The sequence below is a fragment of the Parasteatoda tepidariorum genome, chromosome 7 (assembly GCF_982258835.1).
Source record: "Parasteatoda tepidariorum strain Cologne lab strain chromosome 7, Ptep-v5.0, whole genome shotgun sequence".
Lineage (NCBI taxonomy): Eukaryota > Metazoa > Arthropoda > Arachnida > Araneae > Theridiidae > Parasteatoda > Parasteatoda tepidariorum.
In genome coordinates, this window is record NC_141761.1 from 14,159,911 (window position 1) to 14,304,089 (window position 144,179).

The following is a 144,179-nucleotide window of genomic DNA, read 5'->3' on the forward strand; positions in this document are numbered from 1 at the left end:
TTAATAGAAAATAAATTGAATAGAAAAGGGAAATTTAAGAAGCTTTAATGTCTTCCTATTTCAAAGATTATTTTGATATGTCCAAATTTTGTGTTTAATATTAAGTCGATCATCTTATAATTTGGTAAGATGGTTATGCTTTCTGAGGAAGTTACTAACGTCCTAAGCAACAAAAGCCCCAAGAACCAAGAAACCTACAATAAATATTATAAAATGGTGAGTAAATATCTCAGCCCACAAATAAAATGATAGTTTTCTATTCATTACTTAATTACAATTTTTTACATTCTCTTTATTATAAATCAGTATTCCTTGAAAAAAAACAAAGAATAAAAATTTATTCACAATGAAATTTGCAATATTTGGCTGACTGTTATGACAACCCTCTGCCTTAAGGATCATAAAAAAATGGAACTAGATATTTTAGAGTGAAAATGTTCGAAAAAAACAGATAAGACATAACATTATGCCTTAAGAAAAAATACAACAAGTCATGACAATAAAAAATAAGCAAAGCTTGTGCTTAGCTTATGAATAAATATTGCTTCAAATTTCAATTAACCTGCTAACTTCGACATTGAAAATACATTAAAAATACACTAAATAAACGCATTAGAAAAGCATTAAAATGCACTGAAACATGCAAATTAGATAAAACTATTAACATAATTTATATCCTAAATTATGAGAGGATTGTCATTGTCAGAAAAACATATTAGAATCGATTTAAATAGTCTAACATCAATTCCATTGGTTAATAAAACACAAAAATGTCTAACTTTCTTTCTTTAAACAAGTTTTGAGTCTTTTGAATAGATTTAAGTCAACAGTTCTCTACAAGCCTAATAGTGAGCTAAACGAAGCATCAGAAATTATTTGTAATTCAATCAAATGGTTAGCAGTTATGACACTATTTAATAGTTAACAATTATGGCAAAATTTAAAAATTAACAGTTAAGGAACAATTTAATGGTCAACCGACTTAATTTCATAATTAACTATGAATTTGACTCATAAGAGTTAACATTTATGCCTCAATTCAATAGTAAGCATTATGATTTAACCAATAGGAAGCTATTTATAACTGAATCTAATATGTTTTGTGTATATGTAGAAGTAGTAATATGTAGAAATAGCAATATGTAGAAGTGTATTTTGATTCCTTCCAATAAAATTAACAGCAACAACTTCATTAAAATGTCACTTCCAAATTTTTTAAATGAGTAAACTAAAAACACTAAAACTTTCCACTTCGGAAAAACCAATGTATTACTATGCAAATTTTGGCATTATTTTCCTTAATTTTTGTAAATTTCTACAATTTTTTGTAAAGTATAAAAAGATAATTAAAATCGTAAATACAAATATAACAATAGGAAAAACAAATTACTTTGATTCTAAACAGATTAGAAAGATGTATTTTTTAAACTAAAACAAAAAAACAGAGCTCAAACTGAATACTATGGTCATTACAATTAAAAACTCTTTATATTCATCAAAAGAATAATTTTACTATTAAAGAAACTCAATGTTAAATGTAAAAATAATGAATTACTAAACAAATTTTTGATTAAAGTTTTTCCGAACAGAGCATTTGTTTTTCCATACATTAATCATTTATATATAACAGTTATAAAATAGAAAGTTCCAGGATATAAAGCAACCAAAAGTGTGCTAAAATATTACACATACCTTTATTTTTATTATTTTAATATCTATTCGAAAAATGACAAAACAAAGTAATTGTTTTATTCTGTGTTAAAGTACCTAAAATTGGGTAATCGAAATATTCACCCTATCGGATATTCAGAATGCATATGTTTTTCTCGTACAGAAATCAAGATGCTTTTTTCTCATTTTTTTAATCCAATAACATTTACATTATAATACAATAATGAAGACATAGCGAACTCCGAGTAGATGTTAAAAAAAACTAAAATCAATTCTTAAATATCGCGTTAGGAAACGGCATACCGCCCATCTTGATTCTTGTGTTATTGCTCAGATTTACTGGAAAATGGAAATTTCAGGTAAGAATTTCTGAAAATTGAGAATATGTTTTATATTGGTTGAGTTTTTACACCACCCCGAAATATTGAAAAGTTTATTTAATCCTTTATAGCGCAATTTTTTTATAATAATATTATGTTAAAATATTTTTGGGATTAAGATTTATTTATGAAAAGAAATTCCTTTAGCTAAAATCAATCGGTTTTTAAGATCTTTTTTTTTTAAATTTTTTTTGGTGGATGGTACTGTACAGATTTGCCTATTAACTCGACTTTTGTGCTTATTAATAACCGAATTTATAAATTTTGCGCTTGTAACTAAATTAAATGAGAACCGATGAAATGAACGAGCGCATAACACACAAGAGAAAAAAGCTCTCCAGTGTTGGCCTCTCTTCTTGACCCTACGCAAACCTTTACTGTTAACCACAATTATGTGGTACAAAACTCTGTATTGGTATTCTTTTTATTTTTAAAGTTATCAGAAAAATGGCCAAATATGGAGAAATAGTTTCCTATAGATATTGAAAGAGCATTAAAGTAGGTGGGAAATATACTTCCCCCTAACGTATTAAAAAAAATAAGAAGTTTTAATAACAAAATTCTGCCAAATTTTATTCCACTGCAAAATTTTGTTCAGTTGTTACAAATTAAAAACTTGAAGATACGAGAAATTTAGTAAGTCGGAATTTTAAAATTACTAACGCTATTTACGAACACAATCCAAGATGGGCGTCACTGGGGCACCCGGGTGCGTGAGGCCCGTATTTGCTAAACTATACAATGCATATTTGGTGGACATTATCAGTTTTATTTTATGTAAAAAGCTTCTAAGAAATTGGTAATTTTTTTAAAGTTTAATTTTAGAAATTTTTTTTTAATTTTATTTAATCTTTTTCTAATCTCTAAAAATGCAGCCTCTAATTTGGTAGGAAATTCCAAAAAAAGTATTCCAAAAATAGATTTTAGTAGAAATTAACTGCATTGTAGAGCTATAGCAAACCCCCTGGGGGATAATAATATTTGATTAGACTGATTCTATTCAGTAGCTATTACGGAGGCGAAATGGCGAAGTACTTTTGATTTGGACTAAAACAACTCGGGTTCATTTTATGACTTAAGTTTGGCTTAAAATAGTAACAGAAATAATAGAAACTCAATGAGCATGGATTTTATCACAAGCTCACATTTCGTTAATAATAAAAAATCGTGATATTACTTAAAAATATTCGAATTTTCGAATTCATGCTCAAAATATCAAAAATTCATTAAAATTAACAAACATTTACAATCAACATATTCAACAAAATGAGTTTTTAAATCAAATTTTAAGAAAAGGCACCACACTAATTATACATTCTCATGAAAGTTCAAGCATAGTAAAAAACAAAGTTAGTATACAATAACAAAAACAAAAATTGAAAGAAAAAAAACATACCAAGGAAGGAAGAAAAAAAACCAGGCAGTGGTAATAAAGGTAAAGAAAAAAACACATACAAGAGGAAGTAATTACTTTAATATCAGAAATATAAACATTAAAAAATTAACCTACCCAATAAAAAAAATCATATTAATACGATTGCTAATCAAGAAGTATAACAATTTAATGTTTTCGCCAGTAAAAACAAAGACTGGGTGTGTGTTTCCTATGTATTGATTGGAGTGGCAATAAAATGGGGTTATATATCAAACCCCATTCAATAAAGTGACGAAAATCATACGCATGAATGCTACTTCAAAGATCCCATCAAGGAGATGTATTGTTGTCGAAGGGTGGGTAGGTAGGTACTTTATTTACGTCTCACCAACCTGGGAACGGTGTGGGGAAACATTCCCACATCCGAAGACATTTCATCGCACCTTTGATCCTCTGCAGAGGGAATAAGTCCTCTGCCTTGGTAGCTCGACGACCCGTGAGCGAAGTCGAGCACTTTACGATAGAACAGTTTAACCCTCGGTCCCTATACGTAGGCTGATCAAAGCGGTCACCCACCCGTTTACTGACCGCAGTCACTGATACTTGACTTGGTGTTCTACTGGGAACCGTGTCTTTACGATCAGTCCACTGCGGGATTGTTGTCAAAGGGATTCGCACTGATCCCACCACTCCATCAGTCTATGGTGTACGATTCCTTTGACAGCAAAAATTGCACTGTTCCTTAATGATGTCCTCTTAAAATAGTATGTTTGGACGGATTTTTTTTTCTTTTGACAATCTAGTTAATGAGGCAATAGTGGATATATCAACTTTCAAGTTACTTCAAACATACACCTGGTAGCTGATACACTCAATCTTCGTTTTTTATTTCTGCGAAAACATGAAATTGTCATTACTTCTTGATTTAATTTTATTTATTCCTTTTGCAAACGAAAAACATGAATTTTAAAAGCTAAATTGCCCGGAAAGGAAGAAAAAAGTCCATGTGTACTTTGAATTCAAATTATATTCTACCTTAGATAATTAGAAAGCATCGAGGTACTATACAACGTCATTCATTGTAGAAAAAGCGGGGTTTTTTCCCCCAAGGGCACTCTTTCACATCATGTTCGAAATCTTGAGTAAAATTTTCTCATTTTTTGCGTGGACATTCGAAATAAGCTAAAATTCTACATGAGACGTTCTGATTCTAACGCTTGGCAACAATACGAATTTCAAAATATTTCTTGCATCGCCGCAACTCAGTGGTCGGAACTAACGCACAACAGATGCCGAAAATATAGTTTAACTATGTAAAGAACTCCCCTAGCCTTCGTATGGAGTAGTGGCGGTGATTATTGTTACAAGCTTTAACTATTTCAAGTTAGGTCATAATATAAGACAGGTTTTGGCTCAGGTCGGCGAGAAGGGGTATCAAGGGGGGAAAGAAGCCCCCCTAATTGAAATGCGTTATTTCTTGTTTCCATAGCAGAAGACGGCTTTAGACTTCGTGGCGAAGGGAGTTCTTTATATGGACAAATTATACTGTAGTCACTACTTGTTTTCGTAGTTTGTAGTGTACTGTGAAACTTTTTGAAAAAAAAAGTAGCGGCTAAATACAAAAAAAATACTTGTTTGTAATGATTTGTCCAAACTACTTTCAGTGTTTGTTTGGTAAAGAAAACAAGGTTTAAAAGCAATTATTTTTTTTTTTTCAAATCAATTTTGAACACAAGTGTAAATAGAATAACTCCATCAAAATTCATCTCCTAAAAGTAGAAAAGGAGTGAATACATTTCGAAAGTAGTTAGGTATCACATTTTAACAATTACAGTTTAAGTTAACATTTCTAATAAATTAGTTGCAGTTAACTAAAATAAAGTAGTTCCGACCACTGACGAAACTTCTGTTAAATCTTGCTTTTCGCTTTTTAAGATTTTAATCTTATTCTTAAGAAAATCGCTGCTGAAGGTCAACTTCATCATTTCTTATGTGTACTTTGATATGTTAATGGTCTTCTGGGTACTCCAATCCACGGAAAAATATTGAAAAAATGTCGATATTTTACAAAATATTCTATTCATATCTTTAAAAACTTCAGAATTGAAAATGGTAGTTTCGATATCAATGACGAGCACGCCTAATAAGTCAAACTACAATAAATTAAAATAATTATAGCATAAACAATTTACTTTAGTTGTTTAGAAGAAATAGGCCAAATATTTTTAAAAATACAAATATTTAAATTAAAATCTAAACCAGGAATATAATTAGTTTTTTCATATATAGAGAGGAAAAAATATTTTTATATACTATCAGTTATTTTCGCATACATTTTCCATATTAGTTTTCGCAAATGAGTTATCTGGCACTTTTCAGTTAATTACAATTAAAAAAAGTAAAAAGTTCTAAACATTTTGAATTGAGGTAGTTTAAAATCTAACAGCTCGTTTAATTTCAAATAGACAAGTGAATCCCAGTTAGCAGATCGAATTAAGAACTGACGATTAGTTGTTAATGGTTCCCCATAAAAATAAATTTTTTTAAAAAATTCATATGGGATAGTAATTATAGTAAATGCAGAATTTATATGGAATGATAATTATAAAACATGTAAATGATAAATGAGAAAATGTTATTAAATAGAAATTTTTTGAAGAAAAATTTAATTCGTTTTTTAACAGTTCGTTGAAAAAAATGCATGAATTTTCTTTTCAATTATGTTTTAAACGACTTGCTTCATCCAATTCTTTAATTAATTTTTTTTTTTTTTTTAGTTTTTAGGCACGAAACTATTACAAAGCTAATAGCTAATGACTTACAACTATTTTATTATAAGATAGCTTCATTGTGTATGTTGAAATGATATCTCAATGTAATTTAAATTCTGAGCCAAGTACGTTTGCTCTTTGATTAATCATCAATGATTAATTTAAACAGAAAAAAAGTTAGACATGCCTGATATTTAATAATCCCAGCAACTTCAAGATATATATTTCATTCATTTTTATAATATGTTTTCAAATTATCCAAGATATTTTCAATATCACAGGCTGAGTATTTAGTATATAATAACTAACTAAAATATATCAGAAAATATAATAATTTAAGCAGTAAACAGCAATTAGAGATAAAACTAAGATTTTTTAACTTATCTGATAAAATGCGTGTCTTTCAGGATTTAGATCTAAAAAACTGCATATGATTTTAAATGATAAAACTAATTTTAAAATTAGTAATACGGCTTTATAACAATTCAAATGAGTTATTCCAAACACTTTTTGAAAGCAAGCAAATTTAATTTTGCTTTGTAACAACAATTTAAATTACCCAAAAATGTACACGCTGCATTCGTGCTTGACCCAATAGTATACGCTTCTGGAACCGTTACAATCGAATCCTAAAAATATTGTTATTATTAATAAAGAAAAAAAAATTAAAAAAAGCGAACACTTTTAAAAAGAGGTCATATCAAAGCATGTTACTTGCATTTAAGTTCCATTTCTTATTTTATAAATCAGTCCAATTTTTATAATTTCACTAAAATACTGAAGATTTTTCTTTATACGGTTTACTCTCGAATGATATCTCAAAATCCTTGTTATGTCAACTAGAAAATTGTTTTCCTTAGCCAATCAATTCAATCAATTTCAATTCCTATGTCGAAGAGTTTCTTATCAAAATCTTGTTATGTCGAATATTTTTCGAAGTAAAAAATGAATTTTTTCGAACAACTCACAGCGTCCCAAGAAAAAATACTCAAATACTTCAATACATTAAAACGTTTCATGAAATTCTCCGAGAACATGAAAAGCGATGACTAGCAGCTATTTTTCGAAGAAAAAAATTGATGAACAATTTCGAAAACGATGTCGACAAGCCACGATGACAGAGTTCTTTTTAATAAATTCCATTAATGTAAGTTCATTATAAACGAATTCTTTCATATTTAATGCATAATTATTTTTGTATTGCTTTTAAAAATAAAGTTATCATTGCTGCATCTAGACTTATTGTCAACTATTATACAATTATCTTTATTAGTACTTATTCTGATATACCGTAACACTTTGTTTTATAATGCTATTTAAGAATATTTTTTTTTTACTTTTTAGAACAAATTTGGCCCTCAACTTTGTCATTTCGAAAACTCGAAATTTCGAAATTTTTTAGCATGCCTTCAACTTTGATATATCGAGAGTATAGTGTACAATTAAATGAGTTTAGTTTGATAAAATCAGCGTCGCTAAAATGTCGATTACATGCTAATATAGGCTCGCGGGATTATTTTGTATAGATCGCGTTAACACTCCGGTTGGCTAACCTTTATTCCTTTACCTAGCTGCCGAATACAAATGTAAGATTAAAAAAAAAATAGTGTGTAGTTATCTTGTTTAATAGTTCATAGTATGGACAGTAAGCTCAGAAACTTCTGTTTGGCCACCACTGGATTAAACAAAGATCAGTGGGAAAGCCAAGTTTAATTTTTCTTGTTTGTTCACCGATTTGTCAAAAGTATTGAGGGATCTGATTTGATTGGATTGAATGTGAAGCATATGGTAATCAAAAACCAGAATATTCTATTCTAACTCCAAATAGAAACTAGCTTACCTACGCAAACATACGATATCTAGTGCCATAAACGTCTAGGTGTTACATTTCTAGGTGCTACTTTTAAATATTTCAATTTTTTTCTCTACTCAATTTTACATGAAAATGCGCTTATTCCATTAAAAGCCTTTAACTCACATAATTTTAAACATTAAACTTTTCTTAAACAATAAGAGTTATCAATAAAATGAACTCTTATAAAAAAGGAAAATAAATAATCATTGACACTAACATTAGACATAAATTTTATTCTTAAATTATGGGCACCACCATCTATCTCCAATAGACAGAAAAATATTGGCAATTGTCACGAATGAATTGGTCAAAGTTGAAAATCAAAATGCTTTCCACTTTGCTCGAAAACCTTTTATTATTTTAAATAATGAGCAACCCTTAATAATCTTTACAAAACATTTTTGACCGAGTGATATTGTTTGAATATTTCATTTAAAAACATTACTTTTCAAACAATTTTTTAAAAAAAAATTTCACCATCTCTAAAGCCAGATAAAATAGGCAAGTGTCAGGAATGAATTGGTCTATGTTGAAAAATGTTTTCTGCGCGAAAACCTTTCATTATTTTATACAATGAGCAACCCTTAATAATCTTTACAAAAATTGTTTGACCGAGTGATATTGTTTGAATATTTCATTTAAAAACATTACTTTTCAAACAATTTTTTTAAAAAAAATTTCACCATCTCTAAAGCCAGATAAAATAGGCAAGTGTCAGGAATGAATTGGTCTATGTTGAAAAATGTTTTCTGCGCGAAAACCTTTCATTATTTTATACAATGAGCAACCCTTAATAATCTTTACAAAAATTGTTTGACCGAGTTATATTGTTTGAATATTTAATTTAAAAACATTACTTTTCAAACAATTTTTTAAAAAAATACCACCATCTCCAAAGCCAGATAAAATAGGCAAGTGTCAGGAATGAATTGGTCTATGTTGAAAAATGTTTTCTGCGCGAAAACCTTTCATTATTTTATACAATGAGCAACCCTTAATAATCTTTACAAAAATTGTTTGACCGAGTTATATTGTTTGAATATTTAATTTAAAAACATTACTTTTCAAACAATTTTTAAAAAAAAAATACCACCATCTCCAAAGCCAGATAAAATAGGCAAGTGTCGGGAATGAATTGGTCTATGTTGAAAAATGTTTTCTGCGCGAAAACCTTTCATTATTTTATACAATGAGCAACCCTTAATAATCTTTACAAAAATTGTTTGACCGAGTTATATTGTTTGAATATTTAATTTAAAAACATTACTTTTCAAACAATTTTTAAAAAAAAATATCACCATCTCCAAAGCCAGATAAAATAGGCAAGTGTCGGGAATGAATTGGTCTATGTTGAAAAATGTTTTCTGCGCGAAAACCTTTCATTATTTTATACAATGAGCAACCCTTAATAACCTTTACAAAAAGTGTTTGACCGAGTTATATTGTTTGAATATTTAATTTAAAAACATTACTTTTCAAACAATTTTTTAAAAAAAATACCACCATCTCCAAAGCCAGATAAAATTGTCAAGTGTCAGGAATGAATTAGTCTATATGGAAAAAAAATTTCCACTTAGCGCGAAAACGTTTCATTATTTTATACAATGAGCAACCCTTAACGACCTTTAAAAAACTTTTTGACCGAGTGATACTGTTTGAATATTTTATTTAAAAAAATTACTTAAGGAATTTTTAAAAAAAATTACGAAAAGTACAAAAGTTGCAATCTTTTAAAAGAAACTGAGGTCAGTAGTTAGCAAAAATATTCTGAAAATGTCAAGACGTCTGCAAACTATTCTTTAAAAATAAATATAAAAATAAAAACAAATTAAATGTGGATTACTCTAGCATTTTTCTTAAATCAAGAAAACGTATGCTTATTTCTCTCTCAATGCATTTCATAATTAATAATCTCGATGCATTTCATAAATAATAATTATTTTCAAATCTCGTTTTAATGATGTTATATTTCATTGTACAGAAAAAGCGTCTCTTTAAGCTAGAGTTGATTTTTATTTAAAATATCTTTTAGCGAATTAAGAAAAGCAGATATTTAAATTTATTCAAGCAAAGCTTGAATTAAATGTAAAATAAGATGATTTTCTGTTGTTGATAATCTAAAGATTTCGAAAATTTCATGAGAATAAACAACTACCACAATAAGCTCAAATTAGTGTAAAAAAATGAACAAAACATGAATTTTAAACAAAAACTTTTATAAAATTCTGTTAAAGCAAGAATGCTTACAGCTTCGATTCCTGCTCCAAGGTTTCCACTATATGTCAAACAAACACTCATTTCTGATTACTTTCAGAGACGCTGTTTTCTGTTTTTTCTCCCTTGCACAATTTAAATTAAATTTATTTATTAATTAATTTAAACATAGATTAATTTAAATATAGATTAATCAGTATTATTAATACTCTTTTAAATATATAGTTATTTAAAGAATAAAATATCGAAATTATTATTACTCTTTTAAATAGATTTAAATTTCTCTGTAGCATTTAAAAAAAAAGTAAAAGTTTTAAATCTTATTTATGAGATTTTTTCAAAAATAAATAAAATAAAACAAAATCTTAAAAAATTGGTGTTTGCAACCTACACGATCGCTGTCAGCCGAGTGCAGGTGGTTATACTATATCACTATATCATTGAAGAGTTTTAAAATATAGGAGATAAAATCAGATATATTTCCCAATTTCAGCAACAATTTTATCTATTAAATTTTATAATAAATTTATTTTCATAAACAATACGTTATTGTTCTGAGAAAAAATTTTCTGCAACAATTGTTGGATGATTATACCTTGAACTGATTCATTGACAAAAAACATGGGGAGGGGGGAGAATTTATCGTTTGGTCGACGATAGCATTGAAAAAGTATTCTTTAAAACAAATACATTTTAATTGGAATACGATTGTGCATACCTTCTTATTTGTGATTACTTTTTAAAACAATTCTTAATTTAAAACTGCATATTTTTTCCTTATATTAACTTTTTAAGTACTTTCTCAAAATGAAAAAATGTATTTATTAATTTACAATTTAATTAATAACATATACATTATAACTATTTTAAAAACAATAAATCCATGAAAAAAAGACAGTTAACATGTTTCTTTATAATTTGAAAGATTGTTAGATATTTTAAGAGCAGAAATACCTGAAAATTAAACTATCCTGTAGCTGTAGCGAAAAGATTCAAAATAAACGGGGGGACGCTATGATTAGAAATAAGATATTTTTGCAATGCATTCTGGGGAAAAACAATTTAAAACTCATTGGCTATTTAATGAATTTTGTATTTATTTTATTACAAAAGTTTATACCGTGGGTATTATTTTAAAATTCTTGCATTTACAAGTTGCCATCAAATTTTAATTATAAATTACACTAAAAAAACTTTTAAAATTCACGAAAACACAATTCACGAATTCAAAAAAAAGGAATTTTTTTTAAAACCGCAAATAAAATTACAATATTAGTTAGCTTGGTATATTCCGCCGACTTAATCACATTAAACTTATCAAATAATAATATTAATAAAATGTAAACGTAAAAATATGTAATAAAAAGAATAAAATCAAAGTAAAAACTTTTTTTCTTTTAATTATTACACATCGAATTATTCTTGAATTTAACCATATGATAAAATTTGCAGGTTTTTGGCGCAAAAGATACCTTTGGCGATAACATCGGGGGTTGGCGAAAATGGTCGACGGTGACGGGATAATCTCAAACAACCGTTAGTTTTAACGATTTTAAAAGTATTAAAAACAATACTGGCAACATACAAGACACTCAATTCAATATCTATTTGGAGGCTGGGATAGTCAGGTTGGTAGGGCACTAGGCCCATGTCCGAGAGTTCGTGGATTCGATCCCCGCCGGGCGAAAAACCCCCGTGTAGTAAAGGGTGACTGATGCACGTCAAATCAGTCGAGTCGCAAAGTCCTCCATGTTCCCATAACAAATCAATACCTCTAGGGGTACTGATCCAGGAGTTTCCTTGTCTTCTGGATTGGTTCAAAATTACAAGGCTACTGAGTTAGTAGTCGTAACCCAAAAATGGGTCGGCTGTTCAACGACGGTTATAAAATAAAATATCTATTAGGGACTAACCTTTTTTAATGAAAATGTAAACGAATATTTGACTTCAGTTGGGAAATATTTACATAAAAATTTTGTATAAAAATTAAAACTTCTAAGAAAAAAATTGAATCAAAAGATGTAATCTGCAGCTAAATGAATTTAATATAGACAGTTCATTAATTTCTCATTCACAACAAACAATTATATACCATTCCTTCATACACTTAGTTTTTGAAATTAAATTTACGGAAGCGGAAATACATACTAAAATGAAGGTTCTTATTTGAAGTCTAATTTCAATTTCAACAATTTATATCATGTAAACACATGAATTGAATAAACATTTATATTCACTGTATTGGTTTCCTTTTGCAGTAAGAAAAGTCTTTTTATTTTCAAAAAGAAAAAACAAGAAAAAGGCTGCAAAATATTATTTTGAAATGTCAGTTCAAAAGTTTTGAATTTTACCATTTTCATAATTGAGCAAACTGAGTGCTTGTTAAAGAATGGGCTACAGAGAATTAAAAATTACATATTAGCATTTTCTTGAGAATAAGTGACTTAAAATAGAACTTAATAGTTTTAATTAATATTTCAGTTTTTATTGATTTAAATATCAAAATTCACTTATTTAACTTAAGTAAACTTGTATTGGTAAAGGTAGTTAGGATTGGTTAAGTAAAATTGATATTGGCTTCCCTTTTGGCGATGTGATTAGTTTATAAATGGCTTAAAATGCTGAAAAGTTAATTGAAATACCGCAGACCATAGCTAGGGTTCTTAAATATTTCTTAATTATAAACCCAAATAAACTCAGCTAATTTATTTTTTTAAAAAAGCATCATCATAATAATTATTTCTTTTTTTTAGAAAAGTTATTTAAGAAATAAATACATAACATTGATAGTACCTTAAGTTAAAATTAGATTGATAGATAATACAGTTACAAAAGCGAATGACGTTTAAGTTCTCAATTTAAGGAAATCAATTTGTGTAAATAAATCAAATTACAATAAACATTAGCTGTATTTGGAATAATAGTTTCCAATAACTTAAATGAAACATAAGTTTTTTAATACAAAAAATTTTTTATTTTAGTTCAGTTTAAAAGGCCCTACAATATTGAACTATATAATAAAATGGCATCACATTTAATTGAAAATATATTTAGAATAATAGTCCATGTAATCTGACCAATATAAAAAATAATTAATATATTTTATTTAAAATTTCAAAACAAAACTTATAAAACAAAATTGCCAATTTAAGCTAACAGTAAACATTTTTATTTAAAAACCATTATAAAAAGACGAACATAATTCTTTTATTTGTTGATTTTTAATATATTTCAAGGAAAATTGCTCAGAAATGTTTTAAAAATACATTGAAAAATTGACCTAAATATTAAATTATAACTTTTATTACATGTTCCATCTAACAGTAGCGGGCCGGGCAGTCTTTCAAATATAAAAATTATTAAAAAGCGTTTGTATGTTGAAAAGTGTATTAAAAGTTAATGTTTCAGTTTGCAAAAGTGCTAAAAATATAGTATTGTGAAGTAGCTTTAACAAGGACAATTTATAACAATTGTTTTTTAATAGCGATTAATATTTAAAAAAAATTATAATTTGTTATAAAACTTAAGGTTTTCGTAAATTTGAATTAAACTAATTTATGTATTAAAAGTTGGTACAGAGATATTAAACAAAGCAAAAAGTGTGGAGAAAGAATTTTTAAAGTATTTATTTTAAAAAAATAATGCGGTAATAAATGGTGCAATGGATGAAAGAGCTTTACAATATTTTAAAAAAACACTAGTATGATTTTTGCGTAAGTTTTTCAGAAGAATTTTACTTTTAAGCATTGTTAAATGTTAATAGTATTTTTATTAAATCCATTTTCCGCTTCTAAGTTTCAAGGAGTCATGCCTCGACACCACCAGCGAAAATATTTAAATTAACAATGAGAAAACTAATTTTTTATTAACAATAAACTTTTTTTTCTTAATTTTTGTAAAATTTTTCGCGACTATACATTTAACTAAACTAAAACAATATGAACGCTCTTTAGAATTAAAATAAAATAAGTGGTAATAAGTAACGTTTTAAAATTTATATTTAATCAAGATATTCCTGTTCATCGTAATTTTATGGAGTTATTATTATCAAACAGTTCTAAAATGCATATTTACATACTAATTACAACTTTTAAAATGCTTGAAGTTTAGCAAGAATCCTTATAAATTTAAGTAAATAGTTAATTTGTAATTAAAAATAAATATTCAAAAAGTAATCTTATTCGTTGGCACCACTTCTGTAATCTTATTTAGACAGCTAAGAGTCCTGATTAGACATTGAACATAAATTTGTGTCTAGTTATAAATTAATCATTGCTTAAAACTCTGTTAAAATCATTCTTTTTTGAAATTTCTCGTCTTGCAATGCTAAATGTAATGGATGATAATGGTTGGATTAATAAATATAACCATTTGTACCAAAACTTCTTAGTTGGTTCTATATAAAATGTCAAGCAATAGAACCTGTAAGTTCTAGGTCAATATCTATATTAACTGTTCTATGAAAAAACTGCGAAAAGTCTTCTCATTATAAAAATGTTAGAACGAAATATTTAATAAATTTAAAACTTCGTATGGTAACTACTGAGAATTATATTTTTGCTTTTAGATTTTACGAATGTATTTAATTAAAATTTTAAGTTTTTAGTTACGACTGTGATCCTCATAATAATAAGAAACATAATAATTACTAATGAATATTTCTTTACCTTTTAAACTGGGATAGTCTTTACTTTAGAGATTTTGAGCTTCCTTGTAACATTTAGCAAGATCACAGACGTAGGTTCTGCGCATGCTCTGTAGAGAACCGACATTATTATGTGTTAACAGCGCTGTCCGGAGAACATGTGTGAAAGTGCGGGATACTATATAAAAATGTTAAATCTCCATTTTAATGCTTAAAATCTAAAAAACATTTTCTGCCACAAAGCCCTATTTCTCGCAAAGAACATTGCAAAATCGGGAAGTAATTTCAGCGCGAGGTTAAACATTTTGGAAATTAAATGTCTAATACTAACAATTAACTCTTCTATAAATGATTAACAAATTTTTACAATATTTTTTTTCGAGATTTCAAACTGCTACGAAACAAAGAGTTACAACTATATCAAAAGTAATGCTATTTCAAAACTAACAATTATTTAGAAATATTAACTTTACAATCTATTATTAAAAAATCCCCTTATTATTACTTTTAATGAAATAAAATATTAATAATTATTGATCACCACCACCTGATTAGGCTACTTACTTCAACCTTTTGTTCCACAAATAGAGGATAAACATTAAAAAAGCGAAAATTATTATATTTTAAATAGAGCAATCTCTGAAAGAGATTAAAATAAACTGACTTATAGCGCTTAAAAATCAACTTCTAACATTTTCAGGAAATTTTTTTTAAGTTTTAACTCCTTATTGATTGTTTTACTTCTATCCACCTAGTAAAAATGAGTCTATAAATCTGATAAAAAAATATTAAAAAAATTAATAAATATTTTTTTAATATAAAACAAAATAAAATTTGAATTAAATTTAAAAATAAAAATTAAAAGTCACTTATAGTTATGTAAATTGAAACAGAAGTTAATTAAAGTTAAGTAAAATGAACCCAGGTGTTTCGATAGTACAACTCGTTTCCACGTTATTCGTAACTGTAAAGTAATCAATAAATTGGTCTCCCGATACCTACCCTAAGGGTTTCTAGCAGACCGAAGGATCAATAAATTGGCCCCTGTTACCTAACCTAAGGGTTTCTCGCATACCGAAGGATCAATGACTTGGTCCCCCCATACCTAACCTAAGAGTTTCTCGCATACAGAAAGATCATTGAATTGTGAAATCTGTGACTGTACAATATAAATGAAATAAAAATTGGTTATAAGGCAGGCTCGCCGATAGAAAATGAGCGGTAGGAGGACTAAATTAGTTATAAAATATATATCACGTCAAGTAAGTGGCTAAAATTGCTGGTTGTACAGCCTTATCATAAAATTTTTCGCAATGTTTGTAGATAAAGATGTTTACATTTTCGATGTGCAGAAATTGTGAATGCTGATTTATTTGAATGCGCAAGTATTATGCCTTCATGCGAAAAATGTAGTTTAAGATCTATAGTATTCACCATTAGCAGCTTTGCTGGTGACGTTAGAAATATCCTTATTACAAAGGAGATAAGAGGTAATAATAATTCCAAGATGTTTCGCATTTTTAGAGGGTTTAATAATCTGATTGCAAAGATTGTATGTTGGATATATGACGTCATTATTTCACTATTGAAAATTGCTTTCATTTGGATAAAATTTCTTTTTCCAATTTCATTTCGTGCTTCAGTGGTACAAATTTTAATAAGCAATTAGTTTAGTGAATAAAACATAATATTAAAATTTTCTTATTTATTTATTTTCCTTTTTTTTGTGTGTGCAATTATATTTACATCAAGTCATTAGTAAAAAAAATATATTTTTAGCAGTATTTAGCTTAGTGAATAAACCATAACGTTACATTTTTCTTATCTATTGATTTATTTTATTTATTGTTTTTTTTTCGTGTTATTATTTTTACATCAAGTAATTTGCAGAAAAAAAAATTTAAAAAAATTTACGGCATTTTTTAGCATTGGTGACTGTACACACATGATAAATATATATTAGCCATGCAGACACTGATACATTTTAGATATTTCGAATTTTTATTTATTAAAATTTCGAACCTATAACAATCACAAATTACAGTAGCGTGAGGAACATCAGTTTTCATGCTTTATCTTTAGATATATCTTTTAGTAGTGCAATTTAAATTCAACTGAATTATCCAATTAATATCATCTGTTGCTTTAGACAAATGTAGGAAACTGTTGCTTTAAGTTATAGAATGTAATCTATTGTATTGTACAGATTTGTAGTGCGTTTGAAATAGCTTATTATAAACTAGATTTTTGAACTTATTTCAAAAAATTTACCCGAAAGTCTTCATATGATTTTCTTGAATACAAAATAGTCACTTATGACCTTTTTCAAAATTATGCGATATTAAGGGGTTAACAGTTTTTTTTATTGAATTATTTTTTTTTAGAGAGAGAGAATGTACGCTTTTTGACTCCCTTGTTCACTAAATTAGTTATTAACGTTACATTCCGTCAAAACATTTTGCAAAATTCTTAAGCAATAAATTCTATTAAATCACCCAAATTTTTAATATAAAACAAAAAAATTTACTCTTAGAAGGTATTTTTAAAATATTTTTAGTGGACAAAACATGCTTTCAAACTACTTTTTTCACCAAAATATGATTCTAATTAACTTTTCCTTATTTATTTATTTTTTCGATGAAACCAAACAATTAGTTGTCAAATTTTAAAATATTTTTTCCAATTAAAACAACGGTGCTAAAAATTTCAACTGTTTTTATCACGCATACAATAATGAATCGTGCATATTTTTGAGTTAGAAAAAGGATTCGAAATAATTTCAAACTATAAAAAGTTCTAAATAATGGTGCTAATTAAACTTTTTAATGTTAGATTACGGAAAATACTTTTAACTTAAAATAAAATTTTAAATATCGTTTTGTTAACGTACTGAAATTGAACAGAAATGCATTATCTACAAAATATCCACTACTCATGATCAATTTTAACATTCATCACTACTCGCAATTTATTTGGTCTTGAGTTAAAAATTAGGTAAAATGAGCCTTTATAAGAAATTTCAAATCAGATAAATACGCTTATTAAGTGAATTTAAATCAAGAACTGAATCAGGTTATTATTTTTGAATAAAATGATTCAAATCTACTCTTTAAACTGAACAGTTTAAGAATTACGGATAGAATGAAGTACTAAAAATTGATAAAAAGATTATTATACAATCAATCGATTCGTATCCCAAAATTCAATAAACAAACTAGAATAAACAAATTAGAATAATCGAATAGAATAGAATGAAAAGCTAAAGAGACATATTAGAATTAGTGATGCTATAACTGACTTTTCAGCAGATTCAAATTAAATTCAAGAAAAAAAATTCACAAAAAAAGTAGCTCTCACAAGATTATGAATTTTAATCAACGATAGTCAAATGAATCTTAATGCGTATATATTCGAAAAACAAATCAATAAGAAGTCTGAATTGGTGCTGACTTTGAAAGCCACGAATGCCTGCAAAAAATACTAACTAAAAATAATTAAAATACTAATATTTATGAAATTTAGTTAAATGAGTATGCATTATTATTTTTTTAAATGATTGGGTAGTGCAAATGACACATTTTAAATTAACTTTTTTTAAAAGTATCCTCTTAATATCTTGAAAAGTAGTTTAGATACTTTTTTTATTTAAAAGTTAAGAATTTTACTTTCATTTCTAAGAGATCTATCTATTTATCAAAGTTGAAAAATTTTATGCACAAACCTAATGCAAGAGCATAACTATGTTTTAAGCTACATAGTTTGATATCTTGAAAAATATGTTCGTTTTTTCCTATGCGAAATATATTTCAGTACAAAAAGTGATATTATTAAAAATAAAAAAATTTATATGCTAGCTCAATTAAAAGAAATTTAATAAGATTAACATACATTAATTTTATGAATATATAAGTGATTGAAAATGAAATTCTATTCTCTACGCGTTTTAACTTAATACAGTACCTTCAAAATGAAATCAAGCACCAAGTTATTTTGCAACATTTTTAAATATAAAATACAAGCAAAAGATATGTAGCAATAAAAACACTGACCAAACAGTTTGCTTTAACTTTTTCTTTAAATCTTTTTTTTTTCAATATTTTTCTATTTTTTTTCTCTATTTTTTTTCAAATATTTTCCGTTTTATTTTGTTTCATGTTTTTTTTTATTTTTTTTTTTATTATTTTTTATTTCTTATACTGTTTTTTTTTTCTTCAATATTTTTTTCTTTTCTTTTTATTATTATATATTTTTTTTTTTTTTTTTTTTTTTTTTTTTGCAAACTGCAGGTTTAAAACATGAGATAATTTTACACAAATACACAATCAATTATCATATCAAAGACAATACCAGAGTTACAACAAGAACGAATTATTAATAACTAAAAAAAAAATTTTAGCACTTAAAATTTAAAGCTCTTAAAATATTCTTTAGACACCCCTTTGTGAATCAGGAAAATCATTGAGATTAAGGCCCCACAACATCGTGACCAATGACACGATTGTGGTTAAGTGGTCAGCATTGCGTCCAAATGAAATCTTATGAAAAGTGCACAAAAATAACATTATAAAAAATATAATTAGTTTTTAGCACATTTAAATTAACTCAGAAAATTTACGTCAAAATGACAATTTCGAAAGAGCTATTCGTTATAACATACAGTTATTATTATCTAATAATAAAACTACTCGAGAAATTAAAAAAGTGCATAAACTAACATAATTTTTATGATTAAAAAGTAAATTAAGTAAAATGTAATAAGTATTTAAATGTAACTAGTATTTTCTGAACAGCTAATTTAAAACAATTAAAATATAATATAAAAAGAAATTTTTTCTTAAATATACATAAATTTTCGAAACTTTGCAATTTTAAATCTTTATTGCATGCATACAGTTGTAACATTTAAACCTTAGAACCAAAAAACTAACGTAAGAACTTTGAGAAAAAGAAATTAATAAAGATACATTTTTTTAATTCAATATTTGCGTAATTAGTGAAACAACGCAAGAACAAAGGAAGCAATAGGATTTCTTTTCATCTGTATATGCCTTTGTAAATATAGAGCCCCCACAAAACTTGTTTCCTTTTATATTTATCAGAAGTTATTATGACTTCTCAGTCAGAAGTTATTATGTTACTCAGAAATTATTATGATTTCCAGGCAATAGCATGGGCTCATGCTATTTTATTAATTTAGTGATTTTGACAATCCTAAATTTCTAGTTAGGTATGTCCTCAGTCAGTTTCACTACAAAATTTTCTTTAAGATACATTTTTATCAATGTCTCCACAACATCAGGTGGTGACCACTTTTCTTTATTCGCCAAATTGATTCGCCAAATTGACGTGTTTCCATAAAATTTTCTTGAACAGCAGCTTCCTTTATTACTGCCCAAAAGTCAACAAAGGGTAGCATTTTTTTTTTCATTCACCATGTTCAAGATTAAGTAACATTCGCAGTCAGTTCCATAGGAAATGTTGCGGGTAATACCTCCTTCATCAATGCCTCCAAAATCAAGTTTGTGAGTTGTTGATTTTTTTTTTCATTTAACATGCAATTTATCAATGTCTCGACAAATTAATTAAGAGTGCTTTAATTTTATTCTATTTTTCCTAATTCGCCACATTTCGGAAGATGTTAAATTCACACTCAGACTTGTAGAATGTAATGCTCGCGCTAACTCTTATATTCATAGCTCGAAAATCTAACTTGGGTACTGATTCTTTCTTTTTATTATTTATTATTTTCTTTTATTCACCATATTCCGAGCGACGCTTCATCTACAAGCAGTCTTATAGGAAGTGTTGCGTGCACTAATTCATATCAATAGCTCAAAAATCCAGTTTGGGTTCTGATTTTTTTTTATTCACCAGATTTAGAGCGATTCTTATTCCACAGTCAGCCTTTTTTTTTTCCATTCACCACATTCAGGAGGATGCTTCATCCAAGTCTCGTAGGAAGTTTTGCTTGCACTTATTAACATCAATAGCTCAAAAATCTAGTTTGGATCCTGTTTTTGTTTTTTAATGAACCAGATTTAGAGCAATTCTTCTTCCACAGTCAGTTTTTTTTTTTCATTCACCACATTCAGGAGGATGCTTCATCCAGGTCTCGTAGGAAGGCGTGCACTTATTAACATCAATAGCTCAAAAATCTAGTTTGGGTCCTGTTTTTTTTTTTAATTAACCAGATTTAGAGCAATTCTTCTTCTACAGTCAGTTTTTTTTTTCATTCACCACATTCAGGAGGATGCTTCATCCAGGTCTCGTAGGAAGGCAAGCACTTATTAACATCAATAGCTCAAAAATCTAGTTTGGGTCCTGTTTTTTTTTTTTTAATTAACCAGATTTAGAGCAATTCTTCTTTCACAGTCAGCCTTTTTTTTTTCATTCACCACATTCAGGAGGATGCTTCATCCAAGTCTCGTAGGAAGTTTTGCGTGCACTTATTAACATCAATAGCTCAAAAATCTAGTTTGGGTCCTGTTTTTTTTTTTTAATTAACCAGATTTAGAGCGATTCTTCTTCCACAGTCAGTTTTTTTTTTCATTCACCACATTCAGGAGGATGCATCATCCAAGTCTCGTAGGAAGTTTTGCTTGCACTTATTAACATCAATAGCTCAAAAATCTAGTTTGCGGCCTGTTTTTTTTTTTTTTTTTAATTAACCAGATTTAGAGCGATTCTTCTTTCACAGTCAGCCTTTTTTTTTTTCATTCACCACATTCAGGAGGATGCTTCATCCAAGTCTCGTAGGAAGCTTTGCGTGCACTTATTAACATCAATAGTTTAAAAATCTAGTTTGGGTCCTGCTTTTTTTCTTAGTTAACCAGATTTAGAGCGATTATTCTTCCACAGTCAGCCCTTTTTTTTTCATTCACCACATTCAGGAGGATGCTTCATCCAGGTCTCGTAGGAAGGCGTGCACTTATTAACATCAATAGCTCAAAAATCTAGTTTGGGTCCTGTTTTTTTTTTTAATTCACCAGATTTAGAGCGATTCTTCTTCCACAGTCAGTTTTTTTTTTTTTTTTTTTTTCATTCACCACATTCAGGAGGATGCTTCATCCAGGTCTCGTAGGAAGGCGTGCACTTATTAACATTAATAGCTCAAAAATCTAGTTTGGGTCCTGTTTTTTTTTTTTTTAATTAACCAGATTTAGAGCAATTCTTCTTCCACAGTCAGTTTTTTTTTTCATTCACCACATTCAGGAGGATGCTTCATCCAGGTCTCGCAGGAAGGCGTGCACTTATTAACATCAATAGCTCAAAAATCTAGTTTATGTCCTGTTTTTTTTTTTTTTTTTTAATTAACCAGATTTAGAGCGATTCTTCTTCCACAGTCAGTTTTCTTTTTTTTTTTCATTCACCACATTCAGGAGGATGCTTCATCCAGGTCTCGTAGGAAGGCGTGCACTTATTAACATCAATAGCTCAAAAATCTAGTTTGGGTCCTGTTTTTTTTTTTTTTTTAATTAACCAGATTTAGAGCAATTCGTCTTCCTCAGTCAGTTTTTTTTTTTCATTCACCACATTCAGGAGGATGCTTCATCCAGGTCTCGTAGGAAGGCGTGCACTTATTAACATTAATAGCTCAAAAATCTAGTTTGGGTCCTGTTTTTTTTTTTTTTAATTAACCAGATTTAGAGCAATTCTTCTTCCACAGTCAGTTTTTTTTTTCATTCACCACATTCAGGAGGATGCTTCATCCAGGTCTCGTAGGAAGGCGTGCACTTATTAACATCAATAGCTCAAAAATCTAGCTTATGTCCTGTTTTTTTTTTTTTTTTTTAATTAACCAGATTTAGAGCGATTCTTCTTCCACAGTCAGTTTTTTTTTTTTTTCATTCACCACATTCAGGAGGATGCTTCATCCAGGTCTCGTAGGAAGGCGTGCACTTATTAACATCAATAGCTCAAAAATCTAGTTTGGGTCCTGTTTTTTTTTTTTTTTTTAATTAACCAGATTTAGAGCAATTCGTCTTCCTCAGTCAGTTTTTTTTTTTTCATTCACCACATTCAGGAGGATGCTTCATCCAGGTCTCGTAGGAAGGCGTGCACTTATTAACATTAATAGCTCAAAAATCTAGTTTAGGTCCTGTTTTTTTTTTTTTTAATTAACCAGATTTAGAGCAATTCTTCTTCCACAGTCAGTTTTTTTTTTTCATTCACCACATTCAGGAGGATGCTTCATCCAGGTCTCGTAGGAAGGCGTGCACTTATTAACATCAATAGCTCAAAAATCTAGTTTGGGTCCTGTTTTTTTTTTTTTTTTTAATTAACCAGATTTAGAGCAATTCGTCTTCCACAGTCAGTTTTTTTTTTTCATTCACCACATTCAGGAGGATGCTTCATCCAGGTCTCGTAGGAAGGCCTGCACTTATTAACATCAATAGCTCAAAAATCTAGTTTTTGTCCTGTTTTTTTTTTTTTTTTTTTAATTAACCAGATTTAGAGCAATTCTTCTTCCACAGTCAGTTTTTTTATTCATTCACCACATTCAGGAGGATGCTTCATCCAGGTCTCGTAGGAAGGCGTGCACTGATTAACATCAATAGCTCAAAAATCTAGTTTGGGTCCGGTGTTTTTTTTTTTTTAATTAACCAGATTTAGAGCAATTCTTCCACAGTCAGTTTTTTTTTCATTCACCACATTCAGGAGGATGCTTCATCCAGGTCTCGTAGGAAGGCGTGCACTTATTAACATCAATAGCTCAAAAATCTAGTTTGGGTCCTGCTTTTTTTTTGTTTTTTTTTAATTAACCAGATTTAGAGCAATTCTTCTTCCACAGTCAGTTTTTTTTTTCATTCACCACATTCAGGAGGATGCTTCATCCAGGTCTCGTAGGAAGGCGTGCACTTATTAACATCAATAGCTCAAAAATCTAGTTTGGGTCCTGTTTTGTTTTTTTTAATTAACCAGATTTAGAGCGATTCTTCTTCCACAGTCAGTTTTTTTTTTTCATTCACCACATTCAGGAGGATGCTTCATCCAGGTCTCGTAGGAAGGCGTGCACTTATTAACGTCAATAGCTCAAAAATCTAGTTTGGGTCCGGTTTTTTTTTTTTTTAATTAACCAGATTTAGAGCAATTCCTCTTCCACAGTCAGTTTTTTTTTTTCATTCACCACATTCAGGAGGATGCTTCATCCAGGTCTCGTAGGAAGGCTTGCACTTATTAACATCAATAGCTCAAAAATCTAGTTTGGGTCCTGTTTTTTTTTTTTTTAATTAACCAGATTTAGAGCAATTCTTCTTCCACAGTCAGTTTTTTTTTTTTTCATTCACCACATTCAGGAGGATGCTTCATCCAGGTCTCGTAGGAAGGCGTGCACATATTAACATCAATAGCTCAAAAATCTAGTTTGGGTCCTGTTTTTTTTTTTTTTTTTTTTTTTTTAATTAACCAGATTTAGAGCAATTCTTCCACAGTCAGTTTTTTTTTTTTTTTTTCATTCACCACATTCAGGAGGATGCTTCATCAAGGTCTCGTAGGAAGGCGTGCACTTATTAACATCAATAGCTCAAAAATCTAGTTTGGGTCCTGTTTTTTTTTTTAATTAACCAGATTTAGAGCGATTCTTCTTCCACAGTCAGTTTTTTTTTTTCATTCACCACATTCAGGAGGATGCTTCATCCAAGTCTCGGAGGAAGTTTTGCTTGCACTTATTAACATCAATAGCTCAAAAATCTAGTTTGGGTCCTGTTTTTTTTTTTTTTTTTAATGAACCAGATTTAGAGCAATTCTTCCACAGTCAGTTTTTTTTTTCATTCACCACATTCAGGAGGATGTTTCATCCAGGTCTCGTAGGAAGGCGTGCACTTATTAACATCAATAGCTCAAAAATCTAGTTTGGGTCCTGTTTTTTTTTTTTTAATTAACCAGATTTAGAGCGATTCTTCTTCCACAGTCAGTTTTTTTTTTTTCATTCACCACATTCAGGAGGATGCTTCATCCAAGTCTCGTAGGAAGTTTTGCTTGCACTTATTAACATCAATAGCTCAAGAATCTAGTTTGGGTCCTGTTTTTTTTTTTTTTTTTAATGAACCAGATTTAGAGCAATTCTTCCACAGTCAGTTTTTTTTTTCATTCACCACATTCAGGATGATGCTTCATCCAGGTCTCGTAGGAAGGCGTGCACTTATTAACATCAATAGCTCAAAAATCTAGTTTGGGTCCTGTTTTTTTTTTTTTTAATTAACCAGATTTAGAGCAATTCTTCTTCCACAGTCAGTTTTTTTTTTCATTCACAACATTCAGGAGGATGCTTCATCCAGGTCTCGTAGGAAGGCGTGCACTTATTAACATCAATAGCTCAAAAATCTAGTTTGGGTTCTGCTTTTTTTTTTTTAATTAACCAGATTTAGAGCAATTCTTCTTCCACAGTCAGTTTTTTTTTTTTCATTCACCACATTCAGGAGGATGCTTCATCCAGGTCTCGTAGGAAGGCGTGCACTTATTAACATCAATAGCTCAAAAATCTAGTTTGGGTCCTGTTTTTTTTTTTTTTTAATTAACCAGATTTAGAGCGATTCTTCTTCCACAGTCAGTTTTTTTTTTCATTCACCACATTCAGGAGGATGCTTCATCCAAGTCTCGGAGGAAGTTTTGCTTGCACTTATTAACATCAATAGCCCAAAAATCTAGTTTGGGTCCTGTTTTTTTTTTTTTTTTTTTTAATGAACCAGATTTAGAGCAATTCTTCCACAGTCAGTTTTTTTTTTCATTCACCACATTCAGGAGGATGTTTCATCCAGGTCTCGTAGGAAGGCGTGCACTTATTAACATCAATAGCTCAAAAATCTAGTTTGGGTCCTAATTTTTTTTTTTTTTAATTAACCAGATTTAGAGCAATTCTTCTTCCACAGTCAGTTTTTTTTTCATTCACCACATTCAGGAGGTAGCTTCATCCAGGTCTCGTAGGAAGGCGTGCACTTATTAACATCAATAGCTCAAAAATCTAGTTTGGGTCCTGTTTTTTTTTTTTTTTAATTAACCAGATTTAGGGCGATTCTTCTTCCACAGTCAGTTTTTTTTTTCATTCACCACATTCAGGAGGATGCTTCATCCAAGTCTCGTAGGAAGTTTTGCTTGCACTTATTAACATCAATAGCTCAAAAATCTAGTTTGGGTCCTGTTTTTTTTTTTTTTTTTTTTTTAATGAACCAGATTTAGAGCAATTCTTCCACAGTCAGTTTTTTTTTTCATTCACCACATTCAGGAGGATGCTTCATCCAGGTCTCGTAGGAAGGCGTGCACTTATTAACATCAATAGCTCAAAAATCTAGTTTGGGTCCTGTTTTTTTTTTTTTTTAATTAACCAGATTTAGAGCAATTCTTCTTCCACAGTCAGTTTTTTTTTTCATTCACCACATTCAGGAGGATGCTTCATCCAGGTCTCGTAGGAAGGCGTGCACATATTAACATCAATAGCTCAAAAATCTAGTTTGGGTCCTGCTTTTTTTTTTTTTTAATTAACCAGATTTAGAGCAATTCTTCTTCCACAGTCAGTTTTTTTTTTCATTCACCACATTCAGGAGGATGCTTCATCCAGGTCTCGTAGGAAGGCGTGCACTTATTAACATCAATAGCTCAAAAATCTAGTTTGGGTCCTGTTTTTTTTTTTTTTTAATTAACCAGATTTAGAGCAATTCTTCTTCCACAGTCAGTTTTTTTTTTCATTCACCACATTCAGGAGGTAGCTTCATCCAGGTCTCGTAGGAAGGCGTGCACTTATTAACATCAATAGCTCAAAAATCTAGTTTGGGTCGAGTTTTTTTTTTTTTTTTTTAATTAACCAGATTTAGAGCAATTCTTCTTCCAGAGTCAGTTTTTTTTTTTTTCATTCACCACATTCAGGAGGATGCTTCATCCAGGTCTCGTAGGAAGGCGTGCACTTATTAACATCAATAGCTCAAAAATCTAGTTTGGGTCCTGTTTTTTCTTTTTCTTTTTTTTTTTTTTTTAATTAACCAGATTTAGAGCAATTCTTCTTCCACAGTCAGTTTTTTTTTCATTCACCACATTCAGGAGGATGCTTCATCCAGGTCTCGTAGGAAGGCGTGCACTTATTAACATTAATAGCTCAAAAATCTAGTTTGGGTCCTGTTTTTTTTTTTTTTTTTTTTTAATTAACCAGATTTAGAGCAATTCTTCCACAGTCAGTTTTTTTTTTCCATTCACCACATTCAGGAGGATGCTTCATCCAGGTCTCGTAGGAAGGCGTGCACTTATTAACATCAATAGCTCAAAAATCTAGTTTGGGTCCTGTTTTTTTTTTTTTTTTTAATTAACCAGATTTAGAGCAATTCTTCTTCCACAGTCAGTTTTTTTTTTTTTTTTCATTCACCACATTCAGGAGGATGCTTCATCCAGGTCTCGTAGGAAGGCGTGCACTTATTAACATCAATAGCTCAAAAATCTAGTTTGGGTCCTGTTTTTTTTTTTAATTAACCAGATTTAGAATAATTTTTCTTCCACAGTCAGCCTTAGAAGAAGTGTTGTGTGCACTAACTCCTATATCAATATCCAGATTCAGTTACAGTTTTTGTGCATTTTTTTTTATTCACTAATTCGAGACAATGCTACATCCACAGTCAGTCTTGTAACAAGTGTCGCGTGCACTATCTCTTATATCTCGCACTAACTTGTCATCAAATTATAAACTATTGGGGGTTTTTTTCATTTCAACACATTTATACTTCTTTTTCTTTCTTTTATTAACGGCGAAGATTTTCTTTTGCCACGAAAACTTATAGTACTACTTTGAAGTCTTTGACGTTATGTTCATAAAAGGATGGGGGCTCTCAATCTTGCAAAGAAAATCACAAGTGTATTCCAATCATAATATGAGAGAACAGGATCAATATTTTTAATGATTTAAACCATAAAAACTCAAATATATATTTCAGACAAACTGCATTAGTACACAGTAATACATCAGATATTTGTGCTCAAGAATCTAAGTAAAATGCAAGTTCAATAATTTTTTGATAGAATTGATAGTTTAATGAGATAAAAAGTAAAATAATCTAATTAACTTTTTAAAAAAATTTCAAATGAAATATGAGAAAGCATAATCTAATTAAAATATATATATATACTTGAAGATGAATATAAAGTATAGGAAGATAAACTAATGTCCTTCACTAGTTCCAGATATTAAAATTATTGTTTTCATTTATTTATTCATTTGTTTAATCTTCCTTCATTTTTTTTCTTTTTATATCTTTATTTTTTATTTACTTGTTTTAAAATAATTTCTTTTTAGTATTTATACATTTTACGACTAGATAGAAGACAAAGACTTAATTTAGAATAATTGATTTAATTCACATAAAAAATTTTAATCTTTCATACCTTAGTATTTCATTACCTTTAAAATTTTGGAACTCTCAGCATTCTTCGTCAGCTTGGGTATTATAATTTAAGAAACTTCTTCGTATTTATTAACATTTTCGAAACAGTTTACTTTTAGAGAATATCCAAGCTCCAATAAGCTGTCGATTTTTGAGCACAAGAATACACATTCTTTATTTTAGTAATTCACCAAAATAAGTTTACATTAATTGATAAAGATGAATTATTTGAAAATTTATTCACCCATAAAGAGAGTTCATAAAAAATGTAGACAAATATTAAGCATCAAATGAAGGTACTGTATATACATCTATCGCATTTAAAAATTTCAATCTTTATATTATGAGTAAAGTTTTGCTACATCTACAAATCAGACATTTAAGTTTTTTTCTATGCAAATAAAAGTTCGATTCTTTTTTAACACGCTAAGCGCCACAGGTATATTTAAGGGAATCTCCGTCAGACCGCGCGCGCTTATTTACAAGTGCACTACTAACAGAATGAAATGAATAAAAAATTGACTTGTAATACATAAAAATTAAGTAAATTTGAAATAAATTTTTAATAATCGGTTAAAAGAATGCGAATTTTTTTGTTGTCTATTACATTTTACAACGCCAGTCTACGGTGACGTGACTAGAAAAAAAAAAGTTCAGTTGTAAGTCACCTTAGAAAGGCGTGGCGCTTAAGGCATTAAAACAAGATTAAAAAAAATATTATCTAGGAAAAAATTACATAAAGGAAACTAAAAAAATTTTTGAAATTAACGCATTCATCGCTAAGAACGATATATATCGTCTCCCAGAAATGTTCATAATTAGATTAATAAGAGAGATCTCATTTACAATGTGATTGCAAACAAGATTTATTTTAGAAAACACATACTATGATGTGAATTGTTTATAAAATCAGTAAGTTTTATGCGTGAATTAAAGTATTTTAATTTGTTTGATTGTTTTTTAAGTACTATTTGATGGGTTGTTTTTAAGCTCTCATTTAAACACACGCGATAAATACGGTAATTTTTTTAACTTTTAGTGAAAAAAAAAACATTTTTAAACATTTGTACTGAAATATGAATTTTGTAAAACATTTTTACACACATACCTAATACAGGCATGTGTAATATTACATTATAAATGATATTTAATTTAAACTTATTTGCTTTTGCATTAGTTTCGATAAAAAATTTTAAACATTTGTTTATAGATAAAAGTTTTTTAATGGAATAGGAAAAGAAATGCCGACTTATTTTGTAAAACAAAGTTAATGATTTCACAAGCAAAAAAAATTTCAATTTCTCGGAAATTCATTAAATGTCTAAAATACAATTAAAGAATTTAAGAGGATTCCTAAAAAACTATTTAAAACTTAATGTTTTAATTCAAGAGGGGGACAATTCTTGTAATCAAGAGCCTGGATTTGAAATCTGCACGACTTTAATAAAAAAAATTTCTGAAGTTTACAAATTCTTAAGAATATATTTACAAAATTGTCTATTTTAATATTGACTGCAACATTTGTTTGATGTCGTAAGATTTATAATATAAAAATAATAATTACCGTTTGCTTTTGGCTGAATTGTTTCAAATTAAGTAAATTGCAATTTTCGACGTCAATATCTAGTAATTTACAGATATAATTTCGGAATGTGCAACGCAAAGCAATAACAGTAATTTACATAATTTAAATTTAAGGGCCTATCTAATTCGTATACACGGATATGTATTAAATATCGCATAATATATTCGAATGTTATAGTAAACATACTTTTACACATTGAAATTGTTACAGTAAAAAAATAATAATTGAGTTGCAACAGCCCAAATAAGCCAGATAATAAGAATGTCACCTTTGATCACGAGTAGTAGTTGCTTGCATTATATGAACTAAATAATATGCATAATATGAACAATGCAATATGGATTATGTTAATGATAAAAGTATTCAATTTAACGAGTTTTTAAAATTTATAATATAGAATATATAAAGCATATACTAGTGCTATCGGAAATTGTACTTGGTAATCTTCCTACTAACGATTAGTTCCAAACTCATTCACACTAAAAAAAAAGTCGAGTTTTGTAATTAATTTAAAAATGTGAATGCAGTAGAGGTATTAACTAAATCGCGGCTAAGGACGAGATTCGTCTTATTGTAAAATCAATGCGTATAAAGTAAATTTACCTTTGTTTTACCAAACATGAATCGCAAAAGTACACATTACGGCCAACAAGTAGATTCTCAATATTGTAAAACTAATGAGTATAAAGAGTAAATTCCTTTGTTTTATTAAATCAAATGTCAGAAATACACATTACGATCAGTTTAAATATGGAAGACATTGCAGTATACGATTTCTTTTTCATATTCTTGTTTTAAACTCATGGCTGCTAATTCATAGTCTTGAAAAATATTGAATAAGAAAATCGATTAAAGATAAAATCTTCTTAAAATAATACTGTATTTTGATTCTTTTGCATTATAACAATTTGTCAAGTCAATTAACAAAAGCAACTCAACCACTTAAAAAGTGTATTAACGACATTCGAAACCCGCTTTAAACAAGTGCAATTCAATTTGTTAAAATGTTTTTTTTTTTTTTTTGCGTTTCTTAACAATTAGAATATTGTTACACAAAAGGTCACGTGTTAAGCCGAAACAATTTGAACACACTCAAGTCACCAACACTAAAAAAATTTCTTAATTATTTGTAAAACTGTTACATTTTTTATCACTTGTCTACAAGAGTGAATAATTGAGGAAGAACTACATTTTAATTTAATTATAATTGTTTAATTTTTTTGTTGTACGTTGTTATTTTGAAATAATAAATAAAAGAATGTTATTATGTTATTATTACTATATTATTATGTTATTACTATATTATTGTATTTTTTGTAAAAAATCTTTCGAATTTTTTTTATTCAAAACTATTTGTTATATCAAAAGAAAACGATAATATTTGCATACTAAAAAATTGATAATTTATTTCGAATGCCTCTTTAAAATGCTATATCCCCGAAAGAAAGTTTTAAAAGCAATTTGAAGGGAGATAATAATTTTGAATTAATTAAAAATTTTGAAAATTTCTCAATATTATTTCAACATTGATTATAAGTATTTTAATTTAAAACAAATTACTAACCAAAATAAACAATTATTGTATTAAGATTGGTGAAATTAAGTCAATAACAATTAAGATTAATTAATAATAAAAGTACACATTTTCCCTTAGGTGTTTGCTCATGGAAACCCAATGACAAAATTATAGAAACAAAATGATATAGAACCTCTAAAATATAAAGTTTTCTAATTAAACAGCTTAAGAAAACTTTTCTGGCTGTTCAACTACATGATAACATTTGATAACTAAGTTTTTAGCTACTATAAAAAAATAATGCCAAATAAATTTTTCCAAACTTATAATTTACAATGAGAAGGAAAGAATTTCGGTCATTCATCACATTTATTCATTACTTTTAAAATAAAAGACAGCATGATTCAAAACATCAATGGGTTCTATCAGTTCTTTTTAATCATTCAACCTGGAATGAAATCCTATAATTTCAATCATAATAAAATCAATTAAATTGGTATTTTAAAATTTTTTACAACCTGGAACATATCATTCACGCTTTAATTTTCTAAAAGGAACTTTTGTACATTTTATCACATTCATCTATTATTTTTAAAATAAAAGAGTGTATTGTTCGAAACACCAATGGGTTCTGTAAATTATCAGTTTTTTTAATAATTCTAACAGTAATCAAACCCTATAATTTAAATCTAAATAAAAGCAAATAAATTAGTGTTTAAAAAACTTTTTACAGCCTGTAACATATAATTTACACTTTTATTATCTAAAGAATTTTTGTACATTTTATCACATTCACCTATTATTTTCAAAATAAAAGCTTGCAAGATTCGAAACACCAATGCGTTCTATAAATTATCAGTTCTATTCAATCATTCTACCTAGAATTAAACCCTATAATTTAAATCTAAATAAAACCAAATAATTTGGTATTTAAAACCTTCTAACAGCCTGGAACATATAATTTAAACTTTTATTATCTAAGAGGAATTTTTGTACATTTTCTGAGTGATCCAAAAAAAAACATTTCTTCACGTTTATATTTTGGTATTTTTCTTACTAAATAATACCCCAATAAAAACCGCGCTACCTTATCTCCACCCATGAACAAATAACACTGTGGCAGAAAATGATTTTTGAGAAAATCTTACTAAAATATTCTTGCACTCTTGAGAACTAATATAGTTTTTTTTCTTTGTTTCAACCACTATAGAAAATTTGCTTTCTAGAAACATTTGCGTTTTCTGTTATTCAACTCACAAGGAAAAGCTCCCAAGCTAAAATCTTAGAATTTTGCAGGTATTCTGATAAAAAACCCTAGCCTGAAAATTGGCTGTGAAATTACAACAGTAAAGATAAAAAAAATTGACATTTTTATCGCCAAATGTAATCTTGCGTGGCGAGAATCCAAAGCAAAATGCCAATTTCCGAAATCTTGTAAATTTAAGTGTTCATTTTGTGATTTTAAAATTGTATGAGAGTGATTTTGCATTCGAAACTATTTGAATTATTACATTTTGCGTTTTATAGTGTATTTTCTCCTATTCTTTACAAGAATTTAAACAAATTTGCTAAACGCTGAATTTTTTGTTTTCTTTCATACTGAAAAGTAGTTTTGTTTTAATTTTCAAATTTAATAGTGCATTCTTTCCATTTTTTTCTTCATAAGTAAAAGAAATTATCAAGGCGATATCCTTTTCTATATGTATACGTTATGGTGAAAAGTCTTGTTGACAGAATTTTTTACTTTTTAAAACTAGATTTTTTTTTAAAAAAAATTTATTAGTGACTTAATCTTATTAATTATTATCTCATACCGAAAATATATTTTCAACATGCTATGTATGTTGTACAGCGAGATTTCTTATTGAGCCTTTTTGGTTTTTAAAATTAAAATATCACCCAAATTTTGGTGATAAAAAAAATATCACTAAACAAGAAATAATTACTAATATTAAAATTTATAATTCCTTATTAAAAATATTTCAGAAAAGTAGTTGTTGTCGATAAGTTTCCAAAATAAATTGTTAGCTTCTTCCCATAATTTTTAATACAATTTTATTTTTTGTACCCAAAAGTTAAAAAAAAAATCGGTGTGAGTAAAAATTTTTAAACAAATTGATGTGTTCTAAAGCATTTAATAAATAAGTAATAATTTTATAATAGTATATATAGTTCTTAAATGGAATAAACCAACGTTTTACATGGCACAAGCAAATTAACTCTCGAACTGCGCATTTATAAAGGAAAATTGCATACGTTTTTATAATTATTATTATTTTTTAAAAATTTTAATATTTATATTGTTTTATTCTGTTTAATAAATTCCACGTGAACTAATGAGCATATTTATAATTCAATTCTAACGCCTAATATTTTTGGTCATAACTTTGCTTTGAAATTAATAATTTTTAAATATAGAATCAAAAAAGAATTTTTTTAACCCTTTATTCTTTCACGACTTATCGAAATTAATTTCAATTCAGAAATTTCATGCGATTTATTGTTTTTGAGCAAGTGTGAAGCAACGTATTATTTGCAGCGTTTTATTGGATAATTCATTCATTTTAATAGTTTTAATCACGTATTCTTAAACAAGTTGAAAAATTTTTATACTACATTTTTATGCCTTTTTGAGCAATATACCCTAAATCATCAACAATAAAAAAACTAAATGTAAAATTTAACGGCTCTTAAGAGTGGAAAATATATAAACAAGAAACTAAATTTTAATCACATGCAATGATTTCCCGACAGTTTATTTTTACTTACGAATTTAGAGTATGGGACACTTAGTAAAAACAAATAGGGAATAAAAGAGTTTTCTATAATTTAAGTAAATTAATTACACTTAAGGCTTAATCCTAGTAAAATTTGCATGGTAGATTTGGCGACATTAGAGATGTTAAAGTTCGCAATTTTATTATATGGTGATTGGTGAGTTTTTATAGGCCACTGCTTTTTTTTTTCGTTGTAAGTTTATGTATTATCTACGCCAATTTCTGACTTCATTGTAAATTAAGTCATTTCGGCGTTGGCAACAGTTTGGCGACAAGCATAAAGCGATGATGGATTTTACAGCACTTTAAAATAGCAACAAAAAAAAATCCTTAAAGAAAATTAAGTAAAATTCCGAAATTTTACAATTGATATTAATTTTAAGCATATACAAATATTTAAAATCAGTTTTATGCAAACATTGAAATTTTAATAGAGTAGGATGAACAGGAATAGCTTAAGAAAATTAATTGAAATACATTAATTTTTCCTTTAATAATTAATATAACAATTCAAATTTATGCACAAGATAAGAAAACCTTTATTACTGGATTCTATTTTAAACTTAACTCAAAACAAATTGTCGTGTAATTAATTTTAAAAAAAAGCAACAGTATGCTTTTATAATCGCATGGCTGAGTTACTACTCCAAATAGAATCAAATAATGAAAATCTGTTATCGGAATAAACAAGATCTGATATTTATGTTCTGCGCTATAAAAACACTTCTGGTTTTAAATTTTTTTCATTAATTCACGAAGTTTAATTTCATTAATTCCTGCTTAGTAAGAATTTTTTTTTATTAGATTTTATTTCATCTAAAGAAATTATTATACACTAAACGGCCCTGGTGTTTAGCATGCACCTTCGAAAGATCGTTTTTGTTTTTAGCAAAGTTTCAATTTTCTTCTCTAAATATGTTTTTTCAAAGGAATATCTGAGACAAATCGTGTACTAATTCATTGTACAACTTACTGTATAATTCATCACGAGAGCCGAAAGTGGCCGTACAACGCCAAATTAAACGGTATTTAAACAACGTATTGAAGTTAGGGAAGTCAAATGGTAGATAACAAATGAGAGTTTCACTCAAAAATAGGGGAAATCCATCAAAAAAAATAGGGGAAATATCTCCAGATTACTTTGGTGTCGTAATGACACATAAACATAAAAGAAAAGAAAAATTTCAAATGGGATTGTTCATCAGGGATTTTTCAGACTTTTTGAAAAGTCTTGTTTCTGTGAGAGAAAAAAATAAAAACCATGAATTTTAAGATTTAGTTTTAAAATTATGAGTTGAAGACATTAGTTCTGCTTTTTTAAAAAATAAATTTTGCGAAGAGTTTATTTTCGCAAAAAATTACTTTGTGAACAATTTTTAAGAATTTTGTGACGATTTAACGAACCTTAACTGCTCCTAAAATAACCCCTGTTTCTATTCAGAATTTTCAAATATAAGCTAGAAAGCTATTGTTGTATTGATTTGAAGAAAAAAAATCAGTGTTATGTGGGAAGGATGATTTTTTTGTTTTTTGTCATGAATCATTAATGATTTCAAATAATAAATGGACTATATTAACTCTTAAAAAAATGTTATATTCCAATTTTCATCTCTCACACATCTTTAAAATCACTCATTTAAAAATATTAAAACTTCGATATCTTTTAGATATGTTAGCCATTTTATGGAACAGTGTATCTAGATTTTCTATTATTTGGTAATCTTGAAATTTGTTTGGTCGATTTTAAAAGGAAATATTTAAGTATTCATTCATTGGACTATCGGAAGTTTTGCAAAGTCGAGATGTTAATGTTAAATGTTTTTCTTGCTTTCAAAATTTCGAAAAATTTTATTGTTTCAATCATATTTTAAGATTTACGAGTTTTAAAATAACAATTGTTTTCAAAACACACAATTCAAACTAGGCAACATTACTTATTTCAAATTAATTTTAAACAATTGATGACTTTTAAAAAAATCATTCAATATTGTACAATAAAAAATAAAATCGTTTCTAGAAAAATTTATTTAATAAGAAAAATTTTCCAGACTTAAACATGAATGAGGAAAATCCATAAGGAGAACAATGATATGATTTACTTAAATTCGTTAAACATTGAAAAACGACTGCAAAGTTGAGAAAATATATTTTTATATTTTGTGATCTGTAGCACAGATCACAAAAAAAATTTAAGTAATAAAAAATCTTGTTTATATAATTAATTATTTCATCAATAGCCTTTATGGAAAAATTATGTTAAACAAAACCTTATTACTTTTTTATAATCTTACTTGTACTCCAAAAGGAAACCAATAACAAGAGTTAATAATTCTTTGAACAATGGAAAAACAAGAGACAATTTTTTCTCTCTTTAATTTTTTAAGTTTTTCTTAAAATTAATATATCTTGATAGAATGATTTTTGAAATCTAGGGTGCGTAACCAAGTTTTTCAACAAAAAATAAGAACTTTTTAAGCACTCAAAAATTTTTATCACTTCCTTTATAAAAAAAATTTAAAAAAAAACAACAAAAAAAAAAACTCAGAATTAGGATAAGCATACTCGTAATAGGGATTTTTCTTTCTATTGCATACTCTTTATGCATATTCTTTATTCGTAAGCATAAAATAAACAAAATGCAAAAGGGAAAATTGCGAAAATCATGTTTTGTTAATGACAACAAAGAAAAATCTCAAGAAAATTAAGCATTTTTTACAATTCCCCAATGAAAAAAAGAACCTTTAAACACTTTTCAAATATTTCAGGATTTGATTCACTAGGATAAAAGAACGATTAAGTTAATCACAATCTATACTCTTTCCTGCAAGAGTATTGTTGCCATAATATTGCATTTAACAAACAAAAAAAAATCCGATTTTAAAAACGACGTATATTATGATGACATTAATTTACTACAATTTTAATTATAATTAGCTTATTTTATTACTATACAATTAGCAAGCACTGCATAAAGTTAATGCATTTTTTAGGAAAACACTTAAGGTGGTTATGCTAAGAACAAACGTAAACTGTCGTAAATAGCCAATGAGTCATGGAAATAAAAGCTATGGTTAAAAACTTTACCGAACTAGATCACTAAAACAATATAATTTTCTACAATAAAACTAATTTTCTATTGATTCTCTCGGGAGAAATGAACCTTTTAAATTTTTTGTTCTCTTAAGTAAACTTATTACTGTAATTCAAGAAATATTAAATAACTTAAAAATACAATAAATGAAATAAAGTTATTATAAGTACTACAAACAAGCAAAAACTTTATTAAGGAAATAGAGAGTTAATTTTAACCAAGGACGATCCATTAGCCAATAGTTTTGGATTGCTGTCGGCCTTTGCTAAGCCTAACATGTCGGTGAAAAACGACCCAGATAGCAAAATAATGGCACACCCATTTAGCGGATGTTTCTGAACCAGATTAACAAGTAAATCGCCTCTCTTAATAATCAAATTATGAAATGATGGAAATAATTTCAAATAATTTGAAAATAGGGACATGTATGTAAGTTTAAATCAACAAAAGATTTTAAGTTAAGTCATTCTGAATCACACTTTCTAATACGCTTCTGAATTCACAGTCCAGTTGGAGGATCAAAATTTTTTAAGTTAAACGGATTTTAACTAAACTGACCATTTCGTTTTCGGAAATTTTAATATTTTTTAATACCTTTGTGTTTTAATTCTAGACACATTTTTCTTTCGTTTAAAGATATTGTCGATATTTTCCTGTGGTAAATTTCGACTTTAACATGGGAAGTCAGTGTTGCCAGATTAGGGGTTTCCCCCCTAAATTTAGGGGTTTTTTTTTTTTTTATCTTCAGTGGGTACTTTAGGGGAATATGTTTTTAGGGGTTTGTTTTAGGGTTATTTGCGAATTTTACTAGTTTCATTTTGGTTACGTTCTAATATCAAATTTTATAACTGAATGTGTGAGATGGTAATTTGAAAATCAATATGTTAAACCAAAACAAAAAGATTAAGATTTAATTTTAGAACTTAACTCCTTTGTTGAATGTAGTAAGTTATTACTTTGCTCGAGCAATCTGTACGTTTGGTGAATTTGAATTCAAATTATTTAAAATATTTTAATGCGCATGGTTTAAAAATAATGCAAAAGGATAAAGAAAAAAAGAAGTACGCACAAAAGTACAAGAAAGATTGGGAACACGAAAAGCAGTTTAAAAGTAAATTAATAGTACAATTGTTCATCCTTTTTTTTAATTAGCAGCACATTATTAATTTGTTGATAATAAAATATTAAAAAGTATTAAAGCAACGTTTTCTGTACATTATTTAACTTTTGTACTATTTTTTAATACTTATACATTAAGTTAAAAATTTTGGGGTTTTCTTTAAATTTTTAGGGGATTTTACAACGCTATCTGTAGGTAAACGGTTATCGGCACCTGGTAACACTGTGGGAAGTTGTGCTGAGTTGTCCAGCTGTTTCTGATTTTTGAGGTTGGCGGGGAAACTATAGTCGCGTCTAATTCATGGAATTATCAAATGTCTTTGTCAGGACTTTTAAGAATGAGGTTTGGACTTTTAAGAATAAAATTTCGCGAGTCCGGCCAAAGCAATGAAGTAAACAATATAGCACGTATCTCTCATATCAAAAAACACCGCGTGTGAATTTCATTTTATTTTAATATTATTTTAGAACAGAACGAGACTGCCTTTTAGTAGCTCTAAAAATACATTCAAAATAGACTCTCATTCAAAATTACATCCATGATAAAAAAAAAAATTGCACCTTTATGAACTCGCCAGGGCAAAACGGAATATCTTTACATGGTTTCGTTTTTGATATTGATTATAGTTTATTTTATTATCTTATTTTGCAATGCGATTTTTTTACAAACCCGAGGAACTTTGATAGGGCTTCATTGTTTGACAAGATAGATGGAAAAAGAGCCTACTTCATATTCTTAAGGGAGCAAAATTTGCTCAAGCAAATTCTCCTCTCGGAGACGGCATGTCAGGAATTTTAAAAATATTTAGTGAGTCTGCCCAAAGCTAAATAATGAAAACATTATATTATTATCAAACAACACGCGTGAATTTTATCGTTTTATAATATTAAAACAGAAGGATTTTGATTTCAGGAAGATTAAATTTGTTTTGAAAAATTTGTTAAAAATAATTTGTTAAATTTGTTAAAAAATGTAGTCTTATAATTGAAATTTTTTTAAATTATTTTATCTGTTTTCAAATTGCAATAAATTGCATTTTTAATTAGATTCTTAACTATTCTGTCAGTTTGGACGCAGACCTCAGGGCTGTTTTCACTGACCTCGCTAGCTAGTGCGCTTTATTATCTCAAGGGGTGAGCACAACCACGGTCGCTTCATCCCAAAGGGATTTTTTTTTTCAAGTCATGCCCCTCCCTAATAAACCAAGAAAGATATTCTGATCCTATTTTAAGCATCTTTTCCTAGTAAAAATAAAACCAAACAAACAGGTTTATGTTTTGAAGAAGTTTTACAAAATTGGCTAATTGAGAATTCAAACCATTGTGTAAAATTAAAAATAATATGAATTAAATAAAAATGCACAACTAATTGCCATAAAGGAATTGAACTTATCGTCACTTTTACAGAATTAGTTGACGAGTCGAAGAAAAATTTAACTTTTACGCAAAAAAAAAAAAAGTTGCGTTGGAAAATATGTTTTGACGAAACGGCTTTCTTTTTAAATAAAAAATAATGTTAGTAACGTTAAAAGGGTTGCTCATCGTTTTATATCCATTTAACATCTTCATAAAATGCATTTTAGATAGGAAAATATATATACATAATTTTCCTGCGTCAAAATGGTATGTGCTACAGAATTATTAGTCTCCATTGATAGAAACAATGATACGATGATCCAGTGATATTTTAAAAATCCTTGAGTATTCCATGAACAAATTATTTCGGCACTTCAAATTTAACATTTATCCAGTAAACAGGATACAATCTATTCCTGTATATACAAATCAGAGTTGGGTGTTAAACTTCAAACACAAGTGTTTGACAAGATGCGTCAAAAACTGACGAAATCCGTCAAAAACCTAAGTAAAGTCTCTTTTTAGGAATTTTAGACAATTTGTTAGATATCAAATCATGCACAATACTTGCATTATATACAACAATAATTATGATTTATAGTATATATATCTCATGCAAAACATTTAGCCAAAATTATTATAAGTATTAGTTGGTGCTTCTAAATGTACTCTTAATACTTTAAGACCCATATTATAACTATTCAGTTTATATTACTGGTAATAGATATGAGTTTTTATTTATCATTAATCTTGATAGGTGATTTAAATTTTTTTATGTTACAATTTAAGCATATTTTTTAGAATAACAAATTAAAGTTTTCGCCAATTATCTGATACTATCTATTATTAAAATTTTTTATTGATTCTCAATATTTATTATTAATTATATTTGGGGGAGCAGAATTTGGCTGATCGATTAATGAGATTTTGGAGAAAAATTAGGCAGCCAGGAAGAAATTTTTGGTCTCAAAAATTCTTACTTAGATTTTAGTTTAAAAAATGCGTGGCTCCGCAATACTTTTTCTTGTTAAAAAAAAAGAAACGTATATTAATTTGTGTATTTATTAGTTTGAATTCATTAAGTTAATAAAAGTGGAACTTTTTTTAATTTGATAAATTACTACTATTTCAACATGCTTTAATTTCTATAATTTTATAATACATATCCTCGTTTATTCAAAAATTGTATAAAATCAAACTTTTTCTACATAAACTTTCTATACAAAACAACTATTTTGATATAGAAACTTTATTTTCTAAAACCATTTTGAAAAAGTTATTGTGCAAAAGAAAAGCTAAAATTTTTGGAGAAGTTTTTATCCAAAAAGGAATTTAGCTCACAAGGAATATTAGACTGAGTATTTTCTCCAAGAATTTTCAGAACCAAATTGAATTTTCTCCGATCACTTAATTATAATTAACAAAAATGTTTGTTTATGTTATGTTAATGTTTGTTTAAATGAGTTAATAATTTTTCCAATTAAACAACTCAAGGATTAAATAAAATTACTACTAATATTTAGTACAGTTATTAGAATAAATTTCCTAGTCACATGCTGTTTTATTTTGTTATAATAGTTCTATATATTGCAGTCTAGGCAGCCAAAAAATTGTTTCGAATTTCGGTCTTATTCATACAAAACTGAAAAATGAACTTAGAATACAGAGGGCTTAAAAACTCCTTTTTTGTAATCGTATGCTTCAGGAAAAGGATTTAAAATGGTAGTAAATGAAAATTGATAATACATATAATGAATAAAATGATTGTTGAGTTTTTTTTTTTATAAGACTATTGTTTTTGTATTTATATTTTCAATGATTAAACAAATTAACAGATTAGATAAATTGTAATTTTAGATATTTTATTTAACTTTCTGACTGCAAATTGTCAAAACAAAGAGTTTAATGACAAAATAATTCAATAGCATAATTGATTGAACACTTGTAATTTTATATGTATGTCTATTTATAAATACTTCCTATAATTAGGTTTACACCAAAATTTCGGGGCTTTGACACTTGTCGAAAACTGAAGCAATAATTGATTTTGACATGACGGATGAAACCGCGATTAAAACTTACCAACCCTGATATAAATATTTACTAAATTTCTTTTCAAAAATGAGAACGCTTGTCTAAAATAAATATAAAAATAAATTTGTTAACTGGCACACTTGGAATATATAATAAATTAAAATATTAAAGTTTTGGTACTCTCACTGTATGTTGTGTATACTCATTTATCATAGCAAACTTAACAGCTATTATGCTTTTAATTACAAACATTATAGCAAGTAGGAAACTAAGATATGACCTCCGATTTAAGAAAGAAAAATATTTGTTGATAAATAGCATTCAGAATTATTTCTTCAAAAACAACTGATCGTTGCAGTTTGCCGAAGATGATTTTAGAATTTTACAACGAAATAAATAGCTCCATTTTATGTTGCATGTGTATGAGAGAACTTCATTTGTTCTAATACCGAAATACAAAAGCACAGATGGTTGCGCCATTCCCCAGTCTCACAGTTTTAATATTTTGTGCAAATGTTAAAACTAACAGAACTACAAAACGAACATCTTTATATTAAGTCTATTTCTTTTCTCTTGGAACCTTTTACATCACTCATCTAGTTAAGTTTAATTTGATTACTATAGATAAGGCATGTCTAACACACAGAACAAATTCAACTAATTTACAAAACTAACATCTTTATATTAAGTCTTTTTTTTTCTCTTGGAACCTTTTACATCACTCATCTAGTTAAATTTAATTTGATTACTATAGATAAAGCATGTCTAACACACAGAACAAATTCAACTAATTTACAAGGATTCACTTGAATTCTGATAAAAAGTTTTTTTTTTTTTTTTTGCTAATTAGCTAGCGAAGAAACTCAGTTAAAGAACATTACTTAGGATATTGCACTGTTTTCAGAGATTTTATTTAAAGACTCCTCCGTAACTACCACTTTCATTCTTACCTTAACCCCGTCCTTCTCGCTCCCGTGAAAATGACGGGGTGAGGTTTCGCCCTCTATTTCTCGCTCCCGTGATATTTCCGGGCTGGAGTGTTCAGTAGCAACGTGCCAATGAGAATAAAACTAATTCATTTCTTTTGCCCGGAAAACATTTTATTTCTCATTTTACACACCAGATGGCAGTACCAGGATATTTTTAAGGTAATTGTAGATAGTTTATTTTAAACTAGATGTCAGCCCTAATCAAATAGCACTAATAAAAAATGGCACTTTTATGACCGTTTTCTTGAAAATTAACCGATTGTTAAGGGGTTAAACAACATTACTTAGGATATTGCACCGTTTTCATAAATTGGATTTAAAGACTCGTCCGTAACTACCACTTTTATTCTTACCTCAAAATTGCCATTGAAAAAAAGATTAAGTTTTGAATTAAGCTTACAGAATTATGCACAATAATGGTGCCAAGAAGCATGCCAAGCAGAGAATGCGACTAGAGGAAATGGGAAGACGACAATAATTTCAGTTTGAAAATTGTAAGTATTATGATTGTTCGACACTGTTTCGCCAAGAAAACAAAGAGCCATAGTTTGTATGCTTTAAGTTTGACACAAAGCTATAATTTTAAACTATCCATGCTCAATAACCGTAAAAAAATTATCTGTACTTTAAAAAGAACAAAAACTTAGTCTTTATGTAGAAAGTTATTATTTAAAAAAAAATTGGCGAGACTTTTTCTCTTAATGCTGAATAGTTTCCAAATTCAGCATAGGTTTAAGAGTTCAAACAACACAGAATTTGTGTAACTTTTTAAATAGGAAAAAATTAAAACCAAAAAAGCTATTCATGTAGGCAAAATATGTTTTTAATACCGTCACATCACGTCTTTTTCATAATTAGCATAAATGACACTGGCTGAATTGCAAAATTTAATCTAACAATCATGAATGACTGTCACGACAGTTATAAAAACAGTATATTATTTGCTGAAAGGAGTAATTGCCCACTACAACAAGGACATCGAGAAAACAATCTTGAATATCTGAATAACAATAATAAAATGATTGCATTTCTTGGAATACATTTAAATTTAATTCCAAAGCCATAAGAATTACTTAAATGGCCTCAACCATTCAGCTTTAGTACAGATTCTCTGCAGCCTCACTTCAGTTACCCTATGCCCTTCCAACTAAAGCTCTAGAATTGTTGCGAACACAATTTGTTGATAATAAACTTGAGCCATCTGCCGTTTTAGAACACTTAATTAGTGATAATACACTTAAAGACCTGGTAGCAGAAATTGCGAAGCCAATCTGCATCACTATCTTTATAAATTCAAATTTCTGTTATCCTACAAGAGTTAGACGGAGACTAATATCGGAAAAACTATGCTTAGTCTGACAAGTGTATGGCAGCAAAATTTGCATCTGTGTATAACGAAGATACAAATTTTATGTTAAAAATTAATTGTACATGGTCGGTAACCAAAAAAAGTTTTGAGAAATGGATTATTTTTTTAAATTATTCTTTCCATTTAAATAATCATTGTTTTCCAAAATTTTAAAGAAAATTTTTTAGGAATTTTAGAAAATCATTAAATTTCTTTAGTTTATATAAATCTAGATTATCAAAAAAAATAAGTAATTGAATAAGTTCTGGAATAGAAAATAATTTTTTTCTCCATCTCCTCTCAACAATTTTTTATGCTATCTAGCCTTTTAAAAAATCTTGAGGAAGAAAAAATTATCTGCAGTGATGCAAAGTTTCTGCAACCAGACTCAAGGGATACAAAGGATAAGTTACGTTATTTAATTCGTATTATATTTAACAGAAGTCAAAAGAAAACTTTAGCTTATTTCGGAAAAAAAAAGAAACAGGAAGTAGCACTCTCAGAAGGCAAACTTCAAACAACGTTATCCACTACATGGTAAAATTATGCCATGTCCTGTATTTGCAACGAAACTTATAAGGTTAAGTCTTTTAGAAAATTAACTTATGAGTTGCGTCAGCGTGATAGATAATATTTGTAGAGCTTATTTCGAAATTTTATTACAAGCCACAAATGTTTGCTCTTCAATTTTTAAACTTGCACAATCAATACAAAAAACATTTTTAAAAGGCAAAGCAATTTCATTGAATTTTTTTAAACTTATTTTTACTGAGTATAGTTATAAATACGAAAATATTAATTTAAAAATCTAGATGTAGAGGGGTCTTACGGATAACTTTTTTTAAATATTTTTGAAACTTGATTTCTATTTTTTTTCATGGCTTGCCATTGTTTCATAGTAAACCCTTCCATTTTACTCAAAACTTCAAACACTTCATTGATTCTTAACCCCTTCTTACTTCTCAACTTTTTACTGACACTGGACAACAGTAAAATTTCTAAAAATATTGAGTATAAAAACTCAAACATTAATAAATTTAAAATTTTTTATTAGTTAAAGTGAACTTATTTTTTTCCAAACACACACAAAAACGCCTAACAAATTAACTTAAAATGCTGAACAATTAAAAAACAATGATTGATGCAGATATATTAACGTTTTTCGTGTTAGAAATGTGCATATCCTAATTATGTAATAATGCATAAATAATATTATGTATGTATTAGTATATAAAATACAAAAAGTAGCCAATATGGCTCATTTATATTAGTAATTTACTCTATTTCACTTGGAAGCGAAAATTTTTATTAAGTTAGATGCCCAGTGAATTTGAACAAATCTTATCTTTTCTCTATTATTACCATTTCATCATCATCAACCAGTTAAAATATTTAACGCTATCAAATTATGTAATGATTGGAAAAAAACTAGATAATGTTAATATGAAAGCTTATTTAAATATTAAGACATCTCCAATTACTGCTGATAATAATTATCAATTTCTTTCCCTTATTTGCGTAATATAATAAGTATATTAGAATCGGTGCGTATCAAAGAGTATTATGCTTTGATAAAATGTTTTAAAAATTGTGGTAAATTAGTTTTGAGGTTATTTTAAAAACGTTTCTTTAAAAAAAAAATTGATTAAAACCTTTAAAAAGGTTTAAGAACACTAATAAAATTTTAAATAAAAACCAATGACGGGGCGCAATTTTTTATATATATTCTACGTGTATATCAAATTATTATTTTTTCTTTTTTGGACTTGAGAGTTTAATACGCACCGCAAAAGGGATTAAGAACCTTAGTTAAACCGTGTTACAACCATAAAAAAACGCTCTTCCCCTTACATGACGATGTATAGTTATTTGATAGGAACAATATTTCTAAGAATATACTTTGAATACTAAGGTACACATGAACATTCCCGCGTGCTTTGAAATAGGCAATCTTTTAAATTTCATGATTTCAAACACTAAAAAACATAACAAGAATGTGAAAGGAGGAAAATTAAAAAAAACCACTTGAACTTGAAATGTATAAACACATACAAATTTCAATCATTTTCTTCAATATTCATTTATACAATTTAAAAATAATTTTAATCAAAATTATATAAAATATATTAGTCTACTTAAACATTTTAAAAGTTTTGCAATAAATATAAGAATACAAAGATATTGGGTTGTCTTTAAAATATTGAGCCCTTGAAAGTTATGTAAGAAAAAAACTTTAAAAGCAACAGTCAAGGTTATGTGACTTCACCATCCACCGCACTTTGTTACTTTCCGTTCCCATGGTATAGGCAAATCTTGCTTTGTCCCACTTGTTACTGAAATCATAGGGAGAATACAAAATTTTCCGTTATCCTGGTACCAGAAGGTGGAAAGGTATGGAGAGTGGAAAAATCACGTAACCTAGAGACGCTTATTATATTAAAAAGAATATAAAAGTTTTAAACACTTGTTTCTCAACTAGACTTAAAAAAGTTTATTTTTGACACACCTATAAAAGCAAAATGTAGGTTGCAACAGTCTTGTCAGGCATGAAGTTTTAATGGTGATAGAAGTGATACTCTCTACATTTTTAATTGCAGGTGGAACAAAAATAACACTCTCTTCTACCTTTAAATTCACTTGAGAAACATGATTGTTATTTTTTTATTTAAGTAGCGAGCTTACGAATTGAATCAAACACATTTTGAAAAATAGCAATTTATTGGAAATATAAATACATTTTGTTCTTAGTAGTTAATGTCTTCCCTTAGACTACAGAACCAAATTTTCACGCTTTGTCCTAGATTCTAGGGGACTTATACAGTTTACGAAACTCAAATATTATACTTGAATCGAAGAATGTTATTTTTTGTTCTGCAACCAGTCTTTTCGAGTGTTTCCTCATGGGATAGCCCTAGATTTTCCATCTATTAAGATCCGAGGAGGTTTAAGGTCGTTCTTAGTCAACCACATTTTTGACAAAGCATTTCATTTTTTGAAATTATGGTGAAATTATTCTTTTTTAAAAATTACATCTTTGAATGGAAAACTTTTTAACTCTGGCTTTCATGCTTTTTGTCATTACTTCCTTGTAATGGTCGTTATTAATCATTCTTTCATGGCGGAATAGCCTGGTTAGTAGGACGTCGGACACGTGTACACGATAATAAGAGTTCAAATCCGACCGACCAAAAAATCCCCGTGTATTAAGTAGTGACTGGTGCAGGCTAAATCTGTCGGGGTCACAATGTCCCCCAAGTGCTCATAACAAATCAATACCTCTGGGGGAATTAGAGATTGATCGTTTACTGGTTCTGGTCAAAATTACGCTGTGTGGATGAATGAATGGAGTATGATTGGGTTCTACCTGTAAGACAGGCTGTGACGAGTGGGTGGCTAAAGTAATATTCTTGGCCATAGATGGCGCCACTGAAAAAAAAACAAGAAACGCACCCTTTGTCTTGAAAAAATCACTATTTCAAACAGGCTTGCTAACTGGCAAGTGGCATAAGTAACAACAACATTTCTTCAACGGTAACGAGAGGTTCTGTATGAAAAATTCTTAAATCTTCTCTCCTAAAGTTGGAAAATCCAGATATTTATCCTTGATTTAATTACTAAGCTCGCTAGTGTAAATAATTTTTTAGATGTGTCTGTCAGTTTATGTTTAAAAAAATGGTCAATATGTTAAATAGCAATTGATTTGACAAGCGATGAATCTTTTTTGTAGCCATCAGGAAAACTATGGACACTTGCCATACTATACAGCAGAGTTTCGGCTGAAAATTTCCGTCCTCTAGCTTGTCGGAAAGTTGTTGAAACTGCGAAAGATGAATTACCATTAGCAATTACAGTTCTGCTATTGTAGCCAAGCAATTGAAACTCCTATTGTTGTTAGACACATAGCTCATGAAGAATTTAAGCTCTCGAGATCGGCGAGCTGTCGAATCTCGAGTGACGCTACACTCCTTTTGGCCATTTCGTGAAAATGAATAACACTTGCAATAAAATGAAACAATTGCGTTTTTTTGTCCTTCAAAATCTCAAATTAAGATACATCAAATTAACAATTGTCAAACTTCTCCAGATTCTGAGTCTACGTTCGTGAAGTGAACTAGGATTCTACCCACTCTGACAGCACAATCTTCACTCAATCATAAAAGATATTTGGATTCAATTTCCACAGCTTCATGATTTCCATCCCAAATTCAAGAATTCTTTTTCTTTGTGAGGAAAACCCAAGATGCTAAAAACATGTTCATCACATCTAATAACATAGATTTCAGTCTTTTTGAGATGTACATCCTTTGCGCATGTTTTAATAATCTTTTTTAAAACTCTTGCTCACCATATTTGTCAACAGCAAACTCAGGGGAAACCATGGCAGTTTGAAAGACAAAACTTACTCTCTTAAAATTATCATGAATTTCGAGCTGTAAAAACTTCGCCCCCTAGGCTAGATGATCAGTAAAAGTGAATAGTCAAAACATATGATTGAAGACGAAGCCTTAGGAAGCTCAAAGTTTACCAGTTCAATCTCTATACAGAAAATTATTAATTACAATCACTCTTTAACACAGTAACGTGTAACAACTTCAATGTTTCTACTAAATTCTAATGGATACACAACATAGCAAAAACAGTCAAAAAATATTCTTTCACAGGAAATGACTTCCTAACTCATTCTGAAAAATAGAAACCTTTTCTTGATCTAACAATACCGAATTATATAAGTTGACAGATGTTCGGACCACTTTGGAGTGGCTGAAGAATCTTCTTTAGTCCGAAGTTTTGATTTGCCAACGCTCCTTCAATTCCAGTTTTTACATAACCTCGATTTTAAATATATCAGGATCGTGGTGGAGCTGGAGATAGAGCGCTTTCCTTCCTATGAGGTGACCCGGGTTTGAATCCCAGCAATGACTGTTCGATTTGAATTTCGCACCCAGCTGTGGTAGATGGATCACGGTTTAGAGTGTTCTAGCCATCCCAGCCATGGCAACGCTAATGAGGGTTAGTTTCATCAAATATTCCTCCACGAAAGTAAATTTCTCCCAATACTTGATCCAGGACTTCTTTTGTGTTCTGGGTTGGGTTCAAAATTAAAAGGCAACAGAATTGAACAGTGGTAGTCTTACAACCCAAAATTGGGTCGGCTGTTCAACGACGGTTATAAAATAAAATTGATTCATGCCATTCTATGACCCAAAATTGCTTTTTTAAGATGGTAGACTGACAGTAATACACCACTCCAAATAGTGCCGCAGCATTAGCAGCCATTTTAAGAATAAAATTGTAAAATTTGGCGTAATTATGAGTAATATTTTCTCCATGCTTGCGTCTGGTGATAAAAATATGAATATTTCGGACGCATTTATCAGACGCAACAGTCGGTTATTAATTACTGTTAAACATGTCTAGTCGCAGTCTGAGATTTGCGAAATTAAAACTGTGTTCGGAAAAGGCTCAATACTTTAAAAACAACCTTATAAAAACATGAACACCATTGTGCAATGTTTACAAATAACCGACTTTACATATTTCCCTAGTATGCACCTGCAAAAGCATTTTTTTTTTCTTTTTAAATATAAACTGAAGCTCACGGGAGGAAGATACGACAGTCTAAAGAGTAAACAACCTCAACTAACCTTTTTTCTGCATTTTCTTACGCTTGTCATGAAACGAATAACAGAAAACCTTTTATTAATAATACAAAAAGATTATATCACCATTTTGCTTTAAGAGGGAAACTATATAACAAATGACCTCGTTGCAGAGTCGGATTATACCTTTCGTAGGCCCTAGGAATAACCGTTTTTGGGCCCTCCCCTCCTTCCCCCACTCCTCCCCTCTTTTCAAAATATATGCTAAAATTTTCTTGCATATTTTCTTTTTTACATTTTTATTAATATGGATATTAATTTACGAATTTGTTTATTGAACTTTATCTGCAATACCGACATACTGCCGATATTGCAGTTGATATCGATAATACCATTATGATTAGTTCGATCGATAACTATGTAAACACTTCACGTCAACAATACAACAACAAACCAGCAAAGAAAACAGTGAAATTGATAGTGAGATTAATTACAAGAAATATTTATACAGTAGAGAACCAATTATCTGGGATGCTCGGGACCATCGCTATCCCAGATGTCTGAATTTCCCAGTTTTCTGGATCGATCAAAAAGTGTCATTAATCGATGTTTTATCGAACCCGAATTACAAGGAAATTACACAAAAATTTGTCAGAATCTGAGATTAAACTAAAAGCGCAAAATTTGGTGAAAATTTACTCATCCGATTTAGAGAAAAACTTCGTAGATGAATTTTTACTATTTTCAAATTTATATGAACATAAATCTGCACAAGAAATGTTGAAGGCTCAAATTAAAGATAAACTTGTTTCCTAACGTTCACATTGCATTAAGAATATATTTGTCGATTCTTGGATCAAATGCAGAAGGAGAAAGATCTTTCTCCAGATTAAAATTGATAAAAAATTATTTGCGTTCAACAATGAATCAAGATCGTTTGGCATCGCTCGCACTTATGTCTATTGAATACGACATTTTGCGTAGTTTGGAATTCGACAGCATAATACAAGATTTCGTTGAATCCAAAAATCACAAAAAAGTAATATATTAGATCATAAGATTCTGCAAAATAATTTATTACCGAAAAATATTATACTTACATTTGTATCTTCATAATTTTGTGCAAAATACACTTGTTTTTAAAGCTAAATTATTTTTGTCAACAAACTTTTTTCTCCCTAGTTTTTCGTAGGCCCCTGAATTTCGTAGGCCCTAGGCACGTGCCTAGTGTGCCTATGGGTTAATCCGGCCCTGCCTCGTTGTCCAAGTTAACAGTGAGCATGTTTCTTTTTAAATCATTCATGTCTACACAGTAGAGAGAATTTGATGCCCAAATTGGCATCAAAAAAGTGTTCCAAAATGTTAAACAAATTGATTAAAAATTTCGCAACTAAATTTCATTATACTGGCAACTAGGAAAATTTCTGGTCGATACAATTAAGCGGTAACTGGAATAAGTGAAGATTATTTAGATTATTGGTAAAAGCACAAATGCTGACAAAAATTTCTCATTGGGAATCAGTTGAAGAATTAAATTACTTTGGTGTTTGGCACACTGGAGAAGTAATAAGCCCTACATTTCCATCTAAGCAATTCAAATGCTCGTTAGTTTCACCAAATACTTCCTCAAAGAGGAGTTAGTCTCAGTACTTGGGTCTTTTGAGTTGGACGTTGGACTAGAGATTCAACATAGAGATAAACGTCATTATTTTCGAGAAATGTATAATTTAATACTTTGTTATTTGAAGGTAATTTGTAAGAAAGGTTGGTTTTTTGACATGACATAATTTAATACTTTGTTATTTGAAGGTAATTTCTAATTGTCAGGATGTCGTAAACCGATTGCAAAGCGTGACCGCGTGTAATTTTATATGTACTTTTATAATCACTTCATATTTATTATAGCTGATAATTTTTTTTCTATACCGCAAGTTTGGTTTTTTGTCAAAAACTGTATTTTTCATATTTCTGCTGCATCTTTCATTTCTATAAAACTCAGTTAATACATTTGGATCTTTTTTTTTCTTACAGCATACTATCTCAAAAGTAATAAGACTGGCTAGATATTTAAAAACAATTGGGCAATACATATCAGGCAGAAGAGTTACCATATCTTTCTTCACCAACAGCGAGAAATGATGCTTGATGCCAAGAATGATTCGATGAGTGTTATTCCTCAAAGCCTTACTTCATCAGCAATGAGCCCTGTTATGAGTTCAAAGTAATTTATACCCGCTTCACATTTTCGTCTGTTTTTTTTTTTGGTGTATACTGGAGTGTTTCTTATTTTCCGTGTGATCCAGATCACATTTGGTCGTAATATGCTACTTAAAACTAAAGAACGAGACAGGATACCATCTCTGTAAACAACCTGAATATGTCCACACAGAAGTTGCTGAAACTTGGTGCAGAACTTGTTGGCGTAACGTTGATTTTTTTTTTTGTCTTGAATCGTGCGAGACAAACAAAAAGTCTTAAGTCTTCAGCAACTGTGAGATCCTGATCATTCCTAAGTTCGAACTAAATCACATTTTATCCACAAGAAGGTTAAAAATTCTGTTTCATTTGCGTCGGTAATTTAAAATTTATAGTATAGAAAAAGAATTCAGATAAACTATGAGTCAAAGTATCAACGCTGAAATTTAAAAAAAAAATCAAAATGCAAACAAATTCTGTGAGAATAATTATTCAGGATTACGCAGTAGGCGAGTAAATTCTGCCATAATTCCTATTTTGATATTTCGAAAGAAAAAAAAACATTTCGGCACTTGAAACTTCAAGTTATACTCCTAATTTATCCTAACTATCCATGCATAAAATTAATAATGTAAGTAAAACAGAATTTACCATAAAATGTTTCTCCAGCATTATAGCGTCCTCTTATAAGTCTGCCCAGCATCAAATCCACCCAGTTCTTCCCTCAATCCCAATCCAACGTTCCATCATCTATCAATCCCAACCTAACGTTCCATCCATCAATTCCACCCAACAAGCGCTTCGTACTTAGAAACCGTACAACTTATGTACACTTTCCGTGCGATGGGTGACCATAAAATATTATAGTCTCATTACTTTTGGGGCAGAACACTATATGCATTAATAACGAAACCGGTTTCCGACCATTGCACAATGGTATGTATTACATTAAAACAATTACAAAGAACAAAAGTTAACAGGGCTGCTAGTGAGATACCATTAATTAAAATAATGTCATTTTACTTCTTATTAATATGTAAAATAGCATTTTCAAATTGACAACTACAATAAAACAAAAGTAATAAAATTGAACAGTCTCAGTGCGAAATATGTGGATCGATTTTTGACACATGAATAAAAATAATAACGAGTTTATCTTGAAAAATATTTTCCTTATATTACAGTATTGCAAATAAAACAAATGTTAAGAATTTTAAAAAGTAAATATCTGAACGATTCCGTATGCATCTTGTAGAGGACCAATAACGAACAATGTGATCGTTGTCTAAAATACTAATTGGAAAGAAAGGAAAAACTAAACATTCAGTAACTTTTTTTTTCTCTCTTTTGGCTACTTCAGTTAATTAACCCAACTATATCTTTTTATAGTAAAACAGCAATAAATTGATTGCAAATATTTTTTTTTTCGAAGAAAAGAACAAGTTTAATAGTACAAACAAAATAACGAAGGGAGAACTTGAAAAAGGAATTTCAAAAATATTAGCGAAGAAAGATGTATTTCTAGTATTCTATTTTAAATTACTTCATCTTTATACTTTTGAAAGGGCAACCCTGTAAACTACCTCAAAATTTATTTTTTGTATTAATATTATTCTAGGTATTTTAAATAGCACATTGTATGTATCCTCAAAAGTCAAATATTAAATATACTCTTTTTTTATATTGAGTGTGCGAGAAAAACTTTTTATAACTATTCAGATTTAAATTTAAGGTATTCGGATGGTTTCGAATTTATTTATTTTTTAAAAAGGATTAGTTAAAATTTTAATTTTATGTTTGGTAAGCAAAGAGGTCTTAAAATTATAAATTTAAAGTTTAAAACTTTGTAAAATAATTTTTAAAATAGGGGCAAGTTTGACCTTAAAAACTACAAATTTTTCATGTCACGCTAACAGCTCTACAACAAATTGTAATGCATAAATTTCAAAATATTTTTTTACAAATCAATAATAATGTGATTACCTATGTTTTGAACTAAAAACAAATTTTCAAAAAAAATGAAACAGCTTTTAGTTTAAAAAAAAAAACGCTAAAATTATACAAAATTTACGTTTAAAATTTCAAAGAATTCTTTAATAAACTTCTTTTTTCTAATGTGTATTAGCGTAAAGAATTTTTTTCAAAATCAGCATTCTCCCGAAAATTTAAGACGTAAAAATATTCTGACAACACAACAATTAAAAATCCGAAATAAAGTCTTTCTTTCTGAAAATGAATTTTCTTTTAAATATATAATTTATTCAAATAAATAAAGAGTCTAATACTCAAAGAAAAACGAAACACATCTTAGTTTCGGTTTCACCAGACAACATACAAAAAAAAAAAAAAAAATACTCCATTTCCAAAAGTCGGAGATTAAAATTTTAAAGGTTTGGGAAAGCTCTTGAACTAAATTAAAATATGAATAACAAAATAAAATCTTTTTTTTTTTTTTTTTTAAATCCTAATTGCCGATTTTCGCCCAGTCAGATACCTAAAAAGAAAAGTTGATGTCATATTCTTTTTTTTTATTATTATTATTATTTCCAAAGAGCTGCACAATCGGTCTTGCCGATGAGCAGACCTAGTGCGTTCTCCAGAGGTGGTATCCACTATTTCAGGACCACTACAATGGGTGAGATACCGTTGGTCATGTTAATTTGGACTTCTAGTTTTTGCCACACTAGATGGCAGCACCGACACTCTATTTGATGTTATATTCTAAAATTACCAGTTTATCTAAACAAATTTTAGCTATAAACTACTTTGCGCTTTCAAAAAAGCGGAAAAAATGTGAAGTTGTTTTAAAACAAATTCTAATTAACGAAAAAGATATTTAAGTATTTTAATATCTAAACTATTTTTTTTTTATGCTATCTTAAGTGAAAAAGGCAAGGTGAAATTTTTTCTGTATGCAAATGCAAATTTTAGTCTAATTCTTCAGTAAAAACTTCTTAAATACAAAAATTAATTATGTTGCTGTTGCAAATAATATAACGTGACCTAAAAGCCTATTTAATGTCTTCAAAACTTTTATTTAATTCTACTATGAAACCAAGTTGAAAATTGATGGAAGTACAGATTTATCATTTTCCCTCTAAGAATATTCTGTTCAAAAAAAATAATCCAATGTTATGCATTATATAAAAGTTACATCGAATCTGAAGATTCCTTAAAAAAATGAACATAAGTGAGAAAAAAACTTAAAAATTGTAATTCAAGCCCAATCAGTCCCAATCACTCATGTTTTAAGGAACTGTACACAAAAGAAAAATCAAACAGACATGAAAACCAAAGGGATACAGAAACTTTGTCTTTACATTCTTCAATTAAAATTCAAATAACATTCCTAGATTCGATACTACAGAGTGAAAGCCAACAAAATAAAAAAAATTAGCAGCCAGCAAAAAAAAAAAAAAAGAAAAAAAAAATACATAACGAATTGACACAGCTGCGGTATCTCCGGGAACAGAGCGTTAGCCTCTTGTTTGAGGCGATTCAGGTTCGAATCCCAGCGATGGTTAACGATCCGGCTGGCACAGTGACATCGTAAAATATCCTCAGCGGTATATTTATAGATTAGAATCCCCTGGTTGTTGGCTTAACCATACGAAGTTTTCTTATCTATAACGCACAAATACGGATTAGTTGTTCTCCAAGAAGGCTAGTTTGTCCCAATGCTTGTTCCAGGAGTTTCCTTGTCTTCTGGGTTGGGTACAGAATTAGAAGACGATGCGGTTGAACTTATCGTAATAATCGTTGATAATCGTAAGGTCAAAAATGGGTCGGCTGCTTAACGCCGGATATAAAGAAAAATATATGGACAAGCATTGTTCAGATAATTTAATCAGATTTTAGTGACCCATAGCAGCCCTGTGACATTTAAATACAATTAATAATAATTAATACAAAAAGTACTTATCCATAATATTCCGTTAAGATCTGAGTAGGGCATCCCTGAGAATCAGCTTATATAAGGCTTGCTTTCAAAATAAGTTGAGACTTCGGCAAAATTTCCGGCGCATCTTCGGCAAAATTCCCATCCATACGAATCTAAAATATGCCAAATAAAAATAACGAAAAACATTCAATTTTTTAATTTGTTTGTAATTAGAACTTTGTAACAAAACTCATTAAGGACAAGGCATATATAATTTTCAATTATAAATATCTTACAACACCAACAAAAATATTGTAGTAACCCACTTAAAATAACTTATGCCTTAAAGAAACAAAATTAACAGTCGCAATTGATAACTCGGCAACTAAATTGAATAAATCCAACAATTCAAATTTAACATCGTTAAATCTATAAAATAATTAAAGAAATATATGACTCACAAAATTTCCTAATTAAGGAGCGTTAAAATCTTAAATTTCAAAGCTTCAATTTTCTGACATGAAGAAACAATGCGAGGAGAGAAAAATACGTCAGAAAATGCATGTATGTGTAGAGATTTTTGCTGTCATTGGTTAAAATAGCATTGACGTCACAACGAATAGTTAACTGGCATTAAAAGGTCTTTTTTTTCTTTTCCGAATGAGCATAACAATTCAAGTGATCAAGATTTTTCTTTATTATTATTTAAACCACGTGGTCTTAGAAACTTGCGTTTGTCAAATTTAAAGAAACTGGAAATTTGATACTCCGCAGAACTATGTTAGACTGTAAAATGATGAATCCGCCACTGGGACTGAAATTAACTTTCCAATTTCAAACAATAAATCTCTGCAATTTATAACCCAATCTATTATACTACATTCAAGTATATAAATTTAAAATTAAAGATTTTAGAAAATATGCGACGTACCTAATCGTTAGCTCAACTTTTATTACATCTTTTTCTTTTTTAAAAGAAAGTCGAACCTGTTACATATATATTTTGATTAAACATTTTTTACAGCAAAGGGATTAGGTAAAAATGATTTCAACAAATTTGGCACTTAGTTATAAGAGTATTTTGAAGGTCTAAAATTAAAATTTCAAGAACAAAGATATAAAATCGGTCCAGTCCTCGTATCATTTTTAAAAAAATTATTACCTATATAGAGTATGTAGTTTGATTTTTGTTTGAATTAAAGTATTATTTCCCGGTTCTCGTAGCACTAAACACAATATTTATCGTAACTTTTAATTTATTTGTTTATTTTTCGATTTGTTTGTTGCCTTGATCACTTTTTCCTACGTATTTATTAACTTGCTTACCTGCATATAATGTTGGAATCTTGCAATCGAAATTTCCTTCACTTTTATACTAGATAGAGTTCTCAAAACTTTGTGCATGACTACAGTCAAAATGTATCACCATCTTATTCCAGAATATCGATCATTATTTGATATTCAGACCACTTTTCGATAGACTTGAGAGCTTAAACCTCATCTGGAACATACAATTTCATTACTACACTAATATTTGCTTTTTAGGTATTGCAGTTATTTTTTAATGCAAAACTCATTTTACACAAGTTCCAAAATTTATACAGTCAAACCCCGCTATAGTGAACACTGTTTATAGTGAACTCCCAGATATAGTGAACGAAATGTTCGGTCCCGTGCCTTGTTATACACGTATAATGTTATTCTTTGTGGATATAGTGAACCAAAAAAGTGAGGAAGATGGATATAATAAACTTTTTTCTGTCTTCGACTGATTGTTTTCTTCATTTTTTTTGTAACAATTTTGAAATTTCTACTTCAAAATAAATACATATACCAATGTTTAAAATCATCTATAGAGGGGAATGTAGCGATAAGCATTTTTTTCTTGTTTGCTTCTTTTATCTCACTTTCCATTCCTTAAACAAACCAAGCAGATGATCCACCTGTAAGGTGTCAGTGGGATCAATATGCATTTTCTGTCAGAGGGAATGAGTAATTATTCATTATGGTCAAAGGGTTGAACACACTAATATGTGTTGATAAGGCCCTCATTTCAACTCCTTTTTGCTCTCAATTCAGTTAAAAAAAAGTCTGCAAACAAGAGTCTCATATTTAACTATGGCGACCAGTAAATAATGAAAATGGGCATTATCAGAAATATTAAAAATGGATGTAATCAAGTTGATATTTGCAGACAATATAAATTATCCAAATCTGCAGTTTGTAACATATGGAAAAATAGGTAATTAATATTTATGTTCATGAAAAAAATTTAAATGTCAGAAAAAAGTTGAAAAAAGCAGATCACAAGGATGTTGAAGAAGCATTACTGAAGTGGTTCAATATTCGAAGAAGCCGCAATCTTCCAGTATCTGGACAAATGTCGATGAATTTCCTAAGTGACTTTATGAGACTACTTTTATGTGCTTGATCGAATGGCAAATTAGTCAGGTTTAAAAAGCGGAATAACAGAAATTCAGGAAAAATTATCTGAGAGTCAGGAAGTGTTTCCTTATCAGTTGTTGAGGATTGCTCACCAGCTAAAAATTATTAATTTTTTTTCACACACAAGACGAAAAGTAATGAAAAATAACACATTTTTTAATACTACATAATATTTTTCAGTCATTTATTTGAATAATGTGTAATAAAAGGAAGGAGTTTGGGAACCATTAGTTAAATTGCCTGCGTAACGAATATAGTAAATCCCCGGTTATAGTGAACCAAAATTTCGGTCCCTTGAAGGTTCACTATAGCGGGGTTTGACTGTACTTATTTTATTTACGGTCCTAAAATTGCATCGTAAAGTCACAGCTCTTATATTTTAAGCACAAATTGGGCATCATTTGGCTTGGAAATTCATGCCTCAAAACAGTTACATTAGTTGATTTTGGCGACGGTCATATTTAAGAATGATCTGAGGACAATTCAGCTTAACTACCACAATTTATATCCAAAGACAGATGGTAGTAGTAATCACCATACTCGAGTTGGGTACTGATTCACTGTATTGATTTGGTGATTCGAATCACCAACTTGAAATTGATTCGAGTCAATAAGTGATTCGAATCAGTAATTTGAATCACCAAGGTGAACTAATACCATTGATTCGAATCACTTAGATGTTTCGTTTTGCTAAACTCTACTCCATACTACTTACAAACCGCCCAAACTTGTGTTGACTTCTTTTAAATTTTTTAAACCCCCGGGGACAAAACATATGGGAAGTATATTCCAAAGAACTAAGACAAGATCAGAGATGAGGCAGCAAGACCAGACAACTGGCCTTTAACACGAGGAATTGAACCCAAGTCTAAGACGGGGTAAGCTAGTAACTCAACGATTATTTCTTTTTATTTTCCGTTTTCATTTTAATGGAAACCATATTCCAGCTTTTTCATTTTCAGTTTATGCATGCATTAAAATCAAATTAAGAACTTATACTAGATGCGACTCTAGAACGGTGAATTCAACTATCAGACGTTAAAAACTCCATTTTAAGACTAATTCTGATAAAACGATATAGAAAAAATATTTCATTCACTAAATATTTTTTAAATATTTAAAAGTCTTTCGTTAATTTATATGTTTTTAAAAATGCCAAATAAATTTATTCATTTAGTCTCGGGGTTCCACCAAATGAAGGTCGATTATTTAGGGTTCCACAGTCGAAAAAATTGGGAACTGCTGGATTAGAAAACGGCCTTCGATCAGCAAAAAAAAAAAAAAAAAATTATGTAACAAATGCAATTACAATTTCAGAGAATCAAAACCTTTAATAACTTATTAAAAAAAAAACAGTATTGCTTTGCATTATTGAAACCTAAAAATGTGAATACATTAATATGGAGAGAGAAGTAACTAAATTGACTGATTAGTTCTTAACTTATTTCAGTCTCCGATTTCTAAAACTTCGTTTTGAGAAAACAGAATTCGAATATGACTTGCATATGCCAAATGGAGTCAGCTTATAATTGCTGGAACCTAAAATTGAAATTTTTAAAACAATTATCGCATTCTCTTAAAACCTAACAATTTCAAATTAAATTTCATTTCTTCAATGAGAAACTTCTATATTCATTAATTGCGTGCTTAAACAACTGCATTTAATAATCTTCAACGTTAAAACTTAAAACAGAGCACTAAAACAAAGGTATAATATTTGAGTTGCATTTTTGATTTTGATAAAAATGAGTTTAACATTTATTTAAAATCATTATATCTATAAATATTTTTTAGAGCGAAACAGTGCAAAAACTAATTCAATTGAATAAATCCTAAATTTAACTTCATCGTCATAAATAAAAAATCTTATTTCTTTTTAAACTTAGAAAATAAAATGTTCAAGTTTACAAATCTTCAATTTCAACGAAACACGCGTAAGATTTGTTACCTGATTTTTTTTGATTTTAAATTTAACATCGTTAAATCTATCAAATGATTAAAGAAACATAGAACTCACCAAATATCCTTATTAAAGAGTGTTAAACTTTAAAATCTTAAATTTCGAAACTTCGATTTTCTAATATGAAAAATCAACGCGATGAGAGGGTAAATACGTCAGAAAATGCATGTGTATGTATAAGATTTTTGCTGTCATTGGTTAAAATAGCAGTGACGTCACAACGAAAAAAGTTTTTTGTTTTCTTTTTCCGAATGAGCATAATTCAATTGAGCGAGATTTTTTTTTTATTATTATTATTTAAACCACGTGGTCTTAGAAACTTGCATTTGACAATTTTAAAGAAACTGGAACTTTGGTACTCGGCAAAATTTTAATTAGGTTAGACCGTAAAATGATAAATCCGCCACGGGGTCTGAAATTAACTTTCCAATTTCAAACAATAAATCTCAGCAATTTATAACCCAATGTAAATCTATTATACTACATTCAAGTATATTAATTTAAAATTAAAGATTTATATGCGACTTACCTAATCGTTAGCTTAACTTTTATTAGATCTTTTTTTTAAGAAAGTCGAACCTGTTACCTACATATTTTGATTAACCATTTTTTACAGCAAAGGGATTGCATGAAGATGATTTAAACAAATTTGGCATAGTTTATAAGAGTATTTTGAAGGTCTAAAGTTAAAATTTCAAGAACATAGATATATTTTGATTTTTGTTTGAATGAAAGTAGTATTTTCCGGCTCTCGCAGCACTAAACTCTACATTTATCGTAACTTTATTATTTATTTGTTTCTTGCCTTCATCACTTTTTCCCTTCGTATTTATTAACTCGCTTTCCAGCATGTAATGTTGGAATCTTGCGATCGAAATTTCCATCACTTTTATACTAGCTAGAGTTCTCAAAATTTTGTGCATGATGACAATGCAAGTTCTAATCGTTTCATGATGACTACACACAAATTGTGTCGCCATTTTATTCCCAAATATCGTTAGTAGAAATTTTAACCACTTTTCGATAGACTAGAGAGCTCAAACTTCATCTGAAACATATAATTTCACTATTTAACTAATTAAATATTTTGCTTTTTAGGTATTACTTATTTGCTTTTTAGGTATTTTAATACAAAACTTATTTTGAACACGTTCCAAAATTTATACTTATTTTGTTTACAGTCCTAAAATTGCATCGTAAATTCGGAGCTCTTATATTTTAAGCACAAATTGGACATCATTTGGCTTGAAAATAAATGCCTCAAAAGAGCTATACCAATGGGTTATTGGCGACGGACTAGGATTCATATTTAATGATTTGAGGACATTCAGCTTGACTAAAACAATTTATATCCAAAGGCAGATGGTAGTAGTAACCACCACACTGGAGTTTGGCACTGATTCAATGATTCGAATTATTCACTGATTCGAATCAGTTATTTAAATCACCAAGGTGAACTAATTCTACTGATTCGAATCACCTAGATGCTTCATTTTCCCAAACTCTACTCCATACTACTTTACCAACAGCCCAAACATTTAGAAAGAAAAAAAATATTATTTTTGGCTTTATTCCATTTTATTTATTTTGGAAATTCAGCCTATTGTAACATTTAAAACTTTCAATTTGACACACTGAGTTTTACATGTCTGTCATAAAGTCAGAAGTTTTTATCCAAGTACAGTAAAATAATTAAAGATTTTTTCTCCCAAATATGAAAAAAAAGAATTTTTTTAATCGATACTAAAATAAGAAATGTGAAAGAAACAAAAATACTGTAAAGGAAACATAAATTAATTATCTGACGGAAACTATTTTTAAAAACTACATTTAAAGTTTTTTGTTCATTTTGATTAAAATCAATGCAAAAATTGAATTAACACATTTTATTTGAAAATTTCGAATATTTACTTTTGTTTACAAAATGTGGTTTAATACGACAAAAAATATATTGTATTTGCAGAAAAATGACCAAAAAGAAATAGAATTTCAAGAATAGAAGAAAATGCGATTTTTACTTTTTTCTAAGCTACATATTTCAAAGTTAACTCAAAAATGCGAAAAAAATATTTTTGAAAAACTTCAATTTACCTAAAAAGTAAATTATACAAACACTACCAGAACTTTCAAACAATGGCATTTGTGAAATGACAAATAAAAATTACTTTCCGAACTATTAATTGCAGGTATATGCACATTTCTTACAGAAATTTTTGCACTTTTTCTTTATTTATAATTTAGGATCAGTTCAAACAATATTTGAAAATTCAAAATTTGTAAACAAATTCAATTTAATTTAAAGTTAAATAAATGCGGTAAATGTTAACGATATAAAAACCCAATCTGAATAAATTGATTTTTAGCTTTAAAAACAAATCAAACAATATTTAAAATCAGTTAATTTACCTCGTCTTACGAAGAATGCTAAACCTTTAACACTGCGTAGTTGTGCCTAGATTTATAAAGTGACGAATTCGAAAGAATTTAAAATCTAAGTCACTTAAACAAAACATTAAAACCTAAACAAAAGGGAATAATAAAAAGTTAACGAATCTTATCTTTAATAAAGACAACCGATTTAATTGTTTTCTTGACTTAAACATGAAGAAAAGTTGAAATAATGAAATAGATTGTTGCGTCATTAAAACGCTTATGTCAAATTCAAATAATTATATGAACCGTATGAGCTCGCCAATTGGCGGCATAATTGGCTCCCGATTTGAAAAAAATTATTTTTTTATTTATTGAATTCGTCTACTTAAAAGGTTACAATTTTCTAATCCCCCCTCATCAGCAAGTTGAATTGTTAAGCGAGAGGATTAATTTAATTGACTTTTTGAATTTAAAAAAAAATGGTACTTCTTCTTCATTATAGATATAAACCTAGCTTGCACTCTATATAACTTACTAAACATTGCTAGGAATGCAATTAGATAATAGTAGTGATTTGATTAGTTTTATTTCACAAATATATGAGGCAATGATTTCAGAGCGAAAATACTTTCCTTTTTTAGAATGCTTTCCTCATTTCCAATATTTTTATCTCTCTAGATTGATAAATCATTAAGTGTCACCGCTGTTGTTTTAGGTGTTCAACTTAGCGTTATATTTTGTTTCAAAAACTTTAAGACTTAGAAACTTTAAATTAGGATGTACAAGAAATACGATGGAATAAAAGAAAAATAACATTTAACAATTAGTTCCAAAATTATTAGCATAGGCGTAGCGAGTGGGGAGGGGCATGTGCCCCCTCAATATTTTGCGCAAATACAAATATTTGCTAAATACCCTTATGTCTGACTTTCACCGGTGAATGTCAACAATCACATAGTCGCTTTGGTGAATGTCCGAAATATTTATTACATTCGATTTTATATGAATTTATTCGTGGATATAATTGCATTTATTCGATATTTTAATACTTACTGACGATAGATCAGAAGAAACATCAGTGTTTGGAGTATCGGGCCATACATTTACATTTTCCCGGTATACCCTACACTGATGTTTTTTTAAGGTTAAGTGCCACTGCCCGGTATACACCAAGTATCGGGCAAATATATACCGGGCACTTGACCTTAAAAAAACATCAGTGTAGGGTATACCGGGCAGTGGCACTTAACCTTAAAAAAACATCAGTGTAGGGTATACCGAGCCACTTAAGGTTAAGTGCCACTGTCCGATATACATTTGCCCGGTATACCGTACACTGATGTTTTTCTAAGGTTAAGTGCCACTGCTCGGTATACATTTGCCATTTGCTGACGTGCCATTCAAAACAAGAGTCGTGGAATGCTTACTGCAGGTGTTGCGCTCCTCCATGACAATGCTTGTCCACATACGGCACAGCAGCTGTTTTGACGGAATTTGGCTGGGAGTTGCTTGATCATCCACCCTACTGCCCTGATTTTGCTCCCAGCAATTTTAACGTTTTCTTGCACATCAAGAAATTCCTGTCCTCCAGTGAGCGTTTTGACAACGACCAAGAACTGAAGACGTCTGTCACACGCTGGCTCCATTCACAGGCGACAGAGGGATACAAAAGTTGATCCCACGATACGATAAGTGTCTCAATTCTGGTGGTGGCTATGTTGAAAAACAGCTGAAACATTGCTGTATTTGTTGCCAATAAATATGTTCCTGACACTGTGAGTTCTTTTTTTTTTTTTTTATAAATTAGGGAAACTTATTTTCTGGGTGCTCCTCGTATATTTTAATAACTCAACAAAACTTAAGATTATTACATCCGCTATCCCATTACATAATTTCTATTCAAATCTTCTCTCAATTATTATTATTTATATATTCATTTTTTTTTTTTTTTTTTTGTTTTTACTTAATTTGCCATCAGTACTTAGTTTGGATTCATCAAAGATAAAAGGTCACTTATAAAAAGCGAAAGATATTTTAAATTATTGACTTAATAATCGTCTGCTTCAAGAAGCTTTTTGGGTATCTTTGTTCCATGTAAACTCGTGGCTGTTGGTGAAAGCAGCTGTTCTAAAGAGAAATAAATTTTGTTCTGTTTTTTTAAAAAGATAAAAAGGGATGGGATTACTCATACTTAGGTAATGCACCCTTTTTCTGGAATGTAAAGTTAGGTTTTTCAAAACAAGATCGTTTGTTTAATTTAAAATTTGAATTTTAACACTCCTTAGAAGAAAAAAAAGTCCCTTTAGAAATTTGCTCCTTTTGTTTTTTAAAGGAATTGCATGTCTCTGAAGGTGAAATATTTTTATTTTAAGATTACAGAAAAATAATTTATTTAAGTTGCATTAACTACATTAATGTCTAGTAATAAAACATAATCTTATTTTACAAATTTATAGTTACTCTTTTTAATCAGCCATTTTTAACAGTATACTTACTAATTTTATCTGGATAAAATATTAGTTAATAGATGTTTTGAATTCAGAAGTTAAATCAAAACTAAACAGAGAATAAATAATAATTACAGAACGAATAACTCTGCAGATGATAAGAAAGAAATAAAATCCTTCCCTTTTTAACAGGGGTGATTGTGAGCCCAAATCAAAATTCCGGAAAATTTCTTGAGTTAAAAAAAAAGAAGTTTAAATTGAAAAATTAGAAAGAAATTTAAACAAGGTTTTTTTCCTTTTTCTCAATATTTCTTAGTTTACTTAAAATATATTTAAAATTTGACACATACCTATACCATTTACACATACCTATGATGACCTGGAGAAGTAATTAAAATTTACAAATATGTCTTTCTTTCTTGAGTTTATGATTATAATAACTATTTACTGATAAAAAAAATTTTTATTAGTCATGAATATAAGCTTATAAAGTATCTGGCTTTCCCTTACAAACAAATAAAACAAACTGTTTTTAAAGTTCCACCTTTGAAAATTTGATTTCCGGAAACTTCTGTGATCAATGACTTTTTGAAACGTTTGAACCTTCGATTTCCGGAAGTTTCCGAATCACTGTTAGAGAAAAAACCGGATTTTTTCCGGAGCATAATCAGCTCTAAATATAATAAATATCACCAAAAAAAATAATTTTTTCATATTAAACTCTTTTAAAGTTAATGCTTTTATGAGAGAAATTCATTGCCATACTATCATTTATACTTAAGGGAGAATTAAAAGGGTATGGACATTCATAATTCAATCTAAACTATTCCTTATCAATCCAAATGTTAGAATTAAATTAAAGAATGGAGTGAAAAATGTTTTAGTGTTCCTATAATTTCAATTTCAAACAATTTTTTTTTCTTTTTTATAGTGATAAGGGTTATGTTTATTCAACATTTTTTCCCCTAGGGTAGCTTATTTTTAGTCTTTTAAAATTTATATTTATTAATGTAGTACACACCTTACATATGAAACCGTAAAACTAAAATTGTGTTTGCAAAATACTGTTATGAGCACGGCTCGAAAATTAAATCGCCCGACGTAAGAATGACATGCATTTTTTACCCGTACATACCCGGCCAAAAATGTAAATATTCAGTGATATCGTAAAATACCGATTGTTCCTTCAGTCAAATTTAGAAGAAATCCTTGGAAACTTCAAATCAAGGGCTTCGAATGAAATTAAACAATAAAATCGATTCTATTCCATGGGACCTAAATATTATTGAATTTAATTATCTAAATAAGAATTTATTAAACATTATAATTTTTTATTCTCTAGTAATGCTTTTTATTTTTAAAAAAAAATTTACATTTTTAGTTACATAATCCAAAAGCAACATTTAGTGTCTTGTGTTAAAATTTTTATTTGTATTTGACAATTTTTTAAATAATTTGAATCTAATGCGCATAAATATCAGTTGTCCTAACTGTCTGAAAATCAGAATGTCTTTTTTATATTTATTTCTAAATAAATACTTTCGTTTTAAATTGCCTTTACCATAAATCACACTCCATAGATTCTAAAGCTTGTTTTTATCGAAGGCCGTCACAGCGACAGTAATGCGTTCCTCTTGTGTTGTAGGCATCAGGAGTACATAAACTTGATCCTTCATAAGTATGTGCACAACTAACCTCAAGGCAGCAGGAATTGCAACTTTCATGTGACGCAATTTCTCACTGGACACGGCAACTTCAAGGCATATTTGAGAAGATTCGTCTTAAGTTCCAGTGATTTGTGTGATTGCAATATTGGAGGAACACAAAACATCAAGCATTTCATTGTAAAATGTTCACATTTTGAGAAAAATAGAAAAAAACTTAATAATTGCCTTAAAGTCGCTCAATATTAAATTTCCTCCCCCCTCTTCGCACTTTTGTGGGAACCATCTTTAAACTTTTCTGCAAATTTATAAATCACTTCGTTTTGTGTACTATTTCAATTTTTCTCATCCTTTTTGTAAATTATTTTATTTTTATTATTATTTTTCTTTTCTAAATTTTACATGCCCTTTTAGTATTCTTTTAGCCTTTATGTATTTCTGTTTAAATATCCTACATTGTTTGCTACCATACTTACGTCTGTAAGCCTCGTGTTGTACTTTTTCAGTGGTGCACGAGGAATCATTTTGTTCGTGAATAAAAAAATAAAAATAAATAAATTTTAAAAAAAAGGCAGCATGAGCACATCTCAGATTGTGTGACGGAATTAAATACAAACAAGTTAATGATAATGGAGCCGGGTGACCAAGGGCGCAAACATTTGTAGTAGTATGTACCAGAAACTTTATCAGAGTACTAATGCTGTAGTTTAAATAGGGCTTTTTTTTATTACCCAACATAGAATCAAAAAATAAATCTGAGGAACCAATTATGAATTAATACATAAATATTTTTATTCTTGATGAAAGAGTCTGCTTGAAGAAACAAATTATGAAGCAATCATGGGGTTCCGAAGCAACATGGGCCTGGGCGGAGCCTAATTTACTCAAATGCAAAAAGTTTGACACTAATTCTACAAAGCACTGTTTTGTAGTTTTCATTAGTCATTCAAGCAATGAAAATGTATTCATTCAGAGTGGTCACATTGGAATTAAGAAAAAAAAAGAGGCAACAGGACAATGTCAGGAATTAAGTTGAACAGTTAACATAAATCCATTTACAAATAGATAGATAAAAATTCCCTGCTGTGCCATCAGTTTGCATTAAAAATAGCTTTACCAACAACTCTGCATGCAATTATTTTTCGTCTGTAAATAAGTATTAACAAATTTAGCATTACAAAGGTAAACATATGTAGTGGAGGAAGGAAGTATCTGGTTAAAGTGTACCCACTTTTATTTCAATGAAATATCATTTTCCAATTTTGTTAGTTTTGCGAGTATAAGAGAAAAAAACAATTTTTTCTTTTTAATTTTTATGTGCTACAAAAATCTTACCTTTTTCAGAAGTCTTAAAGATAACTTTTTGTTACAAAAAAAAGTTTGTATTGTATTTTGAAAATTGATTTACCTAAATTGAGGAACAGATTATAGAAGATTAATATGCTATAACTATTTTTAGTTTTTAAAAAAGGAAATAAATTTGACCACTTTGACAAATAAATGCAATAATTCAGATAATAATTACTTCAAGTTAAGTTAAGCAGTCTAGTTGATTTTCAAAATTAAAAATTTCTGATTTCATAAAAAAATCTAATCAGCAGTCCACTGTATTTCCAAAAATGTTAGAAGAAAAATTTAGTTGCTAAAACAAGTGTTAGTTTTTTGTTTAAAAACTTCTATCAAATAACTATAAAAATCAGGTTAATTTTTAAACAAGATTTTAATAGTCCTTTTCTAATTTAATTCAACTTTTAGTGAATTTCAAGTGTTTTAATTTTACTAAAGAACATGAATAACTTAAACTACAACTTACATCTAGCATTCTAGTCAATAAATGCAAATGAACTTTCCAACAAAATAAAAAACCAAGTTAAAGAGGCAGAAATGTTAATGAAAAAAATTTTTATTTTACTTTCAGCAAAATTATGAAAGAATCTAGTCATTCTAGCAAGAAATTACAAAATTTTCAGATGGAATGAAAAAAAAGTCAAGATTAATTTGGTTAGGTTCGTTACAATTTATAAAGATATTGTAGTATAAGAGAAAAGTTATCAGATAGATGCTTACAGATATATAATTTCACAATTTATGATCACATAATTTCATTGAAAAAAAAATCAAATTATTTTATTTTGTTTTTTGGTGCTTACATACAAATACAGTCATATGAAAAACACAAGTAAACGATATGACATATATTATTTAAGAGACACTGGAAGTGCTTGCACATCAAAAGTACCAAGTGAAATAACAGATTGACTAATCCCTTTCAATCGTAGAATTTTAAAAAAAAAATCACATGTTGAGCGATACAAACATTTAAATAATTTTTCCTTTTCAAAACAGTTGTAGAATCATGCGATTTCCTTATGACTGCCAATTACAATTAAGAAAATGATATATAGGTATATAAAAAAAGGAACTTCTCTACATGTTACACATGTAAATATTAATCAGCATAAAAAGCAAATATAAAGATGCTCTACAAGCACTTCCCAGATATTTCTGTAATTTTAAGATGTTTACACTGAGCATCCCAGTCTGGCATCTTTTTTTGAAAAAAATAAACAGAAGCAATGGAAGAGGGATCGTTTTAAAGTGCCGAGAAGACACTTCATAAGTTGCTCCTCCGGTACCATAAAGATCGCTGATACACAAGCAAGTGTCCTATTTACCTTTTCTGAAATGATCCTCAATTGCTTCTTGACTGGCCTCTTCAAAGTCACAAGCTTGGACATATTTGTATACACCAACTAGAGCTTCCTTCAAAGCATCGTAACTACTAGAGCATAACATCTTTTGTTTGACCTTGGCACTTTCAGGACACCTAAAACAAAATTGTCAGAATTTAGTAAAAAATATTAGGCAAAGTAATAAATTTTTTAATTTTATAACAAGACAATGACTAGAGCAGAAAAATTACAGAGATACTGATCTTTTCACCTTAACTAAAGCTGGATGAATTTCAAGTAGAATGCACATGTTACATACTAGGGGCTGAATGAGACCCCTTGTGATTTGAGGGCCCCTTACTTTCAAGGAAGATAAACCTTTTCAAGAAGTTTTTTTAAATTGTAAATAGATACAAGATTATGCTCAACAATTGCTGCCACTAAATTAGATATGCAACATAATTATTTGGTATTTAGCCTATACTGCTCTACGCAGAATATTCATTTCGGACGAATAGTGGAAACAAAATCACTCACATTTTGAAAAATTTCAATTGACAAATTTTAAACACAACTTAGTCATGCATCACTTTTCATGTGTTACGCATTAGTAAACTTAAATAATTCTTAAATTTATAATATTTTATTTAAAAAATTGCCAGAAATTAATTTTTATTTGCATAATATTCTATTAATTAATTTTATGAATAAATATAAATTGATCAACTATTCATTTACAAAAAAAAAAAAAAATTATCATTTAATATCAATAAGAATGTGCACAGGATGTTTGCATAAGCAGAAATATTTTCTTAGAATACTACATTTGGAATTTCAACTTAGGGAAACTTAGTTCGTTTCGAACAGTCTTTCTTTCTCTTTTATTCCCCCAGGAAGGGTTTACAGATCCCTGGTTTTCATTAGCAAGATATTTTAAACTAGGAGGCTTCGCCCCCTGCTCGCTGGCGCTCGCCAACCCCCGGAACTGCTTTCGCAGTTCATTTCGAATTACTTCGCCATCCGATTCTCACTTTGCTCGCGCATTGGATACGTTCTTAACGTCTAGCTTTTGTATACTTTTTTGAACACTGAAGTTCCGAAAACTTTTCACTGTAGAAAATTCTAAACCTGTGCATTTCAATATTAATTTGAAATTGCAAACAGTTCACATATTTTTCTTAATCACACTATTCTAAATTTCAGTTATTGAGAAAAGTAAATTTTGTAAGTTTTGTTTTAAAGTCTTTCCCACCAGAGGGCTAAAACCATGTGTTGTAAAACAATATGAAATAGTACTGAACGCCAGATGTAAAGCATCGGCTTCGATGAAGATAATTTTGTGAGAATTCACCCGATTAGACATATGATATGCTCACTACGTGCTCTTGCGCGCCGAAGCCTATCAATTAAAACGTATTAGCGTTTTATATGATATAGATCAGCCATATGATGCTCACTACGTGCTTTTGCGCGCCGAATCCAATCAATTAAAAATGAAAACTGTTGCCAGCGCGAGAAAAGAAATATCATCGGTTTTATTGATACATACGTACGTATTAGCGTTTTATATAATATAGATTGTTGCCCAATTTGACCTTCTCTGAAAGGTTAAAGTTCCTTGCCCTACACAACATTTAGTTACAGGGATGCCAAATTTGTAATTTTTGGAGATCAAAGGTTATTTTTGACAGTCTCAAACTTAAATTCTCAAGTCTCGATTGAGTCTCAAATCAAATTTCTCAACTTTTTAAAATCAATATATTTAACTAAAAAAATAAACTTCATGCATTTATTAAATCAATATAATTTTCATGGGTAAGTTGTTCATAAACATGTGTAAATCACATTTAATTGAATATGTAAATAACTGTTTCAGATATATTGAAATATGATGCATGTATATTTTTAGTGTTACTTTAATTAGATTAGAAAAATGTTCCAAATTAGATAAAAATTTAAATAGGTTAGAAAATTCCTTAGAAACAGCAATTTAAATTAAAAAAAATTCAGTATCTAGACAGAGACAAGATGCAAATAGATGGCTTATAATTCAGTACAATTTATTAACATATTTTTTTAAGGTTTAAGACACTTATAAATTTTCTTCACAACAGGCAAAAATAAAATATTCGATAAAATATTTAAGTTTAGTCTCACTTCAAAATTAAAAAATCTCATCCTATCTGGTAACTGATTCTACAAACATTAAGACATTTAAAAATTTTTATAATTAAAAATTATAAAAATTTAACATTGGCATCAGATAACACTGGCATCAGACAAAATGAAAAATTGATTCGATTTCTTATAAATTTAAGAGACTAAATTTTAAAGAACAGGGTATTGTTCATCTTAACCAGAGGGTCACAGTTATAACCATGGACGGACAGTGGTAAAAACTCCAGAAGAAAAAAACAATTTGGAAGAAACTCAGGTTTTATAAGTTTGGCAATTGATGATTTCAAAGAGTTTTAAAAGTCATGTCAAAAATCCAAAATTTTGGTGTAAGGATAATTATTCGCTATTATGAATAGGAAATATTTATTAATAAACATACATATAAAATTACAAGTGATCGATCATGTTCTTGAATAATTTTGGCATTTCATGTTCTTGAATTGTTTTGACAATTACGATCAAAACTTAGATTTTGTGGAAGAATATAAAATTATAAATAAAAATCTCTAAAATTGAGATTTGTTAATTTATTTATTCATTGAAAGTATAAGTACAATTTTGTAAAAATAAAACTCTTCAATCTTATTAGATGTAAAATCAATTTTCATTAACATTTTAGGTTTTTTTAATGAAGCATAGAATAAAAAAAAAAATTTATGAGTTCCTTTGTACTCCAATTTTTTAGCGTTGTCAGAATAAGACCCAAATTCGAAACCACTTCTTCGATTGGTGCTGAGCTGCATAGACTAGAATGTAAGCGTACTGTAACTATCATAACATATAAAGTACTATAACAGGTTAAAAATATGAAATATTTTTCATTGCTGAAAAATTTTACTTTCTTAGTTTTTGGTTATAAATCTATTATTTTAATTAAATAAAATAATACGCTTATATGCTAATATATTTTAATTAAATAAAATTTATTATTTAAATAAAATAATATTTTAATTATTATTTTATTTAAAGTTGAAAAAAGTTTAAGTTGTAAGGCATAGAGATTTTTACATAATTTTAAACTGTTTTATATTAAATGCCGAAATACAAAATTTAAGAGCTATCAACTAAATAGTTTTCTTAAGAACTATTCTACCAATTTTGAAATCATTTGTAACTTATATATAAATCATAGCTGCCAACATGGATAGAAATTTTTACGAAATAATATACATTTCATGATAATTGTTGCACAATGAACTAAATATTTTACACATAGGGAATTTTATGGATTTTTATAGTTATCAAAATAGATAAACTGCAACATTTTCCAGTTATGATTGACATTAAACATACCTGAAATGTTATGTATTATGTTTACTCATAATTTCGAATATTAATAGGTATTTAATTCATCAAAGATAGTTAAAAGATTTTTTTAATTAGTTTAAGAAGAGAGATTTGAATGAAAATAAATTGAACATTTTAGAACAAAAAAAGTTTTGAACCGATTTCTATAAATGAGGTTCACTTCTTTATTTATTAGTAATATTTATTTAAATATTCAAGTAATTATCTATACAAAAAATCTATTTCAATAGGGATTTTTTTTAAGGAAACTTACTATATTTTAGGGAATTTTCTAAAATATACAAAAACCTGGAGAATTTTTATTAAACCTGTAGACCAGGAGAAACTGGCAAAATCCAGTAGAGTTGGCAGCTATGTATAATTAATTGAGCATTTCAAAAATGTAAAATACTGAAAAAGATACCACTATAAAAGGCAGTCAAGTGTCAAAGTAATTGAAAAAGAATCAGGTATATTTTGAAAAATAATAGGCATAATTGAAAAAATATAAGAATAAGGTACATTTTGTAATTTAATTTTTAAAAAAAATGTATCTCTGAAGGAAATTATATAGAGTTTTTATCACTTAGACAACTTACTGTCTCCAAGCTTGCTGAATGATAACAGTTGATTTTTCAATAGACATTCCTTTGCTAGAATTATTTCTATTATGCTGGATGCAAACCCAGGATTTCTTACGTCTTGAATCTCACTATTATTCTCATGCAGTCCTTTCAAACATCTTATGTCCTTGTTTTCATTTTCACTCTTCAGAAAAGAATATTTTTCTGAAATTTCTTTGCTCTCAGAACCAATCAGTCTGTTGAAAAGGGGAAGACTGAAGAAAAAGCTAAGTAAATAAGCAGAATACAACAAAGACAGGCACTCATAGTTAATATCATACCAGCCAACATTGGAGAAATAAAATAATGGAGACTTTACTAGCGATATATTTTAGGCTACAAGTAAAGTTTTGAAACAACATGCAAGTCAAAAAGAGAAATTCAAAATTGGAAACAATATAAGCACTTACATTTAGGGAAGTAAAAACTATGTTTATAAATCTAAAGAAGATTTTTTAAAATTATTATTTATAATGGCTTAAACTATTTTTAAATCGTTGTTAAACAGATGACCCAATTTTGGGTTTAAGGCTACTAATGTTGCACTCCGTAGACTTGTAGTTTTGAACCCAATCCAGAGTACAAGGGAACTTCTGGATCAATCAAGTATTGGGAGAAATTTGCCTTCAAGGCGGACTTTTTTATGGAACTTACCCGCATTTGCGTAACATAGAGAGGAAAATCACGAAAACGTCCCAAGGTTAGCCCTGACCTTGAGGAGTACTTAAACTATTAACACTAAACATATTGCAGTAACTGGCAATAACACTATCAGTTGAGTATTTTTGCCATCAGCAGATATTTTACGGATTTTGTTTTAAAGATTTCAGCAACAAGTACAGAAAAATTTGAGAATACACAGGTAAACAGGAGATAGTCGTAAAATACAGGAGTCTTCGTTAAAAAACAAGAGATTTGGCGGGTGCGTAATATTATAAGAGTTAGCAAGCATGTTTGACTACTACACTACAACTTGATTCGAATTGCAATTTTAAATAATTTTAGTTGAAATTACTAAGAGTATTACACAGACATTCATTTATATATAGAGAGAATTTCTTTTTCTAATGATATTAATTATCAGAATCAGACCATAGCTAATGAAATTTAAAATAACTTTTATGTTTGGAAAAATGAGTACTTACATAATATTTACTCGTTTAATCACAAAACTAGGGATCTAGGAACATTCTTTCAAAATAGAAGAACATGGAAACATTTAGAGGAAACCAGTTCAATGTTACAAAAGTCGTATTTTAAAGCAAAATGCAGATATTTTAAGTTAGCTTTGCCACTATCTTAAATTTACAGAAGAAGTCAGAGTAGTGCAAAACTTAAATTTTGCTATCTAGACAAAGGAGGTATTGTTTCTGATAAATCCATTCATGTTAAATCGAAGAAAAGAAATCGAATCCCAATCAATAGAACTAAAAGTTTAGAAGTTGATGTGGTATAATGAAAAAACAATGCAAATTTAGACTTATAAATATTTAAGCATCTGGCATTGCTGCCTGAGCAAGTGAGGTATTGTCTGGTATATTACATTTACTCTAAATTGAACATGATCAAAAGAAAATAAATAATTAAAATAGTTGTTCTAAATCCAAACCAAGTTGCTAGAGTTAGACCAAAATTTGAAGATATTCAAAAAGTCAATGATGAAATAAATAAAAAAAGAAAAAAAAATTCTCAAAAGAAACCCAAACAGTCCAAAATGTGTTCAGCAGAAGACAAGAATTTTAAAGGCTTAAAGTTTTGATTCACACTTTTTAACGCATAGCAGTCTAGAGAAGTGGTTTTGAAAATCAAAAAAGAAAATACCCAAAATATAGATTTTAAAATTTAGAATAAAAATTACAATTTTACCTATTTGTGAGTTCAAAATTGCTATTTAAACATGTGAGATATTATATTCTGCACATTGCTTTATTCTGAATGTGATTTAAAAAAAAAGAGCCAAGAATACAAAACTGGAAGTTTTACCTGTAAAAACTTTTAAATTACTATTTAAATAAAAAAATTCATTAATATACATCAGGCATTGCTATCGAATACCCTGTTGAATTCTGAATGCTTCATAGTGTGGAAGTTATAAGGGTTTTTATGTGCAAATAGGTTTAACTAATATTTAAACCTTTTATGCATGATAACCCTTATAACTACTAAATTGTTTATCCTATTCATTTAGGTTTTAATTCAATTCGATTTGGCATAAGAAAAATTATTAAGCCATTCTTAATTTGCTAGATAATGTTTAAGTTCCCTCCACACCTTCCAGCTTACATATTATGCAACTTTTTATGACTTATTAAGATAATATTTCTTTATAATAATATCTTTTTTTGATGTTTGGTTTTTACTATATTTTTTTTAGCAATCTTTACAGTACTGTGATCATTTTAAGTACTCAAAGAGCTTTTCTTTTGTGTTCATTCAAATGCACAAATTTTTCAAAATTATTATCATCATCATCATTACTTTTTCTCATATCTCGTACCACTGTCAAAATAGGAACACAAATCTCCAGTTAGCATTTTAAGTAATATAATCATGTAGTACATAGCTATTTTACAATACATAGACACTATAACAGCTGCAGATACCTTTAAAAAGCTGCAGCTGTTTGAAAACAAAAGTTAAAAGAGTGCACAGGCACTTGAACTTTACTGAGCACCACGTATATATACTGTATTAAGTTATTGCTTTATATAGTAACTCCCCAGATTTTGATACACTTCAATTAAACATATGTAACATACATGAAAAAATAAAAATAACCCGTCATTTAAAAGGTTTTATAATATTTGACATAAATCATTACGGAATAAAAACTATCCAATTAAGTTAGTGCTTGAATACGGATATTTAAATTTAGGAGTGTAACAAAAAGTTTTTCGAATAAAAATGTAGGATTAGTCAATGTTCAAACAAACTTTAAGAGAAAAAAAAAAGAAAAGAAAACTTGGTGGTCCTGCTTACAAATCCCAATTATTGCACCACATTCGTTTCTTTTAAAGGTCATTCTTTTTGGCAAAATAAGCTTATTTTAAGAGTAAAATACACAGCTATTATAATTTTATATTGGAACATTTTCTTAATATTTTATGTATAATAATATGAACGGTTATCTTGACTTGAAAATAATAGACTGCACCCGAGAAAAAATAAATTTAAACATAGAAAAACAGAACATGTGATACAATAGAGGCTTTGTAGTGGGCCAAGGACAAATGAAAGAAAAAATACGGAGATTTTCTGGAACAGCAGACATATGCCAGACTAATTTTAAAAAAGACACACAGTAAACTAAAAAACATATAATTTGCTCTACTTAAATGAATTAAAGTTTTTCAAAAAAGAATAATAAAATACACTATTTCTATATTCCAAATTATTTAAAAACAGAAAGTACACAGCAGTAGCTTTTATATTTCAACACACTTTATTAATGGAACATAGGACAATTTTTAAACGTTTGAGATCAAATATGAACAACTGTATCATGAAAATATTAGAATAATCCAAGTTTTTATCAGATAAAAATAAAACATTTAATTTTTAAGCATTATATAATGCATATAAGGCAAACAATATTTTTGAGAGGAACTTATTTTAAATCATACAAATTCACTAACTTAAAATTTGCTCATTTTTTAATAAAATGATTTATTGTTAAATATCGAAACATTAGAATATTCTATTTTTTATAAAATGTATTCAAGTAAATAGAAGTAATTATTTTAGTGGTAGTTAATAGAAGTAGTTATTTTAATACAAAAGTAAAAAGAAGTAATTATTTTAATAGTGGCTGAAACCTGAGCAGAACATTAGGGAGGGGGCAACCTAAAGGGCATAGTTAAAAAAAATTGATTCAACATTTTCATAAATTTAAGTTCCAATCTCATGTTTTTCTAAAGCAAACTATATAAGACTATTAAACAAAAGCTTACAAGAATGTGATGATGCAAATTTTAATTGAATAAATGGTTTTCATGAATCAAAACTTTTTTATATACGTATGATATACATTTTGTAGGATGGATAATAAGAAAAGAAAGTTATTTTGATATTCAAGGCATTACTTAGTTACTATATTAAATTTAACAAATTTTATTTGTAATTAAAGCATTTTAATTATTTTTCTTGTACTGCTAAGAAATTTAGGATATCAAAATTGTACTATGTTAAAAGAAATTAAGCAGAGTTTGAAATTAAGATTCTACTTTGTCTATTTTTCAAGCATTGAGAGAATATTACTTAAGATTTTAGGAGACAAATAATATTTTAATTCCTTAGCTTTAATTAAAATTTTTTAAATAAAGATTTAAGCACTAGTAAGCTTATCAATAATTACAATCACAGTGAATAAATAAATAGTCAAAATGATTTCAAGGCAGTAGAATAAAAAATAATTCGATATTTATAATACTTAAACTAAGATTTAAAGTTTCCCCGTAATTTGGCCTTTATAAACACATTTATTTAAACGTAGTAGATAAAACGTGCATAGCCAGATTTTTCAACAAAAAATAAGCACCTTTTAAGTACTTTTCAAGCACTCAAAAAATATCTCTAATCACTTTCTAAGAAAAGATCATAATTATGATTTGTGCAGTAATAAAATAAAAAAATTCTATTTTTAAAGTTCTTAATTTATAAACAAAAAATCAATACAATTAATAAAAAAATTTAAAACTTTATATAATCATGAAAAAATAATTAGTTTCTGATAAATATTGCAGAGAAAATTGTGAAAATCATGCATTTTTTGTAATTTATAACAACAATCGATAGGGCAAAGAAAAAATCTTTCTTTAAAAGAAAGAACATTAAGCACCTTTTACAAACCGCGAATAAAAAAAGCACTTTTAAGGGCATTTAAAAACTGTAAATCAAAAATAAGCACCTTTAAGCACTTTTTAAAAATGCTATGTACCCTGTCTTAGGTTACAAATAACATTTCTCACTAAAGAATATTAAAGTTTAATTGCAGTATCATTTCTTTTATGGTATATAAGTTTCACTTGATCATAAAAACTCTATGTGTTACTTTATTGAGAGTAATTCCTGTCCCTCCAGCTTTCTTTCAGTAAATTGCAAGTGAGTAAAAAAAAAATTTATTTGTACAAACTATAATAACTTATTTTTATACACTATATCAAGAGTTTAATTTTAAAAAAAATTGCTTTACAGCTAATAGGAAAAACTATTGTTTTTTAATTACTGTGCCAACCTAAAATATACTTAAGAGGGAAATTATTACTGAATAAGGGATTGTAATTTTTTAATTATTTAAAAAACTTTTAATGTGTTTAATATGTTTTAATTTAATAATGTAATTACATGTGTTGTTTCTATTTTGTCAGATTTCAAACAACATTAAAATAAGAATGATATAGTTTAACAATAAGAATATAGTCAGTAAATATAATACAAAATTTTAAAATAAAAAGAACAAGTTAAAATAATTTATCTAAACATGTTTAAATAACTTATGAATACACTTTGTTTTGTGTCCCACAGATAGTTTTGATTTAAAACAAAATTTGTTAAAAAAAATTATGAGCTGAAAAAAAAACATATTTTCTCAAAACTTAATTTATTTTTGTTTTCATAATTTTTATTTGAAGTTTGCTTAACATATTCTTTTTCTTTCCTTTTGCACCAAAAGAATTTAGAAAATTTTAATTATTAATATTTTATTATTATATACATAATAAAAAGATATTCGGCTCCTTTAAAAAAAGGAAAAAAACTTTATACACAAAGCAAAAGCTAGCAATTTCAATTTTAGTTACTTGTTGATGCTTGTTAACTGTAGAGTAAACTGTCGATTAACCACAGAATTGAGTGGCCAACACAGTGCGGATCAGCAAACTCGTGCATAATACACAAAACACTTAAAAATGACACACATCATCAATTTCCTTTTAACATAAATAATAAGTTATTAAAGGTTTACTGGTTGTATAGGCATAAAATATACAAAAATTAAATAACTACTTTTCAATGAAATATCAATTAAAATATTTTCTATGTTATTTTAAAATATTATTTATTTATAAGAAAAAAGGTAGTTACTTTCTTAATGTATTTATGATTTATGGTAATTACTTTCTTAATGTATTCTTTTAATGTATCTAAAGTATTTATGTGAGGAAACAGTAATTACATTTTCCAAAGAAATGGCAATTTAAAACTGTAACTAAATTCTTGTTTTAAAAGTTTCTACATTGCTAGACATTGATTTGTATAATTTAATCTATAATTTTAATATAAAAAATATTAACATTAAGTTAATTATGAGGTGAATTCCTAATTGACTGAGAATGACTTTTAGATTCAGATAATGTTCAATAAAATGTTAAGGAAGAACCCAAATTAATTTGTAAAATATTAAAACATTTGCATAAGTAAACTAGCACAAAATAGTGTGCTTTAATGATCAATTAATTCTATATAATCAATTGAAAAATTGTTTTGTACCAGATTATAGTGAATATTGAGCATGATAGTAAGGGGAACTGAATAAAGTTCAGCAACAAGTAAATGGTATATGAAGCTTTTGTATGTAATAATACAGTACAATTTTGCAAAAGTAATTGAATGAATTTTGAAAAGAAAATTATTGAAGTGTACTTAAAAAGGAAGTTACTCAAGTTAATCTGTACATCATCTAGGTTATCTGTGGAACAATTGTTTTCTAAAGTGCATATGTGATACAGAAATTTACAAATTTCATATTATTTAGAACTTACTGCAGAGGTATTCAAAGCATTTTTCATTCTCTCCCAGGTTGTTTCATGATTACTCAAGTTGATCAAGGTTTTCCAGCAGTTGAATTATTGCAAGAAGAAACACAGTGAAGATGAGTCCTACAAGTAATTAATATTATGATAAGTAACACAAATGTAACACAATTAAAAAATTTTATTATTTGCAATGTTCACATCCCTCTCTAAAATGTATTTAACACATATAAAAAAAAAAAAAAAAAAAAATTTCAAATGTTTTTTTTTTATTTTTTTTTTTTTATAAGAGTCTAAAAACCTACCAGTTATTTAGAATTTAACTAAAATTTACTGTAAACATAGAGATTAAGAAATTTAGATAAATGTAAAACTTTACAGCTGTATAGCTGAAATTTTTTTCTTCTTCAAATATTGAAGTGTTGTCAATATAAAAAGAACATTCTTAGTGAAGAGAAAAAAGGAATAGCAAATCTAAAAACATTATTTGAGTTCGATTCTGTAATGTTCTTATTTTAAAAATCTTGTGAAAATTACTTATATAAAAAATTACTGTTCTTTATTAATTAAAATATTATATTTAAAAAAAAAAAAATTAGGAAGAATACATAGAATATATTTCAAATTAAGAAATATCAAATTACTAACCACTTTAGAATCTAAAGGAAAAATAAAAGTATTCAAAACGCATGTCAGCAATTCCAGCTTGTAAGTTAATTCTTGTTAAATAATTTTAGAAACAAGTTAGAAAAAATATTCCACTTGGTTCAAAGATTGATTATAAACAAATTATTGCAAAACAATGGAAATGTACAAGAATCAAATAAATAAGTTTACTTACTTTACATTCTCGAACTTCTGGCAAGGTCTGAAACAATGCCTCACCTAGCAAGCTCATCATACCAGCATACTATAGTTTTATATATCATGTAAATCATTGTTTCGGAATTAGTTTGAGAGGTAACTATGGTGTGAAGGTTTTTTTTAGGTTATATTTAGTTTATAGTTATATTTAGGTTATATTTAGTTATATTAGGTAATATTAGGCTATATTAGTTATATTAGGTTATATTTAGTTTAGAGAAGGTTTTATTTAGTTCATATTTTAAGGATAAATTTCGTAACATTAATTAAAATAAAAACTTTTGATTTCAATATGTATATAAATTATTGTATTTCTTCAGGTTACTATTTTATAATATTTAACTCATATTGTAAATTTCAAAGCGTAAATAAAATAAACCGTACTGTCAGTAATGGCTGGTTGTAGTTGTTTAAACAAGTTTTTAAACTAGATGCAAAAAGATAAATGTAATGTAAAAATCATAATATTGAACTATCATCACCTAAGCAAAGAATTACACGATTTTTCTTTCAAATACAGTATTAAAGAATTTCTTTAAAAAAATTAACTAAAAACAACATTGTACAATCTATGTACAATATACTTAAACAACAGTAATTTTAATTAAAAAAATATATATTTAAAAAAAATATATATTTAAATATTGCCAGCTTAGTGAATAGTATTGTTGACTAACAATTAAATCTAGCAAAGAACTTGAATGAGTTGTAAAAAAATTATTTGCACAAATCTATAATCTAATTTGATTGAATTTACAAAAATAAAACATTTAAAGGAATTTTTGCCTAGAAAAATTAATACAATGTTGGAATATACATTTTGACAAATTTAATACCTTTTTAAAATATTGCTCAATGATATACACTAGAAAAAAAAATATATAAAAAACAGTAGTCTTAAATTTTCCTTTTGTATTTAAAATAATTTAAAAAGATTCAGTTACCAGAACAATCATTCAACTACTCAAATGACAAAGTTAAGAAAAAGTACAAATAACCAATATTTCTTATTTCTTTGAATTGATAAGGCATGGATATTCTTATTGATATGAGTCTTTAAGTTTCTGACAGCACTTTCATTTGTTACATAATGAATGTTTATTTTTACATATTCTTAGAAATGAATAATATATAATCTCGATTCAATAATATACAACAACTAATAATTACACCATTTCAATAGTGTGAAATGTTTTTTTTCTAAAACCAGCAAACAAATTTTAAAATAATTAAAAATTCACAAAATAAAAATAATCACAACACAAAATTAGCAAAATAAAACACTTAAAATATACTTTTGAGTTTTTCTTCTGTAGATAGAAAATCTATTTGTGAGTTTGTAACTTAGCAAAAGGATACAACGCACAGACTGCAATTGACTAAATAGTTTGAAGTAACCTGTTAATTCTTTCAAAGCCAAAAGAAAGAATGGCAATAGGAATTAATGTGCTTGCATGGCTCATATATGTTTCTTATTGTGGAAAAGTGTATTAGAAGTATTTTACATATTTTTCTAAATTAAGATTTCTTTTAATTAGAAGGAATAAAAAAACCGTATTATTATTTTTTTTGATTTTAAAATCATTCAGTATCAGTAAAAAAATTACTGAAGAGACAAAAATTAGTTTATACTAAGAGGTAAGATAGCATTATGGAGAATGCATAGTAATTAGTCCATTATATGTAAAAAAATAGAGAGGAAAAAAATCACATAGTTGATCCACCAAGTATGTGAGGACTGAAATATCATTCAAAGAACAGTTGATTTGTACACATAAAAGAAGAGCATAATTAGCACTACACAAAAGGCTTGAAAAAAGTTAGCTAAAAAAAGTTTGTTGCAAAAAGTTGCTACAAATTTACTTTGTATTACTTTTTTGCACCCTTCTTATACATTTATACAACTGCAGTTATGAATGTATGATGTATCATAAAATTAATTGCATCACACAGTTGAAATAAACTATAATAACAGTTATGATCTAAAATCTGTGATATATTGAACCTTTGAAATAACAAGATTGTGATGAAAAGAAAAAAAGTCATCAAGATCATTACTACAAAAAGCAAATATGACTATATTAAATTTATGAAAGTAACAGCTATCAGGTATACACTCGATTTAATTTCAAAGCATAAATATATTCCAGACACATTAGCAGGGCTCATATACAAATAGTAAATTAATAGAGCTTAAAAATTGAATTTTGTAAGCACTTTATAGATAAAACACTAAAATATGAACAATCAGTTCACTTAAAATTAAGATACATTACAGCTCAACAGTTTGGGAACAAGATTACAATTTCAAAAGATTTGTATGCAAGAAAATATTTTTAACGTAAGAATAATTTTTAAACAATTTATTGAGAAAGTTGTGGATTTATTATCAGAGATTGCCAAAATGTGCTTATCTACTACATAAAAAATTATATGTATATTAAAAATCTAAATGGATATTTTTCATATACTTTTAGACAGGATTTTTGGATTTCTTTTTATAAAAAAAACTTCTTTCACAACTATACTTTCTTTACTTGTGGTTAATATAGAGGGAGATTCCAAGTAGTTGCAGTTGTTAAATAAAATTCTGCTTATTGTATTTATGTCTCATTTACTTGTTCTCGTCAACGTCACCTTCAAGAGAAATACAATAATTTCTGTTTATCCTTTTGAAACATGTAAAGTCAAGTACCCTTAAGAAAACCCTTTAGTGGTTGACTTTTAATTATTCTCTAAAAATAAATAGTTTCATGGAAATATCAATATACTACTCACTTGAACATAAGAAAGGGTTTTTTGTTTTTACCAAATGTTTTCATACTCATCATCACTGAATTTATATTTATTATATCTAATTTCTAACAGTTTTTCTTGTCAAAGTCAATCAATCACTTCAACAATTGAGATGGAAGGATTTTTTCATCAAACCTACAATTTCATAACATTTTCAAATAATTTTTTCATTGTCTGAATTAAGAGCAAGAATGCTGAAATGGCTACTGAATCAGACCCTCTAGATTAACATTACTTTTATCAATGATAATTCAAAAATTTTAAGAAATTCTACTTTCAATAGAATATAAAGGAAGTATGTCCTGATCTTGACTGATCATCAGTTAGTTAACAATAAATTGCAGCGTATTTGATGTAAGATAGAACAAAAAGCTGTCCCTATCAGCAGACACTCAACTTATTATCTATTAGTTATAAGGCAATTACAGTTTCTGGCCTAACATAGCTTATTTCAATTATATTTGAAAGCATTTTAAAGTTTTCAACCCTTCATTTTATGCAGTTGTAAATTTATAACACTGATTTCAATACCTATGATATGCATTTGAATGTAAATTAAACAATTGTTTTGTTCATTATGTATCCTGTTTGAATCAATCCTTTTGAATTTGAAAATGTTCATCTAGTGTCCAATATATGGTCTTCGGGTCTCAATTAGGAATTTTAAATGTGGGTTTTACCTCACAAAGAATAAGAGCTGCTTCCATAGTTTTCATGCAAATTGGATTCCACAGAATATGTTTAGCATACTCATGATGTTGCAAATGTGCAATATACTACACATTTGTTATTAAATAATAATAAAGAGTTTCTGCAATTATAGAACTTCTTTATTTTGAATCCTTTAATCAAAATTTCAATTAGGTGTAAATACGCCAATATATTCACCGATTGGTAAATTTAAATGAACCCATCTTATCTCTCTTACAATCTTACGATTGGGAAAAATAAATCCCTGAATGTTTAGGATCACTGTAATCTTATCCATTTATTAAGAAACATTTTTAGAATACCTTTTTTAGGCAAAAAAGCCTTACAGTTATTTTTACTACCTATAAATGGATAAAGTCGAAGAAGAGAGAAATAAAAAGTTTGTAGAGCAATTGAAAAATGATATAAAGTTGGTTAAATTACAAGCAGAAATTCGAAAAAATAATGAAATGAAATTAGAAGTAGATATAGGAATACAGAAATCATTGGCAGAATTTCACGAACCTGTACTTCATCAAATGGAAAAACTAAAAACATCTAGACAACAACATTTGATAGGTATAAAAAATGCTGTCAATGATTTATCTTTAACTATGAATGACTTCAATAAAACTTTACCACAGATAGAGAATCAGTCAGAGGAAGATTATACTGAATAATGCAAGAAGTATGTTTTTAAAAATAGATATAGACAGAGATGTGGATAAAACTGTTCTAGAAGAATTAGAATTTGAATTACCTTCAATAATGTGGAATAAAACTGATGAAGTTATTTATAGGGCAAAAGAATACAGAGATAAATTTAAAAGAGAGAAAGGAAATGAAAGTAAAAAAAAAAATTTTGCAACTAAAGAAAAGAAAGTTGAATATCAAAAAAAGATTGACATTGCTGATAATAAGATGAGTATGATGAAAATATATATAGATGCTTTATCAGCTATTAAAAAGGTAGATATTACACAGGAAAAGGTTTAGAAGATAAATTGAAAATTTTAGCTGATTTGACAGATAAAATTTGTAAAGGTTCTAAAAGTAAAAAATTTTATAATAAAACTGTTGATTTGTTGGATTCACTATTAAGAGAGGGAACTATGACAAACGATCAGGTAAAGGAATACTATAAGAAATTTCTTAGTAAATAAATGATTGTAAAAAAAGTATACTTGAGCGAAAGTCAGATTTCTAAATTGAAATCAGCTTATAAAAGTGGTGAAGAAGTTAGTTTACAAATAGATAAAAGTAAAACACCCAACTTTGATTTACATTTAACAGTTACGCTAATTAACCAAATTGATAAAAGTAAAAGAATTAAAATATCAAAGACTCAACTGAAAAAGATTGGAGTGTTTTAACCATTTTTCGTGCCTTTACTTTCTACTTTAGCATTAGAAGCAGCTGGTTGGGGTACTAAGAAAGTGTTGGACAAAATTTCTGGATCAGGTAAAAAAAAAAAAAAACCTTGTGGAAAGGGAGTCTATCAACTCTGGGAATATTCAACGAAATGATTGAAAATAACATGAAAGGTGAAAAAGGTTTCAGAGGTGTGTTTACTTCAGATTTATTACCAAAACAAATTAAAAAATTTGAAAACGGTATTTTAGATATTTCTACAGGTCCTGGCACTCATTGGGTTTGTTATTATAACGATCCTAAATACTCTTTTATAGAATACTTTGATCCTTTTGGAGAATATGAATATAACACTATAAAAATAAAAAATGATTTTCTTCCTAAAAATATACAAAATTATTTAAATACTTCAAAAAAAGAAATACGTTATAACAATAATGTCTTACAAAGCCCCAGTTCTGTAAAATGTGGTTTTTACTGCATGAAATATATAACTGAAAGAAATAAAAATAAATCTCCTATCGATGTCTTATATTCATTTACACAAGAGCCTAGTGATTATAATGAAAAAATTGTTCTTTATAAATGAAGTATATTATTTTAGATTCAAAAAACGTAAATAAATCTGAAGATTTCACCATTGAGTATTCGAGACCTTTTCATTTTACAGAGATAGCTCTTAAGTCTTTTTCAATGTATATTTCATGGAATAATATTACGGAGAAAAACAATAAATTTTCATACTTTGACGGAGCCAAATGGGAAGATTTTATTATTCCAAATGGTCATTACAATATAAGAGGTTTGAATCGATATATGGTCAAATTCTTTGGAAATGATCCACCTATATTATTTGGAATAATCGAAGAAAGACAAAGATTTAGTATTAAACTTAAAAAGAATTATAAAATTGATTTAACTAAAACTGAATTGTACAAAATTTTAGGATTCGAACCTAAAATATATGAAGAGGAAGAGCAAGAAGGTAAATTTATTGCTGATATAGCTAATGGTAATGATAATATTTATATTCACTGTGATATAGTGGATGGTGCTTATATAAATCAGTTTCAATCTCAAGTCATTTATTCTTTCACATCTTCAAATCCACCTGGAAGTTTATATTTTAAAGATTTTGATAAACTGATATTTTTTCCCGTTAAATCTGATTCTATAAATCGAATTAGAATGAGAATTACAAATCATAGAGGTGAACTAATTGATTTAAATAAACAAGAAGTACAGTACAAATTTATTGCTAAATAAATGAATAAACATAGATTGTACAGAAACAGTAAAAAAATACAAGGAAGAGGCTTCTTTTCAGACTTTATAAGTCCAGTTGTAGAAGAAAAATCTAAAGAATTTGTGAGAGAAAAATTGAATGAAATATTTTCCAAAAATAAGAAACTTGGTGCTGGATTGAAAATTTTTATTCCTAAATAAATGGATAAAATTTACGATTTGAAAGACACTAGTTATTATTATAATAACGACGTTGAAAGTTTTGAATATAGGGAAATAAAAAGTGAAAATAGAGATAGAAATAATCTTCATGAAAATGCTACATTTAATTTCCTTATCAATGATACAAATGTTAATATTTTATATTCTGCAGGATATCTGCAACAAGAATTAAAAATTGTAAAAGGAGATGGGGGTGCAATAAGTAATGAAAATGTTACCCTAGTGAATGGAGGAGGTCTCGTAAATTCAAACACGTTGACTATAGGAAATACTGAAGTTCAATCCACTATAAATTATAAAGCCATTATGAATCAAGTATTAGGGATGATACACTTCACCCCTGATTACTCAACATCAGAAGCTACCAACATGTTCTTTTATGTAGATACAGCTGATTCTGCAGATAGAAAGGATTTGAAATACAATGGAACTCTGGTAGACACTACCAAAATAACAGATTTTTTTCAAAACCTTAAACTAAATGAAAGTTTTAATGAAGGATTTTCAAAAAGATGCAAATTTACTAAAAATAGTCAAACCGTAAAAATATGGATTCCTTTAAAATATATATTTGATTTCCTTAACGAATATAAAAAAGTAATGACAGGTTTCCAAGTTAAAATAGAAATTCAAAGAAATGAAAGTAAAAACATGCTGTATACAGATATTCAAAATCCAGATTTTAAGGTCTTTGTTGAAGATTTATCACTTTGGTTACCTTATGTTAGATTTAAAAATTCAGCATCTGTAACATTCAATGAATTAAAATTATCAAATACTCCTATAGAAATAAATTGGGATCATTATAACATTATCAAATCAAATGTATTTTATAAAAATACCAGTGGGTCTCATTCTATTCCGGCTACATCTGATGAAGTTTTGAGTTTATATGTCATTCCTGAATATGATGAAAGAAATGAAAACATGAATCAAAATAACATGATGTTTGATCACTTGGATATGATAGAACGTTGGTTAATGATTAATAACATTAAAGTTCCCACAGTAAGTTATATGATGGACTTTAATAAAAATGATTATAATCGATTATATTATGCTCTTTTAGAATCAGGAATGAATAATATAAATTCTGAAACAGGTTGTATGATAAACTATTCAAATTTCAGTAAGTATCCTATAATTCGTTTTAACTTGACAAACCATGAAAATTATACCAACTTAAGTAATTTAATGATTGAATTCAATTGGAGATTGAGAAATAATACTACTAAAAATTATGTTTTTTACTTTATTTTGAAAGAAAGAAACAAATGCTCCTTGAATATGTCAACTCAAGATATAAAAATTATTAAAACTCTGAAAACTGAATCACAATAAATGGCTGCTTATTATCCACTTTACGATGATGAAATAAAAGAAGGACCTTTAGGACCACCAGGTGTAGGATTTAAATTAACGAATGATGGTAATTATGATATGGAAAGTAAACTTATAAAAAATGTTTTACATCCTCAAGAAGATAATGATTCTTCAACTAAAAAATATGTAGATGATTTAAAAAATAAGTGTTTGATTCGTAATAACGGTTATTTTAATGCTAAACATAAATGTATTAGAAATATAGCAATTCCTCTAGAGGGCAATGATGCTTCAACTAAAAAATATGTTGATGAATTAAAAGACAAAAGTTTAATACACAATGAAAATAATTTTGATGCTAAAAATAAAATCATATCAAATGTAAAAGAACCTGAAAAAGAAGGCGATGCTGTTACCAAAAAACATCTTGATTATTATTGTATACTGTGGGATAAAATGAATAGAAGTTATTATGCTCACAACCAAAGAATATCGAGTGTAAAATGGCCCACAAATTATACCGACGTTGCTAATAAATATTACGTTGATAATAAAACTTTTTGCGCAACCACAGATAGACTTGTTCAGTTTACAGGTGTGGGTTACAAGACTTTTGAATTCACAGAACTACTTCAAAACTTTTAGATTCAAACTTAAAATTATCACAAAACATGTATATGAAAATTAAAATTTTTTTAGCCTGTGATAAAGTAGGGGAAAAGCCTAAAATACGTTTAGAAAAAGTGAAAGAAGTACTTCTTGATAAAGAGATAAATGTTAATGAAGATGCAATAACTATGTTTGCGTATGGAAAGTTAAATGAAGTTTTGACATTATCAGTGCTAACAGGAGGAGGCTGTAAATTAAAGCCTTATTTACACATTGAAAAGATAAAATTTTCTTCTTAATAAATGGCAAATGAAATAAATTGGGATGACTTTTATAGAAAGAAACTTTCAGAAGATGTAATTATAAGTTTAGCAGATTATTTAAAATGGGAATATGTGTTTCAATATTCTGAATTGTCTGAAAGGTTAATAGAACAGCATGCACAACCAGATGATTGGTATATTATTTCTCAATATCAAAAACTCAATGAACCTTTTATTGAAAAACATGCCTCTGATGTAGATTGGGAAAAAATATGTAGATATCAAACCTTATCTATCTGTTTTATTGAGAGACATTTAGATAAAGTGACTTGGTATGAAATATCAAGATTCCAATGATTGGATTTAAAATTTATAGAAAAGTATTATGAAAGTTTAAATATGAATGTTGCATCTAGATATCAAAAATTATCAATGAACCTTATAAGAAGATTTCAAGATTATGTAAATTGGGATTATATTATACAATATCAAGATATTGATAAAGATTTTGTAATAGAATTTGTTTCTAAAATAGATTTCTGTCTCTTAATAAAAAATAAAAACAATATACTACCAGAAGAATTTTATAATTCAAACAAAGAAAGGATAGTTTGTATACTTCTTGCTGAAATTTGTCATAATACACGAGTATCGCTATATGAACCATTAAAAGAATAAATTATTTAAAAAAATAATATATTAAAGAAATTTTTATTTTAATAATAGTTTTTACTCGCAGTAGATTATTTTCTACTCGCAGTAAAATTTTATAGGAAATAAATGTATCCTAAAATTATAATAAGAGATTATAATGAACCTAATGAATTTCAAGATCCAAATCAACATCCTTTACTACCTATTCATACTTTTAGATTAATTATAAATGGTCCCTCGAAGTGCGGAAAATCAAATTTATTAGTTAATTTAATATATGACTATTTACACTTTGACAGACTTTACGTGTGTGCAAAAGATATATGTGAATCTAAATACGTAAAATTACAAGAAAAATATACTCAATTTGACGATGTAGAATTAGAAGATATTCAAAAATGTAAAGGCTTAAAGAATAAAAAAGAAGTTTTGAAAGAATATAAGAAATTTAAAAAAGATCAAGTTTTGTTTTCCTTCAAACTAGAGGATTTTATTACTGTTGATGACTTGGATCCTTCCTATATGAATTTAGTTGTATTTGATGATTGTATCTGTGAAAAAGATCAACATTCTATTGAAGAATTTTTTATTTGAGGAAGAAAGAAAAATGCTTCTATTATTTATTTAAGTCAGTATTATTATAAAATACCTATAACAATAAGAAGTAATAGTGACTACTTTATACCTTTTGAGATGAAACAAAAAGAAATTCGACAAATAATAAGAGAAATAGATGGTCGATTAACTAAAGAAGAATTTAATAAAATGTATAGAAAGTACATCGTAAAACCATATGATTTTTAATGTTGGATTTAGTGAATCCTGAAATGAGATATCGAGATGAAACCTTTCATCCTATATAAATGGAAGAATATCTTGAAAAAAGAATTTATATATACAGGAAATCTTATCAATTGATGAATGAATTGAGTTTATCGTTATCAGTAGGAAAGTTCTTATTTAGTGCTTCTGGCTTAATAAGTTTCGTTTTTCTACCCTTATCAGCCTTGAGTTTAACAGCTGGTGTACTTGAAATAATAGATAGATCTTTGAAAATTTCAGCTAAAAAAAGTGAATATAAACAAGCCTTTAAGTTCTATAAACAACTATTAAATTTGTTGAAATCAAACAATATGACTGAACAAGAAGTATATATGAGGGAAGTTGAATATATTCAAAATTTACAATATTTTCCTATAGAAAGATGTATAAAGAAGTCTCAATTAAATGGTTACAAGTATGTCAACAAATAATATTTACATCTAAATAAATGTGTAATAAAAAGAGTTGCAAGTGTAAAACAGGAAAGGGTGTAATTAATAAAGCTATTAACAATTTACCCTTTGAAATGCATTTACCAGGTCATAATTTTACAGGTCCTGGAACCCAATTACTACGAGGAAAAAAGAGATTGAATGATGATTTAACATATAAAGAATGGTCAAAACCTATAAATAAAGTAGATGAAGCTGCATACAGACACGATGTTTGTTATTTAAAAAACAAAGATACAAAAACCAGAAATGAAGTATGTGATACAAATATGATAAATGAGTTAGATGCAATTCCAAATCCTACCATTTGTGAAAGAATAGAAAGAGGAATTGTTAAATCTATTATCAAAGCTAAAAGAACATTCGGTATGGGAGCTATATATTGTCTAAAATGTAAAAATTTTACAAATACTAAAGATGCTCATGAAGTAACTTCTAAAAATGGAAGAGAGGTTATCGAGAGCTTATCACCCTACATTTACAGAAGAAATTTTTATAATATCTGTAGCTTTGAAAACAGATCCTATAACTTACAGAGGGAAAGATTTAAATGGAAAAGAAATAAAAGGAACTTATTATGAAAAAGAATTGGTTAAATATACTGAAGAAATATTTAAAATTGAAAAAATAATAAGAAAGAAAGGTAATAAAGAGTTAGTCAAATAGTTGGATAAATAAAAGTGATATAGTCTAAGTTGGAAGAACTAAGTTGATCGTCTAATCTAATTTCGGAATTAATTTGTTTATATCATTTTTAAATCTCTCCATATCATAATCTTTTAATTTTAAATGATTAAATTTAGTTTCTATATAAGAAATATTTTCTTTTACTCTGTTAAATAAATTAATAGCATTCGGATTATATTGAATTTCATGAGCTATTTTTAAATTAGGATATCTAAATTTTAAATCTCGTATAGTTTTATTATATAAACCTCTTTGACATCTAATAACATAATAATGATAATCAGAATCATTTTTATTATTTTCTATTATTGTAAACATGTTTAATTTTCTAGGTTGAGATGTTTTATGTGCTACGTCTTCTTTATATTTTTCATTTTTATTTTTAAGTCATTCATTTTAATTTTTATTATATCTAATTTCTTTTGAAGTTTATCATTATCATTTTTATATTTTTCATTAAATTCATTAGCATAATAATTAATTACAACATCGTTTACTTTTTTAGAAAATTCAGGTGAAATCCAACAAGCTATATTTGTAATTAAATCCTTAGAAACATAAGTCCCATTATATTTTAATTCAGTTGCATTTCTACCTTTAATTTCATAAAATAATGAATTTTCTAGAGGGCCCGAATTCGGGCCTTCTAGGATTTTAGCTAAATATAAAATTAACTCTTTAGATTCTTTATTTTCTAACCACTTTTTAAATCTTTTACCTCCTGATTTACATAGCTTAGAAGCATTGAAATATCCAGTATTTTTATCTATTATTAATTTAAAATCTCCAAACAATCCATAATAATAACTATCTTTAATTTGCTCATAACAAATATCTTTTAAAGAAGTCATTTTATTACAAAACATTTTTATAAATTAATCTTATTATCTATATCCATTTATAATCTCTAATTTCATATGTTATTTTTTCAATTATTAATATAAAATTTTACCAGTTTTTGTTTATTTAAATACTCTATCCAGTATTTTTAAAATCACCAAATAATAAAATTTATCTTTCTCCTAACAAATATCTTTTAAAGAAGAACCAGTAGTTTCAGTAAGAATATCCTGCATAATTTTTATAAATTCTGACGATGAAGGAGCATGGACATTGGAGGCATAACTTTGACCTGCCATTTTTTTTTCGTAACTAAAGATGTTTTCAGCAACGTGGCTTATAAAGAAGATTATTATCAGATAAAAAAATCACACCACTCTCCGGTCAGAATCCCACGAAGCGGTCAATTTTTACCGCAAAGTGGCATGAAAAAAGTTTCTTCGATTTTCATCACTCTGATAAGTTTCAAAATGTTTTAATTATTATTATGTAAATAAATGGAAAGTCATTATTGAGAAATATTTAATCAGATTAAAAGGAATAGCCTTTCAAATTTAAAAATTACATTTGATAAGGAAGAAGAAAAATATTATTATGATTCAAATGATTTTGATATTTTTTTAAAACAGAGATACACATCTAGAATTAGTTTTTTTTAAAAGTTAAAAAGAAAATTGAACTTGGTTTTTACAGTTGAAGCAGATGAAATGTTTTTAAAATTTTTAGATTATATGTATTTTAAAAAGAGTTTAAATTATAAATATTTTATGAAAAAGACATGTGAATATTATAATATTTCTAACAATATTAAGTTACGTAGTCCTAAAAATCAAAACATTTATGATGAAATTTGGAATTCGTTTTTTAAAGACTATGAGATTTAACTGCAGAAAATATTTAAAAAAACGTTTTCTAATAAATGGAAGAGAAATTTTGTTGTGATTGTAAGACTTTGAAATCAGCTGACGAATTTTACAAATTTAAAAAATATTTATTTAAAAGATGTATAAATTGTGATCTCAAAAGAAAATATACATATTATGAATGCAAATGTGGAGAAAATTATACTTATTCACATAAAGAACGGCATTTTAAAAGTAATTTTCATATAAAACGTATGAAAGAATTGGATAATAAGCATTTATAAATTTTCTTCCTTATAAATGAGTAACATGGCAAAGGAGTTCAAACACTTGAGTAATGTACTCTCAACTTTCAGTATTAAAAAACTAAGAGAATTGATAACTAAACTTAAAATTCCTGTCCTGACTGATAAGAGATTAAAATCAAATATCATTGAATCAACAGTTTCATATATCAAAAGTACAGGAAATTATAAATCTGTTTTATCAGATTATTTAGGATTAGATGCTTCTTATTATATGGAAAGCAAAACTTAAACTATTTAATAAATATCCTAAGCAAAGAAATGAATTAAAAAAAGTTTTTGATTCTTATAATTTAAAATATAAAGATGGTAAATTTATACCGAAAGCAGAAAAAAATATTTTAACTGAAACTAATTTAAATGCTTTGTATAGGCCTCAAAAAATAAAAGATAAGGTAAAAGTAGAGGTAAATCTTAACAATTTCTTTAAACCAGATTATAAAATTATTGAATTCAGAGGTCAATATATTAAAAAATATGAAGTTTATAGAAAACAATATAGAGTGGTAGGATCTAAAATTTTACCTGAACAATACTATAATATTTTAAGAAATATATTTAAAAGGGCTATTGGAAATATTATAGGAAAAGTAGATGTAATTATACATAATCCCAAATTAAATGTACCTTTTCATGATAAAATGATGTCAACTAAAACTGCTTTTAATGAATACATTGATAAATTATTCAACCAAATTGAATATAAAGAACTTGATATAACAGAGTGTATATTTGATTTTAATGTCATCGAATTACCTCACAGTGGTAGACACAAGGCTTTAAAAATGTGTTCTGAAACAGATCCAGCAAAAAAGAAAAGCATTTGTCAAATAAAAAATTATGATAATATATGTTTGGCTAGATCAATTGTAACAGTTTTAGCTATCCAAAATCCTGAACTGTTAAGTGATAAATTATGTACTGAAAAATTATCAAGCAATGATATAATTTATATTAAAAAAGGGTGTGTTTTACAAAAAACATTAGCTATAAAATTACATGATATATGCAAAATTCCTTTAGAAGTGTGCAGTTTAGAAGAAGTTAAAATATTTGAAAATTTTCTAGACATTCAGATCAATATAGTTTGCAGAGAAAATGGTAATGAAATTATATATAATGGTGATTATAAATCAACATGTATTTTTTTTATATATAAGAATAGAAATCATTTCAATGTCATTACATCAATGACAGGATTTTTAGGTAAGAATAAGTATTGTAATTATTGTAAAGTGGGCTATAAACGTTCAGATCAACATAAATGCCCTTTAAAATGTGATAGGTGTTTTGTTAAAGAATCTGATTGTGAAGGAGAGGAAATATTTTGTAAAAAATGTAACCGTAAATTTAAAGGAGAAGATTGTTTTGATAATCATAAAAAAGAATTTCCAAAGAAACCTAGTGTTTGTAAAGTTTTATGGAAATGTTTAAAATGTAAAAGAAATATTAAAAGATTTGAAAGAGACCCTGGTAAACATATATGTGGTGAATATCGTTATAATAATTGTTGGGAGTGGGTCACTAAAGGTCATGAGTGTTTCATGAAAAAAGTAAAGGAGGTGTATGTAAAGATAATTGTGCAAAAAATAAATGTATTAAAAAACAATGGTGTACGCTATGTAAATCGGATTATACAGAAAAATACTTATTTTTTTATGTTGAAACCAAGCAAGATACAGGAATTCATGAAGTGAATCTAGTTATATGTCATGATTTTCATGGAAACGAAACAGAATTTAAAAATGAAAACGATTTTTGTGAATGGTTATTTAGAGAGGAACGAATTGGATATACAGTTATAGCTCATTATGGAAAAGGATTTGATTTTCAATTTTTAGCTAAGTATTGTTTTAAAAAACATATAAAAATATCCACAATTTATCAAGGAAATAAGTTAGCATATATGAAAGCTGATGAGTATAATATAAGGTTTATTGATTCTATTAATTTTACAATGTGTGCACTCAAGAAATTTCCAAAAACATTCAATTTAAACGAACTGGCCAAGGGTTATTTTCCTCATTTATTCAACAAACAAAAGAATCAAAATTATATTGGTAAATATCCAGATAAATATTACTATGGATATAATTATATGATTGATGAAGACAGGAAAAAATTTGATAAATGGTATGATTCCATTAAACATGAAACCTTTGATTTCCAAAAGGAATTTATAAAATACTGCAGATCTGATATAGATATTTTAAGAAAAGGTTGTTTAGAATTAAGAAGATTATTCTTAGAAGCTGTGAATGTAGATCCGTTTAAATATGTAACTTTAGCTGGTCTATGTATGGCCATTTACAGAGATAAATTCTTGAAAGAAAATACAATAGCTATTGATGAAAATGTCATTCAAAAAGATCAGTACAGTAAAAAATCAATAGCTTGGTTAGATTACATATCAAAAAAGGAAAATATTAATATACGTCATGCTTTGAATGGAGGAGAGAAAAAATTCCAATTAGGTGAAAAATATTATAAGGTAGATGGATTTTATAAAAATACAGTATTTCAATTTAATGGATGTTTCTGGCATGGATGTAACAAATGTTCTACTAGAACACAAGTAAACACTGTTAATCAAATGCTTATGGAAGATTTATATAAACAAACTAAGAAGATCAATAAAAAAATAATTAAAGCAGGTTATGAATTGGTAAATATCTGGGAGTGTGATTTTGATAATAATAAGGATATGAAACAATACATGAAAAAGGAATGGAAGAGAGATTTTATAGAACCTTTAAATCCTAGAGATGCTTTTTATGGTGGAAGATGTGAACCTACCAAATTAAAATATGAAATGAAAAGTAATGAAAAAGGCAGATATATTGACGTATGTTCTTTATATCCTACTGAAAATTATTTTGATAACTATCCAAAAGGTCATCCTATCAAAGTATTTAATCCTAAAAAATACAATGAAAATTGGTATGGATTGATAAAATGTAAAGTACTTCCACCCAGAAAATTATATCATCCAGTATTACCTTATAAAGCAGAAAAATTAATATTTTCACTATGCAGAATTTTCTCTGAAACAATAAAATGCAATCATTTCAAAACAACTTTAGAAAAGAAGAAATGCGAAATGTGTCATGAAATAAGAAATTCGGAATGTAAACACGATGATTGTGATTGATGCATTATTGGAACTTGGGCTACCGATGAGATCAGATTAGCTGTTAAAAAAGGATATAAAATATTGAATATTTATGAAGTGTGGAATTTCAAAAATAAATCGAATAAACTATTTAGAAAATATGTCAAGATGTTTTTAAAAATAAAATTAGAAACTTGTGATAAGTGGAAAAATAATTTCAAAAATGAAGAAGAGTATAGAAAAGTAGTTAAGGAAAAATTAAATATTAAATTAGATAAAATTGAAGAAAATCCAGGTTTGAGATTCATAGCTAAAATATGTTTAAATTCTTTATGGGTTAAGTTTGGCCAAAGAAATAATATGAAGCAAACTGAATATGTGATGGAAATTGAAGATTTTTATAGAATTATTCTAAATGATACTATTAAGGATTTGAATATGAATTTTTTAAACAACGATTGTGTGGAAATGAGTTATAAAATGAAAGATAAATTTGAAAAAAATAACTTCAATACTAATGTATATATAGCTGCTTTTACAACTAGTTCTGCCAGAATTAGATTATATGAAATGTTAGATAAATTAGGAGATAAAGTACTTTATTATGATACAGATAGTGTAGTATATATAGACGACGGTACCAATAAAATTGAAACGGGATGCATGTTAGGAGAATGGACTGATGAATTGGGAAATGATAAATATATTACATCTTGGATAGCTGGAGCCTTTAAAGATTATGGGTATAAGTTAAATGATAAATCTGTACATGGAAAAGTAAAAGAATTTAAAATGTCTTATCAGAGTGAAACCATATTAGACTTTGATAATAGGACTAAAATAATAACAGGTGAAACAGATTGTTTAGATGTAGAAATCAATCAGTTTAAAATCGAAAAAAATAGAAATATTTCAAGTATTAAAACAAATAAACGTTATACCTTTGGATACGATAAACGTAGACTTTTAGATAATTATGATACTGTGCCTTTTGGCTTTTAAAAAATGTTTCTTAATAAATGGATAAGATTACAGTCATCCTAAACATTCAGGGATTTATTTTTCCCAATCGTAAGATTGTAAGAGAGATAGGATGGGTTCATTTAAATTTACCAATCGGTGAATATATTGGCGTATTTACACCCAATTGTGAATTGAATGATCAAGAATTGAAGATTGTACGTAAATGCACTTCAGAAGTACACGGATTAAGATTTAATAGAAATAAGAATAGTTTATGGATAAATCATCAAGACGTAAAAAATTATATAAATAACCTATATCAACTATATGGTGGTACATTTGCTTATAAAGGAGGTATTTTAGAAAAAGAGATATTAGATGAATTGAATATACCATCTATTGACATTGATGTACCTAAATGTACTAAAATTTTAGGACCTGGATGTTCGTCATACAAGTGTATGTATTACAGAAATTATATTGCAAAAAATGTTTCTAAATAAATGGAAGAATTCAATGACCTCAAACGATTTCCTGAAACATACAAATTAAATGAACTCGAGATAGGTAAATATAATTTAATATCGCTGAGAAAAATAAATACAAAATACGGTGACTCTATTGTAGCTAGATTAGAAGTAGACAATGATGAGAAAGATTTTTATCTCTCGAAATGTCAAGGGGAATTATCTGATAAAGCTATAAGAAAAATTAATAGTGGAAAATATATTTTTGATTTTAAAGGTAAAAATAAATATTACGATTATGATTTGCATGTAAAATAAAAAACGATATTTTAAATTTTATTAATAAGGGATTATTACAAAAGTCATAAAAAAATGAGGGATTATTACTATAAAAATAAGAATTTTGATTACTAAAGTCATATAAAATACAGGATTATTAATAAAATAAAAATTATTAATATAAAAAATAAGAATTTTTAAATATGCTGATTTTGTTTAATATTTCATATAAAAATGCAAAATATAGGTATATTTTAAGTTTTCTTAATATAAAAATAGGAAATTAATAGTAGTAAATGAGGAAGGGGCAAAGTGTCCTGTAGCCCCCCCCCCCCCATATACTACTCATCAATACAACTGAAAATATTATTTTAATCTGCCTTTATTTTCTTCCAGTTTCTAAAAAAATTCTGTTCAATTCAATTTAAGAACTTAATGCACTTATTACATTTCAAAATGCATTTATATTACATTATAAATAAATATATAATATCACATTAAAAACAAGTATGAAAATGTTCAATTTTCTAAGGATTAAATTACCCTATTTTTTGTGTTCAATTCCTCAAATCTGCATTCTCAAGTTCTTCTAATGCTTTACCAAGACTATTCTGTCAGTTTCCTTTCCGAAATATCAAACCACTAAAAAAAGTGACATTTTATGATCATTCATTTTAGCAAAGGGAGATCTTAAAGCAAAACTGTTATGTTTTCTAAAATTTACAAAATAGAGAAAATAGAAAATAGCTTTGATAATATTTCATCAGAATTTTGTAATATCCAAACAGCTCTTAAAAATATTTTTCTGCCTTTAGAAGATAAATCAGCGAAACTCGCTATTCTTTTCAGGAATATATATCAAGTTTGCACTTCAGGGATCTCAAACAACATATTTTCAGTTTAAACTTTTCTTCTCAATTTCTAATTTAAATCTGTTGATAGTGCTGCAAATGTAAAAAAAACATGAAATCACACAGTTAAATTGAACCCATAAATTAAGTAAATTCTTTTTTTGGTATGAAAAATCAAATTTCATCTAAAAGTTCCTCAAATTTGAGAAGAAACTGTATACAACGTAAAAAGTTTGTCCTATTGAGATTCTATTTCCTGTAACAACTCAGAGAACTTGTGATTTTTTAAAGCACATTCAGATATAAATTTTAAGAATTCTAGTTAAAATAGACAAAAGATCATAAAATAAATGCATATTAACTTATGCACACAATAATGCTCGTTTCTGAATCTACCTTTGTTGTCAGTCTTAGAGATTTTTTAAAAACGTTTTGCAGTAAATGTAAGCAAATAAAGTAATTTATAGTATACTTGTTGTGTACCACCATTACATCTGAAAACCTAGTGCCACGAGTGTCGTAGGTTTGCCATCTTTGCTTTATAGTGACCAGATTATAGAATGACAACAAGTAGTCATCACAAAAGATCATACATAAGTAATTTTGTGATGTTACATTTCAATGACTTAATTTGTAAATTTATCCACAAAACACAACCAAAATAGAGAATTAAAATTTTATGGAAAAAATATACATGGCAGTGATATATTATTAAATTATAAAAGTTTATTAAAAAAAAGAATAATTAAAAAGATAATACATAAATTTAGTTCAACATCATAGTCTTTCATTCTCAGATGTAAGGAAAAGTGGGGAAAGATCGTTTAGCTAAGATTTAAAGGGTGTTGGAGTTGATCTGCTCAACATAGAAGCTGTCAGATATCCCTTGTTTAGTTTTGTACAAGACAACAGTCATGAAAAGTCACACATATATAACTTTTGTTATAAATTATTTTTTTCTAGAAAAAGTCAAATCACCCCATTAATAAGACCAGGAATAAATGCTAACTCTATGGGAAATTTAGAAAAGCTAGAATTTCAATGAAAAAGTAGCAGACATTTCCATTTTATAAGGAAATTTACTGAAATTATGCAGGCAATTTACATGTGATGTAGTCAAGACTGTACTCAAGGGAGGGGGACAAAACATCTAGGGGTCTGACCAAAATTCATTACGAAAACTATAGCATTTTTTTAAAAGAAAATTGCAGAGAATTTTTTATATCAAAGCATAAACTACAATTCTGCTGTCTTCAAAAACTACACAAAATATGAAAATAGAAGCAATAAACTTTGTTCCATGAAACTTTTGTTCAATCTTGAATGCAGTTATTTTCTTCCTTCAATGTTTTCTAGCTTTCATGGTCTCAGCCTAGGGAAAGATTGGGTGTTACCCTGTCTAACCCCCAAGAGTAAAGGTTCTACTGAAGAGTGATACTAATGAACCTTATTGTTTGTTATGAATTGTTAGTAATTACGTTTATTAAGCTGTACTAAAAATAATTGTAATAACGCTAGATTTAAAAACAAAAGAACATTAAAGTTGATACAGAAAAACAAGTTTATCTATACAGATGCATTGAATTAATCACCAACAATATGATAGGTGCATCTATTTGACAAGTGACGTGTAATTCAGAGTTTGCCCACTGAAAAACAAAATTAATTTTGACACAGTCAAGGTACCCAGTTTCCCCCCTACTCTCCCGTTATAATATTTAAAATAATAAGGGAATTAATACCTTTGATAACTGGATTAGAATGAACAATTATGTTGTTTTCTTTTCTTCTTTCATTTAGCTTAAACAAAGTTTTCCAAAAATCACACAAAGCTTCAGAATAAGTCTGTAAAAAATTCATACTAACAATTTAATAACAATTCAGTAAAAGAATATATTAGCATAAAGACTATGGAGAATGCACAAAAAGAAGACTGTGAATAATTGTGTAATCTGGTGAACAGATTTTCACATACTAAGGTGCAATATTAATTGGTTTGAGAATATTGATATAGTATCAAATCAAGCATATTAGCATAAAAAAGTATCATTGCCACAAATACTATAAAACAAAATTGGAACATAAGATTTCGTAAAGATATTCGTAAAAATTTTCTAGGAAGTTAGTTACAAATTCCTGTAGAAATTATTGATGACACACTTTAAAATTAATTTTTTTTATTATTGAAAAATGGCTGGCAAGTTTTAACTTAGAACAAATTGGCATATTATTAAAACAGTTATTAATGAAACAATTTAATGATTAAAAATATTAATGAACTTTAAAGTAAAAAAAAAAACAATTTGACTTTGTGGGATGTCTTACAATAAATTTTTTAACTCTAGGAAATTTTAGGTGATTTTTATTTTACTTTTTAAAATACAAACTATAATTTTTAGCAAATAATTGTGATTTCTTTCGCTTTTATTCATCATGACATTTTTATTCATCACTCATACTACAAAATTGCTAATCTAGAAGAAACAGTGTTGGGAGTTGTATAAAATGTGTGCATGGATCCACACATTAATGCACTTAGATAAGAAAAAAAAAAGACTTAATACCTAATTCCTGAAAGCTAGTAGTCTCAGAAAATATAATGCAGTTTTTTAGGCAATTGCAAATAAGAAAAACATTTACAAAAAACAAATAAAAAACTGAATAACTTCAGATCTAATGATTAATTTTTCACACACTAATAAGGACATGGCACTGTGTGTAGCGTAAAATCTTAATATCAATTACATTATGTGGCACTGAATTTAAATGTGCTATTTAGTTTGAGGCCCCTGAAAGGTTTTCTTGGTTATTCTCAACAAGTTTTGTGCTGGATAACAAAAAGAAAGAGAGTGGGGCCACTATGATGTTCTGGTGGCTTTGTGTGTGCATAATATATGAAAAATAAAATCTTTTTAATAATAATGATATGCATTATAAATATCAAGAAAAGAAAAACTAAAAGTAAATAAATAAAATTAAAATGTTAAGTATAAGTTTTACAATTAAGTGTATGTTTCATAAGGATCGAAATAGAAAAATAAATTTAAGAAAAATTCTATATCTAATTTATCAGAAAAGAACAGTTTTCCCTGTCATATGAGACAAATTAAAGTTGCGAAAAATTGCGTCAAATACATATAATAAAAAAAAGCTACAATACCTTTTTTTCATTTCATAATATTAAAAGGGAAAAAAACTGAAACAAACACAGTTATATATTAAAAATGAAATGACATTATAGATCACACTAAGAAATAACTAATAAGTACTAAAAAGTTGAAAAAAAGTTTTATGAAAAATATTTAAAAACTTTTAAAAAAATTTTCAAAGTTCTGAGTATTTTTTATAAAAATATACTAATTTAAACACTCAAAAAAAAAATTTTGAAATAAGAAAAATATAGGTAAATAGATAAAGTAAAATAAACATTTATTTTAAAAATTATAAATAAATTTCTTAAAAATTTTGAAATAAATATTTGTGTACTACTGGCTGTGAACTATTTGTTGACATATATTGAACAAATATTGTCTTCCCTTGCATCCTATATTAAAAAGAAAATATAAAAAGTATTAAGGGTCTTTTTCCTTTCCTTTGACCTTGAGAAAGATTCGTTAAAATCAAATACATTTACAAAACATAAAAACTATACATAAATGTTATATATTTAAGAGTTGATTTTAGTAATTTAATTGTTTTTGTTGTTTTATTTATAAAGATGATTTACTTCTAAAATTAACTGTTTTTATTTCAAAATACAAAAACTCAAACCTGCATATGATGTTATCATGATATAAATAGATAAATCTCATAACTGATCAGCAATAGTTTTGGTGCAGTCTAAGGAGTTCTTAAATGAGGTCCATTCTTCTTAGTCTTTTAAAAATAGAACATTTTAATCTCAATTCTCGAAGCTTATTGAAAAAAAAAAAAATTAAATTTTTTGCCAAATTTGTATACTATTTGTTTTGATTAGGACGTTTCTGACCTTCTATTTCTGTTACATGAGTTCTTTAATTTTAAATTACATGATCAGCCTGACCTAAAGCAACTGGCTCACCCGTTGTTTAACCTCAAGGGACATTCTCACTGTTTAGGAAAAATTCGCGAATGGGAGACAGAGATTTGAAGCGTAACCTGGTAAATGAAATCTTTTAGAGGGAAAGGCTAAAACAAAACACTTGGGTATAGAAAAGTACTAAAAGAGGCAGCGAAAATATGTATTTAAAAGTTCTTCAGACTTGCCATCACAGTTTGGACCTTTTGGAGAGGGGGTTAGATGTTTCCATGACACTGGTTGGGATCATAGGTTCGCGTGCTTTTTGACAGCCCTATCGAAATAAGGTGGTTTGGAATATAGTAGAGAGATTTCGCTGACCTAAAGATTAAAGAAAATGACGTAAATTATTACGTTTTAAATAATTTTTTAATCCATTGTGCGTTCTTCTGCAAAGAAAGACAATTGGTTTTATACATAGAACACATTTGCTATGCTAAACTGTCGTGAAAATATCGTAAAACAAGTTTAGAAGAATAATATAATTTAAACAAACTACTTTTCCGGGTTTTTTCCAGTTTTTAAGCATTATTTGAATATTCCCGAACAGAAAAAAATATTTTTTATATATAGAATCCCTTAAAACATCGATAAACACGTTAAACAAATGATATAATGCAAAATAAACAAAAGAAAAAAAAATTTAAAAATTGACCACAGCCGAGGCTCGAACCCGGTCCCCCACGCTCCAATCGTAAGTCACTAGCGCCTGGTCTTAGCCGTTGGACCACGCTTATACGACGTTCGTGCTACTACATAGCTTTAATTACCCTCTCCCCGTTAGTTAAAAAAAAGACATGAGGGGTGACTGCGACCTCCCTAATCTATCTATAAATATTTACTTAAGTAGGGTGGTTTGGTTCATAGAGGCCTACTTCCATTCCGAGTTTGAAAATTATAGCTTAATATTCAAGGGAGTTAGGCGGTTTTGAAATTTGAGCCTTTTCCCCGCCAATTTATTTCATTTAATTTTTTAATCCATTGTGCGTTCTTCTGCAAAGAAAGACAATTGGTTTTATACATAGAAAACTTTTGCTATGCTAAACTGTCGTGAAAATATCGTAAAACAAGTTTAGAAAAATAATATAATTTAAACAAATTACTTTTCCGGGCTTTTTCCAGTTTTTAAGCATTATTTGAATTTTCCCAAACAGAAAAAAATATTTTTTATACATAGAATCCCTTAAAACATCGATAAACACGTTAAATAAATAATATAATGCAAAATAAACAAAAGAAGAAAAATTTTTTTAAAATTTACGACAGCCGAGGTTCGAACCCGGTCTCCCACGCTCCAATCGTAAGTCACTAGCGCATGGTCGTAGCCGTTGGACCACGCTTATACGACGTTCGTGCTACTGAGGAGCTTTAATTACCCTCTCCCCGTTAGTTAAACAAAAGACATGAGGGGTGACTGCGACCTCCCTAATCTATCTATAAATATTTACTTAAGTAGGGTGGTTTGGTTCATAGAGGCCTACTTCCATTCCGAGTTTGAAAATTATAGCTTAATATTCAAGGGAGTTAGGCGGTTTTGAAATTTGAGCCTTTTCCCCGCCAATTTATTTCATTTAATTTTTTAATCCATTGTGCGTTCTTCTGCAAAGAAAGACAATTGGTTTTATACATAGAAAACTTTTGCTATGCTAAACTGTCGTGAAAATATCGTAAAACAAGTTTAGAAAAATAATATAATTTAAACAAATTACTTTTCCGGGCTTTTTCCAGTTTTTAAGCATTATTTGAATTTTCCCAAACAGAAAAAAATATTTTTTATACATAGAATCCCTTAAAACATCGATAAACACGTTAAATAAATAATATAATGCAAAATAAACAAAAGAAGAAAAATTTTTTTAAAATTTACGACAGCCGAGGTTCGAACCCGGTCTCCCACGCTCCAATCGTAAGTCACTAGCGCATGGTCGTAGCCGTTGGACCACGCTTATACGACGTTCGTGCTACTGAGGAGCTTTAATTACCCTCTCCCCGTTAGTTAAACAAAAGACATGAGGGGTGACTGCGACCTCCCTAATCTATCTATAAATATTTACTTAAGTAGGGTGGTTTGGTTCATAGAGGCCTACTTCCATTCCGAGTTTGAAAATTATAGCTTAATATTCAAGGGAGTTAGGCGGTCTTGAAATTTGAGCCTTTTTCCCACCAATTTATTTTATTTAATTTTTTAATCCATTGTGCGTTCTTCTGCAAAGAAAGACAATTGGTTTTATACATAGAACACCTTTGCTATGCTAAACTGTCGTGAAAATATCGTAAAACGAGTTTAGAAAAATAATATAATTTAAACAAACTACTTTTCCGGGTTTTTTGCAGTTTTTAAGCATTATTTGAATTTTACAGAACAGAAAAAAATATTTTTTATTTATAGAAACCCTTAAAACATCGATAAACACGTTAAATAAATAACATAATGCAAAATAAACAAAAGAAGAAAAAAATTTAAAAATTGACCACAGCCGAGGTTCGAACCCGCTCCCCACGCTCCAATCATAAGTCACTAGCGCATGGTCTTAGCCGTTGGACCACGCTTATACGACGTTCGTGCTACTACATAGCTTTAATTACCCTCTCCCCGTTAGTTAAACAAAAGACATGAGGGGTGACTGCGATCTCCCTAATCTATCTATAAATATTTACTTAAGTAGGGTGGTTTGGTTCATAGAGGCCTACTTCCATTCCGAGTTTGAAAATTATAGCTTAATATTCAAGGGAGTTAGGCGGTCTTGAAATTTGAGCCTTTTTCCCGCCAATTTAATTTATTTAATTTTTTAATCCATTGTGCGTTCTTCTGCGAAGAAAGACAATTGGTTTTATACATAGAACACCTTTGCTATGCTAAACTGTCGTGAAAATATCGTAAAACAAGTTTAGAAAAATAATATAATTTAAACAAACTACTTTTCCGGATTTTTTTCAGTTTTTAAGCATTATTTGAATTTTCCCGAAGAGAAAAAAATATTTTTTATATATAGAATCCCTTAGAACATCGATAAAAACGTTAAATAAATAATATAATGCAAAATAAACAAAAGAAAAAAAAATTAAAAATTGACCACAGCCGAGGTTCGAACCCGGTCCCCCACGCTCCAATCGTAAGTCACTTGCGCATGGTCTTAGCCGTTGGACCACGCTTATACGACGTTCGTGCTACTACATAGCTTTAATTACCCTCTCCCCGTTAGTTAAACAAAAGACATGAGGGGTGACTTCGACCTCCCTAATCTATCTAAAATTATTTACTTAAGTGGGATGGTTTGGTTCATAGAGGCCTACTTCCATTCCGAGTTTGAAAATTATAGCTTAATATTCAAGGGAGTTAGGCGGTCTTGAAATTTGAGCCGTTTTCCCGCCAATTTATTTTATTTAATTTTTTAATCCATTGTGCGTTCTTCTGCAGAGAAGGACAATTGGTTTTATACATAGAACACCTTTGCTATGCTAAACTGTCGTGAAAATATCGTAAAACAAGTTTAGAAAAATAATATAATTTAAACAAACTACTTTTCCGGAATTTTTCCAGTTTTTAAGCATTATTTGAATTTTCCCGAAGAGAAAAAAATATTTTTTCTATATAGAATCCCTTAGAACATCGATAAAAACGTTAAATAAATAATATAATGCAAAATAAACAAAAGAAAAAAAAATTAAAAATTGACCACAGCCGAGGTTCGAACCCGGTCCCCCGTGCTCCAATCGTAAGTCACTAGCGCATGGTCTTAGCCGTTGGACCACGCTTATACGACATTCGTGCTACTACATAGCTTTAATTACCCTCTCCCCGTTAGTTAAACAAAAGACATGAGGGGTGACTGCGACCTCCCTGATCTATCTATAAATATTTACTTGAGTAGGGTGGTTTGGTTCATAGAGGCCTACTTCCATTCCGAGTTTGAAAATTATAGCTTAATATTCAAGGGAGTTAGGCGGTCTTGAAATTTGAACCTTTTTCCCGCCAATTTATTTTATTTAATTTTTTAATCCATTGTGCGTTCTTCTGCAAAGAAAGACAATTGGTTTTATACATAGAACACCTTTGCTATGCTAAACTGTCGTGAAAACATCGTAAAACAAGTTTAGAAGAATAATATAATTTAAACAAACTACTTTTCCGGGCTTTTTTCCAGTTTTTAAGCATTATTTGAATTTTACCGAACAGAAAAAAATATTTTTTATATATAGAATCCCTTAAAACATCGATAAACACGTTAAATAAATAATATAATGCAAATAAAACAAAAGAAAAAAAATTAAAAATTGACCACAGCCGAGGTTCGAACCCGGTCCCCCGTGCTCCAATCGTAAGTCACTAGCGCATTGTCTTAGCCGTTGGACCACGCTTATACGACGTTCGTGCTACTACATAGCTTTAATTACCCTCTCCCCGTTAGTTAAACAAAAGACATGAGGGGTGACTGCGACCTCCCTGATCTATCTATAAATATTTACTTGAGTAGGGTGGTTTGGTTCATAGAGGCCTACTTCCATTCCGAGTTTGAAAATTATAGCTTAATATTCAAGGGAGTTAGGCGGTCTTGAAATTTGAACCTTTTTCCCGCCAATTTATTTTATTTAATTTTTTAATCCATTGTGCGTTCTTCTGCAAAGAAAGACAATTGGTTTTATACATAGAACACTTTTGCTATGCTAAACTGTCGTGAAAACATCGTAAAACAAGTTTAGAAGAATAATATAATTTAAACAAACTACTTTTCCGGGTTTTTTTCCAGTTTTTAAGCATTATTTGAATTTTACCGAACAGAAAAAAATATTTTTTATATATAGAATCCCTTAAAACATCGATAAACACGTTAAATAAATAATATAATGCAAAATAAACAAAAGAAAAAAAATTTAAAAATTGGCCACAGCCGAAGTTCGAACCCGGTCCCCCGCGCTCCAATCGTAAGTCACTAGCGCATGGACTTATCCGTTGGACCACGCTTATACGAAATTCGTGCTACTACATAGCTTTAATTACCCTCTCCCCGTTAGTTAAACAAAAGACATGAGGGGTGACTGCGACCTCCCTAATCTATCTATAAATATTTACTTAAGTAGGGTGGTTTGGTTCTTTGAGGCCTACTTCCATTCCGAGTTTGAAAATTATAGCTTAATATTCAAGGGAATTAGGCGGTCTTGAAATTTGAGAATTTTTCCCGCCAATTTATTTTATTTAATTTTTTAATCCATTGTGCGCTCTTCTGCAAAGAAGGACAATTGGTTTTATACATAGAACACCTTTGCTATGCTAAACTGTCGTGAAAACATCGTAAAACAAGTTTAGAAGAATAATATAATTTAAACAAACTACTTTTCCGGGTTTTTTTCCAGTTTTTAAGCATTATTTGAATTTTACCGAACAGAAAAAAATATTTTTTATATATAGAATCCCTTAAAACATCGATAAACACGTTAAATAAATAATATAATGCAAATAAAACAAAAGAAAAAAAATTAAAAATTGACCACAGCCGAGGTTCGAACCCGGTCCCCCGTGCTCCAATCGTAAGTCACTAGCGCATGGTCTTAGCCGTTGGACCACGCTTATACGACGTTCGTGCTACTACATAGCTTTAATTACCCTCTCCCCGTTAGTTAAACAAAAGACATGAGGGGTGACTGCGACCTCCCTGATCTATCTATAAATATTTACTTGAGTAGGGTGGTTTGGTTCATAGAGGCCTACTTCCATTCCGAGTTTGAAAATTATAGCTTAATATTCAAGGGAGTTAGGCGGTCTTGAAATTTGAACCTTTTTCCCGCCAATTTATTTTATTTAATTTTTTAATCCATTGTGCGTTCTTCTGCAAAGAAAGACAATTGGTTTTATACATAGAACACCTTTGCTATGCTAAACTGTCGTGAAAACATCGTAAAACAAGTTTAGAAGAATAATATAATTTAAACAAACTACTTTTCCGGGTTTTTTTCCAGTTTTTAAGCATTATTTGAATTTTACCGAACAGAAAAAAATATTTTTTATATATAGAATCCCTTAAAACATCGATAAACACGTTAAATAAATAATATAATGCAAAATAAACAAAAGAAAAAAAATTTAAAAATTGGCCACAGCCGAAGTTCGAACCCGGTCCCCCGCGCTCCAATCGTAAGTCACTAGCGCATGGACTTAGCCGTTGGACCACGCTTATACGAAATTCGTGCTACTACATAGCTTTAATTACCCTCTCCCCGTTAGTTAAACAAAAGACATGAGGGGTGACTGCGACCTCCCTAATCTATCTATAAATATTTACTTAAGTAGGGTGGTTTGGTTCTTTGAGGCCTACTTCCATTCCGAGTTTGAAAATTATAGCTTAATATTCAAGGGAATTAGGCGGTCTTGAAATTTGAGAATTTTTCCCGCCAATTTATTTTATTTAATTTTTTAATCCATTGTGCGCTCTTCTGCAAAGAAGGACAATTGGTTTTATACATAGAACACCTTTGCTATGCTAAACTGCCGTGAAAATATCGTAAAACAAGTTTAGAAAAATAATATAATTTAAACAAACTACTTTTCCGGATTTTTTCCAGTTTTTAAGCATTATTTGAATTTTCCCGAAGAGAAAAAAATATTTTTTATATATAGAATCCCTTAGAACATCGATAAAAACGTTAAATAAATAATATAATGCAAAATAAACAAAAGAAAAAAAAATTAAAAATTGACCACAGCCGAGGTTCGAACCCGGTCCCCCACGCTCCAATCGTAAGTCACTTGCGCATGGTCTTAGCCGTTGGACCACGCTTATACGACGTTCGTGCTACTACATAGCTTTAATTACCCTCTCCCCGTTAGTTAAACAAAAGACATGAGGGGTGACTGCGACCTCCCTAATCTATCTAAAATTATTTACTTAAGTGGGATGGTTTGGTTCATAGAGGCCTACTTCCATTCCGAGTTTGAAAATTATAGCTTAATATTCAAGGGAGTTAGGCGGTCTTGAAATTTGAACCTTTTTCCCGCCAATTTATTTTATTTAATTTTTTAATCCATTGTGCGTTCTTCTGCAAAGAAAGACAGTTGGTTTTATACATAGAACACCTTTGCTATGCTAAACTGTCGTGAAAACATCGTAAAACAAGTTTAGAAGAATAATATAATTTAAACAAACTACTTTTCCGGGTTTTTTTCCAGTTTTTAAGCATTATTTGAATTTTACCGAACAGAAAAAATAATTTTTTATATATAGAGTCCCTTAAAACATCGATAAACACGTTAAATAAATAATATAATGCAAAATAAACAAAAGAAAAAAAAATTAAAAATTGACCACAGCCGAGGTTCGAACCCGGTCCCCCGTGCTCCAATCGTAAGTCACTAGCGCATGGTCTTAGCCGTTGGACCACGCTTATACGACGTTCGTGCTACAACATTGCTTTAATTACCCTCTCCCCGTTAGTTAAACAAAAGACATGAGGGGTGACTGCGACCTCCCTAATCTATCTATAAATATTTACTTAAGTAGGGTGGTTTGGTTCATAGAGGCCTACTTTTTGTCTGAGTTTGAAAATTATAGCTTAATATTCAAGGGAATTAGGCGGTCTTGAAATTTGAGAATTTTTCCCGCCAATTTATTTTATTTAATTTTTTAATCCATTGTGCGCTCTTCTGCAAAGAAGGACAATTGGTTTTATACATAGAACACCTTTGCTATGCTAAACTGCCGTGAAAATATCGTAAAACAAGTTTAGAAAAATAATATAATTTAAACAAACTACTTTTCCGGATTTTTTCCAGTTTTTAAGCATTATTTGAATTTTCCCAAGGAGAAAAAAAATATTTTTTATATATAGAATCCCTTAGAACATCGATAAAAACGTTAAATAAATAATATAATGCAAAGTAAACAAAAGAAAAAAAATTAAAAATTGACCACAGCCGAGGTTCGAACCCGGTCCCCCACGCTCCAATCGTAAGTCACTTGCGCATGGTCTTAGCCGTTGGACAACGCTTATACGACGTTCGTGCTACTACATAGCTTTAATTACCCTCTCCCCGTTAGTTAAACAAAAGACATGAGGGGTGACTGCGACCTCCCTAATCTATCTAAAATTATTTACTTAAGTGGGATGGTTTGGTTCATAGAGGCCTACTTCCATTCCGAGTTTGAAAATTATAGCTTAATATTCAAGGGAGTTAGGCGGTCTTGAAATTTGAGCCTTTTTCCCGCCAATTTATTTTATTTAATTTTTTAATCCATTGTGCGTTCTTCTGCAGAGAAGGACAATTGGTTTTATACATAGAACACCTTTGCTATGCTAAACTGTCGTGAAAATATCGTAAAACAAGTTTAGAAAAATAATATAATTTAAACAAACTACTTTTCCGGAATTTTTCCAGTTTTTAAGCATTATTTGAATTTTCCCGAAGAGAAAAAAATATTTTTTCTATATAGAATCCCTTAGAACATCGATAAAAACGTTAAATAAATAATATAATGCAAAATAAACAAAAGAAAAAAAAATTAAAAATTGACCACAGCCGAGGTTCGAACCCGGTCCCCCGTGCTCCAATCGTAAGTCACTAGCGCATGGTCTTAGCCGTTGGACCACGCTTATACGACATTCGTGCTACTACATAGCTTTAATTACCCTCTCCCCGTTAGTTAAACAAAAGACATGAGGGGTGACTGCGACCTCCCTGATCTATCTATAAATATTTACTTGAGTAGGGTGGTTTGGTTCATAGAGGCCTACTTCCATTCCGAGTTTGAAAATTATAGCTTAATATTCAAGGGAGTTAGGCGGTCTTGAAATTTGAACCTTTTTCCCGCCAATTTATTTTATTTAATTTTTTAATCCATTGTGCGTTCTTCTGCAAAGAAAGACAATTGGTTTTATACATAGAACACCTTTGCTATGCTAAACTGTCGTGAAAACATCGTAAAACAAGTTTAGAAGAATAATATAATTTAAACAAACTACTTTTCCGGGTTTTTTTCCAGTTTTTAAGCATTATTTGAATTTTACCGAACAGAAAAAAATATTTTTTATATATAGAATCCCTTAAAACATCGATAAACACGTTAAATAAATAATATAATGCAAATAAAACAAAAGAAAAAAAATTAAAAATTGACCACAGCCGAGGTTCGAACCCGGTCCCCCGTGCTCCAATCGTAAGTCACTAGCGCATGGTCTTAGCCGTTGGACCACGCTTATACGACGTTCGTGCTACTACATAGCTTTAATTACCCTCTCCCAGTTAGTTAAACAAAAGACATGAGGGGTGACTGCGACCTCCCTGATCTATCTATAAATATTTACTTGAGTAGGGTGGTTTGGTTCATAGAGGCCTACTTCCATTCCGAGTGTGAAAATTATAGCTTAATATTCAAGGGAGTTAGGCGGTCTTGAAATTTGAACCTTTTTCCCGCCAATTTATTTTATTTAATTTTTTAATCCATTGTGCGTTCTTCTGCAAAGAAAGACAATTGGTTTTATACATAGAACACCTTTGCTATGCTAAACTGTCGTGAAAACATCGTAAAACAAGTTTAGAAGAATAATATAATTTAAACAAACTACTTTTCCGGGTTTTTTTCCAGTTTTTAAGCATTATTTGAATTTTACCGAACAGAAAAAAATATTTTTTATATATAGAATCCCTTAAAACATCGATAAACATGTTAAATAAATAATATAATGCAAAATAAACAAAAGAAAAAAAATTTAAAAATTGGCCACAGCCGAAGTTCGAACCCGGTCCCCCGCGCTCCAATCGTAAGTCACTAGCGCATGGACTTAGCCGTTGGACCACGCTTATACGAAATTCGTGCTACTACATAGCTTTAATTACCCTCTCCCCGTTAGTTAAACAAAAGACATGAGGGGTGACTGCGACCTCCCTAATCTATCTATAAATATTTACTTAAGTAGGGTGGTTTGGTTCTTTGAGGCCTACTTCCATTCCGAGTTTGAAAATTATAGCTTAATATTCAAGGGAATTAGGCGGTCTTGAAATTTGAGAATTTTTCCCGCCAATTTATTTTATTTAATTTTTTAATCCATTGTGCGCTCTTCTGCAAAGAAGGACAATTGGTTTTATACATAGAACACCTTTGCTATGCTAAACTGCCGTGAAAATATCGTAAAACAAGTTTAGAAAAATAATATAATTTAAACAAACTACTTTTCCGGATTTTTTCCAGTTTTTAAGCATTATTTGAATTTTCCCGAAGAGAAAAAAATATTTTTTATATATAGAATCCCTTAGAACATCGATAAAAACGTTAAATAAATAATATAATGCAAAATAAACAAAAGAAAAAAAAATTAAAAATTGACCACAGCCGAGGTTCGAACCCGGTCCCCCACGCTCCAATCGTAAGTCACTTGCGCATGGTCTTAGCCGTTGGACCACGCTTATACGACGTTCGTGCTACTACATAGCTTTAATTACCCTCTCCCCGTTAGTTAAACAAAAGACATGAGGGGTGACTGCGACCTCCCTAATCTATCTAAAATTATTTACTTAAGTGGGATGGTTTGGTTCATAGAGGCCTACTTCCATTCCGAGTTTGAAAATTATAGCTTAATATTCAAGGGAGTTAGGCGGTCTTGAAATTTGAGCCTTTTTCCCGCCAATTTATTTTATTTAATTTTTTAATCCATTGTGCGTTCTTCTGCAGAGAAGGACAATTGGTTTTATACATAGAACACCTTTGCTATGCTAAACTGTCGTGAAAATATCGTAAAACAAGTTTAGAAAAATAATATAATTTAAACAAACTACTTTTCCGGAATTTTTCCTGTTTTTAAGCATTATTTGAATTTTCCCGAAGAGAAAAAAATATTTTTTATATATAGAATCCCTTAGAACATCGATAAAAACGTTAAATAAATAATATAATGCAAAATAAACAAAAGAAAAAAAATTAAAAATTGACCACAGCCGAGGTTCGAACCCGGTCCCCCGTGCTCCAATCGTAAGTCACTAGCGCATGGTCTTAGCCGTTGGACCACGCTTATACGACATTCGTGCTACTAGATAGCTTTAATTACCCTCTCCCCGTTAGTTAAACAAAAGACATGAGGGGTGACTGCGACCTCCCTGATCTATCTATAAATATTTACTTGAGTAGGGTGGTTTGGTTCATAGAGGCCTACTTCCATTCCGAGTTTGAAAATTATAGCTTAATATTCAAGGGAGTTAGGCGGTCTTGAAATTTGAACCTTTTTCCCGCCAATTTATTTTATTTAATTTTTTAATCCATTGTGCGTTCTTCTGCAAAGAAAGACAATTGGTTTTATACATAGAACACCTTTGCTATGCTAAACTGTCGTGAAAACATCGTAAAACAAGTTCAGAAGAATAATATAATTTAAACAAACTACTTTTCCGGGTTTTTTTCCAGTTTTTAAGCATTATTTGAATTTTACCGAACAGAAAAAAATATTTTTTATATATAGAATCCCTTAAAACATCGATAAACACGTTAAATAAATAATATAATGCAAAATAAACAAAAGAAAAAAAATTTAAAAATTGGCCACAGCCGAAGTTCGAACCCGGTTCCCCGCGCTCCAATCGTAAGTCACTAGCGCATGGACTTAGCCGTTGGACCACGCTTATACGAAATTCGTGCTACTACATAGCTTTAATTACCCTCTCCCCGTTAGTTAAACAAAAGACATGAGGGGTGACTGCGACCTCCCTAATCTATCTATAAATATTTACTTAAGTAGGGTGGTTTGGTTCTTTGAGGCCTACTTCCATTCCGAGTTTGAAAATTATAGCTTAATATTCAAGGGAGTTAGGCGATCTTGAAATTTGAGCCTTTTTCACGCCAATTTATTTTATTTAATTTTTTAATCCATTGTACGTTCTTCAGCAAAGAAAGACAATTAGTTTTATACATAGAACACCTTTGCTATGCTAAACTGTCATGAAAATTTCGTAAAACAAGTTTAGAAAAATAATATAATTTAAACAAACTACTTTTCCGGGATTTTTCCAGTTTTTAAGCATTATTTGAATTTTCCCGAACAGAAAAAAATATTTTTTATATATAGATTCCCTTAAAACACCGATAAACACGTTAAATAAATAATATAATGCAAAATAAACAAAAGAAAAAAAAATTAAAAATTGACCACAGCCGAGGTTCGAACCCGGTCCCCCACGCTCCAATCGTAAGTCACTAGCGCATGGTCTTAGCCGTTGGACCACGCTTATACGACGTTCGTGCTACTACATAGCTTTAATTACCCTCTCCCCGTTAGTTAAACAAAAGACATGAGGGGTGACTGCGACCTCCCTAATCTATCTAAAATTATTTACTTAAGTAGGATGGTTTGGTTCATAGAGGCCTACTTCCATTCCGAGTTTGAAAATTATAGCTTAATATTCAAGGGAGTTAGGCGGTCTTGAAATTTGAGCCTTTTTCCCGCCAATTTATTTTATTTAATTTTTTAATCCATTGTGCGTTCTTCTGCAAAGAAGGACAATTGGATTTATAAATAGAACACCTTTGCCATGCTAAACTGTCGTGAAAATATCGTAAAACAAGTTTAGAAAAATAATATAATTTAAACAGACTACTTTTCCGGAATTTTTCCAGTTTTTAAGCATTATTTGAATTTTCCCGAAGAGAAAAAATTATTTTTTATATATAGAATCCCTTAGAACATCGATAAAAACGTTAAATAAATAATATAATGCAAAATAAACAAAAGAAAAAAAAATTAAAAATTGACCACAGCCGAGGTTCGAACCCGGTCCCCCACGCTCCAATCGTAAGTCACTAGCGCATGGTCTTAGCCGTTGGAAAACGCTTATACGACGTTCGTGCTACTACATAGCTTTAATGACCCTCTCCCCGTTAGTTAAACAAAAGACATGAGGGGTGACTGCGACCTCCCTGATCTATCTATAAATATTTACTTAAGTAGGGTGGTTTGGTTCATAGAGGCCTACTTCCATTCCGAGTTTGAAATTATAGCTTAATATGCAAGGGAGTTAGGCGGTCTTGAAATTTGAGCCTTTTTCCCGCCAATTTATTTTATTTAATTTTTTAATCCATTGTGCGTTCTTCTGCAAAGAAGGACAATAGGTTTTATACATAGAACACCTTTGCTCTGCTAAACTGTCGTGAAAATAACGTAAAACAAGTTTATAAAAATAATATAATTTAAACAAACCACTTTTCCGGGTTTTTTCCAGTTTTTAAGCATTATTTGAATTTTCCCGAACAGAACAAAATATTTTTTATATATAGAATCCCTTAAAACATCGATAAAAACGTTAAATAAATAATATAATGCAAAATAAACAAAAGAAGAAAAAAAATTAAAAATTGACCACAGCCGAGGTTCGAACCCGGACCCCCACGCTCCAATCGTAAATCACTAGCGCATGGTCTTAGCCGTTGGACCACGCTTATACGACGTTCGTGCTACTACATAGCTTTAATTACCCTCTCCCCGTTAGTTAAACAAAAGACATGAGGGGCAACTGCGACCTCCCTGATCTATCTATAAATATTTTCTTAAGTAGGGTGGTTTGGTTCAGAGAGGCCAACTTCCATTCCGAGTTTGAAAATTATAGCTTAATATTCAAGGGAGTTAGGCGGTCTTGAAATTTGAGCATTTTTCCCGCCAATTTATTTTATTTAATTTTTTAATCCATTGTGCGTTCTTCTGCAAAGAAAGACAATTGGTTTTATACATAGAACACCTTAGCTATGCTAAACTGTCGTGAAAATATCGTAAAACAAGTTTATAAAAATAATATAATTTAAACAAACTACTTTTCCGGGTTTTTTCCAGTTTTTAAGCATTATTTGAATTTTCCCGATCAGAAAAAAATATTTTTTATATATAGAATCCCTTAAAACATCGATAAACACGTTAAATAAATAATATTATGCAAAATAAACAAAAGAAAAAAAAAATTAAAAATTGACCACAGCCGACGTTCGAACCCGGTCCCCCACGCTCCAATCGTAAGTCACTAGCGCATGGTCTTAGACGTTGGACCCCGCTTATACGACGTTCGTGCTACAACATAGCTTTAATTACCCTCTCCCCGTTAGTTAAACAAAAGACATGAGGGGTGACTGCGACCTCCCTAATCTATTTATAAATATTTACTTAAGTAGGGTGGTTTGGTGCATAGAGGCCTACTTCCATTCCGAGTTTGAAAATTATAGCTTAATATGCAAGGGAGTTAGGCGGTCTTGAAATTTGAGCCTTTTTCCCGCCAATTTATTTTATTTAATTTTTTAATCCATTGTGCGTTCTTCTGCAAAGAAGGACAATAGGTTTTATACATAGAACACCTTTGCTCTGCTAAACTGTCGTGAAAATATCGTAAAACAAGTTTATAAAAATAATATAATTTAAACAAACCACTTTTCCGGGTTTTTTCCAGTTTTTAAGCATTATTTGAATTTTCCCGAACAGAACAAAATATTTTTTATATATAGAATCCCTTAAAACATCGATAAAAACGTTAAATAAATAATATAATGCAAAATAAACAAAAGAAGAAAAAAAATTAAAAATTGACCACAGACGAGGTTCGAACCCGGACCCCCACGCTCCAATCGTAAATCACTAGCGCATGGTCTTAGCCGTTGGACCACGCTTATACGCCGTTCGTGCTACTACATAGCTTTAATTACCCTCTCCCCGTTAGTTAAACAAAAGACATGAGGGGTGACTGCGACCTCCCTAATCTATCTATAAATATTTACTTAAGTAGGGTGGTTTGGTTCATAGAGGCCTACTTCCATTCCGAGTTTGAAAATTATAGCTTAATATGCAAGGGAGTTAGGCGGTCTTGAAATTTGAACCTTTTTCCCGCCAATTTATTTTATTTAATTTTTTAATCCATTGTGCGTTCTTCTGCAAAGAAAGACAATTGGTTTTATACATAGAACACCTTTGCTATGCTAAACTGCCGTGAAAATATCGTAAAACAAGTTTAGAAGAATAATATAATTTAAACAAACTACTTTTCCGGGTTTTTTCCAGTTTTTAAGCATTATTTGAATTTTCCCGAAGAGAAAAAAATATTTTTTATATATAGAATCACTTAGAACATCGATAAACACGTTAAATAAATAATATAATGCAAAATAAACAAAAGAAAAAAAAATTAAAAATTGACCACAGCCGAGGTTCGATCCCGGTACCCCACGCTCCAATCGTAAGTCACTAGCGCATAGTCTTAGCCATTGGACCACGCTTATACGACGTTCGTGCTACTACATAGCTTTAATTACCCTCTCCCCGTTAGTTAAACAAAAGACATGAGGGGTGACTGCGACCTCCCTAATCTATCTATAAATATTTACTTGAGTAGGGTGGTTTGGTTCATAGAGGCCTACTTCCATTCCGAGTTTGAAAATTATAGCTTAATATTCAAGGGAGTTAGGCGGTCTTGAAATTTGAACCTTTTTCCCGCCAATTTATTTTATTTAATTTTTTAATCCATTGTGCGTTCTTCTGCAAAGAAAGACAATTGGTTTTATACATAGAACACCTTTGCTATGCTAAACTGTCGTGAAAACATCGTAAAACAAGTTTAGAAGAATAATATAATTTAAACAAACTACTTTTCCGGGTTTTTTCCAGTTTTTAAGCATTATTTCAATTTTCCCGAACAGAACAAAATATTTTTTATATATAGAATCCCTTAAAACATCGATAAACACGTTAAATAAATTATATAATGCAAAATAAACAAAAGAAAAAAAAATTAAAAATTGACCACAGCCGAGGTTCGAACCCGGTCCCCCACGCTCCAATCGTAAGTCACTAGCGCATGGTCTTAGCCGTTGGACTACGCTTATACGACGTTCTTGCTACTACATAGCTTTAATTACCCTCTCCCCGTTAGTTAAACAAAAGACATGAGGGGTGACTGCGACCTCCCTAATCTATCTATAAATATTTACTTAAGTAGGGTGGTTTGGTTCATAGAGGCCTACTTCCATTCCGAGTTTGAAAATTATAGCTTAATATTCAAGGGAGTTAGGCGGTTTTGAAATTTGAGCCTTTTTCCCGCCAATTTATTTTATTTAATTTTTTAATCCATTGTGCGTTCTTCTGCAAAGAAAGACAATTGGTTTTATACATAGAAAACCTTTGCTATGCTAAACTGTCGTGAAAATACCGTAAAACAAGTTTAGAAAAATAATATAACTTAAACAAACTACTTTTCCGGGTTTTTTCCAGTTTTTAAGCATTATTTGAATTTTCCCAAACAGAAAAATATATTTTTTATACATAGAATCCCTTAAAACATCGATAAACACATTAAATAAATAATATAATGCAAAATAAACAAAAGAAGAAAAAACATTTTAAAATTGACGACAGCCGAGGTTCGAACCCGGTCCCCCACGCTCCAATCATAAGTCACTAGCGCATGGTCGTAGCCGATGGACCACGCTTATACGACGTTCGTGCTACTGAGGAGCATTAATTACCCTCTCCCCGTTAGTTAAACAAAAGACATGAGGGGTGACTGCGACCTCCCTAATCTATCTATAAATATTTACTTAAGTAGGGTGGTTTGGTTCATAGAGGCCTACTTCCATTCCGAGTTTGAAAATTATAGCTCAATATTCAAGGGAGTTAGGCGGTCTTGAAATTTGAGCCTTTTTCCCACCAATTTATTTTATTTAATTTTTTAATCCGTTGTGCGTTCTTCTGGAAAGAAAGACAATCGTTTTTATACATAGAACACCTTTGCTATGCTAAACTGTCGTGAAAATATCGTAAAACAAGTTTAGAAAAATAATATAATTTAAACAAACTACTTTTCCGGGTTTTTTGCAGCTTTTAAGCATTATTTGAATTTTACCGAACAGAAAAAAATATTTTTTATTTATAGAATCCCTTAAAACATCGATAAACACGTTAAATAAATAATATAATGCAAAATAAACAAAAGAAAAAAAAATTTCAAAATTGACCACAGCCGAGGTTCGAACCCGGTCCCCCATGCTCCAATCATACGTCACTAGCGCATGGTCTTAGCCGTTAGACCACGCTTATACGACGTTCGTGCTACTACATAGCTTTAATTACCCTCTTCCCGTTAGTTAAACAAAAGACATGAGGGGTGACTGCGATCTCCCTAATCTATCTATAAATATTTACTTAAGTAGGGTGGTTTGATTCATAGAGGCCCACTTCCATTCCGAGTTTGAAAATTATAGCTTAATATTCAAGGGAGTTAGGTGGTCTTGAAATTTGAGCCTTTTTCCCGCCAATTTATTTTATTTAATTTTTTAATCTATTGTGCGTTCTTCTGCAAAGAAAGACAATTGGTTTTATACATAGAAAACCTTTGCTATGCTAAACTGTCGTGAAAATATCGCAAAAAAAGTTTAGAAAAATAATATAATTTAAACAAACTACTTTTCCGGGTTTTTTCCAGTTTTTAAGCATTATTTGAATTTTCCCAAACAGAAGAAAATATTTTTTATACATAGAATCCCTTAAAACATCGATAAACACGTTAAATAAATAATATAATGCAAAATAAACAAAAGAAGAAAAAAAATTTTAAAAATGACTTCAGCCGAAGTTCGAACCCGGTCCCCCACGCTCCAATCATAAGTCACTAGCGCATGGTCGTAGCCGTTGGACCACGCTTATACGACGTTCGTGCTACTGAGGAGCATTAATTACCCTCTCCCCGTTAGTTAAGCAAAAGACATGAGGGGTGACTGCGACCTCCCTAATCTATCTATAAATATTTACTTAAGTAGGGTGGTTTGGTTCATAGAGGCCTACTTCCATTCCGAGTTTGAAAATTATAGCTCAATATTCAAGGGAGTAAGGCGGTCTTGAAATTTGAGCCTTTTTCCCACCAATTTATTTTATTTAATTTTTTAATCCGTTGTGCGTTCTTCTGGAAAGAAAGACAATTGTTTTTATACATAGAACACCTTTGCTATGCTAAACTGTCTTGAAAATATCGTAAAACAAGTTTAGAAAAATAATATAATTTAAACAAACTACTTTTCCGGGTTTTTTGCAGTTTTTAAGCATTATTTGAATTTTACCGAATAGAAAAAAATATTTTTTATTTATAGAATCCCTTAAAACATCGATAAACACGTTAAATAAATAATATAATGCAAAATAAACAAAAGAAAAAAAAATTTCAAAATTGACCACAGCCGAGGTTCGAACCCGGTCCCCCATGCTCCAATCATAAGTCACTAGCGCATGGTCTTAGCCGTTGGACCACGCTTATACGACGTTCGTGCTAGTACATAGCATTAATTACCCTCTCCCCGTTAGTTAAACAAGACATGAGGGATGACTGCGACCTCCCTAATCTATCTATAAATATTTACTTAAGTTGGGTGGTTTGCTTCATATAGGCCTACTTCCATTCCGAGTTTGAAAATTATAGCTTAATATTCAAGGGAGTTAGGCGGTCTTGAAATTTGAGCCTTTTTCCCGCCAATTTATTTTATTTAATTTTTTAATCCATTGTGCGTTCTTCTGCAAAGAAAGACAATTGGTTTTATACATAGATCACCTTTGCTATGCTAAACTGTCGTGAAAATATCGTAAAACAAGTTTAGAAAAATAATATAATTTAAACAAACTACTTTTCCGGATTTTTTCCAGTTTTTAAGCATTATTTGAATTTTCCCGAACAGAAAAAAATATTTTTTATATATAGAATCCCTTAAAACATCGATAAACACGTTAAATAAATAACATAATGCAAAATAAACAAATGAAAAAAAAATTTAAAAATTGACCACAGCCGAGGTTCGAACCCGGTCCCCCACGCTCCAATCGTAAATCACTAGCGCATGGTCTTAGCCGTTGGACCACGCTTATACGACTTTCGTGCTACAACATAGCTTTAACTACCCTCTCCCCGTTAGTTAAACAAAAGACATGAGGGGTGACTGCGATCTCCCTAATTTATCTATAAATATTTACTTAAGTAGGGTGGTTTGGTTCATAGAGGCCTTCTTTTATTCCGACTTTGAAAATTATAGCTTAATATTCAAGGGAGTTAGGCGGTCTTGAAATTTGAGCCTTTTTCCCACCAATTTATTTTATTTAATTTTTTAATCCATTGTGCGTTCTTCTGCAAAGGAAGACAATTGGTTTTATACATAGAAAACCTTTGCTATGCTAAACTGTCGTGAAAATATCGCAAAACAAGTTTAGAAAAATAATATAATTTAAACAAACTACTTTTCCGGGTTTTTTCCAGTTTTTAAGCATTATTTGAATTTTCCCAAACAGAAGAAAATATTTTTTATACATAGAATCCCTTAAAACATCGATAAACACGTTAAATAAATAATCTAATGCAAAATAAACAAAAGAAGAAAAAAATTTTTAAAATTGACGACAGCCGAGGTTCGAACCCGGTCCCCCACGCTCCAATCGTAAGTCACTAGCGCATGGTCGTAGCCGTCGGACCACGCTTATACGACGTTCGTGCTACTGAGGAGCTTTAATTATCCTCTCCCCGTTAGTTGAACAAAAGACATGGGGGGTAAATGCGACCTCCCTAATCTATCTATAAATATTTACTTAAGTAGGGTGGTTTGGTTCATAGAGGCCTACTTCCATTCCGAGTTTGAAAATTATAGCTCAATATTCAAGGGAGTTAGGCGGTCTTGAAATTTGAGCCTTTTTCCCACCAATTTATTTTATTTAATTTTTTAGTCCGTTGTGCGTTCTTCTGCAAAGAAAGACAATTGGTTTTATACATAGAACACCTTTTTCTATGCTAAACTGTCGTGAAAATATCGTAAAACAAGTTTAGAAAAATAATATAATTTAAACAAACTACTTTTCCGGGTTTTTTGCAGTTTTTAAGCATTATTTGAATTTTACCGAACAGAAAAAAATATTTTTTATTTATAGAATCCCTTAAAACATCGATAAACACGTTAAATAAATAATATAATGCAAAATAAACAAAAGAAAAAAAAATTCAAAATTGACTACAGCCGAGGTTCGAACCCGGTCCCCCATGCTCCAATCATAATTCACTAGCGCATGGTCTTAGCCGTTGGACCACGCTTATACGACGTTCGTGCTACTACATAGCTTTAATTACCCTCTTCCCGTTAGTTAAACAAAAGACATGAGGGGTGACTGCGATCTCCCTAATCTATCTATAAATATTTACTTAAGTAGGGTGGTTTGATTCATAGAGGCCTACTTTCATTCCGAGTTTGAAAATTATAGCTTAATATTCAAGGGAGTTAGGCGGTCTTGAAATTTGAGCCTTTTTCCCGCCAATTTATTTTATTTAATTTTTTAATCTATTGTGCGTTCTTCTGCAAAGAAAGACAATTGGTTTTATACATAGAAAACCTTTGCTATGCTAAACTGTCGTGAAAATATCGCAAAACAAGTTTAGAAAAATAATATAATTTAAACAAACTACTTTTCCGGGTTTTTTCCAGTTTTTAAGCATTATTTGAATTTTCCCAAACAGAAGAAAATATTTTTTATACATAGAATCCCTTAAAACATCGATAAACACGTTAAATAAATAATATAATGCAAAATAAACAAAAGAAGAAAAAAAATTTTAAAATTGACGGCAGCCGAGGTTCGAACCCGGTCCCCCACGCTCCAATCATAAGTCACTAGCGCATGGTCGTAGCCGTTGGACCACGCTTATACGACGTTCGTGCTACTGAGGAGCATTAATTACCCTCTCCCCGTTAGTTAAGCAAAAGACATGAGGGGTGACTGCGACCTCCCTAATCTATCTATAAATATTTACTTAAGTAGGGTGGTTTGGTTCATAGAGGCCTACTTCCATTCCGAGTTTGAAAATTATAGCTCAATATTCAAGGGAGTAAGGCGGTCTTGAAATTTGAGCCTTTTTCCCACCAATTTATTTTATTTAATTTTTTAATCCGTTGTGCGTTCTTCTGGAAAGAAAGACAATTGTTTTTATACATAGAACACCTTTGCTATGCTAAACTGTCTTGAAAATATCGTAAAACAAGTTTAGAAAAATAATATAATTTAAACAAACTACTTTTCCGGGTTTTTTGCAGTTTTTAAGCATTATTTGAATTTTACCGAATAGAAAAAAATATTTTTTATTTATAGAATCCCTTAAAACATCGATAAACACGTTAAATAAATAATATGATGCAAAATAAACAAAAGAAAAAAAAATTTCAAAATTGACCACAGCCGAGGTTCGAACCCGGTCCCCCATGCTCCAATCATAAGTCACTAGCGCATGGTCTTAGCCGTTAGACCACGCTTATACGACGTTCGTGCTACTACATAGCTTTAATTACCCTCTTCCCGTTAGTTAAACAAAAGACATGAGGGGCGACTGCGATCTCCCTAATCTATCTATAAATATTTACTTAAGTAGGGTGGTTTGATTCATAGAGGCCTACTTCCATTCCGAGTTTGAAAATTATAGCTTAATATTCAAGGGAGTTAGGCGGTCTTGAAATTTGAGCCTTTTTCCCGCCAATTTATTTTATTTAATTTTTTAATCTATTGTGCGTTCTTCTGCAAAGAAAGACAATTGGTTTTATACATAGAACACCTTTGCTATGCTAAACTGTCGTGAAAATATCGTAAAACAAGTTTAGAAAAATAATATAATTTAAACAAACTACTTTTCCGGATTTTTTCCAGTTTTTAAGCATTATTTGAATTTTCCCGAACAGAAAAAAATATTTTTTATATATAGAATCCCTTAAAACATCGATAAACACGTTAAATAAATAACATAATGCAAAATAAACAAATGAAAAAAAAATTTAAAAATTGACCACAGCCGAGGTTCGAACCCGGTCCCCCACGCTCCAATCGTAAATCACTAGCGCATGGTCTTAGCCGTTGGACCACGCTTATACGACTTTCGTGCTACAACATAGCTTTAACTACCCTCTCCCCGTTAGTTAAACAAAAGACATGAGGGGTGACTGCGATCTCCCTAATTTATCTATAAATATTTACTTAAGTAGGGTGGTTTGGTTCATAGAGGCCTTCTTTTATTCCGACTTTGAAAATTATAGCTTAATATTCAAGGGAGTTAGGCGGTCTTGAAATTTGAGCCTTTTTCCCACCAATTTATTTTATTTAATTTTTTAATCCATTGTGCGTTCTTCTGCAAAGGAAGACAATTGGTTTTATACATAGAAAACCTTTGCTATGCTAAACTGTCGTGAAAATATCGCAAAACAAGTTTAGAAAAATAATATAATTTAAACAAACTACTTTTCCGGGTTTTTTCCAGTTTTTAAGCATTATTTGAATTTTCCCAAACAGAAGAAAATATTTTTTATACATAGAATCCCTTAAAACATCGATAAACACGTTAAATAAATAATCTAATGCAAAATAAACAAAAGAAGAAAAAAAATTTTAAAATTGACGACAGCCGAGGTTCGTACCCGGTCCCCCACGCTCCAATCGTAAGTCACTAGCGCATGGTCGTAGCCGTCGGACCACGCTTATACGACGTTCGTGCTACTGAGGAGCTTTAATTACCCTCTCCCCGTTAGTTGAACAAAAGACATGAGGGGTAAATGCGACCTCCCTAATCTATCTATAAATATTTACTTAAGTAGGGTGGTTTGGTTCATAGAGGCCTACTTCCATTCCGAGTTTGAAAATTATAGCTCAATATTCAAGGGAGTTAGGCGGTCTTGAAATTTGAGCCTTTTTCCCACCAATTTATTTTATTTAATTTTTTAGTCCGTTGTGCGTTCTTCTGCAAAGAAAGACAATTGGTTTTATACATAGAACACCTTTGCTATGCTAAACTGTCGTGAAAATATCGTAAAACAAGTTTAGAAAAATAATATAATTTAAACAAACTACTTTTCCGGGTTTTTTGCAGTTTTTAAGCATTATTTGAATTTTACCGAACAGAAAAAAATATTTTTTATTTATAGAATCCCTTAAAACATCGATAAACACGTTAAATAAATAATATAATGCAAAATAAACAAAAGAAAAAAAAATTCAAAATTGACCACAGCCGAGTTTCGAACCCGGTCCCCCATGCTCCAATCATAATTCACTAGCGCATGGTCTTAGCCGTTGGACCACGCTCATACGACGTTCGTGCTACTACATAGCTTTAATTACCCTCTTCCCGTTAGTTAAACAAAAGACATGAGGGGTGACTGCGATCTCCCTAATCTATCTATAAATATTTACTTAAGTAGGGTGGTTTGATTCATAGAGGCCTACTTCCATTCCGAGTTTGAAAATTATAGCTTAATATTCAAGGGAGTTAGGCGGTCTTGAAATTTGAGCCTTTTTCCCGCCAATTTATTTTATTTAATTTTTTAATCTATTGTGCGTTCTTCTGCAAAGAAAGACAATTGGTTTTATACATAGAAAACCTTTGCTATGCTAAACTGTCGTGAAAATATCGCAAAACAAGTTTAGAAAAATAATATAATTTAAACAAACTACTTTTCCGGGTTTTTTCCAGTTTTTAAGCATTATTTGAATTTTCCCAAACAGAAGAAAAAATTTTTTATACATAGAATCCCTTAAAACATCGATAAACACGTTAAATAAATAATATAATGCAAAATAAACAAAAGAAGAAAAAAAATTTTAAAATTGACGGCAGCCGAGGTTCGAACCCGGTCCCCCACGCTCCAATCATAAGTCACTAGCGCATGGTCGTAGCCGTTGGACCACGCTTATACGACGTTCGTGCTACTGAGGAGCATTAATTACCCTCTCCCCGTTAGTTAAGCAAAAGACATGAGGGGTGACTGCGACCTCCCTAATCTATCTATAAATATTTACTTAAGTAGGGTGGTTTGGTTCATAGAGGCCTACTTCCATTCCGAGTTTGAAAATTATAGCTCAATATTCAAGGGAGTAAGGCGGTCTTGAAATTTGAGCCTTTTAATCACCAATTTATTTTATTTAATTTTTTAATCCGTTGTGCGTTCTTCTGGAAAGAAAGACAATTGTTTTTATACATAGAACACCTTTGCTATGCTAAACTGTCTTGAAAATATCGTAAAACAAGTTTAGAAAAATAATATAATTTAAACAAACTACTTTTCCGGGTTTTTTGCAGTTTTTAAGCATTATTTGAATTTTACCGAATAGAAAAAAATATTTTTTATTTATAGAATCCCTTAAAACATCGATAAACATGTTAAATAAATAATATAATGCAAAATAAACAAAAGAAAAAAAAATTTCAAAATTGACCACAGCCGAGGTTCGAACCCGGTCCCCCATGCTCCAATCATAAGTCACTAGCGCATGGTCTTAGCCGTTAGACCACGCTTATACGACGTTCGTGCTACTACATAGCTTTAATTACCCTCTTCCCGTTAGTTAAACAAAAGACATGAGGGGCGACTGCGATCTCCCTAATCTATCTATAAATATTTACTTAAGTAGGGTGGTTTAATTCATAGAGGCCTACTTCCATTCCGAGTTTGAAAATTATAGCTTAATATTCAAGGGAGTTAGGCGGTCTTGAAATTTGAGCCTTTTTCCCGCCAATATATTTTATTTAATTTTTTAATCTATTGTGCGTTCTTCTGCAAAGAAAGACAATTGGTTTTATACATAGAACACCTTTGCTATGCTAAACTGTCGTGAAAATATCGTAAAACAAGTTTAGAAATATAATATAATTTAAACAAACTACTTTTCCATATTTTTTCCAGGTTTTAAGCATTATTTGAATTTTCCCGAACAGAAAAAAATATTTTTTATATAGAAATTCCCTTAAAACATCGATAAACACGTTAAATAAACACGTTAAATAAATAATATAATGCAAAATAAACAAAAGAAGAAAAAAATTTAAAAATTGACCACGGCTGAGATTCGAATCCGGTCCACCACGCTCAAATCGTAAGTCACTAGCGCATGGTCTTAGCCGTTGGACCACGCTTATACGACGTTCGTGCTAGTACATAGCATTAATTACCCTCTCCCCGTTAGTTAAACAAGACATGAGGGATGACTGCGACCACCCTAATCTATCTATAAATATTTACTTAAGTTGGGTGGTTTGCTTCATATAGGCCTACTTCCATTCCGAGTTTGAAAATTATAGCTTAATATTCAAGGGAGTTAGGCGGTCTTGAAATTTAAGCCTTTTTCCCGCCAATTTATTTTATTTAATTTTTTAATCCATTGTGCGTTCTTCTGCAAAGAAAGACAATTGGTTTTATACATAGATCACCTTTGCTATGCTAAACTGTCGTGAAAATATCGTAAAACAAGTTTAGAAAAATAATATAATTTAAACAAACTACTTTTCCGGATTTTTTCCAGTTTTTAAGCATTATTTGAATTTTCCCGAACAGAAAAAAATATTTTTTATATATAGAATCCCTTAAAACATCGATAAACACGTTAAATAAATAACATAATGCAAAATAAACAAATGAAAAAAAAATTTAAAAATTGACCACAGCCGAGGTTCGAACCCGGTCCCTCACGCTCCAATCGTAAATCACTAGCGCATGGTCTTAGCCGTTGGACCACGCTTATACGACTTTCGTGCTACAACATAGCTTTAATTACCCTCTCCCCGTTAGTTAAACAAAAGACATGAGGGGTGACTGCGATCTCCCTAATTTATCTATAAATATTTACTTAAGTAGGGTGGTTTGGTTCATAGAGGCCTTCTTTTATTCCGACTTTGAAAATTATAGCTTAATATTCAAGGGAGTTAGGCGGTCTTGAAATTTGAGCCTTTTTCCCACCAATTTATTTTATTTAATTTTTTAATCCATTGTGCGTTCTTCTGCAAAGGAAGACAGTGAAAATCTCTTCTTTTCCCCTCGTGGCCGAATATCTTACGGTGTGTATATATATAATTAAACACATCATCTAAATTAAACGAAGATCTTCAGCTGCTTAATTAATTTATTGAAAGTTATGCAGCACATTATTTACACAACTATTCTAAACACATATATAACGAGAGTATTTATCCCAAAGAAAAGTAACATGTCAGTCCTCGATAAAAGTCCCGCTTCTTCTAAAAACGACCAACCTTTATCCCTCCTCTCTCCCTTCTCCTTCTTCCCCCTTCCTCTCTTCATAGTAAGTATCGTTTTCAGTTCGCTTTCAATCTTCACACGTCCCTTCAAAGGAAGCACATTCGTCGCCTTAGCGACAATGCTGCTTCACAACCTGCCAAAGATATAAAAAAAAAACAAAGCAAAATGGGAAAAACAAACACAAATCACGCAGGCAGAGGAGCTCTTAAATATGTAGCTCCCAAAATGGATGTTTTAATTCAATTACAAATGATACAATGAACTACTAATATATTAATAACTATGTAAAATATGAACTAATATATAAAGCTTATAACAATGATATAAATCTATGCACGTAAATTATGAACCTACTACATAAACCAACATTTACTTTGTCATTGCTATCCTAGACAACGCGTCGGCATTTCCATGGCAAGAACCACGACGATATGTGAGAGTCATATTGTACCTCTGCAGTGCCAAAGCCCATCTTGAAAGCTTAGCACCATGAGGCACGCTGCTTGTAAGAAAACTCAGAGGGTTATGATCCGAAATGACTTGTACTTGTGCGCCAAAAATCCACGTGTCATACTTCTTTAATGCCTCCAAAACACAAAATGCCTCTCTTTCTATTGTGGACCACCTGGCTTGACAAGGGGTTAATTTTTTGCTGAAAAAGGCGATCGGCATTTCTTTGCCATCATCTGCGGTCTGAGCTAAGCAAGCTCCTATAGCTGTCGCTGAGGCGTCAGTGTATAATTGGAATGGTTTATCTAAATTAGGTGTATGTAAAGAGGGCATTTTTACCAGTTCACGCTTGAGCTGTTGGAAGGATTGCTCTGATATATCATCCCATGAAATATTCGTTGGAACGCTTTTCTTTGTTAAATTTGTTAAAGGCAGCACTTTTTCGGAGAAATTGGGTATATAATCTCTATAATATGATGCTAGTCCTAACAGACTTCGGACCTCATTTTTGGTAGATGGTCTGGCTATACTATGAATCGCTTCCACTTTCTCAGGATCTGGAGTATGTTTTCCGGAACCTATAATGTGTCCTAGAAACTTCACGTGGCATCTGCCAAAGTCGCATTTCTTCAGGTTTATCGTTAATCCAGCTCCTCTTAATGTGAGCAAAACTTGACTGATATGAAAAATATGATCAGTCCAGGATTCAGAAAATATGGCTACATCGTCGATGTATGAGCGACAGTAATTTTTATGTCGTGCCAATACTTTGTCCATTGATCTCTGGAACGTGCTTCCAGCATTTTTCAAACCAAAGGGCATTACTTTCCATTGGAAATGTCCCGAATGGGTGACAAAAGCTGTGAAAGTCTTATCTTCATTTCTCATCGGAATCTGCCAATAACCTTTTGTAAGGTCAAGTACTGTTATGAAATTGGCTTTTCCGATTTCAAACAAGAGTTCTTTAGCTATTTTCATGGGATACGCGTCGGGGATAGTGAAGCTATTCAAAAGTCTGTAGTCGACACATAGCCTGACACTTCCGTCTTTTTTTGCTACACACACTACGGGATGAGCCCATTCGCTCTCGCTTGGTTCAATAAGATTCCAGTCCAAGAGTTCCTTTACTTGTCGATCGACCTCATCTTGCAATCGGATAGGAACTCGATAAGGTCTAAATTTCTTGGCGGAACAATCTGCTGTGACTCGAATCGCGTGACCGTCCACTCTAGCATGTCCAGGTTTGGTATTAAATACATCCATAAATCTTTTCAAAACTTTTGACAAATCTCTCCTTTGTTCAACCGTCAAATCTTCAAGTCCCTTATCTAGTTTATCAATATCCCCAATTGATACATTAAATTTATCAGCAGGAGCGTAATGCAAGTCTCCAAAGTCATCGTCTTGTTCGAATACAAGACCAACATAATTTACTCGGGTAACGTACGGTCGCAGTTTGTTGATATGTATCTCGCGAATACTTCCATCTTCCATTTCTACTTTGGCTGAATGGGGTCTAGTCATTTGAATTAGTGTGGCGGGTCCACTCCAAGTACTAAGAAGTTTATGTGAGGATGATGGTATCAACACGAGGACTTTATCCCCAACCTTGAATGATTTCTCTTTTGAGCGAAGATTGTATTGAGAAACATAAGTATCTTGGGATACTTTCGAGTTTTCAGATGCTAGTTCATGGGCGTCTTTGAGTTTATTTATTAGATCTTGTAAATAAGTCTCTACAGGTTTCGATGCATTAGATGGAATTGTTTCTCTACCTATCCACAAATCTTTCAACAGAGCCAAAGGTCCAGGGGGTAACCTTCCATAAACTAATTGAAATGGGGAAATACCGGTAGTGCTGTGGGGAACTTCACGGTAGGCAAATAATAAATATGGCAAATGTAAGTCCCATTCTCTACCATGTTGTTGTATATTTTTGTTCAGCATATTCTTGAGGGTCTTGTTCCATCTTTCAACGGCACCCATGCTTTCCGGATGACCAGGAGTTGAAAATCGCGGCGAAACCCCGATGACATCTAAAAACCCTTTTGTTAACTTCGATGTAAAGTTGGTTCCTTGATCGGAACATATCACTCTCGGGAACCCGGTTTGTACAAAAATTTTCATTAGGACATTACACGTAGTTTTCGCGCTTATCTCCTTCACTGGGATAGCTTCAGCCCACCTTGTGCACAAATCAATTGCACAAATGACGTATTTGTGTCCTCTACGTGATGGTGGTTCTAGAGGACCAATACAGTCCACACTCCAAATTTCGAATGGTGTTTCCGGTCTTACGATCGGCTGAATTGGGATTCTATCTCGATAGGTGATCGGTCTTCGTAACTGACATGTCTCACAGCTCTCACAAAACGCCTTGACATCATGTGTTATGGTAGGCCAATAAAATGAATACTTGATGCGTTGTTTCGTTTTACGTTCACCTAGGTGACCAGCAAGTGGTATTTCGTGGGCCATTTTCAACACTTCTTGTCTTTTGCTCAATGGAAGAACAACCTGGTCCACCTTTTCACCGAACATTGTTTCGGAATGCACCAATATTCCATCTTGTATTTTATAAGACTTTTCATTGTCTTTCGCCCAAATCCACACATTCCTCAATTCTGCATCTTCCTTTTGTAGCCTTATGAGTTCAGCTCGATTTTCGTTTTCCCATTCCGTCCCGTTTTTGGTGACACCATTTATCATAGAAATATTACTCATTGGGTTTTCCAAGGACTGCACCTCGGGCTCGTTTGGTCTCTCGGAACTTTGTTTTGAAATAACCTCGGCAATTGCCATTTTATGAATCTGCACATTATTTTTTAATGCCTCGTAAGCTTTAATGCTGAGCAACAAATCGTTGACAAGCTTTTTCGATACTGCACATGAGATAGTAACATTCCCATGCAACTCATCATCTAATTTCATTGAAAAATTCCTTAGAGGTGTCATTTCACTTTCCCCAAAAGCAGATGAAATTTCAATCACTCCTTCTCCGTCGGAATGTATATCTCTAACAAGTCCTTCTCGCACCACTGAAACCTGAGCACCTGAATCTATAATCCCCGTAAGGGTCTGATCACCACACCTAATGCTTACCATTTGAAGCTTATCTACATCGAAACAGTCCTTTGCTTGTTTTGACACCGGTGCTGTAATTCTGGCTGTCAGAACTGAAGAATTGACTTCATTTTCAGTTGTGGATGATAAAACCAAATTGCTTTGAGCATTTGGACCATAATGTCTTTTATTATCATTCTTTGGGCATGTTTTGGAGTAATGTCCTTCTACTCCACACGAATAACAAGTCGGCTTGAATGATCGCCTTGGACCTTCGTACCTTGAAGTTTTTGGAAATTGTTGTTTCTGATGATTACTGGAATTTTGAGGAAATCTATTCCTAAAAGGTCGCTCTATAGGTGGAGTATGAGGACAGCTCTTGTCAGGCAATTTCTCTTTCGAAGCTCGTTTTTGCGTATTTCGAACACTTTCGTATTCATCGAGCTTATCTGCTAGCTTGGCTGGTGATATCAACTTTGACCATTCATCAAGGAAATGTTCGCGCACTTCATGCGGCACTCTTCTTTTGATTTGATCCGTGATCATCAAATTCTTTAGAGCATCGAAGTCGGACACGCTAAGTCCATCGATCCACTCTTGAAAATAATTGGTTAATTCAAATGTGAAATCCCTCCAAGATTTATCAGGACTACGCTGATGTAGAACAAACTTTTTCCGGAAACTTTCTGCGTTCATCTTGAACCGCTTTAATAAAACTGCTTTGATGTAATTATAGTCTTCGAAACTTTCCTCGGATTCCCTGGCAATCATTTGCACTATTTCGGCCGGCAATAAAGTCAATAAAACAGACACCCAATCTTTTATCTCCACTTTTGTGCGTTTTGCTTGTCTTTCAAATAGCGATAGGTACAGGACTATGTCATCCTGATTTAATTTAAATTTTGGCATCAACCGAACTAATTCATGACTGAATTGGCTACTATTTTCAACTGAGTTTGATACTGTAGCTCCTTTTGACTGAGTCTCAAGTTCAAGTTTTCTTAACTCAAATTCCATTCGTTTTTCTTCTGCTTCTACTTCTCTTTTCTTTTCTTCGGCTTCTAATTCTCTTTTCTTTTCATTTTCCCCTTCCATTCTAGTATTGATAATCGTTTCTAATAAATTTTTCACAAAGCTTTCTTCATATGCTTTACTTGCCACTATGACAGATTTTAAATCTACTATTTTCATATCGTGGTCTATACTTTCTCCCAACTCTTCTGCCAAACATCTTAAATCTTCCTTTCTGCCCTTGCCAAGGAATGCCATGATGCTTCCTTATTTATTTTAAACTTAACCTCAAAATTTATTAAAATGTTTTTTTTTTTTTTTTTTTTTTTTTTAAACTCAAAATTAGAATCTGAAATTTTAGGCAGTAAAATTGTCAAATTACTACAATTTAAAATGAAAATAACTTTCAGAGTATTGCCTTATGGGAAGAAAAATAAATTCAACTATTAAACGAAACTTAAACGTTAATTACTCTTCCAACCTCAACAATGTTTCTAAAAAAATACTTTAGCACTGCTGTTTCATATTACGTAAAATATAGTAATTAAATGTATTTGTACCCTCTAATTATACATACATACAAAAAAATGCACTCATAACAAAATCAATACAAATATGATATACAGGTTCAACCATTAGTGCAGTGATAAACTGTGACACGAATTATCACACTCATATAAATTTCTTTAACCATCAAGAACATATTCTATGTTCTACATATTAAAAGTGAAAACAATATAATATGGAAATCAAGGATTGAAAACCAACTCTTATCTTATATTATAATTTCTGTTACACTATGAATATAAGTTGAGGAGAAAAAAAAAAAAACAAACAATATATATATATGCATTTTTTTTTTAATACAATTTGTTTACCACATCAATACCACAAAAAAAATATATATATTTCAATTAAAACGATAATATTTTCTACAATCCGCAAGAAATATAAAGAAATCGTTTTAAAACCTATCCCTTTTTATTCATTTAATTTATTAAATGTATACACATTAAATCCTCATTTTTTCTTTTTTCTTTTTCTTAACAAGCACAAGATGTCTGCAGAAAGAATAACATACACTTCTCAATCATAAAAAAAAAATCTGACGCCAGCATAAATAAAACAAAGCAGAAAGAAAAAATCGTCTTCTGAACTATTCTTTCCGACCTTGAAGCCGGAAGCGAAACTGATGAACATTCACTTTGAATATTTATGAAGCTGACGATTACTATTTAATTTGTTATTCGATTTTCGGCACAATAGTATTTATACTTAAGTAAAATTTTCTATTCCAAGCTGAACTCCATTTTTTTTTAAATAAAAAAAAATATATAACCATCAATAAGCATTCGGATAAAAAAAAATATAGAATATGAGGAAATTCTCTACTATCATAACGCTTCTTATTGAGTGAGAAACTCTAAATTAATAACAACAAGAACACACTCTAAAATAATTTCTACTTGAACGCTTTTGTTCTGACAATAATATAACATGAATAACTTTCTTTCGTTATGTGATATGCACTGCCGTGCTTCCAATAATAATCAAAACAGAATTTAAAAAACCACAATAGATTCAATTTAATCAAATAAAAATTCCAATTATCTGGGACGAAAATTAATACAACAAAATTCTTTTTATAATATGCTATCTAAGTACTCTGGCGAGTAAAAGAATTCTCTTTAGAACACTGGCGTGTTCGTTCTCTGACGAGTAAACTAATGTTCCAGGTTGGAACACAAACATTTAATTTTCATTTTGTATAATTTCGCCCAAATAATTACAATTACTACTTAAATTTGTGGGAGCATACATTTACATAAAAATGAGCTCTATCCTGCCGGCTGCGCCAGTGAAAATCTCTTCTTTTCCCCTCGTGGCCGAATATCTTACGGTGTGTATATATATAATTAAACACATCATCTAAATTAAACGAAGATCTTCAGCTGCTTAATTAATTTATTGAAAGTTATGCAGCACATTATTTACACAACTATTCTAAACACATATATAACGAGAGTATTTATCCCAAAGAAAAGTAACATGTCAGTCCTCGATAAAAGTCCCGCTTCTTCTAAAAACGACCAACCTTTATCCCTCCTCTCTCCCTTCTCCTTCTTCCCCCTTCCTCTCTTCATAGTAAGTATCGTTTTCAGTTCGCTTTCAATCTTCACAAAGACAATTGGTTTTATACATAGAAAACCTTTGCTATGCTAAACTGTCGTGAAAATATCGCAAAACAAGTTTAGAAAAATAATATAATTTAAACAAACTACTTTTCCGGGTTTTTTCCAGTTTTTAAGCATTATTTGAATTTTCCCAAACAGAAGAAAAAATTTTTTATACATAGAATCCCTTAAAACATCGATAAACACGTTAAATAAATAATATAATGCAAAATAAACAAAAGAAGAAAAAAAATTTTAAAATTGACGGCAGCCGAGGTTCGAACCCGGTCCCCCACGCTCCAATCATAAGTCACTAGCGCATGGTCGTAGCCGTTGGACCACGCTTATACGACGTTCGTGCTACTGAGGAGCATTAATTACCCTCTCCCCGTTAGTTAAGCAAAAGACATGAGGGGTGACTGCGACCTCCCTAATCTATCTATAAATATTTACTTAAGTAGGGTGGTTTGGTTCATAGAGGCCTACTTCCATTCCGAGTTTGAAAATTATAGCTCAATATTCAGGGGAGTAAGGCGGTCTTGAAATTTGAGCCTTTTACCCACCAATTTATTTTATTTAATTTTTTAATCCGTTGTGCGTTCTTCTGGAAAGAAAGACAATTGTTTTTATACATAGAACACCTTTGCTATGCTAAACTGTCTTGAAAATATCGTAAAACAAGTTTAGAAAAATAATATAATTTAAACAAACTACTTTTCCGGGTTTTTTGCAGTTTTTAAGCATTATTTGAATTTTACCGAATAGAAAAAAATATTTTTTATTTATAGAATCCCTTAAAACATCGATAAACATGTTAAATAAATAATATAATGCAAAATAAACAAAAGAAAAAAAAATTTCAAAATTGACCACAGCCGAGGTTCGAACCCGGTCCCCCATGCTCCAATCATAAGTCACTAGCGCATGGTCTTAGCCGTTAGACCACGCTTATACGACGTTCGTGCTACTACATAGCTTTAATTACCCTCTTCCCGTTAGTTAAACAAAAGACATGAGGGGCGACTGCGATCTCCCTAATCTATCTATAAATATTTACTTAAGTAGGGTGGTTTAATTCATAGAGGCCTACTTCCATTCCGAGTTTGAAAATTATAGCTTAATATTCAAGGGAGTTAGGCGGTCTTGAAATTTGAGCCTTTTTCCCGCCAATATATTTTATTTAATTTTTTAATCTATTGTGCGTTCTTCTGCAAAGAAAGACAATTGGTTTTATACATAGAACACCTTTGCTATGCTAAACTGTCGTGAAAATATCGTAAAACAAGTTTAGAAAAATAATATAATTTAAACAAACTACTTTTCCATATTTTTTCCAGGTTTTAAGCATTATTTGAATTTTCCCGAACAGAAAAAAATATTTTTTATATAGAAATTCCCTTAAAACATCGATAAACACGTTAAATAAACACGTTAAATAAATAATATAATGCAAAATAAACAAAAGAAGAAAAAAATTTAAAAATTGACCACGGCTGAGATTCGAATCCGGTCCACCACGCTCAAATCGTAAGTCACTAGCGCATGGTCTTAGCCGTTGGACCACGCTTATACGACGTTCGTGCTAGTACATAGCATTAATTACCCTCTCCCCGTTAGTTAAACAAGACATGAGGGATGACTGCGACCACCCTAATCTATCTATAAATATTTACTTAAGTTGGGTGGTTTGCTTCATATAGGCCTACTTCCATTCCGAGTTTGAAAATTATAGCTTAATATTCAAGGGAGTTAGGCGGTCTTGAAATTTAAGCCTTTTTCCCGCCAATTTATTTTATTTAATTTTTTAATCCATTGTGCGTTCTTCTGCAAAGAAAGACAATTGGTTTTATACATAGAACACCTTTGCTATGCTAAACTGTCGTGAAAATATCGTAAAACAAGTTTAGAAAAATAATATAATTTAAACAAACTACTTTTCCGGGTTTTTTGCAGTTTTTAAGCATTATTTGAATTTTACCGAATAGAAAAAAATATTTTTTATTTATAGAATCCCTTAAAACATCGATAAACATGTTAAATAAATAATATAATGCAAAATAAACAAAAGAAAAAAAAATTTCAAAATTGACCACAGCCGAGGTTCGAACCCGGTCCCCCATGCTCCAATCATAAGTCACTAGCGCATGGTCTTAGCCGTTAGACCACGCTTATACGACGTTCGTGCTACTACATAGCTTTAATTACCCTCTTCCCGTTAGTTAAACAAAAGACATGAGGGGCGACTGCGATCTCCCTAATCTATCTATAAATATTTACTTAAGTAGGGTGGTTTAATTCATAGAGGCCTACTTCCATTCCGAGTTTGAAAATTATAGCTTAATATTCAAGGGAGTTAGGCGGTCTTGAAATTTGAGCCTTTTTCCCGCCAATATATTTTATTTAATTTTTTAATCTATTGTGCGTTCTTCTGCAAAGAAAGACAATTGGTTTTATACATAGAACACCTTTGCTATGCTAAACTGTCGTGAAAATATCGTAAAACAAGTTTAGAAAAATAATATAATTTAAACAAACTACTTTTCCATATTTTTTCCAGGTTTTAAGCATTATTTGAATTTTCCCGAACAGAAAAAAATATTTTTTATATAGAAATTCCCTTAAAACATCGATAAACACGTTAAATAAACACGTTAAATAAATAATATAATGCAAAATAAACAAAAGAAGAAAAAAATTTAAAAATTGACCACGGCTGAGATTCGAATCCGGTCCACCACGCTCAAATCGTAAGTCACTAGCGCATGGTCTTAGCCGTTGGACCACGCTTATACGACGTTCGTGCTAGTACATAGCATTAATTACCCTCTCCCCGTTAGTTAAACAAGACATGAGGGATGACTGCGACCACCCTAATCTATCTATAAATATTTACTTAAGTAGGGTGGTTTAATTCATAGAGGCCTACTTCCATTCCGAGTTTGAAAATTATAGCTTAATATTCAAGGGAGTTAGGCGGTCTTGAAATTTAAGCCTTTTTCCCGCCAATTTATTTTATTTAATTTTTTAATCCATTGTGCGTTCTTCTGCAAAGAAAGACAATTGGTTTTATACATAGAACACCTTTGCTATGCTAAACTGTCTTGAAAATATCGTAAAACAAGTTTAGAAAAATAATATAATTTAAACAAACTACTTTTCCGGGTTTTTTGCAGTTTTTAAGCATTATTTGAATTTTACCGAATAGAAAAAAATATTTTTTATTTATAGAATCCCTTAAAACATCGATAAACATGTTAAATAAATAATATAATGCAAAATAAACAAAAGAAAAAAAAATTTCAAAATTGACCACAGCCGAGGTTCGAACCCGGTCCCCCATGCTCCAATCATAAGTCACTAGCGCATGGTCTTAGCCGTTAGACCACGCTTATACGACGTTCGTGCTACTACATAGCTTTAATTACCCTCTTCCCGTTAGTTAAACAAAAGACATGAGGGGCGACTGCGATCTCCCTAATCTATCTATAAATATTTACTTAAGTAGGGTGGTTTAATTCATAGAGGCCTACTTCCATTCCGAGTTTGAAAATTATAGCTTAATATTCAAGGGAGTTAGGCGGTCTTGAAATTTGAGCCTTTTTCCCGCCAATATATTTTATTTAATTTTTTAATCTATTGTGCGTTCTTCTGCAAAGAAAGACAATTGGTTTTATACATAGAACACCTTTGCTATGCTAAACTGTCGTGAAAATATCGTAAAACAAGTTTAGAAAAATAATATAATTTAAACAAACTACTTTTCCATATTTTTTCCAGGTTTTAAGCATTATTTGAATTTTCCCGAACAGAAAAAAATATTTTTTATATAGAAATTCCCTTAAAACATCGATAAACACGTTAAATAAACACGTTAAATAAATAATATAATGCAAAATAAACAAAAGAAGAAAAAAATTTAAAAATTGACCACGGCTGAGATTCGAATCCGGTCCACCACGCTCAAATCGTAAGTCACTAGCGCATGGTCTTAGCCGTTGGACCACGCTTATACGACGTTCGTGCTAGTACATAGCATTAATTACCCTCTCCCCGTTAGTTAAACAAGACATGAGGGATGACTGCGACCACCCTAATCTATCTATAAATATTTACTTAAGTAGGGTGGTTTAATTCATAGAGGCCTACTTCCATTCCGAGTTTGAAAATTATAGCTTAATATTCAAGGGAGTTAGGCGGTCTTGAAATTTAAGCCTTTTTCCCGCCAATTTATTTTATTTAATTTTTTAATCCATTGTGCGTTCTTCTGCAAAGAAAGACAATTGGTTTTATACATAGATCACCTTTGCTATGCTAAACTGTCGTGAAAATATCGTAAAACAAGTTTAGAAAAATAATATAATTTAAACAAACTACTTTTCCGGATTTTTTCCAGTTTTTAAGCATTATTTGAATTTTCCCGAACAGAAAAAAATATTTTTTATATATAGAATCCCTTAAAACATCGATAAACACGTTAAATAAATAACATAATGCAAAATAAACAAATGAAAAAAAAATTTAAAAATTGACCACAGCCGAGGTTCGAACCCGGTCCCTCACGCTCCAATCGTAAATCACTAGCGCATGGTCTTAGCCGTTGGACCACGCTTATACGACTTTCGTGCTACAACATAGCTTTAATTACCCTCTCCCCGTTAGTTAAACAAAAGACATGAGGGGTGACTGCGATCTCCCTAATTTATCTATAAATATTTACTTAAGTAGGGTGGTTTGGTTCATAGAGGCCTTCTTTTATTCCGACTTTGAAAATTATAGCTTAATATTCAAGGGAGTTAGGCGGTCTTGAAATTTGAGCCTTTTTCCCACCAATTTATTTTATTTAATTTTTTAATCCATTGTGCGTTCTTCTGCAAAGGAAGACAATTGGTTTTATACATAGAAAACCTTTGCTATGCTAAACTGTCGTGAAAATATCGCAAAACAAGTTTAGAAAAATAATATAATTTAAACAAACTACTTTTCCGGGTTTTTTCCAGTTTTTAAGCATTATTTGAATTTTCCCAAACAGAAGAAAATATTTTTTATACATAGAATCCCTTAAAACATCGATAAACACGTTAAATAAATAATCTAATGCAAAATAAACAAAAGAAGAAAAAAAATTTTAAAATTGACGACAGCCGAGGTTCGAACCCGGTCCCCCACGCTCCAATCGTAAGTCACTAGCGCATGGTCGTAGCCGTCGGACCACGCTTATACGACGTTCGTGCTACTGAGGAGCTTAAATTACCCTCTCCCCGTTAGTTAAACAAGACATGAGGGATGACTGCGACCACCCTAATCTATCTATAAATATTTACTTAAGTTGGGTGGTTTGCTTCATATAGGCCTACTTCCATTCCGAGTTTGAAAATTATAGCTTAATATTCAAGGGAGTTAGGCGGTCTTGAAATTTAAGCCTTTTTCCCGCCAATTTATTTTATTTAATTTTTTAATCCATTGTGCGTTCTTCTGCAAAGAAAGACAATTGGTTTTATACATAGAACACCTTTGCTATGCTAAACTGTCGTGAAAATATCGTAAAACAAGTTTAGAAAAATAATATAATTTAAACAAACTACTTTTCCGGGTTTTTTGCAGTTTTTAAGCATTATTTGAATTTTACCGAATAGAAAAAAATATTTTTTATTTATAGAATCCCTTAAAACATCGATAAACATGTTAAATAAATAATATAATGCAAAATAAACAAAAGAAAAAAAAATTTCAAAATTGACCACAGCCGAGGTTCGAACCCGGTCCCCCATGCTCCAATCATAAGTCACTAGCGCATGGTCTTAGCCGTTAGACCACGCTTATACGACGTTCGTGCTACTACATAGCTTTAATTACCCTCTTCCCGTTAGTTAAACAAAAGACATGAGGGGCGACTGCGATCTCCCTAATCTATCTATAAATATTTACTTAAGTAGGGTGGTTTAATTCATAGAGGCCTACTTCCATTCCGAGTTTGAAAATTATAGCTTAATATTCAAGGGAGTTAGGCGGTCTTGAAATTTGAGCCTTTTTCCCGCCAATATATTTTATTTAATTTTTTAATCTATTGTGCGTTCTTCTGCAAAGAAAGACAATTGGTTTTATACATAGAACACCTTTGCTATGCTAAACTGTCGTGAAAATATCGTAAAACAAGTTTAGAAAAATAATATAATTTAAACAAACTACTTTTCCATATTTTTTCCAGGTTTTAAGCATTATTTGAATTTTCCCGAACAGAAAAAAATATTTTTTATATAGAAATTCCCTTAAAACATCGATAAACACGTTAAATAAACACGTTAAATAAATAATATAATGCAAAATAAACAAAAGAAGAAAAAAATTTAAAAATTGACCACGGCTGAGATTCGAATCCGGTCCACCACGCTCAAATCGTAAGTCACTAGCGCATGGTCTTAGCCGTTGGACCACGCTTATACGACGTTCGTGCTAGTACATAGCATTAATTACCCTCTCCCCGTTAGTTAAACAAGACATGAGGGATGACTGCGACCACCCTAATCTATCTATAAATATTTACTTAAGTAGGGTGGTTTAATTCATAGAGGCCTACTTCCATTCCGAGTTTGAAAATTATAGCTTAATATTCAAGGGAGTTAGGCGGTCTTGAAATTTAAGCCTTTTTCCCGCCAATTTATTTTATTTAATTTTTTAATCCATTGTGCGTTCTTCTGCAAAGAAAGACAATTGGTTTTATACATAGAACACCTTTGCTATGCTAAACTGTCTTGAAAATATCGTAAAACAAGTTTAGAAAAATAATATAATTTAAACAAACTACTTTTCCGGGTTTTTTGCAGTTTTTAAGCATTATTTGAATTTTACCGAATAGAAAAAAATATTTTTTATTTATAGAATCCCTTAAAACATCGATAAACATGTTAAATAAATAATATAATGCAAAATAAACAAAAGAAAAAAAAATTTCAAAATTGACCACAGCCGAGGTTCGAACCCGGTCCCCCATGCTCCAATCATAAGTCACTAGCGCATGGTCTTAGCCGTTAGACCACGCTTATACGACGTTCGTGCTACTACATAGCTTTAATTACCCTCTTCCCGTTAGTTAAACAAAAGACATGAGGGGCGACTGCGATCTCCCTAATCTATCTATAAATATTTACTTAAGTAGGGTGGTTTAATTCATAGAGGCCTACTTCCATTCCGAGTTTGAAAATTATAGCTTAATATTCAAGGGAGTTAGGCGGTCTTGAAATTTGAGCCTTTTTCCCGCCAATATATTTTATTTAATTTTTTAATCTATTGTGCGTTCTTCTGCAAAGAAAGACAATTGGTTTTATACATAGAACACCTTTGCTATGCTAAACTGTCGTGAAAATATCGTAAAACAAGTTTAGAAAAATAATATAATTTAAACAAACTACTTTTCCATATTTTTTCCAGGTTTTAAGCATTATTTGAATTTTCCCGAACAGAAAAAAATATTTTTTATATAGAAATTCCCTTAAAACATCGATAAACACGTTAAATAAACACGTTAAATAAATAATATAATGCAAAATAAACAAAAGAAGAAAAA

At 29.6% G+C, this 144,179-nt stretch overlaps 2 protein-coding genes across 3 annotated transcripts; both read right to left on the reverse strand.

Moving 5' to 3' along the window:
* Positions 1-68,534: 68,534 nt before the first annotated feature.
* LOC147806877 (cofilin/actin-depolymerizing factor homolog) lies at positions 68,535-104,100 on the reverse strand. Of its 2 annotated transcripts, none has more exons than XR_015435332.1 (6): positions 104,082-104,100; positions 101,579-101,681; positions 99,529-99,627; positions 80,168-80,284; positions 73,386-73,624; positions 68,535-69,476 (listed from the first exon to the last, which is right to left on the reverse strand). XR_015435332.1 is itself a non-coding variant. In XM_087167372.1 (6 exons), exons 5-6 carry the CDS (start codon positions 73,430-73,432, stop codon positions 69,317-69,319), a joined length of 207 nt encoding a protein of 68 aa, XP_087023498.1. In that variant the 5' UTR covers positions 73,433-73,624; positions 80,168-80,284; positions 99,529-99,627; positions 101,579-101,681; positions 103,608-103,823; the 3' UTR covers positions 68,535-69,316. The 2 variants fall into 2 exon arrangements, 1 of the variants encoding a protein (XP_087023498.1); XM_087167372.1 differs by lacking the exon at positions 104,082-104,100 and adding an exon at positions 103,608-103,823.
* A 26,189-nt stretch (positions 104,101-130,289) lies between these two features.
* LOC147806878 (uncharacterized) lies at positions 130,290-134,702 on the reverse strand. The gene has a single exon (XM_087168623.1). The coding sequence runs from the start codon at positions 134,700-134,702 to the stop codon at positions 130,290-130,292; it is 4,413 nt and encodes a 1,470-aa protein (XP_087024749.1).
* Positions 134,703-144,179: the final 9,477 nt, after the last annotated feature.

Excerpts from the sequence above, each read along its gene's own strand:
- LOC147806877 (XM_087167372.1), bottom strand. The coding sequence starts at position 73,432 with ATGTCTATTGAAAAATCAACTGTTATCATTCAGCAAGCTTGGAGACA. Across the intron at positions 69,477-73,385 it reads ATTCAGCAAGCTTGGAGACA|GTGTCCTGAAAGTGCCAAGG; the intron begins GTAAGTTGTCTA and ends ATTTTGTTTTAG.
- LOC147806878 (XM_087168623.1), bottom strand. The coding sequence starts at position 134,702 with ATGGCATTCCTTGGCAAGGGCAGAAAGGAAGATTTAAGATGTTTGGCA.